Source organism: Salvelinus namaycush, chromosome 31, assembly GCF_016432855.1.
Source record: "Salvelinus namaycush isolate Seneca chromosome 31, SaNama_1.0, whole genome shotgun sequence".
Classification (NCBI taxonomy): domain Eukaryota; kingdom Metazoa; phylum Chordata; class Actinopteri; order Salmoniformes; family Salmonidae; genus Salvelinus; species Salvelinus namaycush.
Window position 1 is genome coordinate 36740639 of NC_052337.1, and position 116050 is coordinate 36856688.

At 41.7% G+C, this 116050-nt stretch overlaps 4 protein-coding genes and 1 pseudogene across 7 annotated transcripts; 2 read left to right on the forward strand and 3 right to left on the reverse strand.

Moving 5' to 3' along the window:
• Window positions 1-9442: 9442 nt before the first annotated feature.
• LOC120025901 (annexin A4-like) lies at window positions 9443-16616 on the reverse strand. Its single transcript, XM_038970618.1, has 13 exons — window positions 16486-16616; window positions 15263-15321; window positions 14529-14616; window positions 13491-13585; window positions 12178-12291; window positions 11895-11985; window positions 11427-11506; window positions 11104-11160; window positions 10787-10880; window positions 10267-10362; window positions 10058-10116; window positions 9810-9932; window positions 9443-9697 (listed from the first exon to the last, which is right to left on the reverse strand). The coding sequence occupies exons 2-13, from the start codon at window positions 15269-15271 to the stop codon at window positions 9644-9646; spliced, it is 960 nt and encodes a 319-aa protein (XP_038826546.1). The 5' UTR covers window positions 15272-15321; window positions 16486-16616; the 3' UTR covers window positions 9443-9643.
• A 442-nt stretch (window positions 16617-17058) lies between these two features.
• Window positions 17059-46024, forward strand: LOC120025900 (AP2-associated protein kinase 1-like). Of its 4 annotated transcripts, XM_038970614.1 has the most exons (21): window positions 17059-18021; window positions 21877-21995; window positions 22224-22332; window positions 23784-23926; window positions 25366-25487; window positions 25703-25784; window positions 26067-26199; window positions 26434-26537; window positions 26792-26886; window positions 27087-27238; window positions 29174-29334; window positions 30377-30796; window positions 31240-31400; window positions 31515-31744; window positions 31905-32000; window positions 32589-32687; window positions 35577-35681; window positions 35952-36053; window positions 37297-37452; window positions 37760-37870; window positions 44615-46024. In XM_038970614.1, exons 1-21 carry the CDS (start codon window positions 17862-17864, stop codon window positions 45385-45387), a joined length of 3633 nt encoding a protein of 1210 aa, XP_038826542.1. In that variant the 5' UTR covers window positions 17059-17861; the 3' UTR covers window positions 45388-46024. The 4 variants fall into 4 exon arrangements, with proteins under 4 accessions (XP_038826542.1, XP_038826543.1, XP_038826545.1 ...); XM_038970615.1 differs by lacking the exon at window positions 35577-35681 and having other exon boundaries at window positions 17061-18021; XM_038970617.1 differs by lacking the exon at window positions 30377-30796 and having other exon boundaries at window positions 17061-18021.
• An 8589-nt stretch (window positions 46025-54613) lies between these two features.
• Window positions 54614-89100, reverse strand: LOC120025585 (anthrax toxin receptor 1-like). Its single transcript, XM_038970140.1, has 20 exons — window positions 88499-89100; window positions 86776-86844; window positions 82457-82597; window positions 73113-73184; window positions 72843-72914; window positions 72537-72618; window positions 72316-72346; window positions 71928-72007; window positions 70917-70985; window positions 70733-70813; window positions 70463-70523; window positions 69934-70032; window positions 66858-66927; window positions 66390-66468; window positions 66095-66190; window positions 65903-65944; window positions 63379-63474; window positions 63083-63250; window positions 59739-59819; window positions 54614-54979 (listed from the first exon to the last, which is right to left on the reverse strand). The coding sequence occupies exons 1-20, from the start codon at window positions 89098-89100 to the stop codon at window positions 54614-54616; spliced, it is 2457 nt and encodes an 818-aa protein (XP_038826068.1).
• A 2092-nt stretch (window positions 89101-91192) lies between these two features.
• LOC120025586 (neuropeptide FF receptor 1-like) lies at window positions 91193-93625 on the forward strand. Its single transcript, XM_038970141.1, has 3 exons — window positions 91193-91556; window positions 92199-92298; window positions 92721-93625. The coding sequence occupies exons 1-3, from the start codon at window positions 91193-91195 to the stop codon at window positions 93544-93546; spliced, it is 1290 nt and encodes a 429-aa protein (XP_038826069.1). The 3' UTR covers window positions 93547-93625.
• An 11593-nt stretch (window positions 93626-105218) lies between these two features.
• On the reverse strand, window positions 105219-114180 carry LOC120025587 (annotated as a pseudogene).
• Window positions 114181-116050: the final 1870 nt, after the last annotated feature.

Here is a 116050-nt window from a genome sequence, read left to right on the forward strand (position 1 = left end):
TCTTGAGGAGTCACATAAGAGGCAGAGTTGCATGCTGTTGCTGTTGAGCAAAGAGGAGATTCAAGGATTCTGCGTGTCAAAGTCGGCATTGCTCAGTATATTTTATTTTATTTTATTAGGATCTCTTTTAGTCTTCATTTGGACTAATCTTCCAAGAGTCCTTAAACATTAAAATACAATTTACACAGGGAGCTTTGCAAAGAACATATTCGGCCCAAACTAAATGTACTAAAACTGGGAGTGCAATGCAACCTCATGCCCAGTACACATAACTCTAGCTACATACTGTTTAGCACATGAGGATGTGTGAAACTTACTCATCAGCCTGAAGTGTCCCCACTTGCGCCAGTAAATAGGTAGCTTTTTGCGTGGCTCAGAGGGGTAAGACGCTTCAGGAGAGTGGTCACGTGTGCTAGCAAGGCAGAGGTCCTGAATTCATGCCAGATATGGGCTGAATCGCGAGGAGGTGGTACTCGCTAAGCAAGCAGCGTGACGTCCTTTACATATGCCACTCAAAATAATGTAATCTTGATTAATGGCCTTAGCAGGCACTTTCATCCATAGTGACGTATAAGTACAGGGACTGCATACAAAAATAGGATTATATGTTCTTTGCAAAGCTCCCTGTGTTACTTTGTCCAACAAAGACCCTAGATTTGTGATTCCTTTGGGTGCAGCCTGTCAAAGGACACATCTTGTTCCAATGGCAATGTGTCTCTGGATAGAGAACAGTGTACCTTAGCAGTCAGGCTGCTATTTAATCAACTACAGTTCACTACTCTGACCGTGGGGAAAACAATCCTAACCTGAAATATACATGGCATTTTACTTACATTGTCATTTTTTCCATGACTGAAAATAGAATGGAGAGCTACAGCACAGTGGGATTTCAGGCATTGCAACAGGGTCATAGCTCTCCACTTCTACTACTCCAACTCATCCTTGTCTTCTAATGTGTTCTATTACAGAATTGCAAAGCAGCTTTGTCTGTCTGAGAGGATGGCACAATTTGTCCATGTTCTCAGCTGGGGACAATAAAAGGCCACTCTAAAATGTGCAGTTTTGTCACACAACACAATGCCCCAGATGTCTCAAGTTTTGAGGGAATGTGCAATTGGCATGCTGACTACAGGAACGTCCACCAGGGCTGTTGGCAGAGAATAGAATGTTAATTTCTCTACCATAAGCTGCCTACAACATCATTTTAGAGAATCTGGCAGTACGTCCAACCGGCCTCACAACAGCGGACCAGCGTCGTGTGGGTGAGCAGTTTACTGATGTCAATGTTGTGAACAGAGTGTCCCAGGGTGGCGGTGGGGTTACGGTATGGGCAGGCATAAGCTATGGAGAACGAACACAATTGCGTTTTATCGATGGCAATTTGAACGCACAGTGATGCCTGAGGCCCATTGTCGTGCCATTCATCTACCTCCATCACCTCATGTTTCAGCATGATAATGCACAGCCCCATGTCGCAAGGATCTGTACACAATTCCTGGAAGCTGAAAATGTTCCAGTTGATCCATGGCCTGCGTTCTCACCACACATGTCACCCATTGAGCATGTTTGGGATGCTCTGGATCGACGTGTACGACAGCATGTTCCAGTTCCCACCAATATCCAGCAACTTCGCACAGCCATTAAAGAGTAGCTGGACAACATTCCACCGGCCACAATCAACAGACTGATCACCTCAATGCGAAGGAGATGTGTTGCACTGCATGAGGCAAATGGTGGTCACACGCCCCTAGCTGATCCACGCCCCTAGCTTTTTTAAAGGTATTTGTGACCAACAGATGTATATCTGTATTCCCAGTCATGTGAAATCCACAGATTAGGGCCTTATGAATTTATCTCAATTGACTGATTTCCTTAAATGAACTGTAACTCAGTAAAATCTTTGAAATTCTTGCATGTTGCATTTATATTTTTGTTCAATTACGTTGTCAAGAAGCAGGCCAACTCAAGAGCATCTGAAATTGATTGAAACAAATAGACTGTAAAGGAACATGCCCAACTAATGACCAAACTATATATGATCTAATGTCATCTCATATTTCAAGACTCTCAGTTTGATATAATAGAACATTTTGAAATGTTTCACCTTCAGACCTGGCTGAAAATCACTGGAGAAGCAGCAAAGATTATTGATCACAGAGCTCATTATATTAGGCTTGCTTGCTCATTCCTCTCCTGTATCTCTAGCACTCACCCCCTAATCCTTATTCCATGTTGCTCTGCTTAGTCACCTCACATCATGTGGACGTTCTTATGACTTATCATGACACCTCAATTGTGAAACATCTGGCAGCACTTAGAGGGATCTCTCTCTTGGGTTCTCAGTTCAACCTTATGGACATAAGCAGAGCTCAGATACCGATTGTGAGTAAACAGAACTTTCCTTCCCTCTGAGCAGCCAGCAATGTGCAGATAACGACACAACCAGCAGAACCATTGCTTTGCAGTCATCAGAAGCAAAGGGATAAGAATAAATGCTTTTATCCAGCCCAGCCAATTCACTTCAATTCACTCTGATTGAGAACATGATCTTGGTGGAAGGAGAATATTACTTTCCCCAACGTGACAGCTGGTTGATATATCCATGTGAACATTAGAGGTGTGAATGGAGTCATGAGAGATTGGAAATATTGAAATTGTAAATCAGATTATGTGAAACGTGATTATTTCCGAGTCACGCGCTCAGATCATTTCCCATGTGATGGAAAACCTCTGTGAAAGGAGAAGAGTAGAATTCTGATGCTGTCATTTACTCTGATGGGTCTTCTGCGAACGAACGTCTCTTTTTGAACGTCTCTTTTTGGTGAACATTGAGAACCGAATCTCATTTGTGAAAGAGCTGTTCATTTGACTCTGATTGACATACTTTTACTACTGCTTAAGTTCTAAAAACATTCTCTAACGATTGTAATTCCTCACTCCAGGAACAATAGATAGTGAGGAGAGAGACTTTTTATGGTCCACACACATTTTTACAGTGCGTTATTTTTGTAATGTTTTTGCAAGCCTTCTAATAATTTGGTCAGGTAAAACATGTATTTAACTCACATGTCACGATCTGACATAATGGCAGGCAACTTTGTAGACTTTACATTAGAGATTTGCAATTTTTAAGTACTACTGAACAAAGAGCTGATTGGGAGCCTGTTTGGGAGCCAAATTAACATCTCTTTTAGCTGAACGGAGCCAAATGATACGACTCACTGGAAAGAATCGGAATGCCCATCACTGATTTACTCCCTCTGGCTGGTAGAAATAATGCATACAACCTTGTGTGCCATATGTCTTCCTGTGGCAGGTCATCACCTTAGATGGAGCGTTCCATTTGCACATAATTAGCAGATTTCATTTTGACTGGGCCATTCTCTGTCTCCATGGAGGTCATGCATAGAATGAAAGATATGTGGAAAAGGTCTGTCTGACCCTGTCCTAAAGAAATAACTTTAACTAAGATTAGTATGGCTGTCATCTCCTCTGGAATCTTTTGAAGGAAATTCACAGTTAATACTCTTTTCCTAAACTCACAGTTAATTCTCTTTTCCTAAAATGAAGTTATTTGTTCCTCTCAAGTTTTGCTTGGATAGCAGTAATTAGATTTTTCCAAACATTATCCTAGTTATTGCATTCTTAAACATAGGCAAAGTTTTCATACCCTTTAACTTATTCCAAATGTTTTTGTGTTACAGCTGGCATTCAAAATTGATTAACAGATGTTTTTTTCCTCGCCCATCGACACACAACACCCCATAATGACAGTGATTTTTTTGTTTGTTGTTGAAATATCTCATTTACATACAGTACCAATTTAAAGTTTGGACACACCTACTCATTCCAGGTATTTTTAAAACTATTTTCTACATTGTAGAATAACAGCGAAGACATCAAAACTATGATATAACAAACATGGAATCATGTAGTAACCAAAAAAGTGTTAAACAAATCAAAATATATTTTAGATCTTAGATTCTTCAAAGTAGCTACCCTTTGCCAGCTTTGTACACTCTCTCAATTCTCAATTCTAGTACACTCTCTCAATGCCATTCTCTCAACCAGCTTCACCTGGAATGCTTTTCCAACAGTCTTGAGAGTTCCCACATATCTTGAGCACTTGTTGGCTGCTTTTCCTTCACTCTGTGGTTTAACTGATCCCAAACCATCTCAATTGGTTTGAGGTCAGGTGATTGTGGAGGCCAGGTCATCTGATGCAGCACACGATCACTCTCCTTCTTGGTCAAATAGCCCTTACACAACGTGGAGGTGTGTTGGATCATTGACCTGTTGAAAAACAAATGATAGTCCCACTAAGCGCAAACCAGATGGGATGGCATATCGCTGCAGAATGCTGTGGTAGCCATGTTAAATACATCGACAGTGCCTTGAATTCTAAATAAACACTGACAGTGTCACCAGCAAAGCCCTCCCACACCATTACACCTCCTCTTCCATTCTTCACGGTGGGAACCACACATGCGGAGATCCTCCGTTCACCTATTCTGCGTCTCATAAAGACACGTGCATCTCAAATTTTGGACTCGTCAGACCAAAGGACAGATTTCCACTGGTCTAATGTCCATTGCTTGAGTTTATTTGGGCTGCAACTTCTGAGGCTGGTAACTCTAATGAACTTATCCTCTGCAGCAGAGGTAACTCTGGGTCTTCCTTTCCTGTGGCGGTCCTCATGAGTGCCAGTTCCATCATAGAGCTTGATGGTTTTTGCGACTGCACTTGGAAAAACTTTCAAAGTTCTTGAAATTTCCCGGATTGACTGACCTTCATGTCTTAAAGTAATGATGGACTGTCATTTCTCTTTGCTTATTTGAGCTGTTCATGCCATAATATGGACTTGGTCTTTTACCAAATAGGGCTATCTTCTGTATACCACCCCTACCTTGACACAACACAACTAATTGGCTCAAATGCATTATGAAGGAAAGAAATTCCACAAATTGACTTTTAACAAGGCACACCTGTTAATTGAAATGCATTCCAGGTTACTACCTCATGAAGCTGGTTGAGAGAATGCCAAGAGTGTGCAAAGCTGTCATCAAGGCAAAGGGTGTCTACTTTGAAGAATCTAAAATATATTTTGATTTATCACTTGTTTGATTACTACATGATTCCATATGTGTTATTTCATAGCTTTGATGTCTTCACTATTATTCCACAATGTATAAAATACAAAAAAAAATAAGAAAAACCCTTGATTGAGTAGGTGTGTCCAAACTTTTGACTGGAACCAAATGATCTGTTTCTAGTCAATCCCTTTTAAATGGCTAGATGTACTAGATGGGTTATATGGCCTACGGTATAGGTCAAATGTGATCGTCTGCCTATAACCAGCCTGAGTAGGCCTATCACTCCATTCCTATTCTATTCAGAGTTTAGAGAAATTAATTGAATTAGAAATTAGCTAATATCAGGCTGGTTAATGAGATGCATGTCTGTTGAATTTGGAAGATCCCCCTGCACTCGGCCCCGGCCTACCTACTCAGCCAGTCAGGATCTGCTACTGCGTTGCGGCCATGCATACTGCATAGTTTTGGCTGAATGATACGTGCTAAATAGTATGTCACGATGAGTACATGTATGTAAATTAAGTATGCAGTATGCTGGTATGGGTATTCGGACACATCAGTTTTTTGCGGCTTCATGCTGAGCGTCTCCTCTGTAAAAGAATTCAAATCAATAGTGTGTCAGCTTCTCTCCCTGTCTTAGTGTTTAAAGCAACAATCTACCACAATGTTTTAACTACATTCTTAGAAAAAAGGGTTCCTGAAGGGTTCTTTGGTTGTCCTCATAGGAGAACCCTTTTTGGTTCCAGGAAGAAACGCTTTTTGGTTCCGCGTAGAACCCTTTCGGGTTCTAGATAGCACCTTTCTATCTAAGAGTGTACAGTATTAAAACAACAGGGCTTCTGTTTCTGTGCCATGTTTGTCTTAGTGGTAATTGTACGCCGACATGGAACCTGGCACTGAACACCAACCTGGGTATCCATCACCTGGTATAAAGATGGACATACAGTGGAGACACGACATGGTGTAATTACCAGTGCTTTTTTTTTCAAAAACACTGAATCATCCAACTGCAGACATGAAACCCTGTTGGAAGTGTGCTGTGCTGGCTCCATTTCACCAGGATCTTGTCTGTTGGTGTGCTAAGGTGAAGTGTTCTGATCAGTTTCACTATAATAGCTTGTATAACAGCCTGAACCTGGAACCTGATATATACGAACCTGACACAGAGCACTAGAAACCAAGTTTGATGCAATACAACCCAAACAAAACAGTACATTCCCATGGAAATATGCTTATACAATGTTAACTAGATGTGTGTACTGACGAAGTTCCTGTTCCAACTGAAGTGACACACTAACTGTAAAGCCTATGGAAAAATCTTTAGTTTAGACCTACCAAATAACTACAAATCATGTTTCCAGCCACCTAACATTGCACTAAATGCAGCTGCTCTTTATCGGAACTCATAACTTGTTTCTCATTCATTCCAGAGAATGGTAAGGGCTCCACACCGTGGTTTTACAAGGTACTACAACATATTTATTCCCTATAAAGGATTTAACATTTCAATGTTTGAATCTCACAACTCTGTGATTAGGCTGTAGGTGTATGAGGTATGGGGGCCTGACTAAGTTGATCAGCTACATTTGTTTATTTGATTATTTAACTTGTATTTATACAGGGTGGATCACCATTAAGACCAGGTTCTCATTTGCAGGGGAGCCCTGTGAACATGAACGCACAATAAATAATATCTATACAATAAATATAACAAGATCAATCAAAACAAATTCACATAATGCCTCTCTTAAACTCCATTTAAACTGTCCAATGGAGACAAGCAAGTCTAATTTCAAGGTGGCCTGAAGGCTTATCCATGAGCTGGAGTCAAAACCATGCTGAACCATGAATCATGAATGACCTGGTGTACTGAGGAGGCACAGGAGTAAATAACTGTATTATCTGCGTAGATATGAATGTTAAAGGTTTTAACAGATAGACCAATATTATTTACATAACTTGTGAAGAGAACAGGGCCCAAATTTTGACCCCTGCGGCACACCTTTTGCAATATTGAGGAAACTAGATTTGATACCGTCAGTAAGCAGACATTGTGTCCTGTCAGTTAGATAGTTCTTCAACCAATTGCATTTCAGACAACCTTTGAACAAGTAAGAAATGGTCAACCGTATCAAATGCCTTCGACGGGTCAATAAATAAGGCAGCACAATGATTTTTATAGTCTAAACTATAGCACATCATCTAAGACAAGTGTAGCTGCTGAAACAGTGCTATGTCCCGGTCTAAAACCAGATTGGTGCTCATTAAAAACAGAATGAGAGGTTTAAAAAGTTCTAAGTTGAGAGTTGGCCAGAGACTAACATTTTGGCAAGGCAAGATAGGTTGGAAATTGGATAGTTGCTATCCAAGTCAGAAGGATCTCCGTCTTCGTGTAGGGGGAGGACTTGCGCTGTTTTCCAGATCTTAGGGATAACCCCAGAAACAACTGTCAAGTTAAAATTATAGGTTAATGATTCTGCAATAAGTGGGGCAGAAAGCTGCAGCAAAAAAGGATCAAGCATTTCACTACACCCGCAATAATCTTCTAAACATGTGTATGTGACAAATCAAATTTGAAGTGAGTCAGCCCCAGTGTATTTGTTATACATCAATCTTCAATAAGGCACTTAGTACGTCAGACATCAAATGGTTGAAATGAAAATGAGGAATGTATATCTGGGAATGTATCGTTCTCTGCAACCTGGCTCGAGGTGAGTAATGGACTCCCTCGGCTGGAATCAAAGTTTTCAGAAGCTAGATGGCCTGCTGAGGCAAAGTGGTTATTAAAATCACCACAAAAGAAGGCAGCTGGATTCCCACCATTCGTAGAAACACAGTTCAAGAACTATGTCGATTTACATTTTCTAACCAGGGATAGACATGTATTTCTCAAGCGTCTGAAGGACTGCCAGTCAGATGTTGATTCAGTCAGCCTAGCCTTAACCCAAGCTAAATGTATCTTCTGAAGTTTCTCTGATAGTTAATGAACCCGGCATTAGCTCTATCCCTTACCCTTAGTTTCTTGAACGGATCAGGCTTTTCTGTAATAGAGTTGAGCAAAGAAGTAAAACAATTTAGGGCTGAGATATCTGACACAACCTTCCATTCACACAATCCCAGATCAGAAAATAATTGTTGCCTATAATTTCTCTTTGTAATAATACAAGAGCGAGATATAGGTAGCTTTGCATCTCTTATGCAGGCAACGAGACAATGGTCACTAATAACCAAAAGTTCCATTAGGGCATTTGTCAAAACAATATCTAAAAGAGTAGATTTTTCAGGGTGTTTAAAGTTGGGGTGGGTTGGTTCATTTATCAACTGAGTTATATCTGCATTGAGCTAAATCTCTTTCAGCCTATCAGAAGCTGGCATCAACTAATCCAGATTAAGATCACCCAAAATGTATAATTCAGATTTAGCATAGTTAGATAGCCAGTCAGACAATTGGCTAAGAGCACATGTTGAGGCAGAGGGAGGGTGACAAATTCCCACTAGTGTAAATTGGGCATTATTATCAAGGACCACATTTAGGACGAGACATTCAAATTGCTTAGGGACAGAGATAGTGAGAGAATCAGAAACATTTAAGTTGTACTTTGTAAATATGGCAACACCTCCACCAACTGTCAGATCTAAAAACATTATAACCAGCCAGATACACATCCAGCATAGTCTTATTAAGTTTAAGATATTACCTGAATGTTATTGTTGGCTTAAGAAGCAAGAGTTCAAACTTCTGGCATGCCGCAGCTACGGGATTTCAGATCAGACGGCGTCTCTAATACAAGCATAGGCCTACTTTGCTCAGTTGGTAACCCCTTATTTGAATATCCCATAGGGCTAGTTTGAACTGTTATAGATACAAAATTGTCTAGATCTGTATCATTGGGCCTATGCTTTGAGAGAGGAAGTGGATTAAAACAAGTCAATGAGGGTCACCTGTTGCGGGCCTGCGGTAGAATGATAATGCTGATAATTTATGGTTGGGATTACCTGAGTGAAATTTGGAGTGTTGATAAGTCTCAGCGCAGCCTTGAAATGCGAGGACAGGGTCTAGGCACAAAGATGACTACATACTTTGCCTTCCAAATCAGACTAACATCCAATTAAAGGTAATTGAATCAAATGACTCAGAGCTGACTCAACAAACAAGCCATCCAAACTAATTAATTAAATGGACTTCAAACAGTAAGAGATGAAAATGGCCTTCTGCTGAGACGGGGTTGGGAGGCAGAGGTTCAAAAGAGCCATCTTTTATGCTTCCTGAGATGTGGCAACAGCTCTCTCTAACCAACAACACTAATTAAAGCTGCAGCAGGGGATCAATAAAGAGATGCAAGCAGGTGTAAAATGTCACTTGTCTTTGGTTTAATCAGTATTACAAACTGTGAAAAAAGGCATCATGGTCAGTCTAAAATGCTCTGGCTACAGAAGAGCAGAGGATATCGAGAGAGCTGGAAGCAATGGAAACAGCAGATAGTAGAGGCACCAATGGTGTTGTTGCAGAGTGAAGTCATCGCTGGATGATGTCGTACATGTTCAACGTCCTACTCTCCACATAACTCCAGCAGGATTTTGCGGTAATCTCCAGATGTGTCTCCCTAAACAATACAGAAACACTCCGATTACATCAAAATAACAGAAAGAAATGGGCACGAATCTAACTTTTAATGAGACAAATCATTACTTCATCTCTTGTGATCAGGGTCTCACCTTGATGAAGGAATGGAGAGTCTTGCCGTACGCTTTCAAGAACTCGGTCTTGATGTCCAACATGTCAATCTCAGCCCGAGCCACCATGATTCTAATCAGTATGCTGTCTGTAGTTCCCAGACCCTGAAAAGACAGGAGGGAAGGAGCTGTCAACATTCTGATGAATTCAGTCTGATAACCCACAAGTGTAAGCAGATATGCACCCTCCATAGGAGGTGTGTTAAAAAAGTCAATTTCAAAATCTTTACCTTCATGGATTTATATAACCGCTCTGCAAAGAATGCTGGCTTGTTTTTAAGGCATTTCACTGCAAAAAAGAAATCAGATCGATACATCAGGCATGATAGCTCAACAAGCTTTAGTTTTGCTTATTTTCATCAGAACTGATCGGACTCTGTTTTATCTGTCTTCGGTACATTATTACAAGAGGCACTGAAACAAATTGGATCCGTCTGACCTATTGCCAGAAAGACATTCTCCAGAGAGCCAGACATCTCCCTCTTAATGCTGTCCTCGATGTCCCTCCCAGAGATCTTCTGATACTCCTTAAACACTGAGACAATGAGGTGAAAGAGAGAGATATGGAATCAATCATACTGTTGTAGTGAGTAAGAAGCACATGACAAAATGTTGATTCCTCAAATAACCAGAACAGGTCAGCAGAACAGTGTCTGTGCATTACATTTTGTGCCAAAGTCAGTGTGGAAGTAAGTATCTTAACCGAAGAGAAGTGTAAAGCGTAATAAACAAACAATAAACAAGTAGACTGTGAGAAGGTCACTTCTGGTGATATGTAACTTGTTGTAACTTGTCACTCTGATCTTAAACGTGAGTCTAGGCAGAAATGTAAAAATATCTCTTTTATTTTATTATAATAAAATATTTTGGGAGTGTACCGCTGCGGCGACGGTGGTGTACAGCGTTGGTGTACCGCTGCTAAATGAATATACACTGACATATTTTTGTGGGGACAATACCTTGGAGTAGGTGATTTCTGTTCCTCACACAGAGCACAGTGAGGAACTTGACCTCATCTGTTCCCCAACGAGCCTCCCCAGCCTCGTAGATATCCTGAGAACCCACAGCAAAAGTACTTCACAAACCCAAACAGAAAATCTCCCAACATTGACTGTTTTGGGACATATTTGATGTGAGATTAGGTTTAAAAAACTATGTCTAGAGTTGATCTTACTGTTCATCTTCCTAACCGTGGGGTGATCCTGATACCCCAGCATGTGATACTATGTGAGATAGACAGAGCCAGGTCACCTCCTCTCTGGATCCATATTCTCACCTTAGCATCCTTCACAGCCTGGGCCTCATCCACAGTGTTGCTCTCATCTCGCCCCGCCTGTCAGTCACAGGACAGACAGAGGCCATGTTAGCAAAGAGTCAAACAATGACATGACCATTACCTGGCCATAAGATGCCTCTAAAAACTACAAACATCCATTATGTGTTAAATTGTACCCAAGTGATGAAGTGAAAGGGGAGTGACTATTTCCTATACAACAATTCATGTACTGTAGTTCGGTTGGCTTTCCTTTGATTGTTGGAATATGAAGGTCAACCAGGTGTGTATTCAGAGAGGTCAATATTGTAACGGTCTATTCTCACCGTGAGCAAAGAGACCAGAACTCTCTGGAACATTCCAGAAGTATCACCATCGATATCGTCCTCCAGGTTATTTTCATAATCTGCCATCACACACGTTTAAGCAAAAAGTAGGAGTTAAGAATGACCTTAGACCCAGTGATCGGACTCTGCAATTATAACACACAACACTTGAAACGGTTTGTGAACACCCTGTCAAAAGCTATGGCAGGCAACAAAAGTTGAATATTGCTCTATAGAAGACACTAATAAATCATTCATATCATGCATTGTGTTCATGTTATGTGATTCATTGTTTGTCCGTACACTCTCAAGAGGGCGAGACACTGATATCCTAGATCAGATTTCCTCTTCATATACAGTGATCAATTCTAAAGTATCGACTTGTACCATACACCGTATGCGACAACTCTTCTACGGATGGAGATTCAATGCATGGCACAGAAAGGATGTGTACTGTGTAGCTACTACCTTTGATGTACACCGCTGTGATGGCTCTAATTTCAGCGTTCGTCCTTGAGGCCAGGATATCAATGAGAGCAGCCTCCTCTGTTCCAGCACCCTAGCATTCAGTAAAATAGAGATGTGGAGAGCTATGTAAGTACCTCAAAGAGTAGTGTGATGCAACACATTTATGGGTTGTGGATGAGGTGAATAGCCCAATACAATGTCAATAGCTCGAAGACGTACAGTATTGAAAAGCGTTACATCAATCCCCATTGTGATGGTGTCCCTAGCAGTAATAACCTCTGACCTTCATAGCATTCCTCAGCTCGTAGGCATCATACACAGGAGCGGTCATCAGGAGGCCCAGCACCACGTTCTCAAAGTTCCCCGTCAGCTCTCCCTGCAGATCATCTGTCAGGTCCTACAGGGACAGAGACACAGACATTTAAATGGGTCCCGATTGACACAATCTCCTGCCTAGTGCTCAAGTAAGCATACACTACTTCTCTCATACACTCATATCTCAGAGGTGATAAACAAGACCTTCAAAATGTTTAATCTGTCAGACTAAATGCTTCAGACATTCCAGATACAAGTCTGCTTCCAGAAGGGCGTGGCTGCGAAAGAGCTGTACACAGAAGGTTTGTAGTAGACACATTTAGCTTCTTCATGAGCCTGCCTGTGGGCGTCCCCGTGCACTGTATGACTCACTGTTTCTGACCAGGAGGATTCCACTAGCAATCTTTGTCCTTCCCTGTGGCAAGCTTCCTCATTCATGGGACCATTTAGATAACTTTATCAATGATTTATCGTATGCCAGACTGTGCCAGCTACTATCTAACAGTGTCAATAGAGTAGACATTGATCAGACTTCCCTTTTAGTTTTAAATGTCGAGTTTAGCTATCGTTTAACATGGGGCCTGTCACTCTATAATCTCCCTACTTCACTTAAACACAAAGTGCAGTGTCCTGACTGACATTGGACTTCATTTAAAATCAGGTTAACCTCAACCCTCATGAGAGAGGTCTTTCCACCTAACCTGTGATGGTAGACAAGCTTCTCTCTATTCTCTGAAACACATAACCATCTTTGTGTAAGAGTTAATGATCAACCTGAGGCACCAACTGTCAGCACAATGTTACCATTAACACCAGACACCACCACATCCATAAAAACACACACACAAAGCCACACACCAGAAGGGTATACTATAACACATCATCAATAAGTTAGCCAGCTAAAATTTGATAAATAGCCAGAAATATTTGTTGATTTTCCACTTCATTAAGAAACCTAAACTGAGTCAATTAGAGAATGCCCATTTCAAGCTAATCTTTCTAAAAAAAATAAAGTTATTTTATAATATTTAGGCCAGTTAGCTGGCTAACTCCATGATCCTGCTTTGTAGTACATCCTTCCATGACTGATCACATGATAAATATAACCATTTACACAACCCCTGCACTCTCCTGTCACTATAAACTATTACATATCCCCCCCCCCCCCCATTACTGGAGCTGGTGGTGTTTAGCTTTTGGAACGTTTTGAGAATAGTCTGATAATTCAAACGGTGATATGAGAAATGTAATAAGAGAGACATAAGTCAGTAGAACACTTACCTTCCCCACAGTCTGCTTGTAAGCCTCCTTGATGCGTTGCCTCTGAGCAATGGTACGACGTGCCAGGACCTCAATGACAGCTGCCTCATCCGTGCCTATAAGAAAATATCACAGGGTTACATTACTGTATACCTTCACATTATACTGATCCATTAGGTAAAATAACTTGCTGTTGATAAAACAGCATCAAATCACCATTGAAATATCCTAAATATCTCCCCGATATCACAGTTACAAAGAACTCAGCCAGATTTCAACCTGAATGTTGAACAGACACACTTCCGGCTTGCAAGCTCCTCTCTCACCCTGGAAAAACCCTGGTCCCACAGGCACAGTTGGTTCTCAGTGTATGTGCCATCTGTTTCTAATGCATATCTCACTAGAGTCAGGTGAAACCTATTACGTCTAGTTAACAGCATCAGCATTCCGAACGTTGAGCTAAGATTCACCCATTCAGAAACAAATTGCACAGGCTGTATACTATCTTGTAGGCTTGTGTTTAACAGCACGTAACTTGTTTTCTTACCAGGCTCATTGTATTTTCTGCATTGTATCCCTACAGCATAAAAAGTGTGTAAAAAGCATAGACACAAATATAACACAGGTGCAAAGATAATGCAATCCTACTGTAACTTTTGACTAGAACAGGAGAAAGGCTCAAATAATTATGAAAATGGGGGGGAAAAAAGGAAAAAAAGATGAGTCAAGTATACTGGAGATGGAAAGAAATGACTCCCAGGCCACACTCAGAGGAATGAATGAGGTCTTAGAAATGGAAAGTAACTACAGTCCTGTGTAGAGGGCCTGTAGAGAGTTCTAGAATCATTACAACTGATGTGAAAGTACTGGTAGCATACTGTTCCAACGGGAAGGTATTTTTGAAGCTTTCATTGAAAGGAAAGACATACAACTATTTTAGACCTATTTATCAGAAGAAAGGGGATCCTACCATACTCATCCGAAATTGTTTTCGGAATGTCGGAAGTGTTCTTAGAAACAAAAAAGCTAGTCATCGCTTAGAATGTTGGGATCACTCACCAGCCCCCTTCATGGCTCCTCTCAGTCGGTTTACATCCTCCTCTACCTTGAAGCCAGCGGCTTCAGTCACAGTTCCACGGTTGCCAATCTGCAGTGGCAAATATTAAAATGGCAGCTGGCATTTATCCAGTCACTATCAACACTATTTGGATATTGTACTTTGAGTTATAGGCTATTGCCCTCAAACTCAACTCTGGACCTTGAAGTAAGTTCCACTGTATTTTTTTCATTGTTCACCTCTAATCAGTGACTGATTTTGACCTGGGACCCCAGGTGTGTGTAATAACAGAAAACCAGCAGGCTCTGGACCTCGTAGGGTAAGAGTTGAGTACCCCTGGGCTATAGGTACACACATGCACATCTCAACAGATCTGTGTGTGTTTGTTCAGTAACAGCAACACGTATTTATTATGTACAGTATAGGTGTAGCCTATATGTCAGACTGCCTCTGTAGTATACTGTGGCTGCTACTTTCAAAAAGCTGTCTTGTCTGTGCTGTCAGTAGGATTACAGCAGTAAAAATTTAATTGGACAATTTAATTGGTATAGTACATCATACATGTTTTATGCAAGCTACAATGAACATACTGTTGATAAGTAAATCATTTCCAATACTAAGCAACGAAAACAAACAAATGTAAATCTGATCATGCAAATGTATGAAAATGTTGAACACTACAATCATTCATAGTTCACTCACACTACAGTAGACACGTTTGGGTGCTGAGACTTACCGCTGCCATTATGCCAGTGAGATAGAGTTTCCAAACGTGAGCAAGAGAGATGGGAAAAGCTATCAAAAGAAAAACAGCTATATTATTTCTCAGGATGGTAAATAAACGCATATACGCCATCTACATACATGTTTTAATTCCCACTTTGGTCAGTTGATCAAAAGCAAATGGTCCTGTTGCTACATTACCTAATCAGCTCTGTAGAGAATAACAATGTGGTGGGCCTTCACAGTAGGAAAGACTGGGTTAAATACTCATTACCCTCATTAATGTTTCATTACCACACACACACACACACACACACACACACACACACACACACACACACACACACACACACACACACACACACACACACACACACACACACACACACACACACACACACACACACACACACACTGGGTCTTTAGCTTTTTTCCTACTCTAAAAATCAACTCTACCAACTGAAACGATTAGCTGACAACACTTCCCCCAAAATCCAAATCAGACAAAATACATCTCTAGTCAGAGCTGATTTACTTCATGGTGTCACTCAATATAGTTTATGTTGTTAATTATTATATTAATAGGAGACAACATCTTTATAGTCCGGGGTGTTGGCCCTTTTAGTCCAGGGGTGTTGTCCATATTGTGCCTCTTCATTAGCCAAGGATGACAACTCATTCAGAAACTGTCTACATCTGCTCAGTTTGGGGTGGAAATACCTGGCACAAGAAGAACCCTTTTGACCCCTGCCTCTGTCACACTCCCATATCAAAACATTACTAGATCTAAAGTCACACCTTTCTGAATCCCTTTTTACATCAATAGGCCTATATTAGTAACCTACATTAGCCCACTGGAGTAAATGCAATCAATGAAATGCAGTTTTCAAAGTAACAACTGCGCAGACTCTACAAACCTTTGGTAAATATGGAGACATTGTTACGCAACACAGTTCTTATAGTTAATTGTTAGTTTCCAAGTTGCCCCGCTTGTGATTGTAACTTATGGCCCAATTTAATAAGTATATAGTTTGCAGGACGCGATGCATGTTTGTCTGCTGGCGGCCAGCAACGGAATAATAACTTTTGAGGTTCATTTTCTGTTCGAGACACACCCTTGAATGTGTCAGATAGTAGGTATTCTAAAGCTTCTAGCTAAAAACAACACGATACACATCGAGCCTATATTTCTAGTTTAACCTCATCCTATAAAATTACATAAAAATGTTTACTTACCGTATAGACAGTAAAAACTACCTATCTTTTCAAATGAGGAAGACCGAAAGGAAGCTCTCTTCTGCGAACGTCGGCCGTTAAAAACGCAACACAGTGGATGGCATAAAGAGGAGTTTTCGGTCCCACCCCTTTGTGGTTACACTAGGGCAGGCTACATTATATTTTACAGCTCTCTCTCTCACTTTGCTGATTTTTTTTATATATATATATATTTTTTACAATTGTTAATTGTGATTGCAGATACTTGTACCTTATTGTTTGTTCTCTCTCTCTCTGCCACAATCTTATTGATTGTATTATTATGCTTCAAGAGGAAAATAGCCTGTTATCCCATTCTCATATTCTAGTATACTAATGAAAAAAGTTTATTAAATTAATTCATTTTAGATATGCTCCCTAGTGGCTGCTCACCCGCGCCCCCACCAGTCAATGCCACCAGTGTGCCCCCTCACTACAGACCTCATGACTACAGATCCCATGACTCCACTGCAGTAAAGCTGTAGGCTAAGGGATGTAGCAGGCAGCTGCTGATATGTTGGTGTTGTCGTAGTAGCCGAAGCTTGTATTGCGCACATCTAACATATACTAACTGACTAGCTAGCTATATCTTATCTATATTTTCTAAGGGAGCTATCAAACCAAACTGAGATCGAAAGTAGCTACAATTGGTACATTTTCGGAATTACCATTTCCTGTCATTTTGATAGGCATTTCCTGTTGCGAAATAGCTAGGTAGCGGTTCGTGGCAGTAAGCTAGCTGACGTTGGCTAATTGGTAGCCTAGCTAGCTAGATGATAAATTGTAGAAGACTTGGAAATAATCATTCTTTGCTGGACGACATTGAATATGGAAGGATCGTGTAATATTGGCACGTTTTACCGGGGATATATTACAACGGACATACTTTTTACAGGATAACCTTAGCTACATGAAATGTCATAACGTTAAGCTAGCCGCGGAGATGGAGGGACCCACAACCCCCTGAATAGCTGCACTGATGGAGAAATGTCCTCCTCCAAGATGAGCAAGTCAAATACTGCACAAGGTTTAGCGGAATTATATTAGCGTCTATCTTATCTCTTTAGCTATATTAGTCTGTCAAGCAAATGGGAGACTGGTTATTCGGAGTTAGCTCATAATTGACAGCTAACGTTAGCTGCTGGTGAATAAATCACTGCAGTTTTTGGCATCTGCAAACAACAAGACTGGCTTTGTCAGACAAACCTTAGGCCTTGTCCAGAAAACAAAGTTAATTTGTGAAACTGACATCGCTGGAAATAAGGACATTTGAGCTTTCTGCATCGTCATTTGAGCATTCTGCGTCGTTTTGATTGAAGTGAGGATAATATTTCCTCATCATCTGACTGATAGTTATCATGAGGAAGTTCTTTGATTCATCTCGTCGGGAGTTGGTCAGTTCAGGACCTGGTTCTGGAGGAGGTAGCAGTGGATCCAGCCATGTAGGTGGCAATTTAATTGGACGTTCATGTACTATAGGGCGGCACCAAGTCACTATTGAAGAAACAGTGGCCGAAGGTGAGTGAGATGTAGGAATTGAGGCTTGTCTTTTGGAAATGTTTTGATGCCCATGCTGACTGAGAACATGAAATGTGACATTTCAGTCAGACCGCAAACTGCCACAATGTTTGAACATTGATCAGTCATTACCAGTCAGGTAGCTGCTACACGAACTGTGGCATGATGACATTCAGTACTGCTTAAGCCAGAGGCAGGCCTAGGTTTCAGAATGATATGGCTACAGTTGGCTATGTCATTGGCAGACACACATATTTGTCAATTTTTCACTCAATGCCATGATGTAATCCTATTCCTGACACTTGAATATCGGACACACCCAGCCCAATTACCATTTCAATGTAGGTGGATAAGCAATTCAAAGGTGCCATGCTGTTTGTAGTTTTCCAGTTTTGATGATCAAATGTAAGGGCTGCTGCCTGACAGTGATTAATCTGTCGCGTGACTGACAGCTCTGTCGTTGTTTGAGCAGCAGCTTAATTTGGTAAATCCGTTGGCAGGAAATCCCCTTACATATGAGGCGCTGATTAAATGTACTCAGGGACAGTCTGTTTTGGGTGTTGTATGATTTATTAAAATGTGTGACCATGGACATGAGAAGAGGCTCATTTTCAGGTACTGAAGAGCACTGAGAGATGTCTGGGGTGTGGATGTATCTGTAGGCCTACTCTTAAACAAGTTCATTGGGGACATTAAACCTGGTATCTTTGTCCTTTTGACAACCCAAGACCATACAGATCAAGTTGCTGATCATTTGGATATCACTTGGGTACTTGGTAGTGAAGTCCAAAGAACCTGCAGATAATGCCTTGATGTGAGGAAGTGATGTAATATTAGGCTAATACCTGACTCCCTGTGCAAATGGTAAAATCACCTCTCAAAACAGTATATTTTTAACCTTAAGCAGCCATCTTGTTCAAGTTTATGTAAATTCAATCAGTTCTTGAAATGAAATAATTCAAGAATAGAAAAAATGAAATAGCCTTTAAAAATGCCAAATGCATAGCCCAAATAAACACAAATACATTACAATAATTGCACATCTCAATTCTCAAATTTATCCCAACCCTTGTTACCATACAACCTTCTTCTCTTAACCTGCTACTCTATATCCCCAGGTGAGTATGTGTGTATGTGGCTATGTGCATGTTAATGTGAGTGTGTAGAGATATGAGTGCTGCATGCTGGGAAATTGCAGTGCCTGCATTATCCTGCTCAGTAGAGTCATTTGTATGGATTGTTTTCACTGGTAGGGTAATGATGTAGCCCTGACATCTTGCAAAAGTAGTTTACTTTCCACAACCTTCTTCTTAAAGACTGCAATTTTGCTCTAACAACCTCGGTTCATCATGACAATAATGGTCCTATCACTTTTTCACATTCAACGCTTTTGTTGGTTACGAAGGCAAATTGCATCTCATGATTTCTACCTATTCTGTCCATCCTTCTGAAGCGCTGCTTTGCAGTGTACACTGTTCAGAAATTGAGTCTAAAACATGCTGAATAGAGAGCGAGTCAGTGTCTTGCATATTGTTGAAGTAGCCTATCCCTGCCCCAGTCTTATTTCAGCAACTAGCACTGCAATCCTGTATAGATCTGCACAGTACACTGCAGTTTCAACACACTGGAATTGAACACCAGTATGGTATAACATATAGCCTAGATAGGTTATCAACATTAGCTAAAGACAGTGGATTCCTTGCTAAGACAGTTAGGCTAGATAGGCCTTCAGTTTCCCTGGGGCAATGCCATCATGGAGGCTTGAGTTGCACTGAAAGTCAGGAATTAAACATGATGCCACTAAGGCAGTTGGCAAAAGATGACTAATGATGCTGTTATGGATGCTACTCCAGGGTTTCTTTATGTAATTCTATGTGCTACGCACACTATATTATGGATGCTACATTTTATCGAATGGTTAGGCCTCTTCGATTTCTTTACTCATATCTTGCATTGTCTTCTAATCATATTGTTTCGTAATGGGATGCGAATCACCATTTATAAGAGTATTTATTTAATATTTGGTGTGACTTGCTTCAGCAGTCACATTCTCAACCTTTCACGCTTGTATCCTCATTCATTTCAATGGTGGAATACAGGCTTCAACATACTACACTGAAATCACTGCCACAAAACTTTCAGACTGTTCAAACTAAAACATTTAGAGAGTTTAAAAACACATATGGATTATGATGCTGTACTACTCAATCTAGCCTACTATGCTAACCCACTATAATCCGCTGTAATAACTCCACACCTACAAACCACCCAAAAATAGGTCACTATAACTAAACCAGAGCCTATGAAAACCCTATTGCTACAATACCATTACTACAACTACCACCATTACTTCTGCCCGTCACTACCACTACTGGGTCGTTCCATTTGATTTCAATCACATTTTGACCACGCCCCTTTGGATTTGAACAACATTTCCATAAATATTGGTCCATGGTAGAAGTGGTCAGAAAGTAACTTTTTGGACCTGAAAGCCAAAACATTCAAGAATGTTGACACATTTAGCATACCATACCATGAGACATGTCTTCATCACTGGAAAATATTAACCCTCTAGTTTGATATCATTTAAAAGCAGGTGAACTCCTAGGAGTAAAGGGAAAGGGGGATACCTTGTCAATTGTACAACTGAATGCATTCAAATGAAATGTGTCTTCCGCATTCAACCCAACCCCTCTGAATCAGAGGGGTGCGGGAGGCTGCCTTAATCGACATGCATGTCATCGGCAACATTGGATGGTCAGTTATCATGGTCAAGTCATATTGACAAAGTTGTTGTGAAGATGGGGAGAGGTATGTCTGTTAAAAAAATATGTTCTGTGTGTTTTTACACACAGATCAACTGTACAAGTTGTTCAGGCTCTGGTCTTGTTCCATCTTGATTACTGTCTGGTAATATGGTCAGGTGCAGCAAAGAAAGACCTAGAAAAGCTGCAGCTGGCTCAAAACAAAGCAGCACGCCTTGCCCTTAACTGTACACACAGAACTAACATCAACAATATGCACGATAGTCTTTCATGGTTGAGGAGAAATTGACTACTTCTCTTCTAGTCTTTTTAAGAAAAATATGTGTTTAAATGCCTAACCACTTGTATAATCTGTTTGCATACACATCAAACAGACATAAATACCCCACCAGACACGCCACTATGGGTTTCTTCACGGTACCCAAACCAAAACAGAGCCATCACGTCATGGAATGCTCTACCACCAGAGGTTACTCAAGTGACATGACCATTTAAATCAATGATGGGATATGGGTGGACTGGTGGCCATTGTGAGTGTACCCATAGGAGCAAAGCAGGAAGTAAAAGCAGGAAGTGTACCCATCAATATGTGCTGTGATTTGTTGATTCAACTCAACTGACATTACAAAAAAAATTCCATTGCATGAGCCACATCAGTTAACATAATCTGAATGAACATTCTATACCAGGCAGCCATTGCGAGTTTACCAGTCATATTGCCCGGGCTAGAGATTCCATGCCTGTTCAATTCATTCTATTTCTATGTTTGCTGTTGCTGCATATAGGGGGGTGTTGCCTAGGCAACTGAAGACTTGTTTGCTACAACACCCTGCTTATTTCAGCAAGGAGCAACAAAGTTTCATCATGTTGTAAAGAGTCCATTTTTGTTACCACACAAACAGACTCAACCGCACCAATGCTCAGCTGTACTGTCTTTAATCAGCTGTATTTAAAAATGACAGTTTATTTTGTGTAATTGTGCCAGCCCTAGCACAGAGTGGTGTTGCCAACACGTCAGACTTCCAATGGTTGCTTGCCTCCAAACACTGTACCTTAATTCAGTCTCATTCACTCTCTCTCTTTCTCACAGGGGGGTTTGCCATCGTGTTCCTGGTACGAACCAGCCAAGGACTCCGCTGTGCCCTCAAGAGGATGTATGTCAATAATGAGCACGACCTGCAGGTGTGCAAGCGAGAGATCCAGATCATGGTGAGTAGCTGTGAGATTACCCCACTCCCACAGCATGCTTGAAGGGGAGTTGCTCTGTTTATTATTCTCCTCTGCTTACATGAAAACACAGGAAGGCCCGTGAACTCTGCACTACATTATTTATCAGTTACATTTCCCCTCTGGGGACAATCAAGTTGAACTTGAACTTAACTGGCATAATAATGTTCACTCTGTCAATGTAATCCGGTTGTGCATGTGCTCTTGCAGAAGGACCTGGTCGGCCATAAGAACATCGTTGGCTATCTGGACTCTAGTATCACCACTTGTGGAGGAGGAGATGTGTGGGAAGTGCTCATCCTCATGGACTACTGTAAAGGTGCGTGCTTACTGAAGGGTCTGCGTTCAATCAAGTGTAGTTGAAAGACAAGAATAAAGCCAGGCAACTGTCACTCCACATGAGGGCGCTCTCTGTCTAACTATTAGTCTAACTTCCATCTAGGCCACGGGTGTCAAACTCATTCCATGGAGAACCTAGTGTCTGCGTGTTTAGTTTTTCTTTCTTTCAATTAAGACCTAGACAACCAGGTGAGGGGAGTTCTTTACTAATTAGTGGCCTTAATTCCTCAATCAAGTACAAGAGAGGAGCGAAAACCCACAGACACTCGACTCTCCATGGAATGATTTTGACACGTGATCTGGGCCTACCACTGGTGTGGGGACTTTGTTGTTGTACTTGTCTTTGCATATCATTTGAGTTCTGCGCTGCACCAGGTTTTTTTCCATCGTGAATGTATGTTATAGGCATAGTAGATGTACAGAAAGTGTAGAAAACATTAGGGACTCCTGCTCGTTCCATGGCACAGACTGTCCAGGTGAATCCAGGTGAAAGCTATGATCCCTTATTGATGTCACTTGTTAAATTGACTTCAATCAGTGTAGATGAAGGGGAGGATACAGGTTAAAGATGGCGTTTTAAGCCTTGAGACAATTGACACATGGATTGTGTATATGTGCCATTCAGAGGGAGAATGGGCAAGACAAAAGATTGAAGTGCCTTTGAACGGGGTATGGTAGTAGGTGCCAGGCGCACCGGTTTGAGTGTGTCAAGAACTGCAACGTGCTCGATTTTTCACGTTCAACTGTTTCCTGTGTGTATCAAGAATGGTCTACCACCCAAAGGATATCAAGCCAACTTGACACAACTGTGGGAAGCATTTGAGTCAACATAGGCCAGCATCCCTGTAGAACGCTTTTGACACCTTGTAGAGTCCATGCCCCGTTGAATTGAGGCTGTTCTGAAGGCAAAAGTGGATGCAACTCAATATTAGGAAGGTGTTCCTAATTTTTTGTAAAGGCCCCTATTGCGAAGTGGTCATTTTCGATCAGTGGTATTCAAAGTTGGGGTCGTGAACACTAGTGCGGGCGGGGGAACTGCAGTGGGGTCACCCCCAAAAAAACATCAAGAAACATGTTATTTTATACGACAATATACAAAAGTTTTAGAAGAAGATGCATTTGAAAAATAACATTTTATTGAATATTTTGGGGAGGGGTTCTTGAAAATGTAATGAATTGAAGGTTATTTGTTGATGTAAAAATATGAATTTACCGATTTTATGCTTGTCATTTAGATTTGGGGTGAGGTTTGGTCACGAGAAACTCTTGTGGAAAGAAAATGGCGTCCCCGCTGAAAAAGTTTGAACAACACTGTTTTAGATGATCAAGAGACTGAGTGTCTGAGTGAAAGATGGGTGTACGGAGGAACCTTGCTAGCTCCATACCCAGTGTGTGTGTTCAGTAATGAGACTGAGCGATGTATCTCTGCAGGGGGCCAGGTGGTGAACCTGATGAACCAGCGTCTGCAGACAGGCTTCACAGAGGCAGAGGTGCTGCAGATCTTCTGTGACACGTGTGACGCCGTGTCTCGACTGCACCAGGGCAAGACACCCATCATTCACAGGGACCTCAAGGTGCGGAGGAATAGAATCCTTCTCCTGTGTTTTCTCCCACCTCCTTACGCTGCTCCCACTCCCTCTGTCTCATCTCGTTCTTGGTTTAGTCTTCCTGTCATATAAATAATATATACATATACATACACACAGTGTCTTCTGGAAAGTATTCAGATCCCTTGATTTTGTTCTACATTTTGTTAGGTTACAGCCTTATTCTAAAATTGATTAAATTGTTAGTTTTTTCCATCAATCTATACACAATACCCAATAATGACAAAGCAAAAACAGGTTTTTAGAAATGTTTGCAAATTTATAAAAAATGCAAATGGAAATATCACATTTACATAACAATTCAGACCCTTTACTCTGTACTTTGTTGAAGCACCTTTGGCAGCGATTACAGCATCGAGTCTTCTTGGGTATGACGCTACAAGCCTGGCACACCTGTATTTGGGGAGTTTTTCCCATTATTCTCTGCAGATCCTCTCAAGCTCTGTCAGGTTGGATGGGGAGCGTTGCTGCACAGCTATTTTCAGGTTTCTCCAGAGATGTTTGATCGGGTTCTGGCTGGGCCACTCAAGGATGTTCAGAGACTTGTCCTGAAGCCACTCCTGCGTTGTGTTGCCTCTGCTTAGGGTCGTTGTCCTGTTGGAAGGTAAACCTTCGCCCCAGTCTGAGGTCCTGAGCGCTCTGGAGCAGGTTTTCATCAAGGATCTCTCTGTACTTTGCTCCGTTCATCTTTCCTTCGATCTTTATTAGTCTCCCAGTCCCTGCCTCTGATTAACATCCCCACAGCGTGATGCTGCCACCACCATGCTTCACTGTAGGGATGGTGGCAGGTTTCCTCCAGACGTGACGCTTGGCATTCAGGCCAAAGAGTTCAATCTTGGTTTCATCAGACCAGAGAATCTCGTTTGTATTTTGGCAAACTCCAAGCATGCTGTCATGTGCCTCTTTACTGATTGGTGGAGTGTTACAGAGATGGTTGTCCCTCTGGAAGATTCTCCCATCTCCACAGAGGAACTCTAGAGCTCTGTCAGCGTGACCATCGGGTTCTTGGTCACCTCCCTGACCAAGGCCCTTCTCCCTCGATTGCTCAATTTGGCCGGGCGGCCAGCTCTAGGAAGAGTCTTGTTGGTTCCAAACTTCTTCTGAATACTTATGTATATGTGATATTTTTGTATTTTTTATTTCATACATTTGCAAAAATGTCTAAACCTGTTTTTGCTTTCACATTATGGGGTATTGTGTGTATATTGATGAGGGGAAAAAAACAATTTAATCAATTTTAGAATAAGGCTGTATAATAATAAAATGTGGAAAAGTTAATTGTTCTGAATACTTTCCAAATGCACTGTATACCGTTCAGCAGACACTTTCATCCAATTTACATTGTGACTCATATTTTATCCTTCTCTGGCTTTGCTTGACTTTTCTTCTCTTTTGTATCTCTGCAGGTGGAGAACATCCTGTTACATGATAAAGGCCACTATGTGCTGTGTGACTTTGGCAGTGCTACCAATAAGTTCCAGAACCCACAGATTGAAGGAGTGCCAATAGTCGATGATGAAATAAAAAAGTTTGTGAACTTGCGTAGCTTAATACATACCATATGCTGCCTTTTTATTTCCTTTGATTTGAACATATATATTTTTTTACAGCTGTAGAAAAATACAGTTCCGAGGAATATAGGCCTTTTCAGCCGAGCCTCGTCAGAGGTTAGCCTTGTTAGTTCAATAAGCATCATGGTGTTCTTTATCCTCCTTTTTGTGGCCTTGTCCTATTCTCTCTCAGGTACACCACTCTGTCATATCGTGCCCCTGAGATGGTAAACCTCTACAATAGCAAGATTATCACTACTAAAGCTGACATATGGGTGAGTGGATGTTGTATTTTAGATCTAGGCTTTAGTCATGGTATCAGTGCCAGCTTCTGATTTGTATGGGGCTTTTTTACAGTCCACTTTGTAGCATATCTGTCACAGAATGCTCATGAAACTAAATGAAAACTTCAAGCTAATATTTGGTTTAGTTAGTACAGTAGGAAGTTAGAAGAGCCATATTTGTGTGGAGAAGCCTTTTCCCTTCAGGTTTCTCGAGGCATTTGGGTGTTGGCTCTAGATGGTATGTAACTTTATTATTGTGTGTTTTCTCTCCAGGCGATGGGCTGTTTGCTGTATAAGCTGTGCTACTTCACTCTACCCTTCGGGGAGAGTCAGGTGGCCATCTGTGATGCCAGCTTCACCATTCCTGATAATTCCCGCTACTCCTACAACCTGCACTGCCTCATCCGTCAGTATTCCACCACTCACTGTATCTGCTATGGAAATTAGTGTAGATTCTACAACGCCATTCCGTATTTTATGAGTCCTGTACTACATGTTATCTCCTTATCTAACCATGCTTAATCTATAGGTTGTGGGTTAGTCAGGGTGTTGCTTTTCTCTCTTCTGGTGTGGTTCAATTGGTCTCACTTTTTTCTCTCACATTTCCACCTCTCCTTCTCACTCTGTTGGTGTTTGTCAGGGTACATGCTGGAGCCCGACCCTGACAAAAGGCCTGACATCTACCAGGTGTCCTACTTTGCTTTTAAATTGGCTCGTCGGGACTGCCCTGTTCAGAATGTGAAGGTCAGTCTCTCTGCTCTGTGGTCAGGGTGACCTCTGTAGGGGGGTGACTTTTTCTAGTCTGTATGTCTGTCTCTCTCTGCTTGGGGAATAGTCTGTGGATTGGTCTCTAACGGGCTCTGAGCCAGAATTACCAATGTTCTATTCAGTCCATGTCCTGATGCTATTGAATGTGCTTGTCATCTGTTGTCATGTGGTTCCATTCCCTCCTAAATATAAATGTACAATACTTTCCTCTCTAATCTACCCCCATATAGAACTCTCCAATTCCTGCTCAACTCCCTGAGCCAATCAAAGCCAGTGAGGCAGCTGCAGCGAAGAAGAGCCAGAGCCAGACACAGAGTAAGGCTAGGTAAGTCTGTGTGCTGGTGTTTGTCATACAGGGGGGCTGCCTGAGTAATCTTCTGGTTGTTGTCGTTATACACACCAGTATTAAGGCTAGTATCCTTATTTTTTGTCAGTTGTGTGTTCTCTGTTTTGTTTTGACATCATTCATAAGGTAATTTCGTACCATTGACAAGTTGACCACCAACTCTCACCTTTGTCCCCCAGGTTGACAGATCCTGTCCCCACCACTGAGACCTCCATCACGCCGCGGCAGAGGCCCAAAGCTGGCCATGCCCAGCCCAGCGCTGGCATCCTACCCATTCAACCGGCTGCCCTCACCCCTCGCAAACGGGCCAATCTCCCTGCCCTTCCTCTAGGTCTGTACCAACCGGCCACGCTGCTGTTGTACTGCAATTAGGCTAACATTGGTTTATTTGGAAGCATGTTAGGTACTCAATACATGCACAGAAGCGACTGAGGTAGATTCTCTACCCCAGGCCGGAACTTACTTACTAATCATTTGTATACTGCAAATTGACCGCAAGAAGCCCAAACAGATACAATATTTGAGTCAGACATAATCATTTAAAACCTTCCTTACACCAGCATACGATCACGTATACCTCTCTTTATTTTACATTTTGCAGGAAGAAATCTCTTTACATGCACCATCTTGTTTTCAAGAGTGTCCAAATGAAGAAAAAAAACAAATACTTGGTAACAAGAATAATATGGCAGCTACTGTATAATAACAATAAATTAATAATGTAAAACTTGCATAAAGTTATACAACTACTAGGCCTAAAACAAATAAAAACTACAGATATAACTACTTATACAACTAATAAAACTAGGTACCTATAATACTGTATATTGATGCATACATATTTACAAATATCTTCATGTTGATGTTTCTATTAGTAAAAAACACTATTATGAGTGTGGAAGAAAAAATCCCAAATTCAAATCACTTGGAGCTGATTTTCCTGGTGTTTTTACACTTATGTCCAACAAGGAAAATCCTCCTCACCCTTTTTGTTTTTGCTCAGAACCCTGCTCTACCCTAATGGCAGCATGATAAGTTGGACAAAATGTAAGTAGATGGAGGACATTGAGCACTAGCCACGATAAATAAATGACTGCATAAGTGGGCATGTACCAGAAGAAGCTAGGTAGCTCACATAGAGCTGAACCTGAACTGACCTGAAACATACTTGTTTCCCCCCCACTTTTGATAAATCAACAATATTCTCTTAAGGCTCAAACTGCTCAGAACATTCTGCCAAATTTGGTTGAATTATTTCTCAAATTAGATCCAAGTTATATTTAGTAGAAAATGATCGGTCTCTCATTAGAAACCAATGGAGAGAACACTTGGCTGGTCTGTTTAGTCTGTCTCTCAACACTCTCATCTAATGAGGTCTTGCCAGAGAGTTGCCGTGCTCTGATTATTTTTCCCGCCTCTAACAAGACTCACTGCTCTAGAGCAGAATGACGTCACTTTGTTTTTGTGCTACTTTTCCGCCAGTGATAGACAGGACACTGGAGAGTTGTGTACTTGTTTGCATTTTGATGGGGAATTACCTTAACTCAATTATTTAACCAAGCAGAGCCAAGCCACTCACTGCTTATGACACCTGCCATGTCTAATTATGTTACTGTATTTCTCAACAGGGAGGTAATGCAGTTAACAAACAAAATAACACTTAGCAGCCAATTAATTTCCGTATCTATTAGACCACATTACCATGGCAGCAGCATTCTGCAGATTGACCATAGGCTAAGCTAATTCCCTATAAATCCTATAGGACATTAACTGTCATTGTTGCAAAAAAATATTCCCTTTCACCAATTACACTTCTTCTCAATGACAACTCTTCCATCAACCGTATGGTTTGCGGGAAGTGTATATGGCAGCCGAAAAGATGGCTGCGTTACATTGGCAAGAGTCTCACTCTCTGCCATGGCATCAATGGGGGTGCTTTGGAAATTGCTTACATGGAACTTTCTCTGTCCCGTATGCTTGGTGCTAAAGAGACAAATGTTGAGCTGTGGACTACTGTTATTGAACAAATAAGATGACTGCTATAATATCTGCAGTAAACGGGGTCCTGTGGGGATGGGTGGGGGTTTAGTCTTTTGTCCTAACTGTTGTCTTGTCTGTGTACCATTAAATAAACAAATGTAAATACATTTAACGTAACCTTTAACGTAATGTGTGACGACAACATTTTATGTATTAATATAGCATGAAAAATATATTTGAATTGTTTCATGGCTTGTATAGTAACCAGATTCTGTACTCCTTGCAGGAGTCAACTTAAACCTTGCCCAGCAAGCGGCAGCCCTCCAATCACAGAAGGCACAGACCACAGCTCCGCCTCAGCCAGTGACCGGCCGTTCACAGAACCCTCCTAGTCAGGCCACACTTCAGCTGGGTGGAAAGCCCCAAGCTGGTGCTCAGCAGAAGCAGGTAAAGCCAGGCAGCCACCCACAGCCATACCACCCTGCATCCCACTGCTGGCTTGTCTCTGAAGTCAAGCAGGGTTGGGTCTGGTCGATCCCACTCTTAGCAGCGTTGGCAGAAAGTGGATGTTGACTGTTCTCAAGGGATACAATGTCTCAGAATGAGTGCTTATCTAGGATCAGGTCACCCCTGTCCATGATGTAATCTTATTTATTGTTATTTAAAAGGAAAAACTGATCTCAAATCAGCATTCCTGCTCTGAGAAGCGACCACAGATACTGAAGATTTCTAATGTGCATTGTAATAGTTGTAAGCTTTCTGGTGCAATAATAACCACCAGGTGGGTGCTTCCATGTTGGTGGTGGCGTCACCAGGTGAGTTTCCCCCATAGTGCTCTGAGGATCTGGAAGTTATTAAAGAATTACAGTACCAACCAGTCTTTTTTTTTTTTTTTTACACAAATGTGTTAATATAATTCCTAAAAAACGATTTGAATGAAAATGTTCCTCTTTACACTCTAAGGGGTCAGGAAAAATGTATTTCAAAGAAATGTAGAAAATGTGTAGGATTTTGTTGCTTAGTGAATTCAGGACACTTATACCAGCTGTAAAATACCTTCTGTAAGACGAGTTGCTGCTCGGGTTGGGTTATTGTTCAGTCGCCCCTTGTATAGTCTGTGTCATGGAACAAGCTTAGATAAGGAGATAAGTCAAGTACAGGAAACTTTTGACCAAACAGAGAAGAAGCGAGCATTAAAGAGGAAAATGGACCAAAGACGGTACCACACAATGGCTCCCCTTTACATTTTCATGAGATGACATGTTTTACAGTCTCCGATTTATAACAAAGACACAAGCGATGTAGTAATGTGTCCTTAGTTTTTAGGTAGGGAAGGCAGTTCTCCAGTATTATATGTATCGTTCTGAACCCACGATAACAGCCACATGCATTCTTAGTGGCACGCTATGTTGTCTGTGTGTAAAGCAGCTTTGTCTTCGTTGTCATGGTTTGTTGACGCTGTGTGCTGTCGTCCGTCTTTGTGTGGTAGCTAGGGCAACTGCAGCAGCAGCCAATCGCGGCAGCAGGAGCAGCAGTCACCGCAGCAGGGGGAGGAGTCCCACCTGTGCAGGCCAAGACTGAGGCCCCGAGCGCCCCACTACAGGCCGTGCCTCCCTCGCTGGCCAGTCCCATCCCCCAGAAGGCCCAGGTCCCGTCTAGCCCAGCCCCACCCAAAGCCCCAGCACGTCGTAAGCAGGCCGGCCAGAGCCAGGCCCAGCAGCAGCCAACCGTTCAGCCCACTCCAGCCCAACCTCCGGCTGCACAGCAGCCTACAGCTCAGCAGCAACCAGTTCCTCTACAACCAGTTGCCCAGCAACCAGTGGCCCAGCTAGAAGCGGACCAACAGCCACCTGTCCAGGCCCAGTCCATCCCTGCTAAAACCAGTCAGAACACAGCTGAGACAGAGACGGTAACATACCTGCAGCCTAAAACGAGTCTGCTCCTTGAGCTGTCAAAGCCTGCTTGAAAGTGACATCAGGCCATCCGTTGTTTCACCCAGACATCCATCGTCAATGGCAATGCCATCAGGCTTCATCGTTTTCTTGTCTTTTCAGTTTTGTTAATTTGAGTGTTGTTCTCTTAGTTCCTTAAAACCCCCTGCGAAATCCATTGTGATCCTTGTGAATGTTTGAATTATCCTCATTTCGGTGTGATAGACTCTTGTTTTACCCATTTCTTTTCACTTTAATTTGTATTATTTTACTTTGTTCACCTCATTTTATTTTGTGTTGTATGTATTTGGCATTGACAGTTATTCATTAGTGAGTGCGTTTAGTTCTTTAAAATGAGTCTCCTCTTCTTCCCCCTATTTGTGTTGTTTAGATGATCTGTTTCCTCTCTCTGTCACTCCAGACTTCTCTTCCTGCTCTGGCCAAGACCCCGCCCCACTCTCCAAAGGCTGCAGAGCGCACCCCGAGTGACTTTACCCAGAATTCGGTCGGTGGGCTACCTAGAAGTGACTCCACCCAGCCACTGCAGGAGGCCACAGCAGAAGATGGCCTCGACCAGTTAATGTAAGATATGGAGAAACGACGTCATCACCTGAAATATCAGCCTTAATTAAATATATTTCGTTTTGAATGTGTAATAACAAGTTAACCTGTTCCGGCCTTTGTGTGTTTTTCCAGATCTATTGGTACAATTCCACCCAATTCTACCCAGTCCCTTCAGCAGAGTATTTGTGAACCTGCCCAGGATGGCAACTTTGCTGCCTTTGCCCCTTCCCCTGCCTCTGCCCCTGGCCCTCCCATCGGCTCCCTCAGTCAGCCCGCCTGGAACCCTTTTGGTGATGATGACTTCTCCAATCTCAGTGCGGAGCATCTGATTAACAAAGACTTGGTTGTCGAACAGGCTGATGGTAAGGCTGTGCGCGTGTGTGAAATAATGGGTTCATAATTCTAAGAGATGGGCGCTAAAAGTACATTCTTCTACCTAATTTGTAAAATATCCTCCGCTATAATAGTATTTCCAACCAGATAAAGCTGCAGTATAAGTTACTTTGTCTCTTTCGCTGTTAGACGTGTCTGCAGAGGTGGAGACGGCCCCCACAGAGGACCTGATACCTGGCCTGCTGGAGGTCTCCACCCCTTGGGAAACAGCCCCCCAACCTGCTGGTGAGACCCTTCTCATCTCCATCACTCATATCTCCCTACTGTATATCTCTCAGATATTCCCATAGCTCCTTTGTTCTTCCTATAGCAATCACGTCCTCCATCCATTAAACAGCTACAGTGACATACCCATAGAAATCCTATGAAACGCTGTTCTATGCCTTTCTATGGCATTAAGGGAAGGGAACGCTGTTGCTACCCAACTCTCCAGACAAGGTGCATGAAATGAGGAGCAAACTGAAGTGAAAATTCAGCAGCTCTTGGAGGACAGTAGAAGTTGATAAAAGTGCTTCTATATTCCTGCTGAGTGAATGGTCCACTCTGTGACCTCATCAATGGCCCTCTGAGCTCTAAGACATTTCTATCTGAAAGCTTTCATTAACTCTGTATGCTCAAATCTCTAGCTAGCCATTTAATGGGACCTCTTCACTGAATAACTTACCAAGAAAATACTGTCTCTTTGCCTTGAGCTCTCCATGCTCAATCATCTCTACTTCTAATCAGACGGAGATGGATATGTCGTACTTTGTGTATCTCTGAAGTGTTCATTAGTGTGTCTGTTGTTTTCCCCCGCCTTGCTACTTACTGTAGAAGTAGAGCAATCTGAAGACCTCCTTGGCCTGGATACAGGAGAGTCTTTGTTGACTGTTCCTGTCCCGTTCAGCATCCTAGCACTCTCAGACACTCCAGGTAAGGAAGTGTCCTTTTCTATTGTGTAATAGCACACTCCAAATCACTTAACTCGCGTATCAACATGACATACTGTGATGCTGGCAATCTATTGCCAACGTTAAGACCAGAATTAGGGTGCTTTCGTAAATTCAATCTGGGAATCTACCTTAAGTTCAGAGCTCTCTGGTTTGAGAGTGCCAGAGCACAGAATAGTTAATGAATTTACAAACAACATGTGTCTGTTGTTAGGACAGGTGCCAGTAAACATTGACACTAAACTGAATTCAATTGTTGCCAGTAACACCGTTACAAGGAATAACCCACTAGGGGCGGCAGGTAGTCTAGTGGTTAGAGTGTTGGGCCAATAACCGAAAGGTTGCTGGATCGATTCCCCGAGCTGACAAGGTAAAAATCTGTCGTTCTGCCCCTGAACAAGGCAGTTAACCCACTGTTCCCCGGTAGGCCGTCATTGTAAATAATAATTTGTTCTTTATGGACTTGCCTAGTTAAATAAAGGTTACATTTAAAAAAATAAAAATAAAAAAATAAATAAAAATCTATAATAATAATTACATAAACAGTCTACTCGCTATGGTGAGTAAAATGGTTGGAGTGATCTCGCTCTGTGTGTCTAAAAGTAGCTAGCAATCTAGCCAATGTTCGCTAGTTAGTTTCGGTGCTTGACTGCTGTTGTGAGGTCAGAACACTCTGATCAACCCTACTCCTCGGCCAGTGTCTCCAGTATGCACTCTGATCGCTCCGAGAGCGAAACGCTCTGAATTTACAAATGGCCCAGAGCTAATTTACAAAGGCACCCTTGGTATCCACACACAATTAGTGTTCCTTAGTGGTCATGGCAACCCTGGACTGTTCCACTTAGTGGTTCTCAAAAACCTTTCAACGCCTCCTCTTTTGTTGATTCAGCCTAAAATAAAGCCCAAAATAATGCAGCACTTCAAATTGTAACATGGCATTTTGCTCTAAGGAAGCCAAAGTACTGCTAGTCACGTTGCTAGCAATGATGTACAGTGCTCTCTCTCCCCCCAGTTTAAGGGGCTGTAGTGAACTTGTTTTGGCAGTCCACTGGCTCAGCTGTAAGTACATAGTGGAGAGGCAGGTGTGGGTTGTGTTGTGAGAACCTGGTGTGCAGAGTGGTCTTTAGGGATAACCCCAGCTAGTGGACGTAGCTACTAGCTAGCGCTCTCTGTGTGACCGTTTTATTCATCTGGTGTGAAAGTAACATTTAGGGTTTTGTGGCTGTGTGATCAAACATCTCATTGTTTTACTTTGAGAGTACTAATTCTAAATGCATTTTAACTGGCCTGTTGGAATGTGGTGGAAAGAAAGCTTATAAAAAGGTTTCTTCAACGTGAGCGGTTCCTCAGCAAATAGTTTCTTTGCCCTAGAAGATCCTCTTGCTCTTCTGTAAGGAGAGATTCTTTCCTCTATTTAGCTCTGTTCTAATGTCTGTCTCCAGCTTATTTGTCCTAATATGTCATTCTGTTATCACCTTTGTCTTATCCATCTGTAATCAATGAATTTATACCCAACCTATTTTTTCCATTTTCTCATTTCTTTATCTTATTTTTGTTTAAGTCACTGGTACGTAAAAAAACATTTTCTACTATTTTTGTTGCGTTTATTTATCAACATAATCGATTACAAAACCCTTGAAAGCTAATGTAAAAAAAAATGTAAAAATGTAAAAGTCAATAGCTTAATTAAACAATTGAAAACTTTTCCAGTTTTTAAGGCTTCTATTGATTTAAAACACTATCAATGTTGATAATGTACAGTAAATACCATGGCAGACGATCTCCATGAGGGCTCTCAATTACTACTGACTGGAATAGATTGTCATATCATTACATCTCAGCCATATCTATTTGGAGTTAGGGGACACTAGTGGCCACCCGTGTGGCCCAGTTGGTAGAGCATGGCACATTTTTTATTTATTTAACCTTTATGTAACTAGGCAAGTCACTGAAGATCAAAGTCTTATTTACAGTAACGGTCTAGGAACAGTGGGTTAACTGCCTTGTTCAGGGGCAGAATGACAGATTTTTACCTTGTCAGCTCGGGGATTCGATCAAGCAACCTTTCGGTTACTGGCCGAACGCCCTAAACGCTAGGCTATCTTTTGCCCCAAACATGTCACGCCAGGGTTGGGGGTTTGATTCCCACGGGTGACCAGTATGAAAATGTTTTTTTAAAGTATGCCCTCACTACTATAAATCGCTCTGGATTTGAGCGTCTCCTAAATTACCCAAATGTAAATATGAATTCATCAGCAATGTTCCTTCGTTGGCTCCCCATGAACTGCGGTGCTACCGTTTACACTATACCAGGAAATGGCCCTTAACGATATGCATGGGTTGAGTGTGGTTAAAGTTGTATAGGCCTATACGTAAGCGATAAAATATGTTGTTCTGTGCATTCTCTGCAAATAATGGGCAGGCTTGGAGGATCCACGGAGTGCATCTTTGGAGTAGATTAGTTCCAGAAAGTGTACATGAGCCTATCTATATAGGCCTATATTTCTGAAAACGTAAATACGATATTGTGGTCTCTATACTTCCATCCCATGATGTGCTGGAGCTGTGTCATCATTTGCCCTTATTGAACACCCATCCTCCCACATTCCCTATAGCATAGCTCCCTTTGCTTTTCTTCCTTTCTATTCATCACTTGTCCTTCACCCTCTTCTCATCTCTCTCTCTTTCTTCACCCCTTTTCTCCATCCTCACTTGCACTGCTCAATTCGATGGTGTTTTCTGTTCTGGCCATGACTATGTGAAATGCTATACTCGCTAGGTGGAGTAATGCTGCCACTCTCACTTTTTCTTACTGTTCTCTCTCTCTCTCCATTTTCTCCTCCTTGCTCTTCTTTTCTCTCTGGGCCTATAGAGAAGCTTATTGAGGGACTGAAGTCCCCAGATACACACCTCCTGCTCCCTGACCTCCTGTCCATGGCTGATCCTTTTAGTGGAACTATGGAGGAGGCTGTCAATGGTAAAAGTACTTTGTCTTTCAGCCTCTCCTGGAGATTTCACAACTGTACCCACTTTTACATTGCTCTCCAAAAGTCAAGGTTTTCCATTGAATGCTCCATGGCAATGTCCTCTATCTGCCCTATGTTTATCTTATTTTGTTCTCTTGTGGGTGTCCTCTTAATCCCTCACTTTCTCCCTGTCTCCGCCTCCCTTCCTTGTTCTCCGCCTCCCTCTCTTTGCTTCCCGCTCGCCTTCTCTTCCCTCTCTCTCTCTCTCTCTACGTGTACAGTAGTGGGTCCAACAGAGGAGTCTCTGGTGAGTCTGGACTTTCTGATCCCTGGTCTGGAAGCTCCTGTGTCCCAGTCTGAGACAGACTCTGCACTGCTTCCTGGTTAGTTTCTGTCTCACAGGCAAGACGACACGCAATCTAGATGTTCCCAGAATACAATGCAACAGTGGAAGATGATGATTTAGATCCGAGGAAACAAAAAGGTTTAGGTTGACGTTTTTACTGGTAATACCAGCTCCACGATGGTATTGGGTCATTGTGTAAGGTTTTCAGAGGATGGAATGAAGCCATTGAGTACAATGACCACAGTTGATTGATATTTGGAGTGTTTGTCTATTATTAGCCTGGTTAGTCCAGTTATTAACGTGTCATTCACAACCAATGTTCTGATTCAAAACTGACATGAAATAAAATGGCTAATTTGAAATGGAGAAATGAAAAAGCATAGGCCCACTTCAACTCTGTGAAAAACAGATGACGGTGTCCTTGTACAACTATTATTCACAGGACGAGGCTGTTTTTTTGAGAATTGGGACGTTTATTATGCTGTGTATTTCATGCAGGGCTCTGTAATTGCATCACCCGGGGCTTTGTTGAATGATTTGATGATGCAAGCAAAAATACATCACATCTGTGTAGGCTCATTACTGGACAGGGCATAGTACAATGACTCACTTACGGTTGGATACTTTGATGTGTAGTGCCTCTTTTATCATACATTCTATAGCATGACATTTAAAGGCCCGATGTAGCCGTTTTTATATCAATAGCAAATAATTTCTGGGTAACAATTAACTCACTGTAATAGATTTCCATTAAAATGGGCAAAAATAGCTTTTTTGCCCCCCAAAATCTCAAGCAAGAATTTTGTTAGGACTGTCTGGGAATGGTGTGGGTGGGGAAGGGAAAACTGAAAACTAGCTGTTATTGGCAGAGAGGTTTAGAACGTTCTTTGTTATCGGTCTATTAACCAATTTATCACATGGTGACATCACCATGGAAAGCCAAAACTCCCGCCCATGCAAACCTGCTGGTTTGAAGGTCTTAGGTAGATTGTATTCAACCAGCAACCCTCCGGAATAACACTGATCAAATTTGCTCACACTTTTACAGTGTTAGTTTCATCAGCTGTTGTACAATATGATACAAAACACAGGGAAAGCAGAATTTTGACTGCGCTGAGCCTTTAATAAGTGCTACTAGGAACATGTGGAGTTTTTTTTCATACTTTGTCCTTGGTGCTTTAAAATGTTTTACTAAACATTATACAGTGATTCATTTATCCTGAACTAACAATTCCTGTTACCTCGTCTAACTCTCGCCTCCTCTGCCCTCCCTCCCCCAGACCCCCTGCTTGTGGAAGACACTCTGCTGGGCTGCTCTCTCATCTCTCCCCCCTCTGGAGCCTACTCTTTCTCCTCTGCTCCCGCTTCCACTGGCACTGGGTCTGTTCTGGATGAGTTTGACCTGGTATCTGCGGGTTGCACCCAGCTGCTGGCAGGTAAGGCACACCCACAAGCCCGAACTGTGCCACTTAGGCCTACAATTGGAGAGGCGAGTGTGCTTCTGTTTAAACTTGATGTATCTTGTAGGAACAACTGATTAGGTTATCCCTGTTAAGAGGCTAGCTCTAGTCACAACTACGCTAGCAGGCTCCACTGACTTGCATTCTAACTCTGAACCTCTGTAGCTGTGCGACACACCACCTCTTATTCCTCCTTTATCTCTCTCTATTTCGGCCATTTCTTATTCCTCTCCCAAACACGTTAACCTCCCCTTCCTCCTTTCTCTGGCTTCCTCCTCTGCAGACTCCTCTGATCTCCTGATCTCAGGCTTTGAGCCTGCGCCAAGTGCAGAGACGGGCAACGAGGATGAGTTTGACCCCATCCCTGTCATGGGCTCCAAAAACTCCTCTCAAGGTAAGGACAGGGTGGTGTTCAAGCCAGCCTTCATGCAGGGCCAGGAGGAAGGGCAGAGAATGGGTTTGTGGGCCTTGTCCCACACTCTGAGATGATGATGTCCTACTGTTCCTCAGCCATGGTCAGATGAATTCTGGGATTGATTCCAGTCAGTGTCCTCAGTAGTGTAATTGAACCCTGATCCTCTTCCCCTCTTAGATTAATCTGAGTAGCCATTCTCCCTGTGTGTAGTTATTCCTTCTTCTAACGACGCTCATAGATTGTATGTGGAGAGCAATTCCGCTTACTTCCTGTCTTTGTCTTCTGTAACTGCATCTTCTCTTCCTCTTTTCCCTGGCTTCTCTGTTCTTTATTCCCTCCCCTGCTTTCTCCCCCTGTCCTTCCTCCCCCCTGCTTCGCCCTGGCCCACCCCCCTGCCCCCCTCGTCTCTGTCTGGCCAGTTTCAGGAGGCCACTCTCGCAGTAACAGTGGCAGCTCTGAGTCCAGCCTGCCCAGCCTGGCCCGCTCCCTGCTCATGGTGGACCAGCTCATCGACCTGTAGAGGGCGCTGGGGAGCCGGGACACTAAATAGAGAGAGAGTGGGGGGGTGGAGGGATGAGGTAGAAGTAGTGACGCTCGAGAGGAGAGTAGACCCCAACATTAATCGTTACACCCCCGTTCCACTATTCGTTCCCGTGACTAACGCTTGTTCCATGTGAACTCCACCTGTGATTCCAAACACACTGGGCCATTGTCCTGTTCGTGTTTGTCCCATACCTCTGGTATTTATTCCCATCATGCCTCTTGTATTTATTCCCATCATGCCTCTGGTATTTATTCCCATCATGCCTCTGGTATTTATTCCCGTCATGCCTCTGGTATTTATTCCCGTCATGCCTCTGGTATTTATTCCCGTCATGCCTCTGGTATTTATTCCCGTCATGCCTCTGGTATTTATTCCCGTCATGCCTCTGGTATTTATTCCCGTCATGCCTCTGGTATTTATTCCCGTCATGCCTCTGGTATTTATTCCCGTCATGCCTCTGGTATTTATTCCCGTCATGCCTCTGGTATTTATTCCCGTCATGCCTCTGGTATTGATTCCCGTCATGCCTCTGGTATTGATTCCCATCATGCCCACCACTTTTCTTCTTCTCCCCTCTGCCCTCTCATTTCATGCTTTCACAGCATTTATATTTTCTTGCCCTTCTGGGGTCATCATGGCAAACAAGGTCACGGCATGCTGCTTCTACCTTTTGCGTTCATGACACACTAACTTCATCCAAGAGTTGTTCTTTCTGTAGAATGTTTCACCATGTTTTATTCCCGTCTCTGGTATGTCTAGGATCAGTGTCCAGTCACACGGCATTGTGTCCTATAGGGAACCAGAGAACTCCACTCTTGTAGTTGTTGTTATGGTGCACAAGTAGATGTCTCCTTTCTCCACTGTTATATTTCACTTGGATTATTATTTGTTTGCCCACATTTGGTAACACCAATATCACACCATTGATTTATTGTATATTGTAGACACACAAAAAAAATCAAGGGTATATCTGCCAATTTAATTATCTACCTTTCAGTGGCCGTGTTGTCAGGGCTTGTGTTTTAGCACTTAGCATGAGGTATCATAGCCTGCAGGTGGGATGGATGGGATGTCAGATCCACCAGCTGTTCCAGAGGTTGAGCCTTTCTTGTCTGTGGAAATTAGCGAATAAGTTCTTCAAAAAGCGAATACGTTCGCACCAACATAAGGCTTTAAGCCTACAATAACAGAAATGTGGAGTTAACATTCCCAAAGGAAGAAGCTAAGATGTGAAAACACAAGCTTGGCTAGGGAGTCGGCTGCACGTTGACAACGTTGATGCTTTTCGAAAGCATTTATTTGCTCGGTTTTCTTTTCTTGACCTCTTTAGTCTGACTACATGTATACAGACAGTCCATATCATCCCTTTCATTTCAGGCTGTATGTGCCCACGCAATCATTCCCTTCAAATGTGCATTCCCACAAAACGTCCATTCCTACATGTACATAGGTCCTATATCATAGTAATTTTTCGGCCCTACATACTGTAAATGTATGTTTACCTGCAATACCCACGGACTCTGATCCAGTGGTCTTTACGTTTTGGTACCTCAAAAAGTAATTGGTCAAATGTGCTCTGTTCCTCATCTGTCATCGTAGCGTTACATTGTGAAGAAAAAAAAAATATATAGAAAAATTAATTTCATATGTAACTAATATTAAATGTGAGTATGAATAGTGTTAGAGAATGAATGTATGAACTGAATATTAGTCTATAAATAAAGATGGATAATATATATAAATATAATTCTTAAGATGACAATTCTAGAAGAAATACATGATATGTTTTTCCTGTTTGTGCAGCTGTGTTTGAGAATGTGTTTCCCGCCATATTTCTCCCCGGATTACTATTGTGACATTAGTAAAAACATACAGTTATGACAATCTTAGCTTTGATCTGTTGAGGGTTGGGTAGGATTTCTCCAAGTAGCATCTGTTTACTTGCCTTCACCTAAGGAGGATTGTATTATAAACAAACTAGTTTGTTGTGCAATGGGACCACTACACAGGGAACTTTACCATGTCTTATACTGTACCATACTTACTCACGCTGTACAAAGGCAGAACTACAGTCTTCACTGAAATAGTGCCGCGACTCCATGCTTTCTCCGCACAGATTTTACATGATCAAAAAGATGCATATCGAAGCATGACCGTGTTGTTGAATGTTCTGGTTTGTTGGTAGACAGTGTTGTCATTGGTGTGTGTGTGTATGTGTGGACATACAGTAATGTAACTCCTAGCCAGTCTGAGTTGTTGGATGTGATGCGGTTGTGGTGTTTGAACTCGCTGCAAAAACAGTGACATCGACAGTGGTGTTGGTGTTCGTCATATTGAAAAGCACAGGCCGTCTTGAATTGCGCCCGAGTCACTCTGTTGCCTATAGAGGAAGCAAGCCACTGTATCTGAGAGTAGAGCATCTGTCTTTGAGTGGACCACTGGAGTCAGTGATCTGATTTGAATATGGTGAACGGAAAGAAATAATGACTCGTCATATCATGTTGTCACTACTGTAAAGTGTGTAATGAAGTGGTTGTGTATCAGACAGAGGGGCAAGCACTACACAGGACTCCACAACCACCACATACACGCCCTGATAGGACTGCTTGCTATGCTGTTGGGCATTTAAGGAATTACAGATAATTGCTCTACTGCAGTATTCGAAAACAAGGCATGCCAAGCGACAACACTTATTGACAGTATTCTGAAATCCAATGTTGTGTCCCATCTATCTCAGGCTTTTGTAGACATGTGCAACCAATGGAAGGCTGAAGTTCACATCTTAGCCCCCCTCACACCATCTGCAGATAGATAGATAGATACTCATGTGGCTATTGACCTATGCAATCCTTGCTTCTTCCTGTAGACACCACTGTGCTGTTGTAAAGGTCTTGCCCTCCAGGTAGTTACATTTGTTGTTGTGAAAAACAGAGAACCTTCATGTTACCCTGTTGTTTTTGCAAAAAGTGAAAAAGCTGTTGTTCTGGATCCCTGTCCGTTTCTATGACACCCAATCATGCGTCAGAGCTGTGATTTCTGTGTGCACAAATCTATTTTTGTGAGATAACTAAAGAATTACAAAGAGAGGGATGTCGAATAAACATATTCATGTGAATGTACTGTTGTGTGGAGTATTGATTGAGTGACTGAGGGTTTTTTTTTTGAGAATTTGACGCCCTCACAGTGGCAGTCATGTGGTTAACGTAATGGATTGGAAGAAAGATTGATTCAGAGGGAGAGGGGCGACACATTTTAACTAGCTGTTGTCTTTAAAAAAAACGCTTCTACTGAGGTACAATCAATTCAATCATGTACTGCAAATTAATCACTAGTTATTTTTACCATATTTACACATGCACAGAGGTTTAATTACTCATGTTTGGGAGATGACATTCAGAGTAGATTTCATAGTTTCTTGAGAAAATATGATGGAAAATATTCCTAATCCTTGCTTTGAATACAGTCACACACTTAGAATTTTGATAGGGATAACTCGTATACAAGAACTCACACACAGTGGCCCTCATGTCATATTAACTCTTTTTTAAATTGGGGTTAACCCCATTAACCCTCCCCTTCTGGAACTGCAAGCTAACGCTGCTCTGTCTGCTCCCTGTCTGCACAGGTAAGACTGCCTCTGTGGAAATGCATGCATGCCTGCTTGCCCCTCTGTCTCTTTCTTACTGTGGACCAATGGGTTTTCTTTTATATCCTACTATTAAAGAGAGGCATACAGAACCTACATACCCTTTGCATGATTGAATTCGTTTCCTTCCATCTGTTTTCATTTTGTTCCTTTGCAAAACATGTTTTGATCAAATGTCACTGAGTTCAATGCAACTTTTTTTTTCCTCCATCCTGTTCATATTTTTATCTGATTCTATAACTCTTGTTTATCATGTCTTGTTTTTTTATATATTTTAATTCCATATAAATACATTTCAAGTAGGTTTTGTTGTAAATATCATACTCTAGCCCAGGGTTGTCAAACTCATTTTGCCCCAGGGCCTGCATTCAGTCTTCAATGAGGTCTGGAGGGCCGCACTGAAAATGTGTTATATTTTCTTGCTGTCAAAATTTGCAGAAAATAGTCATCTCCATATTTAAAAAGAAAAAAAAAAATCTATGATTCCTAACTGTCAGGCTTTCATGTTGGTGATTATTAGTGAGGTGGACACAGTCAAGTCACACTCCTTGACTTTTTCCATATTTTGTCTTACAAAGTGGGATTAAAATGGATTTGTAATCGATCTACACACAATCTGTATTGTCAAAGTGGAAGAATCTTTTGGTTTGATCATTGCTTGACAGCCATTTTCAAGGCAAAACTGTTATAGTGTTGTCTTGGTAAGCAACTCAAGTGTATATTTGGCCTCGTTCTAGTCTTGCTGAAAGGTACATTTTTTCAAACTGTTATTTCACGTGATAAGTTGACTGAGAACACATTCTAATTTACAGTAACAGCCTGGGGAATAGTTACAGGGGATGATTAGGTGGCCAAGATGGTATGAAGGCCAGATTGGGAATTTAACCAGGACACCAGGGTTAACACCCCTACGATAAGTGCCATGGGATCTTTTGTGACCACAGAGAGTCAGGACACCCGTTTAATGTCCCAGCCAAAAGACAGCACCCTACACAGGGCAACGTCCCCAATCACTGCCCTGGGGCATTGAGATATTTCTTTAGACCAGAGGAAAGGGTGCCTCCTACTGGCCCTCCAACACCCCTTCCAGCAGCATCTGGTCTCCCATCCAGGGACTGACCAGGACCAACCCTGCTTAGCTTCAGAAGCAGCAGGCAGTGTGATGCAGGTTGGTATGCTCCTGTGTCTGTTGGAAAGCAGAGTGAAACAAGTTTTCCCCTAGGATTTTGCCTGTGCTTAGCTCTATTACGTTTTTGTTCTCAAAAAAAAATCTCCCTAGTCCTTTCCGATGACAAGCATACCCATAACATGATGTAGCCACCACCATGCTTGAAAATATGAAGACTGGTATTCAGTGATGTGTTGGATTTGCCACAAACGTAACGCTTTGTATTCAGGGGGAAAAAAGATTTCTTTGCCACATTTTTTGCAGTATTACTTTAGTGAATATCTTTTCTTCCGCACAGGCTTCCTTATATCATTCTGTCATTTAGGTTAGTATTGTGGAGTAACTACAATGTTGTTGATCCATCCTTAGTTTTCTCCTTTCACAACCATTAAACTCTAACTATTTTAAAATCACCGTTGGCCACATGGTGAAATCCCTGAGTAATTTCCTTCCTCTCCGGCAACTGAGTTAGGAAGGACGCCTGTATCTTTGTAGTGACTGGGTGTATTGATACACCATCCAAAGTGTAAGTAATAACTTCACCATGCTCCAATGGATATTCAGTATCTTCTTTAATTTTACCCATCTACCAATAGGTGCCCTTCTTTGCCAGAAATTGGAAAACCTCCCTGGTCTTTGTTGTTGAATCTGTGCTTGAAATGAACTGTAAGGTCCCTCAGTTGAGTAGTTAACTGTATCTGTGGGGTACAAAGATGAAGTAGTCATTCAAAGATCGTGTTAACCACTATTATTGCACAACATCTTTACTCCTGAATTATTTAGGCTTGCTATAACAAAAGTGTTGAATACTTATTGACTCATGACAATGTGTGTAGATCAGTGACACAAAATCAAAATGTAATCAATTTTAAATTCAGGCTATAATACAACAAAATGTGGGAAAAGTAAAGTGTTGTGAATACTTTCTGAAGGCACTGTATGTCCATTATCAAATTGACACTTTCGGTTTGGTTTTACACCTTTTTAAAGTATTATTGTGTTTTATTTCTAAATAACAATATCTTATCTGTTAGAGCTTGCTAGTTCTCAGAAAAGGATTGCCCCACTCCCCTGTTCTCTCACTACTTTCCGAGGGGCAATGGCAGCTTCAGATTGCTCTCCTGTCTGGTCTTGTTTGACTTACCATTCAGAAATTCAATTGACACATTTTGATTTTCAGTGGGAAGTAACTAGTGTATGTGAATGGTATGTCAAATCATGTTTAGATTGTATATCATTTCCCGTCACATTCTGTGCACACCATAACAAAACTAGTCATTACAATGTGTAATGAACTTGAATGTTAGTTGACTATCCTGGTTTAAACGGCCTGTCAGTCTGACTGTTGTCCTCTGTACCCTACAGACCTGCAGAGGGAACCTAGCAGCTGTGAGACACTACCAGGTTCCTCCAGGACCGACAGCTCTGGACCAGCTGTTGAAGAGGAGCACAGACAGAGACCTCCCTTTGCCCACAACAGCATCATTCCCCCCTCACTGTATCCAGATGAGACAAACTCCCACCTGTTGCCTTCTAAGTCCTCTGACCAGCCAATCAAGCCCGGCCAGAAACAGTCCCAGTGTCTCTCACCTCCTACACAGCAGCACCCAGTCCCCTCCCCTGATATCTTCCTGCAGGCCCCTTTCAGGATTGCAGGGAAAGAAGGGAGAGATGTGTTTACCAACTCCCCTTTCCCTCTGGCCCACAAGCCTGCTCTGCCATCTGATCCTTTCCTCCAGGCCCCCTTTGGGAAGAGGAATGAGATAGCTGGGGCTGCTGTCACTGTCTCCCACCCTCCACAGCCCAACAAACAGCCCCTCTGCCAGGTCCAGCCAAACACCCACCATCCCCATAGTCTTTTACATCCCAGTGTCCAGGGGAAGGCCCTGTTCACACCTGTTGCTGCCCCTAGGCCCATCATCCGGCAGGCCCAGCCCAGGTACTCCCGGTGCTCAGAGGTCCCCCTGCCCCAGCAGCCTGTCGCAGCCCACCGCGTGGTCTCCAGTGTGGGGCAGCAGGCTGCTGTGGGCTCGGTGGCTGTGGGCCCCCTGCACTCCTGGACCATTGGAGGCAGAGCTATAGTGGATCCATTCCTCAGGGCTCCCTTCCACCCCAGATGCCAACAGGGAAAGCCTTGATATCTGGACCCCCCTCCCCTCTCCCCAAATTCAAAATCTGTCCCCACACCAAATGCCAAAGCTGGCCTCCATCTAGTGCCTACATGTAAGGAGGGAGGTTATCAGCGGAAGTCTGTCCCAAGCCAGCCCTGCTCTTTCCCCCTGTGGAGGGCATAACCCAGTCCCAGCAGCCCTCTTGTAAGTGTGCAATCTAGATTACTCTGGCTCCCTCTGTTGAGGATGTAATAGGTAGACTGACTGTTTTTCTGTGCAATTGCAGTATTAATCATGACTTGCTCCATCTTGCCCATATTCAACTTGTTTTTTTACACGCTCGTTCTACCTCAGCTTTCTGATTCGCCTTCAGATGAAACACTGGTAGATTGTGGCACTTCATTTGCATTTCATGAGGATTTCCAGGACACATCAAACTGCTAAAACTATATTGAAAATAAAGATTGTCCAGGATTGTTTCACTTTAAAAGTACTAATGGCAATCTACATTTTCTGAATTTGAGAAATCTCCCATGTAAAAGGAAAAGAAGAACAAAGGATATTGTTTTATTTGTTAATGGTTTGTGTTTGTATACTTACTGTATATAATTTTTTTTACATTGTTTTCAACACCATGTTAATAATATACTAAATGTTGTGTAAATGACATTGGGTTTATATGGTTCGACTATACTATGGTAGTACTAAATTACATCAGTTGAGTATTTGCCTGATGAGCTGGTGACATTTGACCTCTGTCAAACGTGTATATTCTCCTTCTATTACTCCATACTTTTTAACCGTTGTTTTACGTAGTTTCCTTCTTCACAGGTCAACATAGGTCTTTAAATGTTTTATAAAAAGACCTGTTGTCAACAGCAAGAGGAAAGGCTTATCGTGAAGGATACTTAGCTTTGGTCCATAACCATAGCAGGAGTCTGTCTCTATGCTGTATTTGAATGTCTTGTTAAGTTACTATGGATCAAAATGCACTCTAACACACATTAGGAACACCTTCCTAATATTTAGTTGCACCCCCCCCCCCCCCCCCCCCCTCCCCAGAGCAGCCTCAATTCACATTGACACTACAAGATGTTGAAAGTGTTCCACAGGGATGCTGGCCAATGTTTCGTCTAAGCTGCGCTCGGGCACGCAGCTCCCTGGGACTGCTATAAGAAATATCAGCGCGTGCAGAGAAGCACGAGATTAAACTTCACGCAACTTACCAGTTTTCCCTGTTAACACTATGACCGTTTCCCTTTACTGTGGGAATTGTGATCGAATCAACGCAATATTAGCAACTTTCAATGCAACATCCCGAAACAAAACAAACTATGCAAGACTTAGTATGCAAAACTAACTTTACAAGAGATTTTGTTTGTCGGCAGAACGCATCAGAGCAGGATTCTATTACATTGACAGGCACGCCTCGGGCACATACTCTACACAGACCGGTGCGGCATAACCAATCAGAGCTGCAGTAGGCCTATATGCAAATAGACCATTGCCATATATGGATCTGTGCCATTCCTTTGAACTGGACTGTGTTTACAGCATCAGCGGTCATGGGTAGATGCACTTGTTTTGAGATCAAAGCGAGAGCTGCATGTAGCCACGTGTGCACATTTGTTCATATCCTTTGCTAGTTTGTGAGTTATTAGCCCAGTTATAGATCATTTGTAGTCAGCAACGGGGGAGTGATTGTTCTCTACAAGAGCACAAAACATGTACATTTCTAGACATCTTTGAAAAGCGAGTCAGGTAAAGAGCTTTTTTTTTTGTCTTAAAGGGGCAGTGTTGTACTTTGAAACAGGCTTGAATAAACTAAGTAGCCAATAGGCAGAGGGTAGCATAATTTGTCTGATTCTCTCTAATAATGGTATGGGAATAATGATGAATTTTATTTTGTAAAGTGGTTTCTTGCATCAAACAACACAACATTTTCAGTCACCTCCTTGTCTCGATGACAAGTGTATAGCTCCACCCGGCACAGCCAGAAGAGGACTGGCCACCCCTCAGAGCTTGGTTCCGCTCTAGATTTCTTCCTAGGTTCTGGCCTTTCTAGGGAGGTGTTGAGGACAGCACAGCAGTCTGATGCTCTCACCTGTGATTACTGTTCAACAACACCCTCACTGGTCAATGCTTTGTTAACAACCACACTGTGCTGTTAACAGAATGAAGGATTTTTCATGAAATTATGTAGTAGGCTGGTTGTTTCTTTTTATTCAGTCACTTTACATGTCTACCAATCTGATTAAACATTCATGTTAACAATATGCTTATTTACACATTTGTAATTGTACTCACTGTCAAGTGGCATTCTTACCACTAATGACTAATGGTCCAGAGTGATCGGTCAGAAGGGTATTTTACCAAATGTAGTCCTTATACAACATGGAAGTGAAGAGTCTTTATATCTCTGATTGCTTCAGTGTGTGCGAGCATGTTCTCAGCATCACCCTCACCATGTAGGAAATTGCAACAGAAATAGCGGTAGTAGAGTGATCTACCTGTCTGTCACACAGAAGGAGTTGATCCAGGGGCAGGCCACAGCGGCTCAGCGCTCCCTTGGGTGTGTGAGTCTAGTGCCTAACCTTCTCTGCCAGGGCTCTATGGCATCATAGTTGGCCTTTGCTTTTACTGCCTCCAACCCCTCTGCCACCTAGTTTAGCTCGTTGCCGTTGGCGCAGTGATTTGCCACAGGCATGCCTATATGAGGTCACTCTCGACAGGATTGTGTCTCTGTGTCCTTCTATAATATCTCATTTAACCCATTTTAATCTCATCAGTCACAATAGTGGGGGAAAAAACGTTTGTACTTTACAGGCTCTAGAGAAGTTAAAGTTGTACTTATCAAAAATAAGTATTATATTATGAATGTGTCTAGTGTGATTCAGAGATGTTTCATACGATTTCTCAAAATGGTCACAAGACCACAAGCATTCATCTCCAAGGTGTCCTTTTACAGAAACATTTGGTACTAGAAGTCTGTATTCAACTGCTTAAAAAAACAAATACATTGTTGAAATGTTTAAATATTGTCTTTGTACCTGTCATTTTTAAAGGGTCTAGTTTACATATGTGCCTTCATTTTTGATACATTACATCCCTGATGCTCGTGGTATATGAAAGTATCATAGCGGTCATATTTGTGACCAATGGGAAAATATAGTGGCTCGAAATTCATAGCAGATTATTTATTTTTCAAAAAATGAAGTTGAGTTGGGTAATGGATATACATGATCAAGATGACTTTACCATTATCCATTAGCCTTTACACATGTTTAAATCAATGATTTTAATTGTAAATGTCATATTTTGTTATTTCAGGGAGAATTGGCCATGTGTAGACCCATACACTCAATTAGTGTAATATAACTTAAATATGTAATGTCAATAGGTTTGTTTAGTGTCTCTTTCACAAGGGTAGACCTGGTTTATCAGAGTACTGGGACGTAGCCACAGGTGTACACCTGGTTTTTATGGTTATTTGGGCTGAGATATGCAGGTGTAGATCTGGGTTATATTAGTATTGGGACTCAGTCAACGGTGTAGACCTGGTTTGTACTTGAGGTGCAGGGGTAGACTTGGTTTACAGTTTGAGTATTCAGGCTTAGGCCAGGCTTAGTTGACTAATTGGGTTCAAGCACAGGTGCAGACTTTAGGTACCGTGTGTAATTTGGACCTGAAGTACAGGTGTAGACCTGTGTATAAATTGGGTCTGACATGTGGAATTACACATTTTTATGACAATTGGGGCTCACATGTAGCAGTAGACCAGTTGTACAGTTGAAGTCTGAAGTTTACATACACCTTAGCCAAATACATTTAAACTCAGTTTTTCACAATTTACTGAATTAAATCTAGTAAAAATTCCCTGTCTTAGGTCAGTTAGGGTCACCACTTTATTTTAAGAATGTCAAATATCAGAATAATAGTACAGAGAAGGATTTATTCCAGCTTTTATTTCTTTCATCACTTTTCCCTGTGGGTCAGAAGTTTACATACACTCAATTAGTATTTGGTAGCATTGCCTTTAAATTGTTTAACTTCGGTCAAATGTTTCGGGTAGCCTTCCACAAGCTTCCCACAATAGGTTTGGTGAATTTTGGCCCATTCCTCCTGACAGAGCTGGTGTAACTGAGTCAGGTTTGTAGGCCTCCTTGCTCGCACATGCTTTTTCAGTTCTGCCCACAAATTGTCTATGGGATTGAGGTCAATGCTTTGTGATGGCCACTCCAATACCTTGACTTTGTTGTCCTTAAGCCATTTTGCCACAACTTTGGAAGTATGCTTGGGGTCATTGTCCATTTGGAAGACCCATTTGCGACCAAGTTTTAACTTCCTGACTGATGTCTTGAGATGTTGCTTCAATATATCCACATAATTGTCCTTCCTCATGATGCCATCTATTTTGTGAAGTGCACCAGTCTCTCCTGCAACAAAGCACCCCCACAACATGATGCTGCCACCCCACGTGCTTCACGTTTGGGATGGTGTTCTTCGGCTTGCAAGACTCCCCCTTTTTCCTCCAAACATAACGATGGTCATTATGGCCAAACAGTTCTATTTTTGTTTCATCAGACCAGCGGACATTTCTCTAAAATGTACAATCTTTGTCCCCATGTGCAGTTGCAAACCGTAGTCTGGCTTTTTTATGGTGGTTTTGGAACAGTGGCTTCTTCCTTGCTGAGCAGACTTTCAAGTTATATCGATATAGGACTCGTTTTACTGTGGATATAGATACGTTTGTACCTGTTTCCTCCAGCATCTTCAAGGTCCTTTGCTGTTGTTCTGGGATTGATTTGCACTTTTCGCACCAAGTACGTTCATCTCTAGGAGACAGAACGCGTTTCCTTCCTGAGCGGTATGACGGCTGCGTGGTCCCATGGTGTTTATACTTGCGTACTATTGTTTGTACAGATGAACGTGGTACCTTCAGGCGTTTGGAAATTGCCCCCAAGGATGAACCAGACTTGTGGAGGTCTACAATTTTTTTCTGAGGTCCTGGCTGATTTCTTTTGATTTTCCCATGATGTCAAGCAAAGAGGCACTGAGTTTGAAGGTAGACCTTGAAATACATCCACAGGTCCAATTGACTCAAATTATGTAAATTAGCCTATCAGAAGCTTCTACAGCCATGACATCATGTTCTGGAATTTTCCAAGCTGTTTAAAGGCACAGTCAACTTGTATGTAAACTTCTGACCCACTGGAATTGTGATACAGTGAATTATAAGTGAAATAATCTGTCTGTTAACAATTGTTGGGAAAATGACTTAGTAGATGTCCTAACCGATTTGCCAAGACTATAGTTTGTTAACAAGAAATTTGTGGAATGGTTGAAAGACTAGTTTTAATGACTCCAACCTAAGTGTAGGTGAACTTCCGACCTCAACTGTATGTATATACACACACATACACACACACATTTTCTGTCCATTAAAATAACATCAAATTGATCAGAAATACAGTGTAGACATTGTTAATGTTGTAAATGACTATTGTAGCTGGAAATGGCTGCTTTTTTTATTGGAATATCTACATAGGCGTACAGAGGCCCATTATCAGCAACCATCACTCCTGTGTTCCAATCGCACGTTGTGTTAGCTAATCCAAGTTTATAATTTTAAAAGGCTAATTGATCATTAGAAAACCCTTTTGCAATTATGTTAGCACAGCTGAAAACTGTTGTTCTGATTAAAGAAGCAATAAAACTCGCCTTCTTTAGACTAGTTGAGTATCTGGAGCATCAACATTTGTGGGTTCGATTACAGGCTAAAAATGTTGTTCTGAGAGATGAAGGCTATTCCATGCGAGAAATTGCCAACAAACTGAAGATCTCGTACAACGCTGTGTACTTCTCCCTTCACAGAACAGCGCAAACTGGCTCTAACCAGAATAGAAAGAGTGGGAGGCCCTGGTGCACAACTGAGCAAGAGGACAAGTACATTAGAGTGTCTAGTTTGAGAAACACATGCCTCACAAGTCCTCAACTGGCAGCTTCATTAAATAGTACCCGCAAAACACCAGTCTCAACGTCAACAGTGAATGACGATGCGACTCCGGGATGCTGGCCTTCTAGGCAGAGTTCCTCTGTCCAGTGTCTGTGTTCTTTTGCCCATCTTAATCTTTTCTTTTTATTGGCCAGTCTGAGAGATGGCTTTTTCTTTACAACTCTGCCTAGAAGGCCATCATCCCGGAGTCGCCTCTTCACTGTTGACATTGAGACTGGTGTTTTGCGGGTACTATTTAATGAAGCTGCCAGTTGAGGACTAAAGCAATATGGATTACATGTTAGGGTTACTAATAAGATTTGCATAGTGGCATGTCTGGGAAAAATTTGGATAAGCATTTTCTATTTAGCCTTAAGGAGTTAACAGTGGCTAACTCAAGCAAATGACTTGGTCAGCATCCAGGAAGTGTTCTAAGCATAGGTAGCTTGGGGCATGAAACTTATAGAGCAGGTGTATCGTCTCTGTGCTGGCAGGAACACTGCACCTGTCTTGGCAGATGGTGGATATATCCAGAGGTATTAAAGATATACAGTACAGTCGCTAATGAAAGTCTACACACCCCTTGCACAGTCTTCACATGTTGCTGCCTCAAAATGTGATCATAAAATTGATTATATTACATTTTTATTCCTATCGATCAACATAAACGAATGAAAAAAAATCTAGATTTAAAAAAAAAATGGATGTATCGATTGCATATGTCTTTACACCCGGTAGTTAATGCTTGGTGGAACCACCTTTGGCAGCCATTACAGCAGTGAATCATTTTGAATAAGATTCTACCAACCTTTTACAACATACGGTATATACATTTTTGGGGGTCAAAATTGCTGAAGCTCAGTAAATTTGGATGGGAATCATTGATGGACAACAATATTCAAACCTTGTTTCTGATTTTTAAGCTGATTTAAGTCAGGACTGAGACTGGACCATTCGAACACTCAACACCCCTTGGAAAGCCATTCTAGTGTGTCTTTGGCATTCAAATTTATGTAATTGCCACGCTCAAAAATAAAACTATCCCAGGGTTCGATTTTCAGAAGAGGAAGGCTTTCCTTTTAACTTTTTTCCTGGGCTTTGTTCTCCTTTCATATTTCTTTAGATTTTAACACACACTTCAGTATCTGCCAGTGACAAGCATACCCATGATGCTGCCACCACAATACATAAATACAAAGGGATCAAAAACATTGCATTCACTCCACATTACTGGCCTGTATGATAAAGTGAAAAGAAGGAGCCTGTGTTAAAAATTCCACTCCAAATGATCCATTCTGTTATCCATTCTAAATTAAACACTACAGGTTTTGGTCAAATCAAATGCAACAAAACACAAAGTGAAGCCCTCTATTTTAAAATATTGTGGTGGCAGCATCATGTTATGGATATGCTTGTCATCGGCAGGGACTGGGGAGTTTGTCAGGATCAAAATAAATATGAAAGGGGCAAAGCCCAGGTAGAAAGTTAAAGGAAAATCACTTTAAAACGGTGCTCACCGTTCTTCAACAGCCTTTTTAAAGTATGCTTGCTTCTGTTTGGTGGGTATGGCCTGATCAGTATGGATGTGACCATTTGAAATTTCAAAACTTGTGCAGCACACACCATACACAGTATCCCTCTAAGCCACCATAATCACAGAGTTTTTCAACTGGTCGCTCAGTACAGTACCATTTCTGTTTTGTTGTACTGAACGCACCTCTTGTGTGTCTATCTGGGCCAGGGAAGATGAACTGGGAGAGCAGTGGGAGATAACATGAGAGTTCATCTAAAATGATATTACAAACACACAAAGCTCATTGTACAGGGGCTATTTACTGATTTATCAGTCTCACCTCAAACCCAGTACGGACTTCTCAATGCATTATTCATGTCTAGCTATTTCCTCTGAGACGCATTCTGTTTGACGTTAAGTACTCCGCGTGAAATAGCCTACAGCGTCCTTACTTTTCCTGAACTTTATCTGTCTACTCTGCTCTAATACAGTATGTCATTTTGGTTAGTTCTAGAATATAGGTGAAGCTTATCAGCAAAAGTGATAATGAATGACATAACAGGCCATCTTTGTTCTGAAATTCAATATTTTATTACAATCTGAAAAAGGACTGGCTGGTTTTGGATACATTCTGCACATTCTATACATTAATTGGAGGTACTCAGTAAGCACATATTCAATACACACTTATCTGGATTGGAAATGGAATTAGACCCTAGTGGATTCACAGAGATCCTCATTCCTAGTACTGCTGTAGGAATGGTTACACAACAAAATTCCCCATTTAACAACAGCCAAAGGTCACGTCAAAAGGTGAGTGTGCTCTGGCTGGTCCCTGATTTGGCCAATGGTAGGTCAGCCATGCTGATTTTAAAGGCATAATCTGTCAGATTTGGTGATTTACAATGGTAATTTGAATTAATGACATATATTACAATAGTGCCGTATGAGCTCCGTACAACTGCCATAACCCAATATCTAAGGTTGTTAGTGTTTTTTGTAACAATGTAAAAGGTTCAAAGTAGCAGGATCCGGCTGTTGAAATCACATATTGTGCATTTAACAGTCCACAGGACATGCTTTTCATTCCTTTGGCTTTAAAAACTCGTCACATGATTTCTGTGTAAACAAACAAACAAATGAATCCGTTCTTACCAGTACGAGGTTTTCCTCATTGCTAATGTGTCTGACATGTTTGTCATTCCTTGCAATATACTTATTGATTGATTGATTTAAAAAATGCATTCATTCATTCAGTGATTCATCCATAATACACATAGGTTTGTATCAATCAGCATGTAAGATGTACCTATATAACACATAAAAGACAGAGTTAAAAGCTGAGCCATTGATCTTTTAACTTATGAAATACTTTGTTTATCCCTTCTGCTAAAGATGTAAATATTCTGCTTCCATTGATTTAAGCAAAGCAGTAAAGAGTTGGCATTAACTTCACTGTAGTCTCGTGAGTCTTACAGTAAAAAAAATGATACAACTTCCTGATCAGTTAGAATAGAGAACATGGAACATCTAATGGAACTTTGTTTTACAGATCAATTGCTCAGCTTCTCTCTGAACCGTTGAGTGAAGTAGAGCTGGGCTTGCTGTCCTGCCTGTCAATCTGTTGATAGTGGTTTGGATTGGTGGAGAAGAGAAAGGCACAGTATTCGGGACATTTTCAGGGGCCCTCAGGGTCCTTGCTGCTCAGTTCTTTAACAGATGCATTGGCCTTCCTTCCTTTTTCCTCAGAGAAATTGGTCAGATGGGTGTGGGGGAGGGCGGGAAGGGGGAGGGGCTCTGCATGAGGGTGGGGCCTGAGGGGTCGGAGAAAAAACAGGTGGAGGGTTGGGTGGAGCAACAGGTAGGGGAGGACTTACAGAAGTTGGGGGCAGAGCTTGGTTTGGAGGGGGGGTGATGCAGGACGGAGGGGGAGTGGATGGCAGGGGTGGAAGAGTGGAGGTGGGAGAGGGGGGCATGTGGGAGAGGGTGTCAAGTGAGGAAGCGTGACTGTAGGTGTGAGGCAGACTGTAGATTGGCGTGGAGGGCTGGTGGTAGATTGGATAACGAGGTGCAGGGTAGGATTTCACCCGGGTGAAGCTAATGCACCTACCCTGTAAAATTAGAGAGGGATAAAACAGGGAAGAGAGCAATAAGAGGCAGTCATCAGGGCCCAGTTTAAAAAAAACTTTTTAACATTTTTGGAAAAATGTGGTCTTTCAAAACTAAAAATGACATTCTGAACTTCCATATAATGATTCAGTAATCCTATCTGACCTTGAATCAGGATTAAATGTTGTTTTTGCATTTTTCAAAATTCTAAAGGCAGTGATTAATATAGCTTTGATGCAGAAAATCAGGACAATATTGAACCCACAGAAAGGGTGGATTTAGAAAGGTGAAAGGCACTACAACCGAGATATTTCAAATGTAACTAAAATGGGGAGGCTTAAAAAACGTTCTTTATTCTGATAATTAAAGCTTCATTACGTTAAATTTACTGCAGTATACTGTCTACCCCTTAGTGGACTCGACTATTTCAGCCACACCCGTTGCTGAAAAGTGTATAAAATCGAGAACACACCCATGCAATCTCAATAGACAAACATTGGCAGTACAATAGCCTTACTGAAGAGCTCAGTGACTTTCAACATGGCACCGTCATAGGATGCCATCTTCCCAGCAAGTCAGTTCATCAAATTTCTGCCGTGCAAGAGCTGCCCCGGACAACTGTGAGTGCTGTTATTGTGAAGTGGAAACGTCTAGGAGCAACAACGGCTCAGCCGTGAAGTGGTAGGCCACACAAGCTCACAGAACGAAACCACCAAGTGCTAAAGCGCTTAGCACATAAAAACAGTCTGTCCTCGGTTGCAACACTCACTACTGAGTTCCAAACTGCCTCTGGCAGCAACTTCAGCACGAGAACTGTTAAACGGGAGCTTCATGAAATGGGTTTCCATGGCCGAGCAGCCGCACACAAGCCTAACCTCACCATACGCAATGCCAAGCATCGGCTGGAGTGGTGTAAAGCTTGTCGCCATTGGACTCTGGAGCAGTGGAGTGATGACTCACACGTCACCATCTGGCAGTCCAACGGACGAATCTAGGTTTGGCAGATTCCAGGAAGCTACCTGACCCAATGCATAGTGCCAACTGTAAAGTTTGGTGGAGGAGGAATAATGGTTTGGGGCTTTTTTTCATGGTGCACAAATCGAGATCCATACAGAAATGGTTTGTCAAGATTGGTGTGGAAGAACTTGACTGGCCTGCACCGAGCCCTGACCTCAACCCCATCGAACACCTTTGGGATGAATTGGAACGCTGTTTGAGAGCCAAGCCTTATTGCTCAACATCAGTGCCCGACCTCACTAATGCTCTCGTGGCTGAATGGAAGCAAGTACCCGCAGCAATGTTTCAACATCTAGTGGAAAGCCTTGACAGAAGAGTGGAGGCTGTTATAGCAGCAAAGGGGGGACCAACTTTATATTAATGCTCATAATTTTGGAATGAGATGTTCGACGAGCAGGAGTCCACATGCTTTTGGTCATGTAGGGTAAATGTATCCAGTCAGTTATTATATTGAGTAGTGTCAAATAAATGCAGAAACATAAGATGTGCAACTTGGGCCCAATTTTTAAAAACATTTAATCTGTATCAGAATGACCTAGATTCTGTAATCTCCTTTTTTTGCCATACAATCTGATTGATTTTGACCAAGTTTTTCAGAAAAGGATCCGATAAGATCATTCTGATCCAGATACCACAATATTAAGATCACATAATCCAGATTTGTTTGTGCTTTGAACTGGCCTACACCTTGCCATCTATTGGACAGGTTATGGTATTACTTCTACACTGTCATAGTGGAACGGAGATGAGCTGAACAAAAATATAAATGCAACATGCAACAATTAACAATTTTACTGAGCTACAGTTCATATAAGGAAATTAGCAAATTGAAATAAATTCATTAAGCACTAATCTATGAATTTCACATGGCTGGGAATACAGATATGCAACTGTTAGTCACAGATACCTTTAAAAAAATAAGTAGGGCCATGGATCAGAAAACCAGTCAGTATCTGGTGTAACCACCATTTTCCTCATGCAGCGCGCCATATCTCCTTCGCATAGAGTTGATCAGGCTGTTGATTGTACACGTCGATCCAGAGCATCCCACACATGCTCAATGGGTGACATGTCTGGTGAGTATGCAGGCCATGGAAGAACTTCCAGGAATTGTGTACAGGTCCTTGTGACATGGGGCTGTGTCTTATTATGCTGTTTCCAGCTGCAATAGTCATTTACAACATTAACAACGTCTACACTGTATTTCTGATCAATTTTATGTTATTTTGATGGACAAAAAATGTGCTTTTCTTTCAAAAACAAGGACATTTCTAAGTGACCCCAAACTTTTGAACAAGTCAGTTAAAATTACACCTACCCCAAGACCTGTGACAATAATATCAGATCCGACCCAGACCTGTGACATTATTTAGAATTCTGGATCCGAACCCACTCAGGTCCCGGATCGTGTCTCGGGTATTCGGGTACAGGTGGATCAATGATAACCTCTAACAGGGAGTACAGTAGAGGGCAGAGGACACACCCCTGGGGGGCCCCTGTGTTAAGAGTCAGTGTGGAGAAGGTGTTGTTGCCAATCCTCACAACCTGTGGTCTGGTCTGCCTATCAGGAAGTCCAGGATCCAGTTGCAGAGGGTGGTGTCCAGACCCAGGGCTCTGAGCTTGGAGGGAACAATAGTGTTGAATGCTGAACTGTAGTCAATGAAGAGCATTCTCACATAAGGGTTCCTCTTGTCCAGATGTGTAACATCCGTGTGAGTAGAGATGAAAATGGCATCTTCCGGGGATCTGTTGGAGCAGTAGGCAAATTGGAGTGGGTTCAGTGTGCCTGGCATGCTGGCATTGATGTGGGCCACGACCAGCCTCTCGAAGCACTTCATGATGGAGTGAGTGCGATGGGGGCGATAGTCATTTGGGCATGTCACTTAGTTTTTCTTGGGCACCTTGAAGCAGGTGGAGACTACAGCCTGGAAGAGGGACAGGTTGAAGATGTCAGAGAAGACGTACGCCAGCTGGTCAGCACACACTCTGAAGAAGCAGCCAGGGATGCCATCTAGGTGTTCACTCTTTTGAGAGTTTTCCCTCACATCAGCCTCGGAGAGCGAAAGCACCTGGTCGTCCGGAGCAGCGAGAGTCCTCCTGGATGGCTCGGTATTGTCTGCCTCGAAGCGAGCATAGAATGTGTTGAGCTCGTCTGGGAGGGAGGCTTCAGTGGATACCACACAGCTGGATTTGCCTTTGTAGTCCGCGATGGTCTGTAGTCCTTGCCAGATGCGTTGAGAGTCTGAGTTGTCCAAACATCAATTGAAGTTTGAGTCTGTATTAACTTTTTGCGTCCCTAATGGATTTGCGGAGCTCGTACATGCTTGCCTTGTACATGTCATGCACCATGGAGTCATCGGGGTTCATTCTGCTGACATTGAATGCTGCAGTACGGGCTCTAGCCTGGTACGGATATCTCCATTCGGTTGGGGTATGTCCGGATTGTTATCGTGGATACATTATCATCAACACATATCCTAATGAGGCCTGTTACATTAACATTGAGGAATATACATTGTCAGTATGTGTCCTGGGTGGATGAATCTTTGAACATATTCTAATTAGTATGACCAATCTCTCATTATCTTCTTCATTGTTTTCCTTTCTGAATATTATGCTGACTCCATCTTGTCTTTTGTTTGGCTGTAAATGTCCAGTTCAGTCAAAAAAAACAAGGAGATTTACTGAGGTAGCAACAGCTTATGAAAGATGGGAAGAGAGGGAATTGTGTAGATGGTTCGCCCTATCCTCCTATCCACAGCTGTCATTGAGGCCATATAAAAACAAAACTCCCAGCTAGGCTTGAGTTACGGGAAGGTGGGGATGTGGGTAGTGACTAGTCATCTGTCCTTAATGGCTTCAGCAGATTTAAACACATTCCTTCAGGTTGGCGCAATATTAGCACCTCAGCTTCTTCAGCCTGTATATGCCAGGATACGTTATGCCTTCCTCACAGCCGCTCTGTCTGTACACCGTTATTATTACAATCAGCTGCAACCTTTCTAGTGGGTTATTTACTGCCTGGCTGGAAGTGTTTTAAAAGCATTTGTCCAGGGCAGATGATTTAATGAAGAAATGGGCATTGAAGGCATTTAAAATCTTTAATTGGCTTCCAAAACTGCCAACGTGATGAGTTTATAAGGAGTTCATCAAAATTCCCACTCTCCTCAGCTGCCTGGTGGAATAGTTTTGATGGAGAATTTTTTTTTGAAGAAACTGCTGGAAGAACCATTGCAAAAAAAATGTCAAGTGCAAAAAGAGAATAAAAAAGAAAGATGGTACTAAAGCCTCCCCCTCTCTATTTTCCATTCTGTCTGCTTTGCTCCTCTGACTGTGGTCTTGGCTCCAGACCTCCTTCTTTCCCACAATTTTCCAGGGGTTTTAGTTCTTTCTGTTGAGGATTTGCAACGGAGGGGGCCTAGGCATTACATGGTGTGGTCTCTGCCTCCTAAACTGTTTCATCTGATTGCATTTTTTTTATACTTTACTTACATAACAGAATAATGAAGTGCTGGGCCAGTGGGCCTTGCCATCCCTTAGTAGAGCTCTGAAGGAAAAGCCCCTGGAAGCTATCCTTCTCTGACCTACATGTAAGCCTCAGTCACACACTGGCTTTCTTATTGAGTTGCTAAAAGTGCCTTCCATGACTCTGCATATCCTCGTATCATCCCGTACAGTGCAGTGACAGCTGGTAGCAAGTGTGGGACGTGTCTTTCTCTATGCCATTTGTTTTTTGTGTCTTACCTTGTCTCCAGGATAGGGTCTCATCAGAGACACCCTATCATAGCCTTTCCTCAGAAACACCCACAGAGCATCCAGCTTGCCCTGAACAGAGATGGGCACAATAAAGAGAAGAATGTTACATAGTAGATGACAATATGGTAATAACAATATTGCCTGCCTGTATGCCTGTCAGATGCTTTACTCCGCTCTGGTTTGTTTTTATTCTGTATATGCCAGTATACAGGTCTTTTGATCAGTCTAACAACTATCTGTGTGTGTCTGGCTGGCTGACTGTCTGGTGCTGTTTGACTATCGAAAGCTATGCTCCATGACATAATAGTCAGTGAGGAGAGTAAGTAGAGATAAAGGGCAAGGAATGTATTGTGTTGGGACTAGCACCAGCTTCCCTCTGCTCTGCAGATCTCATCTTCCTGAGGTCAGCTCAGTTCATGTCTGGTTCATATAACCACTCATCCAGCTGACTGAGATGTTTTGAAGCAAACTTCCTGGAAACAATGACACTACAGGAAGGCTGCAACTAATTAAGAAGTGTTTTGATCATAGATTGGGCTTTGGTGGGGGTTGGAGTCAATTCTGAATTGAGTTTGCGAATTTCTCTTTAATTTCAATTCTTAAATCTTAATTGAATTTGAATTGGCCACACCCCACATGAAGCATAATTTGAATTAGAAGAAGTAGAAGGTACTTAAATTTACATTTAAATGGCTTATTTATACTACACATCACCATGAAAATATTTATACCAGGTAGCATAAGGTTGAAACATTCTAATTCTCCTAAAACAATTAGAAACAATTACAGACGTCTGGAAATATTATAAGATTCTGTTGTGAATTGTCTATAATATTTACAATGTTGGCCTACACCGGATGACGCTGGGCCAGTTGTGCGCTGCCCACAACGGCCGATTGTGATCCAGCATGGAATCGAACCAGGGTGTCTGTAGTGTTGCCTCAAGCACTCAGATGCGGTGCCTTAGACCGCTGCGCCACTTGGGAGCCCTTGTCTCATGACAAAGAAAAATACTGTTTGATGTCTTTGAGTTATAATCAAATCAATATTTGAAATGGTATGTGTATTCTTTGAATTAATACTGTAGGTGGCATATCCTTTTGATAAAAGATTTGTCAAAGGAATGAGACTCAGGTTTCACGTCTCAGTTGAATTGCTTTGAATTCAATTGTATTTCATTTAATTTCAAATTCTGCTTCCTGTGGGGTGTGGCCTCGATCCTGACTAGTATACTAGTCCATGCTGCTGAAAAACATCCCTACAGCATGATGCTGCCAGCACCATGCTTCACCGTAGGGATGGTGTCAGGTTTCCTCCAGACGTGATGCTTGGCATTCAGGCCAAAGAGTTCAATTTTGGTTTCATCAGACTAGAGAATCTTGTTTCTCATGGTCTGAGAGTCTTTAGGTGCCTTTTGGCAAACTCCAAGTGGGCTGTCATGTGCTTTTACTGAGGAGTGGCTTCCGTCTGGCCACTCTACCATAAAGGCCTGATTGGTGGAGTGCTGCAGAGATGGTTATCCTTCTCGAAAGTTCTCCCATCTCCACAGATGAACTCTAGAGCTCTGTCAGAGTGATCATCGGGTTCTTGGTCACCTCCCTGAACAAGGCCCTTCTCCCCCGATTGCTCAGTTTGGCCAGGCGGCTAGCTCTAGAAAGAGTCTTGGTGGTTCCAAACGTCTTCCATTTAAGAATGATGGAGGCCACTGTGTTCTTGGGGACCTTCAATGCTGCAGAAATGTTTTGGTACCCTTCCCCATATCTGTGCCTGGACACTGTCTCGGAGCTCTATTGACAATTCCTTCGATCTCATGGCTTGGTTTTTGCTCTGACATGCACTGTCAACTGTGGGACCTTATATAGGCAGGTGTGTGCCTTTCCAAATCATGCCCAATCAATTGAATTTACCACAGGTGGACTCCAATCAAGTTGTAGAAACTTGATTGGGTCCACCTGTGTAAAAATGCCTAAAAGCCTGTTTCGCTTTGTCATTATGGGGTATTGTGTGAGGATTGCAACAAAAAAAAAGTTTAATCCATTTTAGAATAAGGCTGTAACGTAACAAAATGTGGAAAAAGGGAAGAGGTCTGAATGCTTACCGAAGGCACTGTATAATAAGAATAAATGCCATTTAGCAGATGCTTTTATCCAAAGAGACTTAGTCATGCGTGCATACATTTATTTGGGAGTGGGAAATCCAACCCACAATCCTGGTGCTGCAAATGCCATGCTCTACCAACTGAGCTACAGAGGACCACAATGGTAGAAGTTTACTAACAATGTTTTCCATTCAATTTAGAGTGCATATGATTGTATGTGAGTGGAAGGTACTGCAATTGTGTTCTTGCTTTTGTCTCACTCAATTCCCCAAAACTCTACCTTGTATGGTAAACCATGTAATGTTTAAGATGAAGTGCATATGATTGACTTTTATTTCAATTGAAAGATACTGCAACTTTGTTGTTATTCCCGTACTCAACTATAAAGTGTACCTTTTATGGTGTACCAAGGAAATGTTGAACTCCTAAGTACAGGACTACCTAGCACATAACATTCTAAGAACTATATGTTTCTTCAAGCTTGGTGAGAGTGTGGTTGTCCTATGATTTTTTTGCATGCAACCTTCCCACAAAGTTCTGGGAATTGTGCAGGATACCCAGCTGATGCATAATGTTCTGAGAACTATACGTTTCTTAGGTGGGAATTTCCTACAGGTTTCCTCATGGTTCTATTTAAAGTAATGTTCTCAAATTGTTTCAAGAACATTAAGAAACAACGTTCTAGAAAACATTAACATTCAAAGAACATTCTAAGAATGTTATTTTAAAACATATACATTCCGTCCTCAGCGTCAACAAAACTCTCACTAACCTATATCTTTTGTTAAGCGTGTTCAGGTGTGTTGGCCGCGCCCACTAATTGGCCACACCAGATCTTAATGAGTCTTGTTTCCTTTGAAATGGGGTCTGTTTGAATAGACTAAAATGAAAAGCTTTGTATGTGTAAAAAAACATGAGATTTTAGCTCCATCCCGGTGGTGCAGTGGACTAATTCCATGGATAGAGAACAGAAGATCATGGGTTTGAATCTCACTGAGGCCGTGCCACAATAAAAAAAAGGGATGTGTTTGCATAATTAATGCCTAAGCAAATACATGTCCATGTGTCCGATCTGTGCTTGGAGTTCAAAACAGTTAACCTAAGCTAGCAGTGTTATTAGAAGTCTTATTGAAACATGTTCTCAGAACATTCTTTTATTACCTTCAAATAACCTATAATTAACATAGCTTCACACAACTTCCAAGGAACCAAATATGCTAGCTGGATACAATACCTTTATAGGAGAGTACCATTTCTGGGGACTGATAGGTTTGTGAATGCCATTGTTGAAAGTGTGTGTTGGTGGCATGTCAAACTCCTGCTCTGGCATCCTGACACGGGCATTCTTGGCTTTCTCCAGTTTGGCTCCCTCCTCAGTGGAGCCCTTGTCACCCCAGCGGACCTGAGCAAGGACAAGCAACAGCAGACAGTCAGTGTCAGGGGAAGGGTAATATAATGACCAGGTCTGAGCTGTAGTTGGATAAAGGGCACACCAGGCCGAGTAAAACAGTCAGTGAATGTCTTTCTCACCTCCATTCTCTTGATGCCACCCACACCTCGGCCACCGTAGTATGAGGCATCCACAGTGGGCCACCTCTTCTTGGGACACCCGTCCTCATCCTCATCCTAACAAGGGGGAAAATAGATCCCTCAGATGGTAGCTTTGCCCTAAAATGTTCATAATATCAGATGCCTACCACTCCCTTCAGCCAGTTCAAGTCAACAATACCAGTGGTATTGTTCCAAACAAGTAAGGCAGGCATCATGCTAAACTTGATGTCCTGATCAAGTTCAACCAAGTCTCACAAAGAAATAGGTAGCATGGCATCCCTGTGTGGTGTGGCCAGGGAGTCACCCTGTTAGAAGCTCCAACCATGTCTGAGAGCCTGAAAATAGTTGTAACTCAACTTGGAGCATAACTAAACTCCTCTCTACCTAAAGAGCTGGGCTGCTATCCAGTTTACCGGACAGAAAAAAATATTTAAAAAAAACAAGATCAGACAATTTGCCCAGTCTGGTCCTGGCTGCATCCAGCACCATTGAGTGGAACTTGTGTCGGGTCAAAATGGAAAATTTCAGCTGTGAGTCAATAACTCAGTCTAATCCCTATTATGCTTCTACAGGTTCTCAGAGCTCTTTGAGGCAGAGGCTGCCGGCTGTTTTCAGATCAGACAACAGGAGACAGAGAGAGACACAGAGAGTCTGATTTTATGGTACGATAGTGGTGTTTCAACTAGAGGTCGACCGATTATGATTTTTCAACGCCGATACCGATTATTGGAGGACCAAAAAAAGCCGATACCGATTAATCGGCCGATTTATAAAAAAAAAAAGAAGGAAAAAAGGATTTGTAATAATGAAAATTACAACAATACTGAATGAACACTTATTTTAACTTAATATAATACATCAATAAAATCAATTTAGCCTCAAATAAATAATGAAACATGTTCAATTTGGTTTAAATAATGCAAAAACAAAGTGTTGGAGAAGAAAGTAAAAGTGCAATATGTGCCATGTAAGAAAGCTAACGTTTAAGTTCCTTGCTCAGAATGAAAGCTGGTGGTTCCTTTTAACATGAGTCTTCAATATTCCCAGGTAAGAAGTTTTAGGTTGTAGTTATTATAGGAATTATAGGACTATTTCTCTCTATACGATTTGTATTTCATATACCTTTGACTATTGGATGTTCTTATAGGCACTTTAGTATTGCCAGTGTAACAGTATAGCTTCCATCCCTCTCCTCGCCGCTACCTGGGCTCGAACCAGGAACACATCGAAAACAGCCACCCTCGAAGCAGCGTTACCCATGCAGAGCAAGGGGAACAACTACTCCAAGTCTCAGAGCGAGTGACGTTTGAAACGCTATTAGCGCGCACCCCGCTAACTAGCTAGCCATTTCACATCGGTTACACCAGCCTAATCTCGGGAGTTGATAGGCTTGAATTCATAAACAGCAGAGCTGCTGGCAAAACGCACGAAAGTGCTGTTTGAATGAATGCTTACGAGCCTGCTGGTGCCCACCATCGCTCAGTCAGACTGCTCTATCAAATCATAGACTTAATTATAACATAATAACACACAGAAATATGAGCCTTAGGTCATTAATATGGTCGAATCCGGAAACTATCATCTCGAAAACAAAAAAATAATTATTTCAGTGAAATACAGAATCGTTCCGTATTTTATCTAACGGGTGGCATCCATCAGTCTAAATATTCCTGTTACATTGCACAACCTTCAATGTCATGTCATAATTACGTAAAATTCTGGCAAATTAGTTCGCAATGAGCCAGGCGGCCCAAACTGTTGCATATACCCTGACTCTGCATGCAATGAACGCAAGAGAAGTGACACAATTTCACCTGGTTAATATTGCCTGCTAACCTGGATTTCTTTTAGCTAAATATGCAGGTTTAAAAATATATACTTCTGTGTATTGATTTTAAGAAAGGCATTGATGTTTATGGTTAGGTACACGTTGGAGCAACGACAGTCCTTTTTCGCGAATGCGCACTGCATCGATTATATGCAACGCAGGACACGCTAGATAAACTAGTAATATCATCAACCATGTGTAGTTATAACTAGTGATTATGATTGATTGATTGATTGTTTTTTATAAGATCGGTTTAATGCTAGCTAGCAACTTACCTTGGCTTCTTACTGCATTCGGGCGGGCTCCTCTTGAGGCAGGTGGTTAGAGCGTTGGACTAGTTAACCGTAAGGTTGCAAGATTGAATCCCTGAGCTGACAAGGTAAAAATCTGTTGTTCTGCCTCTGAACAAGGCAGTTAACCCACCGTTCATAGGCCGTCATTGAAAATAAGAATGTGTTCTTAACTGACTTGCCTAGTTAAATAAAGGTGTAAAAAAAATAAATAATAATATTCGGCAAAATCGGCATCCAAAATTACTGATTTCCGATTGTTATGAAAACTTGAAATTGGCCCTAATTAAATCGGCCATTCCGATTAATCGGTCGACCTCTAGTTTCAACTCTACAGGAGGCACGGGCCTAGATAGAGTAAATAAGAAAAAAAAGCTTTACTCACTGAGCTGTCCTCCATTACTGGAGGTGGAGGCTCATGGATGATCTGCAAAGATGGAAAAGACACGGAATCCTAATATTCTGTTCCACAGGAGTTAATGATTATCCTATTGACACATGCATACATGGCAGAGTCTCTGCTTGGGTACAGGAAATGGTTTTGAATGTGAGAGGTTGATAATGAGAGAGATGTTACCACTGTGCAGCAGAGAGGCCAGAACCACCAGAGCAGAGCCAGCGTCAGCAGGAGCAGCAGGATGAGCAGAGCTATGGCCAAGAACGTCCCATCAGACTAGGGGAGGCAGAGAGAGGAAATAAGGTTTGAACCGGGTGTACTTACTCTGCTTGAACACAAGCTCTGTCACCTCCTAGGAATAGATACAGAAGAGTAAAGTACTCAAATAAACCATTCTATTAGAAGCACAATACTACATGTAGCCATGGTTGAGAGATTTTCCTGTGTAGAGAGTTGGAGAAGGGTTGGTACTTACACAGCTGACTGTGGTGATGGTGACGGAGCTAGATATGAAACTCAGGCCATTGTTCATACTGACGTGGAGGGTAGCTTCCCTGAGGGAGGTGAGAGGGGAGGGGAGAGGTGAGAGGGGATAGGGGAGGTGAGCGGGAAGCAGGGAGAGGTGAAAGAGAGGATGGGGAGGTGAGAGTGAGGGGAGAGGGGATGGGGGAGGTGAGAGGGGAGGGGGGGGTGAGAGGGAGGGGATGGGGAGGTGAGAGTGAGGGAGATGGAGAGGTGAGAGAGGTGAGATGGGGAGATGAGGGAGAGGTGAGAGAGGGTATGGAGAGGAGGGAGGAGGGGAGGGAGGGAGGGAGGGGAGAGGGGATAGGGGATAGGGGAGGTGAGCGGGAGGGAGGGAGGGAGAGGTGAAAGAGAGGATGGGGAGGTGAGAGTGAGGGGAGAGGTGAGAGAGAGGGGATGTGAGAGTTAAAGAGTCACTTACGTCCCTTCTTCTTCCAATACGGGAGCTGGGCACAGAAGGTAGGTGTCTCTCACTACCAATGGCCTTTTCACTATGGGATTATAGAAGAGAACACTTTGGATTATGTGTGTATATGAATACCTAATACTGTATACAGTAGACAAGTCACCTGTATATAGATAATCCCCCAGACTAGAAATCCTATAGCTATGCATCCAGCAAGAGGTGCATGGAAATAAAAATTAAAACAAGCAAAATAGAGTACTGGAGCTAGTTCATTTACAAACTGTAGTATTAACGTAATTATCATAGTTAAATTAGCATAATTTCAAAGAGTTGTAGTTCAAAGAGTGTTTCAAAGAATATAGTTCAAATAGAAATACATTGAGACAAATTGTGAAAATTTCTTGCTTTGTTATTGTCTTTCTAGACCTTAAATCAACTGAAATCCTTCAGCGTGAGTGTGGTTTATTTAGCCTGGCTGACAGAATGTCAGGAGATCCACATTCCCTCTGTACCTCTGAGAAGCCTTAAGTATTAAACCAGCTGAAGGAAAGTGAGGTGTGTGTGTGTGTGTGTGTGTGTGTGTGTGTGTGTGTGTGTGTGTGTGTGTGTGTGTGTGTGTGTGTGTGTGTGTGTGTGTGTGTGTGTGTGTGTGTGTGTGTGTGGAGGGTGAGGACAGACCAAAAATCATTAGGATTTGTAAGAACAGTAGGCTAACCCCCTCTTGCCAGCCTGGTCTCATAGACTAGGTGTACATAGTAAATGTAAATCCGGGACACTGAAATGAGTGTGATATGTTACGTTTGGTCTGGTTACAGTACATTAGGCAGAAGGTTGCTTAAGGCAAAAATGAAAGGAGGGTGGTTGGTTGGGTGGGTCTAGCAACCCAAAGTTTGCATGTTCGAATCTCATCACAGACAACTTTAGCATTTTAGCCAATTAGTAACTTTTCAACTACTTACTACTTTTTAGCTACTTTGCAACTACTAAGCATGTTAGCTAACCCTAACCTTAACCCTTTTAGCTAACCCTTCCCCTAGCTCCTAACATTGACCCTAATCCCTAGCCTAGCTAATGTTAGCCAGCTAGCTAACGTTAGCAAACCAAAGTAGAATTCGTAACATATCATACATTTTGCAAATTCGTAACATTATTTAACGTTTTGTAAATTCATAACATATTGTACTTTTTGCAAATTCGTTACATATATGAATTGTAATTCGTAACATATTATACTAAATGGATGATGGACATCCACAAATTACTAGATACCATAGGAAATGTAACATACAGTATCATACTAAATGGGTGTCTCGGATTTACATACAGAATAATATACGACCAGGCTGCTCTTGCTTGTGGCCAAGGCAAACATAGCCCAATTTCCCCTACTGCCTGAGGGAAGAATGCAGAAATTAGACTTCAGTTTAAGAATTGGAGTGCTCTCTATACTTAAGATTGCTTATCAAAGGATGTGATTGCAAGACCTTGATCTATTGGAAATTAGAAAATTCTACAGGAAATAAACCCTGGCTCTTGAAGCTTCAGAGAGCCTTTTACCTGGCTTGATCCCCAATGATCCCCAGAGGCACCCAGCCTACAGCAGATGTGCTATATTAGTTGTGGATGAATGCAAAGGAACAAAGAAACGACATTACATCGCTAACTCAGATCTGTTTGTGCACTGCTGCAGACTCCATTAGTTGTAATTTGCTGCCAGTGAGGGTCTTGCATCAAAAGGTTTGTACCACAGTTGCAAAGAAGTCCTTTCTTGGCCGAAAGTCAAATTTTTTGTCATGTGTAGGCCACCTTGTGGGATTCGGCTGCTCTACATTGGCCCAAGGTTCAGAGAACGTTTTACTCTGGTTCCTTTAAAGTTTTCATGGGAGGTTTAATTAACGCTCTTACTTTTAATAATACTGCTACCTTATTTTGGGTTAACTTTTTAAACTAAGCACAGATAGAACACATAGAAATAGACACATAGAAATACATTTCCTTAGGTATTAATCATGCAAAAACATGTTTTTTTTTATTGTGACACAGCATCAGTGAGATTCAACCCTATAATCTTCTGTTCTCTAGCTATAGAATTAGTCCACTGCGGAACCAGGATGGAGCTAGCATGCCATTCTTTGACACATACAAAGCTGTTCATTTTAGTCTATTCAAACAGACCTAATTTCATAGGAAACAAGCACTCATTAAGATCAGGTGTGGCCAATTAGTGGGTGCGGCCAACACACCTGAACTCACTTAACAAGATAGAGGATAGAGAGTTTTGTTGATGCTGAGAATGGACTGCATAACATTCTTAGAACATTCTCTGAACTTTACTCAAGGTATCTTGTGTATTTATAGAACGTTTTAACGTTCTCGAAACATTTTGAGAACGTCTTAATTTGAACCATGAGAAAACCTGTAGGAAACGTTATGCTGAAGTACTGAAATTCCCACAGAAGAATGTTGTTTCTTAACATTCTCTAAACTATTTGAGAACATTCCCAATGTCAAACCAGTTGGAAAACGTTCCTAGAACATTACCAAAATTGAAATGACATGTAACCATGTTTCAACTCCCAAGTAAACATTCTGGTAAAGTAATGAATTACCAAGAAAATAACAAAATTCCTTAATTACTAAATGTGGTGAGAATGTTCCAACGCCAAGCCACTATCCTGCATCATTCCCAGAAAGTTGTGGGAAGGTTTTATGCAAAATAACCATAGGACAACCAGGCGCTCACCAAGCTCCAATAAAAATATGGTTCTCAGAACGTTATTTGCTAGCTAGGCCAACTGGTGCCTGCTTGAACTAATGAGTATTCTTTCAGGCTCATTCCTTTAAGCTCTTTCATTCAGGATGGTTGAAATCCTTTCTCTTTGCCTTTTTCTCACACAGCCTGAGGACACAGTCAATAACAACACTGTGGCATTGCTGAAATAGATGTCTTTCTAAGCCTCATTACCCTGCACCTAGAATCCTGTGTGAAAGTTAAAGAGATTGTTTCCTGCTCATTAAAAACAGGGGTGTTGCTGATGGGATTCATTAGGGTTAATGGTCGGAAATTGTAGGTACCGTAACTTCCACTTACTCAAAGTGAGAGTGTCATTGATGCGGAAGCTACAAAGGACCTTCCCCACCTCACGGGCATGTGAGAAACCATTTCCTTTCACTACCACCTGGAAGGACTCTAAGACAGGATGAATGGGAGAAAACAGGGAGAATCATCAATGGCATTTGATCACCTTGATAACATTGGTAAAGAGGAATTACAGTTGATAATAATATTTTCAAGTCCTTATTTTCTGAGGCCAAAAGCTCCCCAATTATCCATAATGATCTGTGATTATCTGAAATCGGACAATATTCAGGCCAAATGCAGGCTAGGCTGATCCAGAGAGGATGTAACGTTTTAACCGTGCCTATTTATCTTCAGCTGGCACTTTTCATTTACACAGAGTCAAACACATATTTAAGTCAATCCGTTTCCCCCTTGCTGTGTCATTAGACACAGTAGAAACACATAGTGGATTGATCCGTGTCGTCAGCTTATCAATAAACAAGTGATAGTGTCATGCAGCTGGAGCCCATTATGAAACCCACTCCAATACACCACTCACCTCCTGCACAGATACTAGAGGGCTCTGCTGCCAATATCTCAATGCATGATCTCTTCAGGATCTTAGGAGAGAGAGAGAGAGAGAGAGAGAGAGAAGAATGTGGATAATGGAGACAGCGGTGAACAGCACAAACTGTAAATCTATTAGAGTTAGATTTGTTGAAAGTATGTATGCCTTGGTATACTTTCAACCATGTTGAAACTATACCTTACAATAGTGAACAGATGTTTACATCATTCTACCAGCCCCTAACATCGTTGCCCTACTTACTGAATCAATGGCTCCTTGCAGTGCCTCAAAGCCATCATTTACAGGGAAGACATGGTCCTTACTGTCGGCTATTGTCCAAAGCTGGGGAGGGAGAAGACGCTTTATTTAATAACAGTGTAACAACAATAATGTGAGACTAGCCAACTGCTAAATCCCCTGCTCACAATAGAAACATGTGGCTCACCTGGGTTTCATTGAAGTCTTTTACTCCCACGCAGTAGACAGAGGCACCCAGTTGACGCGATCGGCCGGCCTAGTGACACGCAAATAGACATGAAAGCTCTTTTATAACTCTATATTGACCAACGTAGAGAGAACTTAATTTGTGGTGTCAAACACTTTGAAAACCAATACAATGCATGTATAATATATATTATATATATTATATAATGTATAAAGGTGTATCCGTAAAGGATGAGGATGGATTTTATGAAGCATCTATGGAAGGCTTGCAAGACAGATGGGTTTCTGTCTAGCCTTCTCAGTTTGTGCAACCAACTCAGTGGCCTGGTGGTTAGATTGGCACTCAACATTAAGGAGATCGATTTGGGGTAAGGCCCTGTGGCAGACTAACGTCCTGTCCAGGGGCTGTATACATGTACATTGAGCTGCCTTACGCTACAGAAAGATAGGCTCTTGGCCGTATGGGCCGTTTCTGGCTCGGACAAGGCGTATTCGTCCAAGGCTTACTTACTGCAGGTTTGTGCAGGTACTTAGTCTTAAGTCGTGACTAACGTTTGGAGACACAGGCGTTTGCTGTCTATAATGGTGCAGGCGTTTTTGTAGCAGTCCACTCTATCGATTGTTGATGGTTACATGTAGTGCTTTGAGTGTTCTTCCACAGCCAATGATGACTTCTTGGGTCTTGGTGACATTTAATCAAGTCTAGGAAGTTCTGCACCACTGGCCACCGGCCAATGTATAAACAAGATTGAAACATCCAGTAATTAAAAGGCTGAAATGACCAGCTGAAATAACTGATGTAACCAGCTGTAGAGATAAACAGAAACGGCAACTCTAACAATAATAATTACATATGATGACAGGGAGTAGAGTATGAAATTCTGCTCTTCCAGGACTGGAATATCCTGTGGAATGTGGCTGACTATTTTCACTCTGCCCACTCTGAGTGTAGAGATAGATATTGCCAACAGATCATCCATTACTGCAGGTCTAAAACAAACATTTCTCTCACTTCTCTCTCTGCCAGATCGAACTGATTCTCCCTCAGTTCGCCATCTGTCAAGGCAATGATGACGCTGGCTGTACGGAAACCTGATGGACCAGGACAAGACAACAAGACAACAGTTAGAACAAGACAACAGAGCAGAACAGAAGACTTCTCAGAGGACAGACTGTACTGTCACCGAAGGGGAAGAAAATAATAGGATAATTCAATCTGACACCTCTTCAATTCTAACACTTCTGATACCATAGTTTCTTGGTAAAGGGTTCAACAAGGATCAATACGTTTGAATAGTACTGGTAGCTTTTCATCTGTGTCTGCTTATGACTGGGAGCATAATGAGAGTTCTACCCAAATAATTTTTTCCAAGTGCAAATAACAAGAATAATTTACTCACTGTCTCCAGCATAGTAGATTTGTTCACTGGCCTGGAGGAGCAGATAGAAGGGTTTTTAGAAGAATACTTTATTGAGACAGCATTTTGTCTTCTGCTTTTACCCATATAGAGAGATATGAATGGTTATTGGAACAGAAAAATATCTTGTTCTAATTTTTGCAGTAGGAAGTCAAGCTGTTGCCTAGTTACCTTCAGCTACTGGCTTCCAATCCACTACTCACCCTTTGGAACCCTTTGTGCATGAAAGTGTCTCCCCCAGGGTGCACCATACGGAGCTCCTCCAGGCCTGCCCGAATCTGCTCCCTGCTCACACACACACACAATAAATACAGGCAATTTGTACTGTCAGTGTATCATGTGGGCTGTACCCCGCAATAGAAAGATTGGCACACAGTACCTTCCACAAAAAGATTGTCCAATGAAGAAAATGAGCAGGTCACTAAAGGTGGTGTATTGTGTAAATCCTGCCTGTGTTAATTGTGAGTAGTTAAAGCATAAACACAACGGTTTGAGGGATTATGTCTTGCCTGTCTTCTGTTAGTTTCATCAGGATCCGTCCCTCTGTAGAAAACACAATGAAGGACATCCGCAGCTGAGGACTAGCGAGAGAGAGAGAGGGATTGGGATGGGGGGTTATTTCCACAGTTGACTGACCTAATCTCTTTGTGTGTTGCTGTGTTGTCCAAATACTTTGTTCAATAACATGTCTGTTTACATCCTTACTGGACTTGACCAGTGTATATTAATTGAGCTCTCTGGGACATGTAGTGGTGTATCTAGGTAACACTATACTATACCTTATGAATTTATGAGCCAGATGATCAACAAAGTAATATATCTCATTCCAGTGGTGCTGTACACTCCCTGACCTGAAAGAAAGGTTGGAAGATGTCTGTTATTGTGGAGCTGTAAAGCTACCATGATTGGCCTGTCCACAAACCAATCACTGCTCCCGTGTGTCTTCCAATCAGCTCACTGGTGCCCCGCCTACAGGGCATTACCTAATTTGATAAAGGTTGTGTTCCCCTGCTCAGACGTTTCTGATGCATGCCAGATTTTACAAAGCCTGGATAGGTATTTTAGGTATCCGCTAACCACATCATATGTTATAGCAATCTGGTGCACGACGGCACAGTCGATGACATGGCACCAAAATCATACAGTCGATAAAATCGACAGACGTAGCAATAAAAAGGCAAATCCAAGGAACCTCCAAGGAGGCTGAAAAATGTAATCTCTACAAATAATTTACAGGACACCTGTAGATTACTATTCCCAACTACAAAAGACTACACATTTTTTTCTCCAAGTAAGAAATGATATTCAAGAATTTATTTCATTTTTATTTAAAAAAAATGCTCTACAATTAACTGGGTTAAAAAAATCCATGACATAGTGGTATTGGATCATTCTCCGGGATCATGCTTAATTACAGCAACAGTAAATGCACTTATTGTAAGCTTCTGTCCAATTTGGGGAGAATGGCCTTGATCAGGGAGGTGACCAAGAACCTGATGGTCACTCTGACAGAGCTCTAGAGTTCCTCTGTGGAGATGGGAGAACCTTCCAGAAGGACAACCATCTCTGCAGCACTCCACCAATCAGGCCTTTATGGTAGAGTGGCCAGACGGAAGCCACTCATCAGTAAGTCACATGCCAGCCCACTTGGAGTTTGCCAAAAGGCACCTAAAGACTCTCAGACCATGATAAACTAGATTCTCTAGTCTGAAGAAACCAAGATTGAACTCTTTGGCCTGAATGCCAAACTTCAGGTCTGGAGGAAACCTGGCACCCTCTCTATGGTGAAACATGGTGGGGCAGCATCATAATGTGGGGATGTTTCTCAGCGGCAGGGACTGGGAGACTAATCAGGATCAAGTGAAAGATGAAGGGAGCAAAGTACAGAGTGATCCTAGATGAAAAGCTGCTCCAAAGCACTCAGGACCTCATACTGGAGCAAAGGTTCACCTTCGGACAATGACCCTAAGCACACAGCCAAGACAACGCAGGAGTGGCTTTGGGACAAGTCTCAATGTCCTTTCAGTGGCCCAGCCAGAGCCCAGACTTGCACCCGATCTAACATCTCTGGAGAGACCTGAAAATAACTGTGCAGCAACACTCCCCATCCAACCTGACAGAGCTTGAGAGGATCTGCAGAAAAGAATGGGAGAAACTCCCTAAATACAGGTGTGCCATACTTATGTAAATGTGTGATTTCAGTTTATTTTTTGTATACATTTGCAAAATTTTCTAAAAACCTGCTTTTGCTTTGTCATTATGGGGTATTGTATGTACAGTCGTGGCCAAAAGTTTTGAGAATCACACAAATATACATTTTCACAAGGTCTGCTGCCTCAGTTTGTATGATGGCAATTTGCATATACTCCAGAATGTTATGAAGAGTGATCAGATGAATTGCAATTAATTGCAAAGTCCCTCTTTGCCATGCAAATGAACTGAATCCCCCAAAAACATTTCCACTGCATTTCAGCCCTGCGACAAAAGGACCAGCTGACATCATGTCAGTGATTCTCTCGTTAACACAGGTGTGAGTGTTGATGAGGGCAAGGCTGGAGATCACTCTGTCATGCTGATTGAGTTTTAATAACAGACTGGAAGCTTCAAAAGGAGGGTGGTGCTTGGAATCATTATTCTTCCTATGTCAACCATGGTTACCTGCAAGGAAACACGTGCCGTCATCATTGCTTTGCACAAAAAGGGCTTCACAGGTAAGGATATTGCTGCCAGTAAGATTGCACCTAAATCAACCATTTATCAGATCATCAAGAACTTCAAGGAGAGCAGTTCAATTGTTGTGAAGAAGGCTTCAGGGCGCCCAAAAAAGTCCAGCAAGCGGCAGGACCGTCTCCTAAAGTTGATTCAGCTGCGGGATCGGGGCACCACCAGTACAGAGCTTGCTCAGGAATGGCAGCAGGCAGGTGTGAGTGCATCTGCACGCACAGTGAGGCGAAGACTTTTGGAGGATGGCCTGGTGTCAAGAAGGGCAGCAAAGAAGCCACTTCTCTCCAGGAAAAACATCAGGTGCAGACTAATATTCTGCAAAAGGTACAGGGATTGGACTGCTGAGGACTAAGGTAAAGTCATTTTCTCTGATGAATCCCCTTTCCGATTGTTTGGGGCATCCGGAAAAAAGCTTGTCTGGAGAAGACAAGGTGAGCGCTAACATCACTCCTGTGTCATGCCAACAATAAAGCATCCTGAGACCATTCATGTGTGGGGTTGCTTCTCAGCCAAGGGAGTGGGCTCACTCACAATTTTGCCTAAGAACACAGCCATGAATAAAGAATGGTACCAACACATCCTCCGAAAGCAACTTCTCCCAACCATCCAGAAACAGTTTGGTGACGAACAATGCCTTTTCCAGCATGATGGAGCACCTTGCCATGAGGCAAACGTGACAACTAAGTGGGTCGGGGAACAAAACATCGATATTTTGGGTCCATGGCCAGGAAACTCCCCAGACCTTAATTCCATTGAGAACTTGTGGTCAATCCTCAAGAGGCGGGTGGACAAACAAAACCCCACAAATTCTGACAAACTCCAAGCATTGATTATGCAAGAATGGGCTGCCATCAGTCAGGATGTGGCCGAGAAGTTAATTGACAGCGTGCCAGGGCAGATTGCAGAGGTCTCAAAAAAGAAGGGTCAACACTGCAAATATTGACTCTTTGCATCAACTTCATGTACTTGTCAATAAAAGCCTTTGACACTTATGAAATGCTTATAATTATACTTCAGTATTCCATAGTAACATCTGACAAAAATATCTAAAGACATTGAGGCAGCAGAGTTTTGAGAATTACACAAATATTAATTTTCACAATCTTTTGGCCACGACTGTAGATTGATGAGGAGAAAAAACAATTCAATCAATTTTATAATAAGGCTGTTACCTAACAAAATGTGGGAAAAGTCAAAGGGTCTGAATACTTTCCGAATGCACTGTACATATCCCGTGTAAATTTAATAAAAAACAGCTTTCTGTCTTGAGCTCACTGGTGAAGGAAACTGAGGGCCCGGAATAGGCTGGTTGATACAATGTTGCAAGTTTGCTAGCCACTGCTTCAGGCCGGACCCGGTGATGATTTGATACACTAGCAATAGCTCAAGTCGAGACAGATAGAAAGGGAGGCAGAGAGAGAGATGAATATGATTGAAAGAACCAACATTTTCATCAAGATATTTTCTACTGTTTTTATTTGTCGGCTTTAGGCCTATGTATTTTACTTAGTTGGCGATGGAAGTTATTGGCCTACTGCTGCATTGGCCTATAGGCTCTCTCTGAGTTCTATGCTCTCATTTCTTTATCTGCCAAATGATCACAGTGTATCAATGTGTCCATATGCAGAGGTTAGTGCTCTTGCCATAGTTCAATTTTAACTTTTAGATTTGTATAATTTCACTTTAAATTGTTAACCACGAGACAATGATTTAGAGAAACGAAAACGTTATTATTGAAATGAAACTGTCATGCAGATCGGTAGAAATGGTTGGATGCAATTTTAAGTTTCTGCCAATTTTGAAACCCACGAGCTGCCTAAGGGCTTTATTATTACAGCCATATAAAACAAATTGGAAAGTGCAAGCACCTGCACACATAAACGGAAATATGGAAATCAAAGGCCCGTCTAACTGATTCATTCTGACGCCTGGTCTGCTGCAAAGAGACATGGTTATGGAGTGAGATAGTTGCCAAAAGGTTGAACATAAGTATCATTAGGATTGTAAGAAAATACATACCTAAATTGTTAGGAACGTAAGAAAAGCCATGCGTGAAACATGAAACATAAACTTGAAATTAGATCTGTAAATGTACAAACCCTATTTTACAACTATGATTGAATATTTACACGTTCAATTCTTACTTGACGTCTCCTTTAACTTCTCTGGGATATGTGGGACGCTAACGTCCCACTTGGCCAAAAGCCAGTAAAAATGCAGAGCGCCATATTCAAATAAATTACTATAAAAATCAAACTTTCATTAAATCACACATGAAAGATACCAAATTAAAGCTACACTGGTTGTGAATCCAGCCAACATGTCAGAATTCAAATAGGCTTTTCGGCGAAAGCAAACGATGCTATTATCTGAGTTAGCACCATTGTAAACAAAGAGAGATAAGCATATTTCAACCCTGCAGGCGCAACACAAAACGCAGAAATAAAAATATAATTCATGCCTTACCTTTGACGAGCTTCTGTTGTTGGCACTCCAAGATGTCCCATAAACATCACAAATGGTCCTTTTGTTAGATTAATTCCGTCGATATATATCCAAAATGTCCATTTATTTGGCGCGTTTGATCCAGAAAAACACCGGTTCCAACTCGTGAAACATGATTACAAAATATCTCACCTGTAAACTTTGCCAAAACATTTCAAAATACTTTTGTAATACAACTTTAGGTATTTTTTAACAAAAATAATCAATAAAATTGAAGACGGGATGATCTGTGTTCAATACAGGATTAAAACAATCTGTAGCATGCTTTCTGGTCACGCGCCTCTATCTAACAGTACACAACAAGTGACCCTGATTCAAAATGGCCGTACGTCTTCATAACACAAAGGAAAAACACTCAACTAATTTCTAAAGACTGTTGACATCCAGTGGAAGCGGTAGGAACTGCAAGAAGGTCAATTAGAAATCTGTATTCCCAATGAAAATCCATTGAAAAGAGAGTGACCTCAAAAAAAAAAGAATCTGAATGGTTTGTCCTCAGGGTTTCGCCTGCTAAATAAGTTATGTTATACTCACAGACATGATTCAAACAGTTTTAGAAACTTCAGAGTGTTTTCTATCCAATTCTACTAACAATATGCATATCTTATCTTCTGGGAATGAGTAGCTGGCAGTTGAATTTGGGTATGCTTTTCATCCAAACGTGAAAATGCTGCCCCCTATCCTAGAGAAGTTAACTCGGTTACAGATCTTTTTTTATATGTACAAACTTTTGTCAGTAATGTGGCATCATGAACCGAATGTATCTAGTCGAAGTTAGCTCGTCAATCAAGCAACTCTAGCCCAGACGTTAGAGTTGCTTTGCATCTTCTGGTTTCATTTCCAAAATAAAAGTCTAGAGCTCGTTTTAGAACTGCATTCAATAATGACATGATACCAGTAGATAGCGGAGTATAGGCTTGGGCCTTCAGCAAATGACTTCTGTGAGAATGATAAACGACACAGAAGAGCCTTGTCTAGAATATCCGCTTGAGCTGCAAAATAGAAAGTATTTATGACTTAGGCTTGGCCTATTCCGATCTCTAAATATGTCATGCTGTTGTGTTATTTAATGGCCATCCAATTGCATTGTTTATTTTTATAGCTGCGTGTGGCTACTGTGGTGATCATGTAACCTAATGAATCACACTTTTTCCACTATTTGGGAGCACAGACTGTAGGACTTATATTAGGCATTTTGACTGTTGTATTAGTAAATTCCACTCTGTATGTTGGCTTGTTATAGCCATTTGCATTGCACAACCCCATCACACAGGGGTGATATGGCTGTATCCATATCAATAAATGAGACAAAACAAAATATTGATTAAATCTTGGCTATAACCTGTTCTGAGCGAAATATCCAAGGGGTTCCAAATGGTCAAGACTATCTGTAGCCTATTCTTCTTGCCAGATCTCTTTTCCCTATCAGCCACTGCACGTGCTTCTTCAAATATTAATATTTTTTCAAATATTCAAATATTTTTTCTTCAAATATACATTTATTTAGAGGCTATATTCATAGGCCTGTGATAAAAACAGTTATAAAACACAAAGAGTCCTACATTATTCCGCAAGATACCAGCCCCCAAAATGATAGCTTAAATTGCAATTTCTACAAGTTGAAGGACTATTTTTTATTTGGATATAATGGTGAAAAATTACAAGATTGTTTTAATACTGTTTATGCATCGAATAGCTTTGATGAGTACTCTGTCATCTGTGTCTGTGTGGACTGAGTTGGGCCTCTGGGGCTTGGCGCTGGCAATTGATTTATGATGGCTTGGTGATAGAACCTAGATTGAATTGGTGTTTGTGTACTGAGGTATCAGGGAGAAGATGGCTTTGGTATGGATAGCGGATAAGAAGAACCTTGCCTTAGGGGCCAAACGCTGATTTCTATACAATTGACTCATTCCACACATCTGTTGTTTGTCATGTATTCAGGAGGATGTGTCTTAACTATAAAATGCTGTGGCTCAGTTCTACTCGTTGGGTTCTCAGCAATCAACTTCGAGTGATTGTTGACCAGCTCCATTACTGCAACAATTAATCAATATTAAAGTAGGATTGTTTGAAGCATCTCTCACTTGGTTAGAATTTCCACCACAATAGACCTACATTTAACATTGAATTATTAAAGTGACATGCTAAAGAACTTGAGAATTTAGATAATTTTGAATACTCACATGGATTTCACTCAGATTATGTATGAAAACAGAATAGGCAAATATCACATAGTTCAATCACATAAAATGTATGTTTGCTGGGTAAAACTTTACAATAAATGGGGCCAGTGGTGGAAAAAGTACACAACTCCCATACTTGAGTAAAAGTAAAGATACCTTAATAGAAAATTACTCAAGTAAAAGTGAAAGTCACCCAGTAAACTCCTACTTGAGTAAAGGCCGTATTTTCAAACAGCTCTTACACTAAAAGGGCATTATCATAATTTTCACAGTGTTATTCCAACCTCATAGGTTGGAAATATATATAAAACACAGGACAATTTAGTTTTTGACTGCTCTGGGCCTTTAAGCAGGCCAGAAGCCAGTTCATACAATATTCTGCGTTCTGAGATGAATGCCATTTCAACTCATGCAGTAGTCACAAGCATCTAAGCATGTAAGCATGTTGATACACTTGCCATGGATAATTTTAGCTTCAAGTCTACCTGGGCCTGCTTACTGCTTACTCAGCCATATTTGTTGATAGAACATCTTAATGTCATAAGGAGTTGGCCAGAGAGCAGAAACAGATGCATTAAAATAAAAAAGAGAACTATATAGAATTATATACCATATCCGGGTGATAGAGAGAGAAATAAACCATCAGAGAAACTCTGTAATGACAATGTTACGGATAAAACCATAGAGCAAATCAATATTGTTTTTTCCCCCACTTTTACTGACACCTCTGAGAATACTGTGTACTTCCTTTGCTTTTTTCATTTCGACAAGAGACATGGTGCAATAATCCTTTATCCTCTTTGGGGTTTTACTTTGAATGCATGTTATACAAATTTCATTATGATTTACTTCTATCAGGCATCTTTTCAGAATAACATCAAAGGCAGTCTGAGTGAAGAGATGATCTTTGCCCTGCAGAACCAGCAGAAAGAGGATCTTGTTCAGTTTGTGTGTGTGTGTGTGTGTGTGTGTGTGTGTGTGTGTGTGTGTGTGTGTGTGTGTGTGTGTGTGTGTGTGTGTGTGTGTGTGTGTGTGTGTGTGTGTGTGTGTGTGTGGGGGGTGGGGGGGGGGGGGAAGAGAGAGTAAGAGAATGAGAAAAAGTGTGCACTAATGTAATATGTATTTATAGAAATATGTTTTTTAGTGCAGTCATGAAAGCAGGAACCTTTTGAAATGGGGAATAGTTTGGACAGCATTAAGGAAAAATATTATTCAGATGATTATTCACTGGTGCAGCACAAAGTGAGCAGAGCATTTTCCAAAACACCAGTCAAATAGGATAATGTCACTGCAACTTTGAGATGTGAACACTTTAGACTTGAAAAGTATGGCACAAAGAGCAATGCATGGATGGATGGATCGCAACGTGCCTTTTTCTATAAGCCCACAGATGTGCCAGAGGTTTTGAGTGATTGGCCGATTCCGACTGACATAATAGCAATACCGCAGTTATGAATACTTATAGAATGTCCCACATATTTTCTGGATCCGTTTAATTAAATACTTGAAAGATGTTGATTCTTGAAAGTCTGAATACATTGATTGGAAAGGATGAATCAAAAGATCTCTTTTTCTCTCTCTCCACCCATCTCTCTCCCAACTCTCTTTCTCTTCTTCTCGTTGCTTCCCTCCCACTTTTCCATCCTCTGTACTGTGATATGAGTCCCAGTCCTGACACAGCTGCCAGAAACTCTGGAGCTTTGGAACATCTGGGCCTAATGGTGAAAGGGTTCTGCAGACCAGACAGACATGGAGAGGGGGTTGGGGTCTAGAGAAAGACAGGAGCTCTCCCCACTCACTCCACATTACATTATGAAAGGGAAGTGAAGGAGGCTACCATTCATTGTCCTGCATGCTCTATGAACACAGTCACACACATGCATACTGTATTATGATTAAAGTGTGTGAAATACTGTGTGTGATCTATAGAACAATTCATCTGAATGATTTGAATTGCTCTGAGAGATGAAAGGTAAAGTAGTAAAACAAATCTAACGTACCAATGCATTGTTTTGCCACTTCCTAACTGATGTGGTTGCTTTTGCAGTTTCAAGAGCTGACTTTAACTTTATTTTATTTTATTGTTCTCTTTATGGTAAGTACCATATGCATCCAAATAACTTGTAAAAAATAAATGAACTAATGGTTTCGTGATGCTACTTTGTTCTAAAATCATCTTGTTTGCGAAGCAACTTTGATATATCCTGAATAGTGTGACTGCTCACAAGAGGATGACTATTGAATAAGACAGCACTAACTTATTCTAAGGCCTGCAAGAGCACGACAAGTTTATAGATATGTTTAGTTGGCAGTTTTTTCCATTTCCACTTTCCATTTTCCTGCAGAAATGAATGGAGCCTCGTGATAGAGCAGGTGGGGAAGCTGAGGAACAAAATTTACTTCCTCAGATGTAGTCCCCCCCTAACACACTAACACATTTCCAATTAGCCCTGGAGCGATACAGTATGGCTAATCTGGCTATCAATACATTAATATTAGACTACCTTTTGTTTAAAGAAGTTTGTGAAGAAAATTGTAATTGCTCAGTGTATTTATCTGGGTAATAATGATAAGAATGCAGAGAAACGGCCAACGTGGTAGGTGACTTGCTGGGACTAAATGGAAGCAGAATCTTACAGAGCCGCTATGGATGCTTCTACAGTAAAGTGAGACTGGGAGCTTACAAGAAGACAGAGGAGCACACTCACTTGTCCAAAACGAAGTAAAGGTCAAACCCCCCATAGCAGGAGGACCCTGCCTCCCTCCTGTCAAGGCTTTGTCCTGCAGTGCCTGCCACCAGAATGGCCATCAGTGTGCAGATCTCTGCTGCAAGCATGGCCTGCCTGCAACTGCACAGAGACATTATTCCAGCTTCAGGAGAAGGCTGCAACGACAAAATGAACACATAAACAAAAATTCTGAACAAGTCCAAATGATCTCCTTTAAGATTGTTTCAAGTAGTTCCTGTGTTCCCCAGTACCTCACAATGCTCTAAAATGTAAGATTCCAGGCATGAAATATTCCCAGTCTGGATCAGCGTCCCATCTCCACAGCAGCAGTCCTGTGCTGGGAGACGGGAAGTGGAGCTGCTTGGCCTGAATCAGGAAGAGCTGTTCCAGGACAAACACACTCCCTCTCTCAAACACACACACACACACACACACTGGCAGAGGGGATACACTTTTGTCGCTCAATACTTTTTCCTTTCTCTCTTTCTTTTGTCTTTCTTAAAAAAAAAATGTTTTTGACTGTTCCCTATATCAGCAATAGCGCCACTTAGTGGAAGGTGTGATATGACTACATTGATCATGATTCCCCTTGAGTCTTTGCAGTCTTGTTCCTTTTCATTTTAGCACAGATTAGCACACTTTTCAAAAAACTTTATGTAAAGTTTATAACAGCAAAAACTTTTAACAAATCCTGTCTGATGTACAATATGTTAAATTATGCAAATGTTTTAGTGGATAAGTCTTTCATATTTGTTGCCTCACATGTTTTGAAACAACACATCTATCATACACTAGAACTAGTCAGTAGCAGCAGTTTAATTTAAACCTGTCACAATCAATCAAAGTCTGGCTAAATTGGTAAAAGTCATTGTTTTCCAATAGGTTGTAGTGATTACAGGTTTAGACACAAATCATTAATAAGAACAGAATCTTATTTTCCACATAAATGTTATTTTAATCATATGCATTGACTAACCTAAGGGTGCTAATTATGTTGTTTATTTATAGAATATGTTTCTAAACCCTTCTACATTAATATGGATGCTACCATGATTTCGGATAATCCTGATGAGTCGTGAATAATGATCAGTGAGAAAGTTACAGAAGCACATCATACCCCCAAGACATGCTAACCTCTCACCATTACAATAACAAAGGAGGTTAGCATTTTATATCATACCTCCAAGACATGCTAACCTCTCACCATTACAATAACAAAGGAGGTTAGCATTTTATATCATACCTCCAAGACATGCTAACCTCTCACCATTACAATAACAAAGGAAGTTAGCATTTTATATCATACCTCCAAGACATGCTAACCTCTCACCATTACAATAACAAAGGAGGTTAGCATTTTTTTTATGCATGATTCATTTAGGATTATCCGTAATCATGATAGCATCCATATGAATACAGAAGTGTTTAGAAACATATTCTATTCTTATTTACAATTAAAGTGGCTGCAAAATGATACAATACATTATTTACCATTCATTTCTATTGAATAAGACAGCACTAACTTCTATTGGGCACAAAATAATCTGAAACACATCTAAAATAAAGAGCGAATGCATCCAACAACATTTTAGAGTCACAAACTTGATGTAGTCATTGTGTGCGATAAATATGGGACCAAATACTTAACCTGTTACTACTTTTATACATATATATAAGTGAAATTGTCCCAATACTTTTGGTCCCCTAAAATGGGAAGACTATGTACATAAAGTGCAGTAATCTCTAAACGGTTCACCCGATATGGATGAAAAGCTGACAATCTGCACTTTAACCTCATAGTCATTATATAATTTCAAATCCCAAATGCTGGACTACAGAACCCAAAATAAGAACAAATTGTGTCACTGTCCCAATACTTTTGGAGATCACGATGAGGTTTATCCTTAAAAGTTGAGGAGGGCCTGATGCAAAGTGCACATTGAATTCATGTGATACAAATCGCCTAAACATATCTCATAATAATGACTTACTATCTCATAATTAGGACTTAGTATCTCATGATTATGAATTACATATTTCATAATAATGACTTGCTATCTCATAATAATGACTTACTATTTCATAATTATGACTTACTATCTCATAACTCGTGGTCAGATTACATGTATTGCATGGTGGGAACGAGCTTCCATAGACAGCAATGTACAGTAGTTGGCAAGAGCACAAACAGATCTGGGACCAGAATGCTTAGCAGTTTGCTAAGCAGTTTTAACATGATGACCAATAAATCTCCTCTATGTCTTCAGAGGTTGATGAATACCAGCATTCCAAATCACATCATGAGTCATACTGACCATTGTCTTTTTTTTCAGTTCTGTATATCTTTATTGTCCCCCCAAAAATTTGAGTGCACCATACAAACATATAAAAATACACAACATAAAATAAAACCATATAATCCAACATACAGTTGAAGTCGGAAGTTTACATACACCTTAGCCAAATACATTTAAACTCAGTTTTCACAATTCCTGACATTTAATCCTAGTAAAAATTCCCTGTTTTAGGTCAGTTAGGATCACCACTTCATTTTAAGAATGTGAAATGTCAGAATAATAGTAGAGAGAATGATTTATTTCAGCTTTTATTTCTTTCATCACATTCCCAGTGGGTCAGAAGTTTACATGCACTCAATTAGTATTTGGTAGCATTGTATTTAAATTGTTTAGGGTCAACAGTCAACAGTTTTGGGTAGCCTTCCATAAGCTTCCCACAATAAGTTGGGTGAATTTTGGCCCATTCCTCCTGACAGAGCTGGTGTAACTGAGTCAGGTTTGTAGGCCTCCTTGCTCGCACACGCTTTTTCAGTTCTGCCTACAAATATTCTATAGGATTGAGGTCAAAGCTTTGTGATGGCCACTCCAATACCTTGACTTTGTTGTCCTTAAGCCATTTTGCCACAACTTTGTAAGTATGCTTGGGGTCATTGTCCATTTGGAAGACCCATTTGCGAGCAAGCTTTAACTTCCTGACTGATGTCTTGAGATGTTGCTTCAATATATCCACATAATTGTCCTTCCTCATGATGCCATCTATTTTGTGAAGTGCACCAGTCCCTGCTGCAGCAAACACCCCCACAACATGATAATGCCACCCCCATGCTTCACGGTTGGGATGGTGTTCTTCGGCTTGCAAGCATCCCCCTTTTTCCTCCAAACATATCGATGGTCAATATGGCCAAGCAGTTCTATTTTTGTTTCATCAGACCAGAGGACATTTCTCCACAAAGTACGATCTTTGTCCCCATGTGCAGTTGCAAACCGTAGTCTGGCTTTTGTATGTCGGTTTTGGAGCAGTGGCTTCTTCCTTGCTGAGCGGCCTTTCAGGTTATGTTGATATAAGACTCATTTTACTGTGGATATAGATACGTTTGTACCTGTTTCCTCTAGCATCTTCACAAGGTCCTTTGCTGTTGTTCTGAGATTGATTTGCACTTTTTGCACCGAAGTACGTTCATCTCTAGGAGACAGAATGCGTCTCCTTCCTGAGCGGTATGACGGCTGCGTGGTCCCATGGTGTTTATACTTGCGTACTATTGTTTGTACAGATGAACGTGGTACCTTCAGGTGTTTGGAAATTGCTCCCAAGGATGAGCCAGACTTGTGGAGGTCTACAATATTTTTTCTGAGGTCTTGGATGATTTATTTAGATTTTCCCATGATGTCAAGCAAAGAGGCACTGAGTTTGAAGGTAGGCCTTGAAATACATCCACAGGTACACCTCCACCTCCAAATGATGTTAATTAGCCTGTCTGAAGCTTCTACAGCCATGACATCATTTTCTGGAATTTTCCAAGCTGTTTAAAGGCACAGTCAACTTGTGTATGTACACTTCTGACCCACTGGAACTGTGATACAGTGAATTATAAGTGAAATAATCTGTCTGTAAACAATTTTTGGAAAAATGACTTGTGTCATGCACAAAGTAGATGTCCTAACTGACTTGCCAAAACTATAGTTTGTTTCCAAGAAATTTGTGGAGTGGTTGAAAAATTCGTTTGAATGACTCCAACCTAAGTGTATGTAAACTTCTGACTTCAACTGTATATACATAAGGAATACATGCAAGTAGGTTACTATATGATGAGAAGTGCAAATATGCTGTTGTGAAAAATACAAGGTCAACAGAAGCAACACCAAGCACCGTATGTGCTATTGAGGGCACAGTGATGTCCAGTCGGTAGAACCTCATAAAGGTATGGGGAATACGCCAACATGCCACATTTCAGATCTCTTGAACAGAGATGCCTTTGAACAATGCCCATGTTGTAGCCATACCTCTGGTGAAGTGAGCCCTCAGGCCCTCCGGCTTTCCCCTTGTACAATAGGTCCTGTTGTTCTCTCACCCTGAAGAGAATTAAACTGAGAGGGGGGAACACTTAAAGCTGTTGGTCCATTGGTGTGCCAACGCGTTTACCCCTATTGGCGCATTGTTGCCTGTTAGTGAAAATTGCAGGCAGTGTGCGTTTTTGCGCAACGCATAGATCTATAGATGCCTGTCCTTAATTGTCCCATATTTGGGCCACTATCTGGGGACGGAGTGCCCACTCCCCGTATAGGGTATTCCCCCTGGACAACAAGTCCGCTCCTGTTGTCATTACGCCTGGGTCATGGGTCGTGCGTAATGATAAGAGATGTGCTGTTCCACAACGGGAGTTTGTGGGCTAGTTTGTGCAGGCGCAGAAATCGGGCACCACCCTGGCGGTTGATGTATGCCATTGTAATGTATTGTATTGTCTGTTCTGGTCAGGACATTACAATTCCAGAGAAAAGACAGAAATTGCTTTAGGGCTAAAAGCACCGTAAGCAATTTGAGGTAGTTTTTGTGAGTTAGGTGGAGTTGTGTGGGCCATAGTCCGTTCATATCTCTGCCTTCGTAAACTGCGTCTGTCGTCAGTCATCACCTTCCTCATAGCTACTAGCCCTAGGATAGAGACTTTGGCCTTTGGTGAAGTTGGAACAGGGTGAGGCACTGGCGGAATGATATGACTCGCTCTTCTGATATGAAGTATTATTTAAGAAGGACATATTATTTATTCTGATACCCAAATATACTATGTTCAGTGTGGGCACCAAACAGTACCCCCCCCCCCCACCCCCCCCCACCCCCACCCCACCACCACAACCCTTTTAGGAATCAGGAAGTAAGGAGAGTAGAAGCCCTTTTGCTCAACAGAAAGGAGTTCTCCTTCTCTAGTATTCGAGCTAAGTCGCCATTCGCCACCGAAACCACCACTCCGTTTAATGAGGAGAGTTTTCTGACGAACTGAAGCCTGTAGCCTCTCGTAACCGTGGTCAGGACCCAGGACCCATGGACTGCCTGTGGGGCGAGGTGGCCACTGTTCATTTGACTCATATATTAATATCGTTGGGGTGGCTGTGGTGTAGGACCGTCTGCCCCAGTTTCTGTTTTGAGCGCCTTCTTGTGGATTAGCAGTATGCTGGGACGCTGGTACTGACCTCTTCCTGCCGAGTATGCACACTGGCTCGTGTAACGGGGAAATTTGTATTGTATGTGTCCATATAACTGAGTATGTGACTAACCTTGTAAAACTGTCCTATTATAATCTCCTGTTCTTGGGAGTATCATCCTGTGTTGCAAACCAGCTTGCTCCTGTGTCCTTGTATGGATAAAAGGAGAACTGAAAGTCCCGCCCAAGAACAGGAAACTATAAAGATATGTGCTTATCACCCAATGCTTCGGAATTCAGTGTGTCTACACTGCACTGTGTAACTGTCATTCTCTCTGAGCTCAGAAAATAAAGAATCTTAGTTTGACTTGGACTCCAGCAAATCCAATGTCCACCACAATTGTGATTGTGGAAGTTGTGCCGGGACAGGATCCGGGTCGAAAGCCTCTCCTTTTGCTCTGCGCAGTTCCACACACGCATAGTAGAGACAGTGGGGCCAAACAGTTCATTTGGCTCGATGGGAGCATCTAAGAAGTCTGCCTTCTCCTTCTCTGTGAGGCTGGACAGGTTCAGCCACAGAGCTCTCTCACCCACCACTCATGACGCACCCACAGCCTTGGATAGCTCCCCTAGAGGCGCAGAGGAGGTTTGAGACTACACAGATCTCTTCCCAGAGTAGTGAGTTTGGCTCGCTCTTGTCAAGGAGGTTGCCCATCTCTTCCAGTAGCTCAACCTGATATGCCACCTTGTGGTCGATGGAGGCAGAAAACCGATCCAACTTCTCAGGGAGAGTCAGGACAGAGAGAGCAGAGAAACGGCGTTCTGGGTTGAGGTGGCTGTCCAGAGAGCATTCTACGACTGGAGGCTGGAAGAACCCCAGATCCTCCATATCGTGCAATAACATGGCAGTGGTGTCCCTGGCTAGGGCTTTGCCAGATATGGGCTTGTCCCAGTTGCATTTGGCCCACAACAAGCAGGCTGGTATGGCTGGGATACGTTGTTTTCCCGGGGTGGTACGGGACAGAAGCCACTTTCCCTCGAACCTGTCCCTCTCAGCGTCCTGGCCTCCCAACAGAGCAGGCCAGTCAATTTTGAGTTCCTCCTCTTCTCTATGGAAGAGACGCAGTATATCGTCTTCATTCTCGTCTATGACCAAGTCATCTTCCCCTAATGCTAGGTTGTCAAACCGCATATACGGGGGAGAATGTCCATAACTTCAGCCCAGTTGTGCTCAGTATGGGCAAGAATGGGTTGTTGAGTTGTCTGTTTACCCGAAAGCTGGGAGGACGATGAGCGTGGAGCGGCAGCCTATCGTACCCGGCGTTTGAGGCTAGAATTTGCCATAGCTCGAGCATTGACTTTTCGACTCTGTAACCGTGTAGCTAGTAGACTGTTGTTAGCCAGCTAGTGTTCACTTTGGTAGCCTAGCTATAGCAAACATGTTGTTAGCTAGCTAGTTTTAACTTTGGTAGCCTAGCTATAGCAAACATGTTGTTAGCTAGCTAGTGTTCACTTTGGTAGCCTAGCTATAGCAAGCATGTTGTTAGCGGAAGAGAATGTGCATTCTTCGTAGCTGTCAAAAATGTTATTTTTCCACCTAGGTGGGAATAAGCACCACAAAGTAGGTAGTTAAGTGGGCAAGAGCTAGCCATGAACTACAGACTGAAAAGTTTTCTTCATTGTGAGCTCAAAGAGAAGTTGCTTTCTTATGTTCGGTGTCCTTGACGGTCCACCTGTGAACAGTTAAACAGGAAAGCAGATGTCCAAGTTGATCAAATCCGTAAGAGAGATAAAAGAAGTGAAGATAGGAGTGAACTACGGGCCCATATAGGAAGTGGAGTGGTCCACTATTGTCCGTTGGTCCTGACTGTCTATGACAGACGTTTTGTGATTGGACCTTCCTTGACTCTGCCCATAAAAGGAGACAGTACCCATAAGTGAGAGACCTAACAAGTAATTGAAATAGAACAGGACTTTTCCACCCTCTTAGATGTCCACTGGTAGACAGTAAAAGTAAAAGTTGTCAAAAATAGAAATAGTAAAGTACAGATACCCCAAAAAACGACTTAAGTAATACTTAAAAGTTGTTTTTTTACTTAAGTACTTTACACCACTGCTGGTATCTATACTGTACAGTCACATCTGCTAACTACTGTGTTACTTGTTGATTTCAAGTGTCTTGGGACTTTCCTTATAACTCTCCTTGTAGATGATCATACATACAGTAGCTTACATTTACATGTTTCTAGACAGATCTGGAATTGTCTAATTCACTTGTTGTTGTGTCATTATTCAGGATAATGAATAGGCAACAGTCTTATAGTGGTGGGGGAAATAGATTAGGCTATTTCAAGGAACTATAGTCTGATCATCGAATTTCATTTAAATTGTTCTGTAGGCTTACTATAAATCCAAATGGAAAGCATGAATTTACATAAATATCATTTTTTTCATCCTGTAGTATAGGCTGCATTTATTGGTTGCACTATCATGTGGTACAGTAGCCTAATCATTGTAAAGTATGAGGGATGCTGATGCGGGTCTAGAGATAGACTAGAGTCATTACGAGGCACAGTAGAGCGCACCTGCTGCACAGACAAGACCGGACAAAATAACTGTTGTGGAGCTCTTCCAAAGGTAAGTCCCTCTCTGACAATAGTCATCCTGCAGATTTCTATGAAATGGGAACTTTGGTTTTCTCAGTCATGTGAATTTCACTCACCATTCTCGCTGAGCTTATACTGTAAATTCTTACAGTAAAGCAATTGTTTCAGCAAGAACATAAGTGCCATTTGATAAAGTTCTAGTAAAATATAATAACAATAAATCATGATGGAGGGGATTTGTCCAAATGTCAACCTTTCCTGAATGAGTATGGTTAAGATGACATTTTGGGGGGGGGGGGGGGATGTTGTTGTGTATGGCTTTATCGTTTTCGAACTGCGTTCAAATACATCTGTGTTTGATTATTTGTTAGGATTTTGAGGATTTTCAAATCATTTCCTATAAATAGCCTACTACCAAATACTTATTTTAAATACTATTTTCAAATACCTGGGTTAAATGCAGGGGAGTGTATTTGAGTCAGGGTATTTGAGTATTTCCAAATACATTCCAATATTCAACTATGTCTTTACAAATAAAAAATATCTAAATACTTACTCCCAAATGTCTTTCCAATACCTTCAATAGTATTTGAACACAGGTCTGATTGTTTTCCTTTTCTATTTTTCCCTTTTCTTTAAAAAAAATCTGTCCGTATCTGCAAAGTTTTTAATGGCAAAATGTACACTATACCTAATTTTTCTAATGTGATTCCACTTGGAAGGGGACTTGTGAAAATGGAGATTGCGTCACTGAATGAAAGTGCTGTGAACAGCAACATGCACGGCGTCGCTATGGACAGCGCCAACCGCACCTATATGCCTTATTACCTGCATTCCACCGGCATGGCCATCAGCTACATCCTATGCTATGTGGTGGTTCTCCTGCTCTGTGTCGGGGGGAACGTGCTGGTCTCCCTGGTGGTCCTCCGGAACCGCAACATGCGCTCCGTCACCAACCTCTTCATCCTCAACTTGGCCATCAGTGACCTGCTCATTGGAGTGTTCTGTGTTCCAACGACTTTGATTGACAGCCTGATATCAGGTGGGGAGATTTGCTTGTTATAGCCTGGACTCATTATTGGGACGCTTGTCGTGACAAATTATAATACTACTGGTGCATACATTTGTTGCTTTGGGAATGAGTGTTCAGAACTGTTCTGCAGTCCTTTTGTCTGCATCATTACATCCAGCCAGCTAAATTCCCAGTCTGCTTTGATTTAACATTTTCTTAACCTCTTGGGAAATTAGCATAATATTGTAATAGTGCTTGTAATTTGATTCAAATGGGACTTTCTTTGTATTTATCAAAGGTTTCCCTGTGGAGTGGAGTGAAAACGCTGAATTTCAATCAACTTGGTGTTGATATGATTTAAAAAGTGTATATCTATTACATGTATGCGTTTTCCCACCTTTTCACCCCTTTGCTCCCTTCACATATATTTACACTGAGTATACAAAACATTAAGAAAACCTAAAAATACACAGTGAAAAGTCAATAGTGTCCTTCGTAATCCCTGCCAGCTATGTATATGTAGTCTGGTCCCAGATCTGCTCGTGCTGACTCCATTGCTGTCTTAAGCCAAACATGTTTGGCATGACACTTCTGTAATGAGTTGGCGAGGGAGAGCAGAAACAGACTGGCAACCAGGCTACTGCTTGTGTGTAATGGAGTTTGTCTTTTCAGGATGGCCATTTGGCCAGATTACATGCACCATGAGCAACCTGGTCCAGGGTATGTCAGTGTCAGCATCAGTCTTCACTCTGGTGGCCATAGCTGTTGACAGGTAATACACCCCCAGTGGGCTAGTCTGATAGACCACCACACTAGCCTTGTCCCACATCTGGTTGTGCTCTTGTGAATGTCATTGCTTTAAATGTCAAGCCACACATTTGTAAAGGGTCCTCTTTCATCATATTCAGCGTTTTGTTATTGGGTAGCCTTAGTGATGATAAAGAATGGATGACCAAAATAATGGTCTATTACCATCTCAATGATGGTAAAGAATGGCAAAGGACTGGAAAAGAAGAGGGAATCAAGTAATGGCTGACAGAGAAATGTTTAATTGCTTTACTAATACAGGGACTATATTGCATTTTGTGATAATAATTTTGCACAAATAATCAATGAGTAATATTCACAATGCCGTTGGTGCCATCGGAAGGGTGATGTCTCTCTTTCTTTCTCTACCTCTCCCCCCTTTCTCAGGTTCACAGGTATTGTGTACCCCTTTAGACATCGGATAAGGCCTGTGACTGCTCTCCTCACCATCCTTTTCATATGGGTGCTGGCGTTTGCTGTCATCTGCCCCTCGGCCGCCAACCTGACTGTCATTCAGCTGGAGGACACCTACATGCTCCAGAACAACCAGACCTACCCTGTCTTTGTCTGCTTCGAGAACTGGCCCCGACCCGAGATGCGTCGGGTCTACACCATGGTCATCTTCGTGCACGTGTACCTGGCCCCCCTGGGCATCATCAGTATCATGTATGGCTGCATCGCTGCCAAGCTCTCTATCAACCTGAGGCAGGTGAGGCTGGCAAAAGTGCGAAGGGCCCGCTCCCAACGCCGGGTTAAAGTGATCAAGATGCTGACCATGGTGGCTGTGCTCTTCATGGTGTCATGGCTGCCTCTGTGGACGTTAATGCTGCTGACTGACTACAGGGATCTGGACACGAAGCAGATTGACTTCCTCAGCAGCTACCTATTCCCAGTGGCCCACTGGCTGGCCTTCTTTAACAGTGGGATTAACCCCATCATCTATGGCTTCTTCAATGAGAACTTCCGCAGGGGGTTCCAGGCTGCAGTTGCCTGCAGGTCCTGTTCACAAACAATAACAACAGTTGTGGTTAATACACGCTTTAACTTCCCGCCTCCTAACAGAGTATTCAATGATAACCCCGAGTCATCTGGTGGGAAGAAAGGCCACTGCTCCAAGGGCACTCCCAAGATTATCCCACATGGAACCCATGGAATCGTCCTGGATGACAGGAATGTTGCACCCAACAGGGTGATTGGTGCCTGGGTGGAGTGACTGTAATTAGGGCTATGACGATTATGGAATTTTGGGCAACGATTGTCATGCAAATTGTCATGTTTTTTTTGTCATAACAGTTACGGGCGGGGTTCTACGAAGCTAACGCATAGAATTGTTTTAAGATGTCATACCATGGATAATTTAGCTATTTGATTTTGAATTGTAGGACCCCTGTATGTATAAAAAATATATGACATTTTTTTAAATGAAATTGAATTTGGCTTTACTGCTAGTAGCCTGTAGAAACACATTGAATACCACATTCATACATGGCAAAACATGTTCCAAAAATAAATAAAAAGGAAGGAAGTCTGATTTGATGTCTGAAATACATCTGAGAGAAACAAAAGCATCAGGAACAAAAATAATTATAAAATCTTTTGTCATGTGCCATTCTGCATTAAAATGATTAACAACATTACCCACTTCATGTAAAAAAACACTTTCGGGATGTATTCATCACAACATCTTTACCATAACTTTAACCTCACCCCTAACCATAGGCCGAACGCTAACTCTCATTCAAGACCAAATACCTAATTCCTTATTCATAAGACTGTGCAGCATGCCGTGGCCATCTAGTGAAAATATGGGAAAGGAGGAAGTTTTAATTTGACGGTGTACAGAAAATGCTGCTAGAGGGCGCCAAATCTATTCATTTTGCACTGGTTACACAGAGGAATTTGGATGCTGATGAGATGTCCATGCTGGATATCAGATTCATTCCCAGCATATCCTGATTACCCTGGAGATGCAACATGGACAAGTGCACACCATCAGATTCCATCACACTCAGTTTGCATTTATATCATGATCTCTCCCTTGGCTAGAGGTTTCCCTTTTGGAGTAACACCTCCTGTTGATTGACTTTAGGACAATAAGATACAATCAAAACCTTATACCATCAATAGCAATAGGATCACACAAACACACGCAAACACTCATTCTCTCTCTCTCACACACACACACACACACACACACACACACACACACACACACACACACACACACACACACACACACACACACACACACACACACACACACACACACACACACACACACACACACACACACACACACACACACACACATCAAACAGCCCCCAAAGCCATTATATGTAAATATGGTTGTGTGAGTTGGTCCTCTGGGCCTGTGAAATGACATTACAACAGATGAGAGTATTTCTGGTTCACAGGAAGACACATGATGAGACGTCAGTCATTGAATGGTTCCCATTTGGGTGCAGTTAGTGCTTTATCTGAGTTGATAACCCCTTTTCTGTCCTCATAGACAGTTTGGGGAATTAAAATCTTGACTGGCTATCCCCAGCCTTTGATCATTTAAAGAGTATCTGTGTTGATTTTAACTCAGGAGTGGCTGCAGACCCGACTTTTCTGAACCCTTCTTCCTGACAGCTAAAGGTCAGAATGTGCAGAACTCTCTACTTTACAGACAGTCTCTGCTCTACTCATTCGGCTGCCCAGACAACAGGCTATGCTGGCGAAGGGTACTCGTTTAATAAAGTTAAATCAAAGCTGCATTTAACTCAAGACAGTTTCCAAACCTAGTCGTCTTAATGTGAAAACTCTGACAAAATCTTCTCTAATTGATGTAATTCTTACAAAGAACCAACATAAAAACATGTCACATGGAGTCTTTACCTATGATCTTAACAATCATCTCTCCATAGTGTGTATTAGAGATACTCATCTACAAAAATCTTATCCTCGTCTGATATTTAAAAATGTTGTTTATTTATCCAGTGTTTCCTGTACGCCTGACCCTGAGTTAGCTCTGGAACATTTCTTATTTATTTTTATACCCCTGGCAGATAAACTTGCTATTTTTAAAGGACTCATAGTCAAGATAAAATCCTTGATACACACCAAAGCAATCTGAATTTATTCAGCTTAGAAATCAGGCCTGGTCCAAAGCAAGGCAAACAAGGTGATTGGCAATATTTCAGGCAACTGTACTATAATTGATAAAAAAAATCTAAATCAAACTTCCTTTTAATAGGGCTGTTTCGACATTGTGGCAATTAAGCCCCTTTTTCTACTTACCCAGAGCCAGATGAACTAATGGATACATTTTTGATGTCGCTCCTTGCAGTTTGAAAGATATTTAAGGAGGTTCCTGGAGTCATTGCCAACATGCGCAATGACTTGAAGTCTTGCAGCTGGCATCTAACTCTGAGTAAGTAGAAAAAAGGGCTTAGTTGCCAAAATGTCACACTATCCATTAAACCCCCTTGAGTTGATGTCCCCGCACCCGCGGAAATCAAAATTGCGGAAATATTATTACCATAATAAAAAAAATCCCTATCAAAATCCATCTGCTTAAAGTAGAGATACATTTTTTGCATGGGCTGCGTCTCAATCCAATGGAAGGTGGCCAAGCTACAGTGATGTTTGTCAGACCATGAGTCTGAACAGTTTGGGCTACACACTAACATGACCCGTCTTTAGAATGGGGAGACTCTCACGAGCACGTACATGTATCTCATGAACACATACAGTTGAAGTCGGGAAGTTTACATACACCTTAGCCAAATACAGTTAAACTCAGTTTTTCACAAAATCCTAGTAAAAATTCCCTGTCTTAGGTCAGTTAAGATCACTACTTTATTTTAAGAATGTGAAATGTCAGAATAACAGTAGAGAGAATGATTTATTTCAGCTTTTATTTCTTTCATCACATTCCCAGTGGGTCAGAAGTTTACATACACTCAATTAGTATTTGGTAGCATTGCCTTTAAATTGTTTAACTTGGGTCAAACGTTTCGGGTAGCCTTCCACAAGCTTCCCACAATAAGTTGGGTGAATTTTGACTCATTCCTCCTGACAGAGCTGGTGTAACTGAGTCAGGTTTGTAGCCCTCGTTGCTCGCATGCGCTTTTTCAGTTCTGCCCACAAATGTTCCATAGGATTGAGGTCAGGGCTTTGCGATGGCCACTCCAATACCTTGACTTTGTTGTCCTTAAGCCATTTTGCTGCAACTTCATTGTCCATTTGGTCCATTTGGAAGACCCATTTGCAACCTTACTGATGTCTTGAGATGTTGCTTCAATATATCCACATACTTTTCCCTCCTCATGATGCCATCTATTTTGTGAAGTGCACCAGTCCCTCCTGCAGCAAAGCACCCCCGCAACCCCCATGCTTCACGGTTGGGATGGTGTTCTTCGGCTTGCAAGCCTCCCCCTTATTCCTCCAAACTTAACGATGGTCATTATGGCCAAACAGTTCTATTTTTGTTTCATCAGACCAGAGGACATTTCTCCACAAAGTACGATCTTTGTCCCCATGTGCAGTTGCAAACCGTAGTCTGGCTTTTTTATGGCGGTTTTGGAGCAGTGGCTTCTTCCTTGCTGAGCAGTCTTTCAGGTTATGTCGATATAGGACTCGTTTTACTGTGGATGTAGATACTTTTGTACCTGTTTCCTCCAGCATCTTCACAAGGTCCTTTGCTGTTATTCTGGGATTGATTTGCACTTTTTTCACCAAAATACGTTCATCTCAAGTTGACAGAATGCGTCTCCTTCCTGAGCGGTATGACGGCTGCGTAGTCCCATGGTGTTTATACTTGCGTACTATTGTTTGTACAGATGAATGTGGTACCTTCAGGTGTTTGGAAATTACTCCCAAGGATGAACCAGACTTGTGGAGGTCTACAATTTATTTTCTGAGGTCTTGGCTGATTTCTTTGGATTTTCCCATGATGTCAAGCAAAGAGGTACTGAGTTTTGAAGGTAGGCCTTGAAATACATCCACAGGTCCAATTGACTCAAATGATGTTAATTAGCCTATCAGAAGCTTCTAAAGCCATTTCTGGAATTTTCCAAGCTGTTTAAAGGCAGAGTCAACTTAGTGTCTGACCCACTGGAATTGTGATACAGTGAGTTATAAGTGAAATAATCTGTCTGTAAACAATTGTTGGACAAAGTACTTATGTCATGCACGAAGTAGATGTCCTAACCGACTTGCCAAAACTATAGTTTGTTAACAAGAAATTTGTGGAGTGGATGAAAAACAAGTTTTATTGACTCCAACCTAAGTGTATGTAAACCTCCGACTTCAACTGTACATATTTTACTCTAGGATGCCCAACAGTCTCACAAGACTTGTCTGAAGGTAGCCAGGTACCAGTTAAAACATTTTATGGAAGTATATATGGAAATAGTTTAGTGCCAACCAAAGGGGTTAAATGTGGGGGAAAAATATATATACAGTATAATAATTTCCTGATATTTTTTCCATCTCTCAGATATAGGATAGACACTTTAAAACAAAATACCCTTTCATGCATTTTTTTGACTATGTTTTTCCATGTATGAATGCTGTTAATCACCAAGTTTTATTTGTGGCAGACTTTGCACTAATCACTGCATTCTCTATCGGAAGGTAGACTGGCCCTCTCTGACATCACGTAGGTCAAAATGTTTCATTTTGTAGTAGTCCTTTTGCAGAAACTCCCACGTTGGAATTCCATCTGTCAACCAAGACTTAGGTACAACTGCTTTTACCCAGCGAGCATTCATGTATGTTGAAAAGACGTTGAAATTTGGTCCCACTGACCTGGCCTTGATTTCAACGCCCACAGAGGTCGTGATTTCAATGTCCACAGATGTTGTACCGGACTCAATTTGGAAAAAGTTGAGTTCAACTGATGGCTCACTGTCATATACCCTTATACAATATTGTATCATGATGGAGAGGCAATGCATGTTTGAATTTCACCAAGCAGAACAATTTGAGGTTGAAAAGATGATGTTGTCTCTTTCTGATGACACGTCACCAAGTACAGATAATCTTGTCGGCAAATCGCTTAGAGTCACAGCCAACCACATATCCACCCCAATTTGTCAAGTGCTTGACGTGTGAGGTGTGGCCAGAATTTGGAAAGAGTCAAATGTCATTCCTCTACCTGAAGACCAGAAATTGACCTTCACTGTTCCTAATAGCAGTCCTATATAAGATTACTGCCTGTATTGAGTAAAATAATGGAGAAAATTGTATTTGTGCAAAGGATTATTTCTCATGTAAAGTTTTGATAAGGGTTTTCAGCATGCATACAGAGAAGGTAATTCTACATGAATGGCCTTAGAGCAAATTTACATTTTACATTTACAGTTTAGTCATTTAGCAGACACTCCTATCAAGAGTGACTTACGGTTAGTACAAATTACAGACAATTGGCTAAAGAGCATGGATGACAGAATCTTAGTGGGGCCAGTGTTTAGACTTTAGTGCTGCTTCTGTTGTAATTGATCATTAACTATTTGTAGGTAAACTCAAGTGTTATGGATTCACATCCACTGCTCTATCCTGGATGGAAAGCTACTGTGCCTATCCAGGAGAAGGCAAAATGTTTTATTTCATGGAAGTTTCTCAGACAGTATATGTGGTGTTCCCCAAGGCAGCTTCCTAGGCCCACTCCTCTACTAAATTTTGACAAATGATTTACCTTAAATTATTGAAAAAGCAAGTGTGATTATGTATACTGATTACTCTGCAATGTATAGTGCTGCATCAGCATATAATGAGCTACCTCACATACTGAGCAATGAATTAAGAACTGAGCAATGAATTAAGAACACCACATTTGGGGCTCCTGAGTGGCGCAGCGGTCTAAGGCACTGCATCTCAGCACTAGAGGCATCACTACAGGCCCTGGTTCTATCCTGGGCTGTATCACAACCGGCTGTGATTGGGAGTCCCATAGGGTGCCGCAAAATTGGCACAGCGTCGTGCAGTTAGGGTTTGGCCAGGATAGGCCATCATTGTAAATAAGAATTTGTTCTTAATGGACTTGCCTAGTTAAATAAAATAAAAAATTGTGTTTGGCCCTATAAATATGCTTGCTGGTGACTCGCAATTAAACTTGTCAATAGATGGGGTGACACATTGGAAGCATTGCTATCCTGATCTGATCATATTGACCACATTGTTATTAAGATGGGAAAATGTATAGATGTGAACCCCCGAAAAATATACAAATATCTAACATTTGTAAGGTGATTAAATCTTTGGTCCTGTCACACCTAGAGTACTGTCCATTCATATGGTCACCTGCAGCAAAACAAAATCTTACAAAATCTCCAGCTAGCTCAAAACAGAGCTGCCAGACTAACTATTCATTGCCATGGCCATGGCTTTGTGTTAAAAGTAAATTACTCTCCGGTCTTTAGATTTTTCTCAGAAATGTAATCCAGTTCAAGAAACCCCATAATTTCTCAGTCCAATTAGTGTATACCAGTAATAGATATAATCACCAAACCATACCAAGGACAAATCTCCTCAAGTCATCACTGAATGGAATTCCTTACCAACTCAGATTTCCCAAGCAAAAAGTAAAATCACATTCAAGAAAAAATCTGATCGACCATATCACTTGACAGATACCGATCCCTGAATATGCTAATTGAATGTTAAAAGTTACCTTTCAGGTATTTTAACTGTCTGTAATGTCTACTTGTTCATTGTTTTTAATTGTAAATGTAAATTGTAAAGTGTTTTTGTTTGTAATGTATTGTTCATTATGTGTCAGCCCCAAGGAAGACTAGCTGTCATCATGGTGTCATGGCTAATGGGGATCGTAATAAAATTAAAACAAATGAAACAATATGAGTGCTCTGGAGCAGGTTTTCATCAAGGATCTCTCTGTACTTTGCCCCGTTCATCTGTAAATTGCATGATATTTTTCAATAGGATTTTATATAATTTTCCCCAAAATGTTTTATTTTTCTGTGGCAGTAAATGTTTATGAATGGCTCCTAAGTGTGTAATTACAATGTCAATTGATTCCCTGAGGGACAGTTGAAGATTACTTGAACTTTGGCTAATATATACAGTACCAGTCAAAAGTTTGGACACACCTTCTCATTCAAGGGTTTTTCTTTATTTTTACTATTTTCTACATTGTAGAATGTAGTGAAAACATCAAAACATCAAAACTATAAAATAACACATATGGAATGACGTAGTAACCAAAAAGTGTTAAACATATCAAAATAGATTTTAGATTCTTCAAAGTAGCCATCCTTTGCCTTGATGACAGCTTTGCACACTCTTGGCAAAGCTGGACAGTACCAAAATATATTATCTAATGATTGGATTTCATCACAGCAAAATCTGCAGAGCTGGGATGGTTGTATCCCCCATACTGTATATATAACATTATATTTGTTGAAAGAATTTTGTATAGTAATTTAAATTGAAAAATTCTAAGTTTTGAATCTGATTTTGTTTTGCTTATCAGTTAATAAACCATGTGTCACGCCCTGACCTTAGAGATCCTTTTTATGTCTCTATTTTGGTTGGTCAGGGCGTGAGTTGGGTTGGGCATTCTATGTTTGGTTCTGTGTGTTGTATTTCTATGTGTTTAGCCTGGTATGGTTCCCAATCAGAGGCAGCTGTCAATCGTTGTCTCTGATTGAGAACCATACTTAGGTAGCCTGTTCCCACCTGTGTTTGTGGGTAGTTGTTTTCTGTTTTGTGTATTGCACCTTGCAGAACTGTTCGTTTGTTGTTTTTTTGTTCTAGTATTCGTATTTATTAAAAGGATTATGAATACTTACCACACTGCACTTTGGTCTTCTCCTTCTCCCGACAACAGCCGTTACAGAACTACCCACCACCAACGGACCAAGCAGCGTGGAAAAAAGGAGGAATGGACATGGGAGGACATTCTGGAGTAAAATCCATGTATTGTCGAATAAAATGGTCGTAATCAATACCAGTTAATGGTTCCTGACAAAATGAGAAAAGTATTTCTATTGATAAAAGTTTTTTTTCAAGAAACTACATTTAAAAAAAAAGAAATGCCAAATGTGCCCGTAGTTGCAAAATCACCCAGATCTGTAGGAAAGTAAATCCAACCTAATCCCTAATTAAGATTTGATTTTAAGGCCTCAAATGTGAAGACTGTGCAAGGGGTGTGCAGACTTTCACTAGGCACTGTAAAACACAAATGGAGCAAACACTCACAGACACTGGCCCCTGTATACAGGAGATTGTACCACTGCTTTCTGTATACTGTTCTGCAACCCTGTCCTCTCAGTTCTATATTGCCTGGCAATCTCACCATATATTTTACTCCCACACCAAGAGACCATTTACAAAAGGCTCATTAAATATTGAATGTTTCAAACAATCCCACTAGCCTCATTCCCTATGGACAGGTGTCAGCAAATTCCCAGAAGGCATCTACTTTACCATATTGCTTTGACTATCTTTTAATGAATTTTGAGTATCACATCTGATATTTGCCAGTCTATATGACACTTTGTTGCTACTCAAGCTCAGCGTGACATGGCAGGTTGGAATTAACCTGTTACCGGAGCAATTTCTCCTAACCCACTGTACTAATTAACCCTTCTGATTGTTATGCTTTGACAAGTGATGCTAACTGACAAGTAGCAGCCTGTCTGGATATTAAAGAGTATGTCTTCAGCTCAACTCTACATCTGCTGAACATAATCATGCCCATTTATGTTGTGGTGTGGGTATTGGAACATGGCCGTAGATTTTGTGTGGTCGGTTGTATACATGATCCTCCTTCATTTGGAAGCACACAAAAATAATGTATAACTTTATTTGGGGTAAAAGTATTGATATGATTATTTCATCGGGGAAAATGAGCCCAGAATAGAAAGCACATCTTTTTCAACCATTTTATGTAATTGTGTTGGATTGGAGACCTCATATATGTGCGCACACACATGAGATCTAGTGTGTATGTTAGTGTTCTTTTGCAGTGCGTACAGTATGCATGAGGGGTGTTGGCTGCTCAAACAGTAGGTCAGACTGCCAGAGCCATGTGAGGGTCTCCCGTTGGGGAGAGGGAAGCACCAATCACACATCAGCTCACGTATCATAGCCAGCAGGCAGGGTCGCTTCACACATGTGACTCTCCAGCAAAACACAGCACGTGTAAAAAATGAGGGACCTGAGCAAAACATACTACAAAAGCACTGCAGCATATTTACGTGCTGTCAGCTGACCTCAAGTGCTGCCATACTGAGTGGTGCATGCCATACTGAGTGGCTGTAGATACATTTATGGTTTCAATATACCAGATCCCCATATTGCTTCAGTTTCTCCCAACTACTAAATACAGTAGCTATATTTCAGTACAAATAAATAAAGTCAGGCTTTAGTGAAGACAGTAGGTCTCTCCCTTTCATTTTCTCTATCTGTCTTCGTGATTGCTTGTGTAAGTATCTCTTTAGTTTTGCAAACTGTTTAGCAAACTGTGGATATAGTGTTTTTAAAGCAACAATTAAAAGAATCACATTAAAAACAAACCATGTTTCAGCTGCAGCATCACTTCTGCCTGTGTGTTACTGTTCCAGCTACCTTCCTGGGAAACATTACCTTGGATGAGGAGGACCTGCGTATGTTTAAGGTGGACCGCATTCTGGATGTCATAGGACCATCCAGACCTTCAACAATACAGATGCAGGTCCAGTGTGGGAGCTGCGCTGGACCTGGAGGATCCAAGACTGGGGTCCATTTAGGGTGTTTTCACATGACTGCCATCTCCTTTGCAAATTCATGCATGAATTTGAGATGCGAGGTTACATTAAAATGTATTGAATGACCTCAAACCTGCATGGGCCACATATCTGTTTGCATGTGTCTGTTCCAGTGAATGGTTCGTGAGAGCAGTAAGAATGACACTTCTCCAGACAGTCAGGCCCAGGGTTCCCCACTGATTTTCATTACAGCAGAACATTGCCAGTTGCTTCAGAGCTGTGACCCTCTTAAGTTGTCCTTGACACAAAAAAAGATGGTAATGCACTTCAGGCAGGAACGCTTCACTGTCATTTTAGCATTTTGTCTTCGGCTCCTGTGGTTTCAAACCTAATGATTCTCTCCATGAGCAGCAGCTCTACATGCCTCTCCATTGCTCTTAAACTTTTTCACAATATCTGCTATTCAGACAGGGTTCATGCTGCACATTGCAGGACCAACTGATCTTTATTCTCTCATATTCTTTGTATAAGATTTTGATAAAGACTGGGAACAAATGGGCTCGGAGTCTGTCTGGTCGAGCAGTAACGCTCTTGTCCTCGGAACCACATACGGAAGCCGGATTGATCCCTGCATCCACCCTATGCATTTCTTATCCTTCTGTCTCTGTTTCTCTTCTGTCATTTCACAAATAAATACAAATATGAAAGGAGTTTGAAATTCTTTAATTCTTCTTTAAAAAAATATAGTAAGAAAAGACTGGGAACAAAGCTGTGAGGTAGTTATTGTATAAAGGGATTTGATTGTGAACAGTGTACTGTAAGTGTGTGTTTGCCTGGATGTGTCTGTGTTATTGTCAGAATTCATGGCAAAAAAGGAAACCGGGAACATTGCCTCAGAGCAAAGTCTTTCTTCATTTTCTAAATCTGGGCTTTCATGTGTGACTGACCACAGAGCTAGAGCTGTGTTGTATTTCTCCAGTTACAGAGTTTGACCATGCTGGGTTATTGAAGTGTCAACTTATAAACAACAACAACAAAAAATGAGTAGAACTCAGTGATAATGGGTAGTTTTTCAATTCATTTGATATCAATGATGTAATAAGTTATTCTGTGTGCTGAATTGACTGAAATAAATGTGAATCAACCACAATCCTACAAGTGGGAAAAACCCCACTGTCTCCTAAGTGCATATCCCCCTGAAAGACCGTGTCTCCCTCTACAGGTGTTGCTCCTATGTGGGCTGGAGGGGAGGGGGTCCCCAGGCCATCTCAATAGGAAAGAACTGTGACAAGTTTGGGATCGTTGTGCATGAGCTGGGCCATGTGATCGGCTTCTGGTACCAGCATACATGTCCCGACTGCGATGAACATGTCAGTATTATCAGAGACAACATCCATCCATCCATCCATCCATCCATCCATCCATCCATCCATCCATCCATCCATCCAGGTAGGTAGGTAGGTAGGTAGGTAGGTAGGTAGGTAGGTAGGTAGGTAGGTAGGTAGGTAGGTAGGTAGGTAGGTAGGTAGGTAGGTAGGTAGGTAGGTAGGTAGGTAGGTAGGTAGGTAGGTAGGTAGGTAGGTAGGTAGGTAGGTAGGTAGGTAGGTAGGTAGGTAGGTAGGTAGGTAGGTAGGTAGGTAGGTAGGTAGGTAGGTAGGTAGGTAGGTAGGTAGGTAGGTAGGTAGGTAGGTAGGTAGGTAGGTAGGTAGGTAGGTAGGTAGGTAGGTAGGTAGGTAGGTAGGTAGGTAGGTAGGTAGGTAGGTAGGTAGGTAGGTAGGTAGGTAGGTAGGTAGGTAGGTAGGTAGGTAGGTAGGTAGGTAGGTAGGTAGGTAGGTAGGTAGGTAGGTAGGTAGGTAGGTAGGTAGGTAGGTAGGTAGGTAGGTAGGTAGGTAGGTAGGTAGGTAGGTAGGTAGGTAGGTAGGTAGGTAGGTAGGTCGGTCGGTCGGTCGGTCGGTCGGTCGGTCGGTCGGTCGGTCGGTCGACGACTAATAACAACACTGAGGCGGGCAGCTCTTAGTTCATCTCAGTTACACAGACAGCTGGTGAAGTCTGATCTTTACGCATCAGTGTATTATTCTGAACATATTGTACATTCTATTAATTCTCTACATTCCCATAATCTGTTCTGCTCTAGGAATTCAAAATCTCAGGTAAACATTAAATTAGGCACAGATGTTTTCTGAATGACTTATTGGCAGATGTAGACAGCAGGCCTCTCTGAAGAGTTCCCTGTGGATGGGTTCCACTCTAAATCTTCGTCCATGTAAAGACCTTTCAGAGGGGTTTTTCTCCAGAACCCATCTCCGTCCTCCACATGGTCGTACAAGTGAGTCCTGTAGAGGTCCATGGAGGTAAGGTTCAAAATGATCTGTGAGAGACAGGCAGACAGACAGGCACACAGACAGGCACACAGACAGACAGGCCAACAGGCAGACAGACAGACAGACAGACAGACAGACAGACAGACAGACAGACAGACAGACAGACAGACAGACAGACAGACAGACAGACAGACAGACAGACAGACAGACAGACAGACAGACAGACAGACAGACAGACAGACAGACAGACAGACAGACAGACAGACAGACAGACAGACAGACAGACAGACAGACAGACAGACAGACAGACAGTGAGAGAGTGAGAGACAGTGAGAGAGAGAGAAAAGAAAGGAAGGAGTCAAGTTTGTTAAGGACAGCACACTACATTTGAGTCATTTAGCAGACACTCAAATCAAATCAAAGTTTATTTGTCACGTGCGTCGAATATAACAGGTGTAGACCTTACAGTGAAATGCTTACTTACAGGCTCTAACCAATAGTGCAAAAAAGGTATTAAGTGAACAATAGGTAAGTAAAGAAATAAAACAACAGTAAAAATACAGGCTATATACAGTAGCGAGGCTATATACAGTAGCGAGGCTATAAAAGTAGCGAGGCTACATACAGACACCGGTTAGTCAGGCTGATTGAGGTAGTATGAACATGTAGATATGGTTAAAGTGACTATGCATATATGATGAACAGAGAGTAGCAGTAGCGTAAAAGATGGATTGGCGGGTGGTGGGTGGCGGGACGCAATGCAGATAGCCCATTAGCCAATGTGCGGGAGCACTGGTTGGTCGGCCCAATTGAGGTATTATGTACATGAATGTATAGTTAAAGTGACAATGCATATATAATAAACAGAGAGTAGCAGCAGTGTAAAAAGAGGGGTTGGGGGGAGGGACACAATGCAAATAGTCCGGGTAGCCATTTGATTACCTGTTCAGGAGTCTTATGGCTTGGGGGTAAAAACTGTTGAGAAGCCTTTTTGTCCTAGACTTGGCACTCCGATACCGCTTGCCATGCGGTAGTAGAGAGAACAGTCTATAACTGGGGTGGCTGGGGTCTATGACAATTTTTAGGGCCTTCCTCAGACACCGCCTGGTGTAGAGGTCCTGGATGGCAGGCAGCTTAGACCCAGTGATGTACTGGGCCGTACGCACTACCCTCTATAGTGCCTTGCGTTCAGAGGCCGAGCAATTGCCGTACCAGGTAGTGATGCAACCAGTCAGGATGCTCTTATCCAGAGCGACTTACAGGAGCAATTAGGGTTAAGTGCCTTGCTAAAGGGCACATTGACAGATTTCTCACCAATTCGGCTAGTCGGGAATCAAACAAGCGACCTTTCGGTTACTGGCCCAATGCTCTTAACCCCTTGGATACCTGCTGCTCCCAAGAAATACACACAAAACTGGTGATTTAAACCTACAACCCATTGGCTGCAAGGCAGGGATTCAACTCCAGAGCCACAGACTCCTGAGGCTATTAAGAGGCTATTTCTGAACAATTCTAAACAGGGAAGACTGAAGCCAATGCACTTCAATTAAATTCAACCAGAACTATCATCTCCTTTGGTTATAGGATACGGTATGTTTGTTGTCAAGTGAACTGACTGAACTCACTGAGAAACTCACTGCATAGATGTGAACTGAGTTTGACGGCTAGCCCTTGGCTGTTTTCAACCTACTTTCTCTTCAGGTGTGACAGAGATCCTCCAGATACAGTGGACGTAGGCTGCATATCCATTGGGATAACCAGGAGAGGAGAAGTTTCCACTACTGTCCTGTAGGCGGTCCCCACACCCTGCCCACAAAACACAACACAGCACACAGTGAAAAAGAAACACACTCTAAACATACCACAGAAATGGATACAGTAAGCTACCATAGAGAGACGTTGCTGGGATACAAAATACAAGTTTTCATTTCAGCTGTCTCAACTAAGATTTCCCTTAGCCTTATAAAGGAGGCACAATACCAAGCACTTGATCGTTGCTGATTGATTGGTTGTTGAATTGTAACAACTGTGGCCCGTTCCTGGGGCTTGAGTTCTCCAGATTACAACAATAAACTGAATTCCAATTTTTGGAAACTAAAGAATCAATCAATCTCCTTTGAATGGGCGGGGGTGGTAGTAGTCAGATCTTGTGCAGGGTTTATTCTCATGTTCTCTCTGACATTTCAAGTGGTGAAAAGCCTACATGAGTCAGGGGGTCTGTGAAGTTGGATATGTCTTGTACACTTGTAGAGTTTGCGAGCTTGTGCGATGTCCCCTTTGCTCAGCCTTGTCCTCTGCCCAATGGGTGGCCTGACTCCATTGACATCATAACAGGCAGAATGGTGTCTAAGAAGATGCCTCTGAAGTTGAAATCCACATAAAGGGAAACAGCGCCACTCCTCGACCCCAGTGCATTTATCCTGGTGTTTGTTTTGTTGCTGAAAGGTAGAGTAGCATCCAGCATCGTGGTAAAAAAAGCAAATGACAGTACTCTGCTGTTCTAACACACGTGCAAAAATGAGGGGGAAAAGTGTATGTTGTTTGAAGTAACTTCTTTGTTGTTGTAACATGGCAAATGGACGTGGCAGTTTCACCAGTACGGATCCAGCTTTAAGAGAGACCTCTCCCTATTCTCTCTTTGCAAAACAAAATGTTTCATTTGTATTCAGCTGACTTTTAAGCCTTTTTTGTACTGTCAAAACTCAACCATTCATCCTAGAGATCACCATCATCAACAACAGTTCCAGCACTGGAAAAGCAGTCATGACTTGGCACTGCTGAGGAGCAGGACATAATAAGAAATGTTCACATGGGGTTCCGGTTTGACACTTTTCTCCTTTATCGACCTCCCTTTCTGTCCCCCCAGCAGCCAGTTGTCACCCAGTTCCCATGGTGATGCACCCTTGAATGGCAGGCATGTGAAAATGGAGCAGTCTGAACGAGGGCTTTATGCTGTGCCAACGGGCTCAGTGGAGCCCAGACCTGAAAGCCTAGATTGTCCCAAACAAAGACCCAACTGACAGCCCTATATTTACCCTGGCCTGCCACCATGACCCTGGCCTGCCACCATGACCCTGGCCTGCCACCATGACCCTGGCCTGCCACCATGACCCTGGCCTGCCACCATGACCCTGGCCTGCAAAGTGTTGGTGGAGGTAAACAATCTTAACACCAACAGGGTAACAACATGCACGAGACAGAAATGAAAAGGCATCGGTCTTCTGTGAAGTCATTCTAATCACAATCAGGACCCAATCCCCATGGCATCCCAGGGTTCTTTGAAGTCAGATCTAGGTGCAAAGTGTTTGTTTTGTTGGATGATAACCAGTTCCTGACAATGACATTGTTATTCTAATATGTATACTAAGTAGAAGATTTAATGTTATCATGCACACGCAACCTGACTAGAACATGTCAGGTGAAAAACAAAGTACTTGAGTGAATAATACTCAACTGAAGGTTAGACTAAATCATATGTACACTGAATAAAAATATAAGCGCAACATGCAACAATTTCAACGGTTTTACTGAGTTACAGTTCATATAAGGATATCAGTCCATTGAAATAAATTCAATACGTCCTAATCTATGGATTTCACATGACAGGGCAGGGGCGCAGGCAGCCATGGGTGGCCTGGGAGGGCACCCACTAGGGAGCCAGGCCCAGCCAATCAGACTTGAGTTTTTTCCCACAAAAGGGCTTTATTACAGACAGAAATGCAAATCAGTTTTATCAGCTGTCCAGGTGGCTGGTCTCAGACGATCCGTAGGTGAAGAAGCCGGATGTGGAGGTCCTGGGGTGTCGTGGTTCCACGTGGTCTGCAGTTGTGAGGCTGGTTGGACGTACTTACAAATTCTCTAAAATGACGTTGGAGGCAGCTTATGGTAGAGCAATGAACATTCAAGTCTCTGGCAACAGCTCTGGTGAACATTCCTGCAGTCAGCATGCCAATTGCACGCTCCTTCAAAACTTGAGACATCTGTGGCATTGTGTTGTGTGACAGAACTGCACATTTTAGAGTGGCCTTTTATTGTCCACAGCACAAGGTGCACCTGTGTAATGTTCATGCTGTTTAATCAGCTTCTTGATATGCCACACCTGTCAGGTCGATGGATTATCTTGGCAAAGGAGGAATGCACACCAACAGGGATGTAAACAAATTTGTGCACAGAATTTAAGAGAAATATGTCAGAATGTGTGCGTACTGGTAGCGAAGTCAGGTGCAGGAGAGCAGAGATTTGTGAACAGGCGCACACTTTATTTAGGCAAAAGTGCAAAATGCGCAAAACAGTCACAAGAATTATGTTTAACAATAAACATCTTCGTGAAAAATAACACGGAAAAAACAAGCCAGTCTGGCAGGTCAACAATACACACGTAACACAAACAATCTTACACAAAGACATGATGGGGAACAGAGGAATAAATACATGTAGATTGATTGGGGAATGAAAACCAGGTGTGCAGGGAACAAGACAAAACAAATGGATACATGAAAAATGGAGCGGCAATGGCTAGAAAGCCGGTGACGTCGACCGCCAAACGCCGCCTGAAGAAGGAGAGGAGCCGACTTCGGCTAAAGTCGTGACAAAATAGGCTTTTTGTGCGTTTAAAACATTTCTGGGATATTTTCTTTCAGCTCATGAAACATGGGACCAACACTTTACATGTTGCATTTATATTTTTGTTTCGTATAGATGCTGAGGAGTGGAATGATTGACCTTTGAGACAATTTTATTGTCCAAATAGACAGTAACCAATTAACAAAACAGAGCTTATGAATAATCAGTTCTTTGTACCAACCTGGAAAAGGTGTTCGGTGCATAATGCATGATGCTGTCAAAGTCGTACACTTCCCCAAGAGAGTCCACCTCCCCTGGCGACATGTTCAGAAAGTTATACTCTTGTCCTGGGACAAATGGGAAGAATCAAGATTTTTTTTTAAATCAGGTTTTATCAAATATGTGACTAAACAAACAGTCATTGGGTTTTTGTACAGAACTTTGTGACATCGGCTGATGTAAAAAGGGCTTTATAAATACATTTGATTGACTGATTGATTGATTGATTGGCAGATGTAGACAGCAGGCCTCTCTAGTTCTCTATGGATGGGTTCTACTCTAAATCTTCTTCCATGTAAAGACCTTTCAGAGGGGCTTTTCTCCAGAACAAGTCACGGACCTCCACATGGTCATACCAGCACAAGTGAGTCCTGTAGAGGTCTATGGAGGTAAAGTTCAAAATGATCTGCGAGAGACAGGCAGGCAGGCCGACCGACCGACCGACACTCCTTGCACAACATTCTGATGGAAGATCATCAAAAGTAAGAGAATATTTATGATGTTATTTCGTATTTTTGTGGAATATGTTGGCTCCAACAAGGCGGAGAATAGGTGAGCGCTGTCTCACAATATTGCATGCTGTATGTTGTACTAAAGTTATTTTTTTAAATCTAACACAGCGGTTGCATTTATGGCTGCAGCCCGACGCCGGTACACTTATGACAACAGCCAGCTCAAAGTGCAGGGCGCGAAATTCAAAAGATATTTTTTTTAAATATTTAACTTTCACACATTAACAAGTCCAAGACACCAGATGAAAGGTGCACATCTTGTGAATCAAGCCAACATGTCCGATTTTTAAAATGTTTTACAGGGAAGACACAATATGTAAATCTATTAGCTAATCACGTTAGCAAAAGACACCAATATTCTTACTCCATCAGTTTATGACTCCATCAGTAGCTATCACAAATTCGGCCAAATAAAGATAAAAATAGCCACTAACCAAGAAACAACCTCATCAGATGACAGTCTGATAACATATTTATTGTATAGCATATGTTTTTTTCGAAAAAATTGCATATTTCAGGTATAATTCATAGTTTACATTTCAGCTACAATCAGAAATTGCACCGAAAGCAGCCATACTATTTACAGACACCAACGTCAAATACCTAATTACTCATCATAAAACATTTCTGAAAAATACATAGTGTACAGCAATTGAAAGACAGGCATCTTGTGATTCTAGACAATATTTCCGATTTATTAAATGTTTTACAGCGCAAACAAAATGTAGCGTGATATTAGCATAGCCACAATAGCCAGAAACACTTAGGCGCCCACGACCAGTCAACATGCACGACAGATATTAGAAATAGCATCATAAAATGTTTCTTACTTTTGGTGATCTTCCGTCAGAATGTTGGATAAGGTGTCCTTTGTCCAGAATAGTCGTTGTTTTGATCTGGAACGGCAAATATCCCTCTTCATTTACCATGGGCACTTGCCAAGTGACACGGATTACTCCAACGTCAACAAAGTTAGAAAACGGAACACGGCAAAACTCCCGAAAAAGTTTCAATAATCTGATTAAACTATATTGAAAAAACATACGTTACGATGATATGGTGACATGTATCAAATCAAATCTAAGACGGAGATGTTCGTCTTTCATAACGACAGCTAAACAGAAGCCATATCCATGTCCTCTTTCGCGCGCTCCAGAAACAGGAAATGGACGGTCACGTCAAACAAAGACCTTTTATTCCACCTCAGACCAAGATAGACACGAAATTTCTTCTCTCACCGCATCTTGACAACCAGGGGAAGGCGTAGGAAGTGTTTGTAGACTCTTACGTAACACGCCCATGTATAGGCATGCAGTTGAACAGAGCATAGATTTCTGACATTTCACTTCCTGGTCAGGAAAAGTGCTGCAGAAGGATTTCTGTTTCACTCAGAGAAATAATTCAAACGTTTTTAGAAACTAGAGAGTGTTTTCTATCCAATTGTAATAATAATATGCATATTGTACGAGCAAGAATTGAGTACGACACCGTTTGAAATGGGCACATATTATCTGGCTACTCAATACGCCCCCTGCAGCCATAACAGGTTAGAACCAGTGTATCTTTCATTTGCTGTACAACATGTATTCTTTTGTAAAGTTTATGATGAGTTCTTTGGTTAGATTACGTGACTGTCCAAAATATCTCCGGACAATTTGGTGCATCATGGCTACATATTCACAATGTAAAACCAGGATTTGTACCTCTAAATATGCACATTTTCGAACAAAACATAAATGTATTGTATAACATGATCTGATGAAGTTGTCCAAAGGTTAGTGATTAATTTTATCTCTATTTGTGGGTTTTGTGAAAGCTATCTTTACGGTGAATAAATGGCGTTGTGTGTTTGGCTATTGTGGTGAGCTAATATAAATATATAGTGTGTTTTTGCTGTAAAACACTTAAAAAATCGGAAATATTGGCTGGATTTACAAGATGTTTATCTTTCATTTGCTGTACACCATGTATTTTTCATAAATGTTTTATGATGAGTATTTATGTATTTCACGTTGCTCTCTGTAATAATTCTGGCTGTTTTGGTGCTATTTGTGATGGTGGCTGCAATGTAAAACTACGATTTATACCTCAAATATGCACATTTTCGAACAAAACATAAATGTATTGTATAACATGATGTTATAAGACTGTCATCTGATGAAGTTGTTCAAGGTTAGTGATTAATTTTATCTCTATTTGTGGGTTTTGTGAAGCTACCTTTGTGGTGGAAACATGGTGAAAACATGGCGTTGTGTGTTTGGCTATTGTGGTGAGCTAATATAAATATATATATATATATTGTGTTTTCGCTGTAAAACATTTTAAAAATCGGAAATGATGGCTGGATTCACAAGATGTTTATCTTTCATTTGCTGTATTGGACTTGTGATTTCATGAAAATTATATTATATGATATCCCTGTCGCGTTAGGCTAGGCTATGCTAGTCAGCTTTTTTGATGAGGAGGATCCCGGATCCGGGAGGGTGACTCGTTAGACTTCTTCTGGCTGCATGCCCGAAGCCGGGCACAATATGACAACAGCCAGCTCAAGTGCAGGGCGCGAAATTCAACATCGACTAGTCGACATCTAGTGGAAGACGTATGAAGTGCATGTATACTGATATATATCAAGGACATTTATAGGCAGGCCCTAGAACAGAGCATCGATTTCAGATTTTCCACTTCCTGTCAGGAAGTTTGCTGCAAAATGAGTTCTGTTTTACTCACAGATATAATTCAAACGGTTTTAGAAACTAGAGTGTTTTCTATCCAATAGTAATAATAATATGCATATTGTACGAGCAAGAATTGAGTACGAGGCCGTTTGAAATGGGCACCTTTTATCCGGCTACTCAATACTGCCCCTGCAGCCCAAACAGGTTAAATTCAAGAAAACGTTCAATTATTTCCCATTCACCTGTTCCCTGAACTTTATCTTTCTGTACATATCTCACCAATAATACATTTTGCTCAGTACGAGAAATGTCTGGAGTTGCATCACATATAACTGAGTAATAGATTACATCTTCTCTCATCAAGTATTGTTTTCAAAACCCTTTTTGGCTCTCGGGGCTGAGGTAATGAGTCAGTCGTGCTCCTTTCTTTTTGTCCCTGCCTTTCTGTAAAAGCTCACGTAATAGTGTAATTATTAAACTTTATTTTTTATTACGCTTTTCGTAATTATTACGCGTAATTATTGTCATAATTTGACAACAGTTCAAGTAAGCCTAGGCAATGTCCATTATGCACATCCATATTGAGTGATTTCCCCCAGAATGGCAGATTCCTAGATGCTAAGTACAGTGTCACATCCAACATCCTTTATAGAAGTGCTCTGTTTTTTTTCTGACTGGATTTGTTTCTGCAGCTGACTGTCTATACCTGTAGCTGTTACGGTATGCTGCAGATTTTTCCATTTCCAGTAACAGCTCTTGTAAAACACACCATCCTCATGCTCTGGTAGTTTGTCATACATGCTCCACCATTACACTGATATCTTATAGTCATCTTTACTATTCAGAACTGGGTGATGGTTTACTTTGCTCATGAGAAAAAAGAATGCAATATAATGCCTTTACACTCTTACTATAAATAAGCCAGTCTCTCTGCACCTTTTCTCTTCTGTTTGCTGACTTACTGTACTGTTAATAGTTGGGGAATGGCTTGCCTTCTGAGTCTGGGGGCATGATTTTATACAGTATCTCTCCTCACCACACCTTTTGGCTAGTCTGCGAACACTTGCTTCTCTTTCATGGTCTTGTATTTTCTCTGGCCACAGTGCTGGATCATCTAAAACCTCATCTTCCTCACTTCGAATCTGTCCATACTTTTCCTTTCCGTTATTACTTGCTTGTTCAATCTCTTCTGTCACTCCTTCACTGGCACTGCTGCTACTCTTTAATTCCTCTTCCTCCTCCCTGATCTCCTCAGCATCAGAGTCTGTCTGACAGCTTTCTACTGAGATTCTGCCTACCTGGGGCTCTCTAGGCACTAGGAAGTGAGTAAACAAAGGGAATTTTAGGTTTAATGTTCGCTCCTACAAAGGTCACGATACTTAAAAATCTACTACTGAAATACATATTTTTTTAATAGTATACATATCAAATAGAATACGTATTTAAGTGTGTCTAAGTCATCATGTACCTAACTTTACAATTTAAAAATGGTCTAGTGTCGTGGCTGAATCAGAATTAGTTAGGTAACATAGATAGATAAGATGTTATTTTCATCATATGCTTGTGAGATACTTGTCATTAGAATGGTTCCCTTTAGACTATAGGGTTGGCAGTGCATTTTCCCTTCTCAGTTTGGGCTTAGTCACTTGGGGCCCAGAGAGGGGAGAGGTCAGGCTTGTCTTCATATGTCAATGTATCTGTTAAACCATGTGGTGCTATGTAGAATATCAGAAGGGGAGGAGGACAGAATGGAACATTGTCTTCTTATGGGAATGTGTCTGTAACTATTCCTAAACCATGTGAAGGGATGGCGTCATTAATGGGGAACCAGTTAGTTATCTCATACAATGTTTGTACGCCAGTCACTCCCTGCTTTTCTCATTGGGGGAAGGAGTATGGCAGTGTCTGGAACCATTGTATGTCCCCTCTGAGGTTGCCCTTATCTTGACCTAGTATATGACCTAAGAGGCGCACTGTCTTTTCTGAGCTTATCCAGGAGGGGGTGTATTTTAGATGGGAGTATCTAGAATTGACAATTGATATATGCCATTGGATGAGGTAATGTTTTGGTACCAAGCATGAGATTGAAACCTCGTCTTAGGAGACCAAACTGAACGATAATTTATAGCTAATGCTATCTAGCTATGGGATACTCCTCTTTCAAGTAAAATGTTCTTTGTAAGTTGAGAGGGGTGTATTTTGGCTATAAATGATACTAAGAATTGTTTTGTAGAGACTCTCAGAGAATTCATTTATAGACACTGAATTGATCTGAGAGTCAAAAAGGGCTATGGTGAAGCTCATATATTATTAAAGATGGACTTTATAATATAACTCTGACTTGTGTGTGGTTGGCTCTCTCATCATTGAGTAATACAGGAAATTACCACGACACTAGTTATGCTGCTGATGCTACAAAACAACTGCCTCACCTCCAAGGTCCGCTGTTTCAACTTCATGTAGGGGGCACACGTTGGGATCTTTATCTAACTTCTACATAATATCAACAGTGAATAGGCGACTCCGGGATGCTGGCCTTCTAGCCAGAGTTGCAAAGAAAAAGCCATATCTCAGACTGGCCAATAAAAATAAAAAATTAAGATGGACAAAAGAACACAGACACTGGACAGAGGAACTCTGCCTAGAAGGCCAGCCTCCCAGAGTCGCCTC

What these genes read in the sequence shown, in the direction of transcription:
- LOC120025901 (XM_038970618.1), bottom strand. An exon ending in AGGCTGTGAAGGATGCTAAG is followed by an intron (nt 10,881 to 11,103) that starts GTGAGAATATGG and finishes GTGGGTTCTCAG; the next exon opens with GATATCTACGAGGCTGGGGA. An exon ending in CTCTCCATTCCTTCATCAAG is followed by an intron (nt 9,698 to 9,809) that starts GTGAGACCCTGA and finishes TGTATTGTTTAG; the next exon opens with GGAGACACATCTGGAGATTA.
- LOC120025900 (XM_038970614.1), top strand. Translation starts at nt 17,862, where the DNA reads ATGAGGAAGTTCTTTGATTCATCTCGTCGGGAGTTGGTCAGTTCAGGA. An exon ending in CAACCTGCACTGCCTCATCC is followed by an intron (nt 26,200 to 26,433) that starts GTCAGTATTCCA and finishes GGTGTTTGTCAG; the next exon opens with GGTACATGCTGGAGCCCGAC. An exon ending in CAGACACAGAGTAAGGCTAG is followed by an intron (nt 26,887 to 27,086) that starts GTAAGTCTGTGT and finishes TTTGTCCCCCAG; the next exon opens with GTTGACAGATCCTGTCCCCA.
- LOC120025585 (XM_038970140.1), bottom strand. Translation starts at nt 89,100, where the DNA reads ATGCGGTTTGACAACCTAGCATTAGGGGAAGATGACTTGGTCATAGAC. An exon ending in TGCAAGGAGCCATTGATTCA is followed by an intron (nt 70,524 to 70,732) that starts GTAAGTAGGGCA and finishes CTCTCTCCTAAG; the next exon opens with ATCCTGAAGAGATCATGCAT. An exon ending in CTCTAGTATCTGTGCAGGAG is followed by an intron (nt 70,033 to 70,462) that starts GTGAGTGGTGTA and finishes ATCCTGTCTTAG; the next exon opens with AGTCCTTCCAGGTGGTAGTG.
- LOC120025586 (XM_038970141.1), top strand. Translation starts at nt 91,193, where the DNA reads ATGTACACTATACCTAATTTTTCTAATGTGATTCCACTTGGAAGGGGA. An exon ending in GATTGACAGCCTGATATCAG is followed by an intron (nt 91,557 to 92,198) that starts GTGGGGAGATTT and finishes TTGTCTTTTCAG; the next exon opens with GATGGCCATTTGGCCAGATT. An exon ending in GTGGCCATAGCTGTTGACAG is followed by an intron (nt 92,299 to 92,720) that starts GTAATACACCCC and finishes CCCCTTTCTCAG; the next exon opens with GTTCACAGGTATTGTGTACC.